The following is a 142,276-nucleotide window of genomic DNA, read 5'->3' as shown; positions in this document are numbered from 1 at the left end:
TTGACCTTCAGCGTCGGACACACGACCCGGGAGAATCTGCTTAGCTCCTGTTCGAGTGATCGCCCTGGTGCGGTTCGCGCGGCGTGCCAGCCAATTTGACCTATTGATTGGCAAGGAAGGAAACGTGTCAAATTCTAGGGGTTCCGATCGGCTAAGGATCCGATCTCGAAAAGCGTATCAGCGAATCGGCCGATTTGCTATGTAAAGATAATCGACTATAATACAGCCGATAATCACGTAGCGATTGTAAAGAAGACTACTTAGAGTAAACTAGACAAAGCTATGAAAACAACACTTGAGATATATCTAATTGGCTATATGGTAATGATGAATGAAAATAACAATAACAAAGCCGACAGTTCAAATCTCAAGCTAAATAACTGGTGATAAAACTAGAACAATAGATAAAACCTATAATTCTAGTAAATATCGATAACTGGTGAATAAATCTAAATGAAATGACAGCGATGTGCCCGAAGTTAAAGCTTAGATATTACTCGATAAGTGGAACTTACAGAATCGGCCGGAGATCGTGTTGATGCAGCCCTGCCAACCCGTACGAACTCGTGAAAGAAGAAAAGTATCGGCGAAGTCGCCGACTTGAAAGTAAAGTGCGATGAAAAGTAGATTTGTTTGTATTGATTGATGTGTTCTTTACAAATCTCTAAAGGCGGCTATTTATAGCCTGTTACAACCAATTTCCTAACCGACTAGGATCTATCTCTAATTTTAAACGAAAACGAATATTTACAAACACAACTCGTATCGGAGTTGGTTATTATACTCCCGCGGGCCAATCTTTCTCTATCTTCTTTCCCTGATCCATTTTAAGCCCATATTGGCCCAATCGCTCTAGCCTTCTAGTTAGCCGATCTCCACCAACTCCTTCCGCCAAAATACTGTAGCGCCAATCGGCCAATCCCCAACTGTAGCACCAATCGGCCGATTCCCAATCGTGACCTTTTAACCTGCCGCATCGACCAACCCTCTCCTTCCTTGATGCCGATTCCATACGTGTTATTTTTCGTAGTGTATCATGTTGTTTGGGTCTGAAATTTAAATTTGTATATTTCTATCTAAACTTTCAGCAACATTTGAGTTTGTCATAGTGTATCATGTTGTTTGGGTCTGAAATTTAAATTTGTGTATTTCTACCTAAACTTTAATCAACATTTGAGTTTAATGGTATTTGTATCATGTTTGCAATGTTTCATATATAATTCTATGAATGATCATAATATCTTTGGTTCGGTAATACTTTGTAGATCGATTGGCAATGGATGTACATTGTGGACAAACGCTCCATGGAGTACATTAATGACTTGCATGGTTTTCTCGATCTGGCAGAGTCCAACAAGTAGCCATCTGGTTTCATTTGTTGTCCATGCCTAATTTGCAAAAATGAGAAGGATTATTCATCCAGAAAGACTATTCACGCCAACATATACAGTTCGTGATTTATGCCTAACTATTTTATAATGGTAAACATGTATTTTCTATGATAAAGGATGTGAGGGTAATTTTTGGCAAGGGCTCTAGTAGCCAACCTATTTCGAACGATGAGGACGGACATGCACTCATGTGGAAGAAGAAATCTATATTTTGGGAGCTACCTTGTTGGGAAGTACTTGAGGTCCGTAATGCAATCGATGTGATGCACCTGACGAAAAATCTTTGTGTGAACGTTGTTGGCTTCCTGGGTACATATGGAAAGGCAAAGGATACAATTGAAACACGTCGGGACCTGAAACATATGAAACAACAAGATGGTCTACATCCGGAAAAGAGAGATGATGGACATTACTTGCATCCTGCTAGTTACACTCTCAGCAAGGAAGAGAAAAATAAGTATGTTTTGAGTGCTTGAATAGTATCAAGGTCCCATAGGGCTACTCCTCGAAGATACAGGGAATAATAAATATTAAAGAGAAGAAATTAATAAATCTAAAGGTCCATGACTGCCATGTCCTGATGACACAGTCGATGCCTATTGCATAGAGGGATATTCTACCAGAGAATGTGAGAATGGAAATCGTGAAGCTATGTGCATTCCTCAATATGATTTCTCAGAAGGCAATCCATCCAAACAATCTACTAAAGCTGCAGAATGATGTGGTGCAATGCCTTGTTACCTTTGAGATGATCTTTCCACCTTTCTTCTTTAATATCATGACCCATCTCTAGTCCATCTTGTTAAAGAGATTTTTGTTCTTGGTCCTACATTTCTATGCAATATGTTTCCTTTCGAGAGGTTTATGTCAGTTTTGAAGAAGTATGTTCATAATCGTGCCCGTCCAGAAGAAAGCATCACAAAAGGATATGGAATAGAGGAGGTCATTGAGATTTGTGTTGACTTTATTGATGACCTGAGTTCGATTGGAGTCCCTGTATCACGTCATGAGGGGAGACTCAAGGGAAAGGGCACACTAGGGAGGAAAGATCGGATGGCATCGATGAGAATACATTTTGTAAAGCACACTTCACGGTCCTACAACAATCATCCCGGTGGCTCCTCAAACCAGGGGAAGACTGAGGCTTGGATTACATGTCATCACATTGACACTTTCACCTATTGGTTGCGGCGACGATTGATGGGTGATGACACGATTGAAGAGCAACTAGCTTGGTTGGATAGGAGTCCATCTATCTCAGTATCGACATTCCATGGGTGCTAATAAGTCAAATGACCAACAAAAGCGCTACATAGTTCTTCCAAGCAAAACAAAAATTGTTGGAGTTGAGGACAAAACTAACATTTCAGAAGATTATGATCAATTTGATGATCTTCCTCTATTTTCAGTCGGGATTGACCCAAGCATCCTGTTAGTCAAAGAGGACACTCCATACTTACTCCGTGATCAAAACCAATGGACGTTCGTCAAAAGGAAGGTTATTAACGTTCCATTAGATGATGTTGTGTAATGTATTAGAATCATTATGCTATGTTTTGTGGTCAAGTGACAAATTAATGTAATAACGCATTGTAATGATATGTAATGTATTGTGGTTAAGTGACAAAGTTTTATGGTCAAGTGACAAAGTAATGTAATAACATTCTATGGAGTTATTAAACAAGAACTAATTTTCGCATGGTTAAAATAATAATAATTTTGATTTTTTAGCACCATTAAATATTAAATAATAAATTTAAATACAATTAAACAAGTACATGACTAAGTCATGGTAAACATGTTAATAATATAACTATTTTTCTGGATTTTTGTATGATCAAAATATTATTTTCTAATTTTTATGTTAACATAAGTATTATGATAATTTATAACCTATTACTAACTTAATACTGCTAATTTTACTACGTTTGATATTTAACTACATCTAATATTTTTATTGTGCAGATCTAATCAACGTCAAGGTAACAAACTTCTTTTTGCAATTTTATGAATGTTATTTGATTTACGACGCAATGAATAAATATAATAACAAGTTTAAAAGAAAGGAAATAAAACATTTATCTTAGCGGGAACTGAATTAGTGGGCTGCAACCCCTTTAGTACCGGGTTGTAGCTACACCCGGTACTAAAGGGGTGCGTTTTCGTTTCGCGCGCGACGCACCCCCTTAGTACGGTGTAGCTACCACTCAGTACTAAAGGGTTCACCTTTAGTACCAGTGGTAACCACCACCCGGTACTAAAGGGCATTAGTACCGGGTGGGGGTGAGGCCCGGTACGGGGGGGAGGGGGGCGAGAATGATAAAAACCACATCCCCTTCCTCCCCAACACTTACCCGCGATCGTCGTCCCCTTCTTCACTGGATCCTCCGCCGCCGCCCCTCCTCCACACCGCGTGTCGCGCCCCCAACGCCTTCTCCGACGCCGCACGCCCCCCATCACCCTTGTTGCCACCGTCGCCCCCTTCGCGCGCGCCTCCGTCACCCCCCGTCGTCGGCGCCCAACCTCCACGTCGGCGTCGTCCATCCTCCACGCTAGCACCGCCCCTCCTCCACCGCCACCGCACCACCTCCTCCACCGTACCGGCGCCGCCTCCACTACACCACCGCCGGCCTCCCGCCCGACACCGGCGCCACCCCCGACCCGGCTGCCGACGCCTCCCCCACTCCGCCACCCCTCCTCCACCGTACCATAGCCGCCTTCTCCACTCCACGCTAACCTCCTCCCCGTCGACGCGCTGCCGGCTAGCCTCCGCGACACCGGCGCCGCCCCCGACCCGGTCGCTAGCGCCTTCTCGGCGCCGCCCCCGACCCGTCCTCCACAAAGCGCAACCGGCTGGCCGCGGGCTCCATCTTCTCCGCTGACGTAAGCCCGCGGCCACCTGACGTCATTTTTTTTCTTTTTTTTCTTTTTTATTTCTAGAAATGTTGAATTAGCTAGAAAATATAGAAAAATTCTTGAATGAGCTAGATATCCTATTAATTGTAAATTGTACAATATGCCATGTTAGAAAATCGTGTTAATTGTTAGAAATGTCTAGAAATACTAGAAAATTATTTTGATACTTTTAGAAATTACCAAATTATTTTAGAAATCATGTTAACTTTTGTAGTCAATTATTGTTACAAATGTATAAATATTAGTCATGCATTATGTGGTCAATTATTGTAACAAAATGTATAAATTTTATTTAGTCATTCTTTTTTTGTCATTTACTAGCAATTCACAGTAAACAATGTATAAGTGTTTAACTCTTTTCTTATTGTCATTTACAAGCAATTCACAGTAGATATCGTTGTAGTCATTTATGGTAACAAATTGCATAAGTGTTTAATTCTTTTTTGTGGTCATTTCCTAGCAATTCACAGTAAATATTGTTGTAGTCACTTATTGTTTGAAAATTTGTATAAGTTATAGTCATTCTTAGAATAATTCTTTTTATATTATTTTAGTTACAATGGCACGATCAGAGGATGAGCAGGTCTGATTGGACAAGGAATACCTAATGGACTTGATTGCTCAAGGTTGCACGAACAATCCGCCAAATGAAGAGGGCGATTACAGCCAGACCGACATCTACCTCAACATGTTTGGTGATGGCAACGAGGAGCAACCAATTGCCAAGGGAGGCAATGATGGGCAACAAGGTGAGGTATAGCAATCATTATACGTAAATATGATTTGAATTCTCTACTTATCAAGATTATTGGGAATTAATAGTTTTTTTATTTTTCAGCCATCTAGATCGATCAGGTCTAAACGGAAACGAGGACCAAAGAAGAAGTTAGAGGGCCGTATCGTCATCATGGAACTTAATGAAGAGGGTGAACCAACTGCTCCAGACAATGCTAAGACCAAATTGGTGAATCAAATTAGGTTTCTTGTTAGGGTTAACATCCCAATAAGCTTTCAGAACTGGAAAAGCTCTAAAATCAATGAGAGGGCGGTCCCCACAAGCACGATCCCCATAAGCACGGTCCCTGAGCGAGAGAATGAAATGATATGGGAGCAGATAAAAGAAAACTTCATGTTCAAAGGTGTAGATGAAGAAAAAATGAAAGATTGGGGCTTTCGGAAGGGTGCAATTGCTTTTAAGATGTACAAGAAGAACCTGAACAAAGACCACATAAAGAAGGGCCTACACCAGATTTCACGAAACATCCAAAGTTAAGAGATCAATGGGATTCATTTGTGTAGTTCAAGCAGTCACAAAAGAGCGCTAAGGAAATGAAAACCAACACTGACAATGCTCGTCAGAAGAAATACTTTCATCATCTTGGGCTAGGAGGTTACAAGAAGGGGATCATCAAATGGCGGAGGATGGAAGATGACATAATTGCTAAGGGAATAGTACCGGCGACTCTCAAATGGCCAGAGCGAGCAAAGCATTGGTATTATGCTCAGGGCGACATGCTCAATCCCGAAGATGATCATTTGTGTTCGGCCAAGAATTAAGAGAAGCGGCTACAAGGCTTGGTGAGTTAATAAAGGCTACGTCCGAAGGATGTTTCATGCCTAATCAAGAGGATGAGCTAACTATGGCACTAGGTAATCCAGAACACCCTGGACGTTGCCGAGGCAAAGGAGTAATTACATGGAAGTTTGCCTTTCATGAGCACATTGATTCCTACAGAAGTCACCAAAGAAGTAAGGCCGAACATGCATGACAGCTGCGAGATTTGCAACAACACATAGCTTTGACAGAGGCAAGAATGGAGGAAGGAATCGATCGGCGTGTGGCTCTAGCTCTTAGTAAACAAGCCAGTGAACAAGCAACTGCATCACCAGGGGCTAGTGTCAACGTAAGCCCCTCCCAGCGTCAAAGTAGCATCGCTTCCTCAGAAGCCCCAGCTGGAGGATCTTCTGACATGGTTGAGGACAACCAACGTCACCCCATGGATGACATCACTGGGAGGGCCCCTTGTGAGCTTGTTACTCTCGTGAAAAACAAGCTCATCGTGGTGGATTATGGTGTGGCTAAACAACCGACACAAGGCCAAACAATTCATGGTGTGGAGATTCCAGCTCGCGGTTACGCCAAAGTTGGGGTGGACCAAGTGGTCGATGGTTGCGACGACCTCAAACTGTAGATACTTGGAGGTGACGGGGAAAAGAATTTAGGAGAAACCATCCATGGTTGGATTCTATGGCCCAAGCACTACATAAAAATTCTGCAACCGAGTCCCCCGACCTTGGGATCATCTACTCAGGGCTCAAGGGCAAGATCACCTACGCCATCTGCCAGGGCACCCTCTCCACTACCTGACAGGGATCCTAGCACGAGTCCACTAGCTGACATGGATCCTAGCATGAGTCTATGCTCTCCACCAGCTGACAGGGATCCTAGCATGAGTCCACATCCCCCTGATATGAGCCAGGCTACACGGCGAAAGACGCCTTCAGTTCTGCCTACTGTGTTGGAGGTATGCCCTAGAGGCAATCATAGAGATGATGATATTCCATTGTATCCATGATTTATATTGTGTTCATTGAATACCCATTAAAGGCTACTTGAATTAATCTACAATTATGTGAATTGTATATGGAACTCTTTACTTGTATGGTTATTCTAAAGTTGTCCATAGTCGGAGTTCATGTGAGGACACACATGAATTTTAGACTAGTACATGTGTTAGTTGATGACTATGTTTCGCAAGTCATGAACATGGAGATGTCAAACTAATAATGTAGGCACATGTGGAGACATGTGCTAGGACTGACCCAACACGAGAAGTGGTTCTCTCTTTACACAACATGTACGCTTTGTCCTTAGACCTGAGTCTGTCGCATGTACTCAAGATGTGGATCGACTTACTTAGAGGCTATCAAATGCTACACTGTAACTGGGTAGTCATAAAGGTAGTTTTCGGGTTTATCAAGAAGCATGCTATGAGGCATGGTCAGTCAAGATGGAATTTGCCCCTCTCTGATTGAGAGAGATATCTCTGGGCCCCTCGAGTGATCGGATCCAGAAATGCGTGGCCATGCTACATAAGGTTAAGAGTTAACCTACAAAGGGATTCTGAATCACAGGACCGAGAAAGAGCGGTCGGCTTGGAGCTAGACCAAATATCGTGAGGCAAAGGGAATAGCATGTACGTGATGTTGTGACGGTTCGTCTGATATGATTTTCGTGTGTGTATAGGAGTTGGCACATCTTGCTAGAGGCCGCTACCGACTATTGGGCTGAGTAGGAGTACTCGGGCCATGTCTATACGTATCCGAACCTATAGGGTCACACACTTAAGGAGTTGGAAGCCCCATTCGGATGTGATCCGAATTGGATCAGGTTTAGGAATACTAATGGGCCTCGGACCCAGAGGCCTGTCAGGAACCTCTATAAATAGAGGGGTGGGGGCGCCCTAGGGGTGGACACCTTTTGGCTGAAGCATAGCCGCTGCTCCTCCCACGCCCTTGCCCTGTTGCAACTCGCGGACCTAGTAGTCCGGCTTGCGATGCTTCCTCCCTGCACGTGTGGATACCTTGCAGGTGTTGCACCTGCACCACTTGGACGAGGCACCGACGAGCCGCGGCATGAGGAGGACCTCGTTGTACGTGGACGAGCTGCTGAGGAGCTACTTGACGTCTACGTGATCGACTACGTGTTCGACTACACTGATCGACTTCGCTGCCCCGACGTGATTCTACAACTTTCGCACCTATGCATCGAGTGGTAATCCCGTGATCCATATACGACAGTTTTCCTTGTTTATGCGGTAGAAAAATTTTGTTTTGCGCTAGCGCAGCCTACGTCGTATCCCTACATACTGCGCCTACAAAGAAGAAACAGAAGAAGCTGAAGGAGAAGCAACCAGAGCCCAAGAAACCTTATGATATGACTGATGCGGAACTCGACGCAGTAGTGGACGCTCAGGTTAAAGCTCACTTCGCTTCCTTGATAAGGTTAAATTTTGGCCTTTCATTAAAGGCATGGAATTGGAGAAACAGAAAAAAGTCAGAGAAACCACCACTATTTGACTACGACCGCACAATAATAAAGGCTTTTTAGAAGAAGAAGAAAAGTGGGTCAAGTATTCCACAACTCGGAACCCAATCCAACCAATCGATTGCCCCACTCCAGGTGCTTTCGGAGTTTGTTAAGAACCTGCTTCTATTCGCCAAAGATACAAATCTCACCGGAGCTCAACTTCGAGGGGGGATCACATCCCAAAGCACCATGGGGCTGGTAAATGGAAATTTGAGTTAGGGAAAGAGCTTGTTTGGTCACAGTTGGTGGATCTTCTTCCAACGAAGATGTACAAATTGCACCAATGGTACATGGAGGCTTCAGTCACCGGTTTACTCATGCTAGAAGTTTGGATTGGAAATCAGTATTATTTCTATGGTGATGCCATTATAAATGTATCGCTCGAGGAACTTTATTTCCCTTACAATCAAGATGCAGTTGACAAATTACTCATCAGTTCCTGGATTCTGTAAGTGTTTAATTTGCTCTAACATCAAAATCCCTGCTCTAGTTACTATGCGATGTCTTATCTTCTATTCTATTTTGTATCATGCAGGATGGAGTTTCAAGCTTGCCGGAGGATAGGATTGTATGACGTTGGCTTCATGGACCCGAATGTTATAAACGAGGCAAATGTAAGAGATAAACCAAATCAGACCTTGAAGAATATATATAATTTCTTGTACAAGCAACATTACAAGAAGTACATACTTCTGGCGTACAACTTCAAGTGAGTGTGTTTCCCATCTCTTTTATTTTTTGAACTAGAGTTAAAAATAAGACTAAATAGCTTTTCACTATGCATACATGTACAGCTTCCACTGGATACTCCTTGTTATCGTGGTTTATCGAAGCATGGTCTATATCCTGAACTCTCTGAGAAGACCAAGAAATCAATACACCGACCTCATAGACATGCTTAACAGAGTATGGGCTCACTTCCGTCAGCATCACTCAGGTGATTTCAAGGAGCAACTTCATATCCACTCTGAATTCCCGATATGTATTGAATTTGCACATCTCGTGTCACTTCCTCGAACACAACAAATATTTCATAACTTCTTTTGCCATATATAAAGTATTTGAGACAAAATCCGGGGAATAATTTATGTGGATACTTTGTATGTGAGTTCATCCATGGCTTTGTATGTCCCAAGCGTATAACTGATCATGAATTCAGAGTACGTATACAAATTTCTTAACAATAAATTAATTTTAATTGTGCAGATCCATTGATCTAATATAATAACTTTTGCTAATGACATTGATTATGCACATGAAGGAAGAACTCCTCAAGACGGAAAAAATCAGGGCAATTCAAGAACAACTCAGTGGATTTCTTCTAGACGAGGTAGTAAATCCAACGGGAGAGTTCCATAATAATGGATCAAATCTGCATTACCGTCAGGACTCGGATTTCGGAATAGTTGATCCAAAATGTTGAACTTGGAGAGTTGATGCAATGTAATATTATTCATATATGTGTATGCACAATATGTCTATGCATAATATTATCTCAAATGTAATATTATAGATCAAATACAACTTTATATATATTATGTATTAGAACTAGTATATGTAAAGGAAACAAATACAAAATAGTAATATTGAATAAAGAAACAGAAAAGGAAATGATAAAAGAAACAGAAAAGAAAAAAGAATTTAATACCTGTTGGGGAGACCAGTACTTAAATTAGCCTCGTCCATGCGCGACGTGGCAGCCAATTTAGTACCCGTTGGTCTCCCTAACTAGCATTAAAGGACCCGTTTAATACCAACTTAGCAATACCGGTTGCACAATGGATACTAAAGGGAGATTTGGATGTTTCCCCAGCAGTGAAACGGGGCCAATGTTATCTGCTCAGAACTGGTACTAAAATAGCCTTTTTCTGGGAGCTCAGTAGGCCAACCAGATAACTTAAGAAAAATGTCAATAGATTTGTCCTCGGGTAATAAACACGAAGGCGGCATTTGGCGGCATGCACCTTTACCTTTGCTACTTCCGGAACCTTAATATTTATCGTCATGGGAAGCATGCTGGTCCAACTTTTCAAAATTTGATTACATTCGTAGAAAATATTAACAACATTTATATTTTTAAATAAATTTATTATAAAAATAGATTCAACGATCTATCTAATGATACTATGTATCATAAATATCAATATTTTTTAATATATATTTGATCAAAGTTGATTACGTTTAAATTCCTGGGAAGTGAAAACGACAGATAAAAAGGGACAGAGTGAGTACACGGTAATCATGGTGAAAACAAAGAGCTGGAGATTTGTATGGTATTTTTGAGCTGACAGTGACTTCTCAGCCAAAAATCATTTCCTACTTTTACAAAGGGAAAAATACACTTAATTGAATATTTGGACCAGAAAGCGATCGTAACAAAATAAAAATCAGGAGTGTATCACGACAGAGTGACGCGTAATTATCCTCACCCACGACGCTATAAAAGGATGGAGGATGCACACATGTAGAGAGAAAGCTGCTTACCAACCTCCAGATCATCGTGACATTATTTTGCTGATACAGTTGGATAGAGGATCCCTCACAAGATTCTTGCATATCCTGATCTTTACCGTATTTTATAATGGTCTGGCCTGGCCTCTGGGTTCATATCAATCAGCTGTGTCGCACTGGGCTGTATCGACAGATTTTCTTTTTCTTTTTTTGTGCGGGTCTCCAGGTCAAGTCAAAGCAGACCGACACCGAGAATTGGGAGGTGCCAAATTACTATTACAGCACTGTAGCACACTGTAGCGTTTCGTTTGTATTTGTGAATTATTATCCAAATATTGACTAATTAGGCTCAAAAGATTCGTCTCGCAAAGTACAACAAAACTGTGCAATTAGTTTTTAATTTCGTCTACATTTAGTACTCCATGCATGTACCGCAAGTTTGATGTGATGGGAAATCTTCTTTTTACATAGTGTTAAAGTTGGAAGTTGGGGGTGAAGTAAACAAGGGGTTATTGCACACCGAGAAGTTCCCTCTCTCCTTCTAAACTACCTCAGCCTGAAAATGTTTCAAAATTCAAAAGAGCATGATTACGTTACGTACTACCTCCAGATTCAAACATCTTCATCATGTCATTCATGTTACCCAAAGGTATCACAGAACAGCACTTTTTTCTTATACCAGTTGCCTAGAAACACAAGCTCCTGATGTTGACGGGCCAAAACCAAAACTGTTAACGAAATGAAATGTAGCTGCAGTTCATACTTGACAGTACAGGAGTGGCGAGCCATCTATCCAAATTCCAAGGCTGGCCACCGCGGCAGCATTCCACACACGCCTGCAAGTAAGGATGCAATCAGGTGGGTACCAAAAGTATATATTTTCTGGGGCTCAATAATTTCGATGGCATGCCATCCTAATTCATATCTCCTCCCAAATTATTTACATAGAATGCCATCCTAATTCATTTTGTAAACTTTTTGGGTCGACCTAAGCTATACTATAAAGAGCGAGAGAATTGAGGTCAATTCTCACCCAGACTTATACCCACATACCCCTCACGGAGGGCCTACTGTCCAGGTGTTCCCATACAGAAGATTACGATGAGGGGGGAGATTCATTTCATCGTAATCCGCCGTTCTAAATCCCACCCGCGCCCATTTTGTTGACACTGCACCTTTTTTTTGGTTTTTCTACCCGCTAGCAGCCGCGTGGTGGTGTTGTAAGGAAATTAATAATTACCCGCAAGCAACCGCGTGGTTTTTCAATCGATTGTTTCCTTCTAGATCCCCTCAATCACGCATTTTTCAATTTCCCGTTTCCTTTTTGGCGCGATCAACACGCATTTCCTTTTTTATCATCGTTGTAGCTATATAAATCTATACTGATATGGTCAACGTATTGTTTTGGCTCCACGGCTTCTTGGCAGCACACCAGGTCATAGGTCTACATTATCAGATGAGATGCAGGTGAGTATATGAAAGATGGTCTGTCTAACCCGCACATGCTTCACATGGTTTCTCTAACCCGCGTCATCATCGAGATTTATTACAATGAGCAAATGAATGCCGTTCCAGGACGTTAGGAACACGTTACGAACACCACATCTCATCGTGCACCTCGCAGCAGTAAAAGGCGATTTGACGATTCCAACAATAATGGTATTAAGATGGAGCTTGTTTTATGTTTCTCTTTATGTTTCTATGGTTGAGCTTGTTTGTTTCGTTTAAGATGCAGGCACTGATGCTATATCTGAGTGATGCTATATCTGAGACGGAACTTAAACAGCAAAAACAACGGGAGAGCTATGCAAACTTGCCATCTGAGGTGATAGCTGAGATGAATGCAAAGCGGAGGCAAGATTATGCACGTAAAAAGGCTGAGAAACTGGCAGCAGTTGTAAATGCTCATGGAGATGTTCCACATCAGAGTTCTCATCAAGGCAATCTGCAGCAATCTGGAATGATTACACCAGAAGCCGGTTTGACAAAATGAACATAGAATTCAGGTGTAACATGCAGTGATTAAATTTATTAATCACGTATAATCTTGAGACAAACTTCCTTAAATCTTGGAATTTCATAATTGTAGGTAGTCCTGTTGTTTCCAGATTGGCAAACCCAACTCCTTCCAGAGCCGCGCAATTGTTGATCAATCAATCAATTATTTCCATCCAGAGCCCCTCAATCACTATTGTTTCCAGAGTGGCAAACCCAACTCCCGATCCAAGTTGTGTGCCAACTCCTGATCTAGGTTCTGTATTTTCAAGACTTTTATGTATTATTTTTTATATTAATTCCATTCTTCTTTGTAAATTGTTTGTCTATATGTAGTCGGAATGTCTATTGGAACACCATTCTTAGGGTTTTTTTTCCGATGTCTTTTTTTGTGCAAACACCTGGGTGCACAAAGCAAATAGAATGTTGTATCCTCCTTGGATAACGTGTCGGATCCGGCTTAAATCACGCACTTGAAATAGGGATTTTAATTGTTTGTACGTAATGTCTATCTTACACTTTGTTTTGTCAGGTATTTTGGTTGAAGGTAACGATGGTGATGAGGACAATCAAGAAAAGTGGCTCCATCGGAATGATACATATGCATACAAGAGAAGTGCAACCGTAGATTGTGGGTGTGATGAATTCACTTTTTTGGAAATATCATTGTTAGGAACAGGTAAACACGACAGTCATTATTGGTGTCTTGGTTTGTAGTGGATTATACTGTATTTATGAAATATTTCATGTTTATTATCAGGCACTTCAGGCATAATGTCGCATGAGGATCGTTAGAAGGAGAAGGATAGGCTAAAAAAGAAGAGGAAATATGGATGGTTATCACCTGACAAAAGAAATTTAATATGGACAAATCCAAGGGAAAACCGTCACCTTAAGATCGATTGGCATGCCAACATTGTCTTTCATACTCCTAGTACATCTGTGTGCAAATATTGTGGTCAAGTTGTTGTAGTGTCGCATGTTCGTTATTCCTCGTACAGCTGCATGCATGAAACAAATAGGGAGCAAAGCATCGACCTTGATCCCCAGCTCATGTCTTAGTTCTTTGACTGGTATGTTGCTTTCACGAGTGGTAGGGTCCTAATGCATGCATGTTGTGCTCTCCTCACATTATCTCCAGATATTGTATCATTTATATTGTTGTGTTTTAATTGCAGGTGATAACGTCCGGTCAATGCCTATAGCGACTGTGCACCCTTTTTTCAATGATCCTGATAATATGCCTACAAAAGGTCATGAACCAGATCCATATGGGATATAGGAACCAGATCCATATGGGATATGGGAACCAGATGATCCCTTGCATGGTGTAGAAGGTACATTTTAAGCCTCTGTACGACATCCATTCTCTACATCTATATAATTATTGCCTGGCCAGAATTAATTAACTGTAATTTCTTGTCCATTGTCCCAAAAAATGATTTAGATTAGATGGATCCTGGACTAGGTGATGAGATGTTAGAAGATGATGGAGCTAGAGTATTTTACCAGTAAGGTATGTGTTATATAAGTACTGATATATTTTTCTGAATGTTTCTGTTACCCGATCATAAGAAATTTAATTTACATTATTTATCATCCTTTTCAGATATCCATTACCAGTATTATAAAGATCCAGAAATGGCTTCCAACCTCGCTGACCCATTCGATGGAGTGTACAAGGAGCTTCCTAAAAAGCATCATGCTTTGAGGAAGGTAAAAAAATTGTGAGTTTTGCAATGCGAAAAAATTCCCCGGTGAAGATCCTGCTTTCTATTGCAAGAAAGGGAAGGTCCACATATATATCCTAGAAGTGTCGCACGAGCTGCACCGGTTGTTTGCCAGTCAAACCGATAGGGATGAAAAATATTTCAGGAAACACATACGGTACTTCAACTCACATTTCTCTTTCACTAGCTTTGGGGTTTCCATTTATCAGCGTTTAGCAAATGCAAAGGGTTCTGGTGTGTATTGTTTTAAGGTGCATGGGCAGCTTTACCATAAACTTGATCCACTCACACTAAGTGGTAAAGGGCCACGACATATGTAGCTCTACTTTACGACACGGATGATAGTATTGCTCACCGTGTAAAGAGGTCACCTAATCTTGATGAGAATTTAATTCGCTTGGTAAGAGGAGTTCTTCTTCGGCTTAATCCATACGTGCACTTGTTCACAAGTCTAGGTATTGTTAAAAATATTCAGGAGTACACTATTGAACTGAACACCAACATTGGTGTTGATCAGAGGAGGTATAATGCACCTGTGATGGACCAGGTTGCAGCTATCTGGTTAGATGGAATGACCCACAACAAAGGTTTGATTGTTGTATTGTTATATATGGGAAGTCAAATAACGCACACTATATTAGGGCATACCATGATTGCTATGATCCATTAGCATATCCGTTATCTTTTCCTGGTGGTGAGACCGGTTGGGAGGATAAGCTGATACAGTACAGAGTTCCTCCACCCTCAAAACCGAAGCAGAAATATGTAAAGTGCAAGAGAAAAGGTTTGGCTATTTAACCTTTGTTGAACTTTTTTGAACTTCTTATATCATGTAGTTCTTTGTTTCTACCATATGGAAATTGACAGTTATGCTCGCGATATAGATGGATCTGATGGTGAAGATGGTGAACCTACAAACGATGATCACATTGATGTGGGTGGATGTAAGAAGCGGACGAATCGTGGTATTACTAATTATAATTCCATTCCTTTCATATGACAACTTATCACTGCCTTTGTTTTATTTATATTTATAAATTTATAGATTATAATATTATAAATTCCAACTTTTTAGACCCTCATGTTGCCGAAGAATAAGATGATGCATGTGGAATTTTGAGAACAAATGAAGGTACAATAAATTAGTGCTACTCTTCTGCTAACCTCATTCTAATCTTTTAACGTTTAGATTCCACTTTGTAGACCCTCATGTTGCTCGCTATTTTAATATTTATTTAATGAGTGTACAAGATTTTGTAGGTTCGGATCATGAAAGTGATTCAGATGAAAATATGTATGGCGACGTGGAAGTGCTAGGTAACATTTTTTACATTTTAGATTAGATATGTTTATTGGAACCACGAAATATCTGTTTATATATCGTGGTGTTCTATTATATTAATCTTAGAAACTAGAGGTTCACGCCGATGGGTCAGCGCAAGAGAATACAAGTGTTACAAGCTTCAGATACGGGAAGACCAGTTCAACGTGTTCTTTCATGCTAGACGTCTATTCCAACAATTATTAGTTGATTGGTATGTTAAAGTCAAGTCAATGCGCTTAGATCGGTACTCGAAGCCGGCACACCAGGCCCTGATTCGTGCAGATCTCTACTAGATCTAAATTAATTACTTGCCTTCATTTGTGCTGCTATTCAAATATCTAAAAGACTTTTGGATAATATGTTTTGAACAAGGAGTTCTTGACACTCTCGCCGCTGGGGAGGCTGATGCTTCCAAGGCAGGGCTTAGGATTGTCCTCAGTAAACAGTTTCTAGGGAGTGATCGTGATGTTCAGTCCCGGTTCATGGATGCTATGACTTTGGTGACACGCTATGGCAAGCCTGATTATTTTGTGCCTATGACATGCAATCCATATTGGGATGAAATTGTGGGAGAGTTGTTGCCTGGACAGACGCCACAGGACCATCCTGATGTTGTTGCGCGGGTTTACCATGCTAAGCTCCTGGATCTCCATGATTTCTTGATAAAAAAGGGCCATATTGGTACTATTGCTGCATGGGCACATGTGACAGAGTTCCAAAAGAGGGGTCTTCCACACGAGCACTTTCTTTTGGTTATGGAGTCTGGAAGCAAGTTAGAGAGCCCTGATGATTATGATAAGTATATATCAGCTGAGATTCCTGATCCGAACAAATACCTGCGGTTTCATGAGCTTGTTGTTAAGCACATGATGCATGGTCCTTGTGGTACCCTCAAGAAAGATTGCCCTTGCATGGTTGACGGTTAGTGTCGTTTTTGCTATCCTCGGCAGTTTAGTGAAACGACCAATCAAGGCAAGGACATGTACCCAATATATAGAAGAAGGGAAGATGGGCAGAAAGTCAAGGTTAGAGGAGAGGAATTGGATAACAGGTGGGTGGTACCTTATAATCCAGTGCTTCTTATGAGGTATAACTGCCATATCAATGTTGAGATTTGTAGTAGCATCAAGTCAGTTAAATATCTTTACAAATACACATATAAAGGCCATGATCGAACTTCATTCTTTGTTGATGCAAAAGGAAATGAGCACAGGGTAATAAATGAGATCAAGTAGTACCGTGATGTAAGAATGATTACAGCTATAGAATCGGTTTACAAGTTGTTTGGTTTTAAGTTGTATTCAATGTGGCCGCCTGTCCTGCAAATGCAGGTGCACCTTCCCGGTTTGCTCATGGTCGCCTACAAGGCAACAAATAATCTTCAAGATGTTGTGGACGATGCTAAGTCCTAAAGGTCAATGCTAACTGAGTACTTCAAGATGAACCAATGAAATGCTAAGGCCCGCAGATACCTATACAAAGAGTTTCCAGAGTACTTCACATGGAACAAGTCTGGGAAATACTAGAAACCAAGAGTTGCAAAAAAAAAAGGCTACAGATTGGTAGATTGGTGTATGTAAATCCCAATGAAGGTGATAGATACTACCTTTGGGTTCTGTTGAACCATGTTAGGGGTGCAACTTCATATGATAGCTTGAAAACATGGCGTGGTATTATATATGACACTTTTAGGGCAGCCGCAGAAGCGATGGGGTTTGTAGACACTGATAAGTCATTAGATGACTGTCTGGCTGAATGTGCCATGGTCAAGTTTTCTTCTTCTCTCCACAGGATTTTTGCCACTATTATGGTTTTTTGCGAGTGCGCAAACATACGCCATCTTTGGGACAAGCATTATGAATCATTGGCTGAGGATTTTTGTCGTACTAATGAAAACAACACTATCGTAGAGCAATTAGAACTACGTGATACATCATTTCATCTAAAATCCATGGGAAAAGATATCAGACACTATGGTCTTCTAGAGCTGCATGAGTCAGGTTAGACTGTTATAATTTCACGCAAGTCACTGAGGAAAACTCACTGAGGAGCAGATGGTTATAATTTCATATAACATTCCATATTTTCCTTATGTGCAGATGACCTACGTACTAGAGACCACTACAGAGAACTCACTGAGGAGCAGAATCTCGGTTACAAAGAGGAACACCTAGCGATCATGGATACACTAAATGCAGAGCAGAGTGCAGGTTTCAAGGAGATATTTGACCATGTTATGAAGGGCAAGGGTCAGTTTTTTTTTTGTGGATGGTCCTGGCGGCACCGGTAAGACATATCTATATAAAGCATTGCTTGCAAAGGTCCGCTCTATGGACCTTATCGCTGTTGCTACGGCAATGACTGGTATAGTAGCATCCATCATGCCTGGTGGATGCACTGCCCACTCTAGGTTCAGGATTCCAATCAAGTTGGACGATAGCACTACGTGCAGTTTTACAAAGCAGAGTGGTACACCCGAATCACTTAGGAGAGAATCTCTCATTATTTGGGATGAGGTAGCGATGACCAAGAGATAGTATGTTGAGGTGCTAGATAGGTCATTGCAAGATATAATGGACTGCACGCAACCATTTGGTGGTAAGGTCATGTTATTTGGAGGTGATTTCAGATAGGTTCTTCCTGTCCTGGCCCGTGGTACAAGAGCACAGATAACTAATGCTACTTTGCTCAAGTCATACATATGGGAAAGTGTTCGTCACATCTAGCTGACCCAAAACATGAGAGCACAGTCCGACACGTGGTTTGCAAATTATCTATTGAGGATCAGTAACGGCACTGAGGAAACATTTGACGATAAGCATGTGCCGTTGCCTGATGACATTTTTATTGATAGCCCTACAGAAGATATTTGTATAGATACACTCATTGACCGTGTATTCTCGGACTTGCCCAATAATTGTAGATCAACATCCTACATGCGCGAGCGTGCTATCCATTCAACTAGGAATGAGCATGTTGATGCAGTCAATGCACTCATGTTTGATAGGTTTCTAGGTACTAAGCAGGTGTATTACAGCTTTGATTCAGTAGAGGATGACACGCGGAATAATTATCCCCTTGATTTTCTGAATTCAATAACACCAAACGGGTTACCTCCACATGAGCTGGCGATAAAGAAGAATTATCCTGTTATCCTACTACGTAATCTAGATCCTCACAATGGCCTCTGTAATGGCACCCGACTGATCGTTAGAGGATTCCAGAAAAGTTCTATTGATGCTGAGATTGTCAATGGATAGCATGCAGGAAAGAGGGTATTCATACCAAGGATACCAATGTCACCTTCAGAAGATCTATCTCTTCCCTGCAAGTTCAAGCGCAAGCAGTTTCCCATCTGCTTGAGCTTTGCCATGACCATTAACAAACCGCAGGGCCAGACAATACCCAATGTTGGTATCTACCTCCCCGAGCGTGTCTTTGCACATGGACAGCTGTAGTTGCACTATCTAGAGGTGTTTCTCATGAGACGACGTGGGTTCTTGCTAGAAAGAACAAGGATATGGACCCCACTGGTAAAGGCACAAAGAACATTGTCTATAGAGATGTCTTGGAGACTTAAGGTGTGTTATTTTTAAAAATTAAGAATTATTTATGTTCCAATTCCAATGTGCATTGTTGTAACTATAGGTATTGTTCATGCAGGTTTGCATGCTTCCGTCTATGTGATGATCAGCTTATTATGGTACAGGCGGTGTCTCTGTCAATGCAGGAAACGACTATTGTGTGTCTTTGTGATCTGTTAAGCTTTGCCTTATATATGATTGATTATTTTTGGTTTCAGAGTACGAGCTATGTATACAACAATTTTTTTCTTCATGCTTATATCGATTCAGTTGTTTACAATTGTTGTGAAATATTTAGTTAACTAGCAAAGTCAATTTTCTCAACGACATAGTAAGAACTACCTCCGGGTCCCCTTCTATACTGGGGTAGAAGATTGTTGAACAATCTAGAACATATAACGGGCCAGGCCATCGACATGGGCCGTAATAATATTTTACCTTTCAAGTTTGTAATGGTTATAAAGGGCTATCATTTATGTGTTTAAGTCCGTCGGTTAAACGTTGGCCGATGGTTCATCAAAAAAAACGCTAGCCCAGGACGTGATGTAAAGGACTTGTCACAACTGCCCAAGGTTTGGGTTCACCTGCATGGGCCATCACCTTGCTACCAGCAGTTGTGTATATGATGGAAAGAATTATGATCAAAGGAAGAGTATCGCAAAGACAATAAGACAGCCAAAACTTTTGGAAATATTTTTATGTGAAATTTAAATGTTTGTCAAGATAACACGAGAAATTCTGTGTTGCCAAAACTTTTGCATCTACCAAACTTCAACCCCATCGTTATTCGATTTTGTATTTGTTTCCTTTCCGTGATACTCCCTACAAATATTACTTTGTTATATCTATTTTAATTACTATTGTGTGCCAGGTCATATTTTTGGTTTCAGGGTCCCGGTTGTGTATAATGCCGCTCCCTTCCCTTTGTCCCTGCAAGGATCCAAACAGGGCCTAATTCATAGCAGTTCAAGATATATAGCACATCCCAATTCATAGGATCCAAACAAGGCCCAAAGTGATTCCGTGTGTGTGTATATATACACACACACACATACACACACACACACACACACACACACACACACACACACACACACACACACACACACACACACACACACACACATATATATATATATATATATATATATATATATATATATATATATACACTGGTTGACACACTCCATTTCTTCTTCTTAACGACAGCCAACTCAGTCTTCATCCACAGAGCTGTAGTCACCCTTCTTCAGCTTCCGCTTGATAGCAACGCGAAGTTCCTCCGTCTTTCCTCGAATCTAAAATTTTACAAGGGGGTCGGTTAGCATGCGGATAAGATAACATGCATTCATGCCAATTGCAGTACAAAAAGGTGCTGGTAACCAGGAAGTTATTATCAGTTGGTACATTTATCTTTGCAAATTCAAAACTGAATTTTCAGGAATTTCCCACATGACACAACGTACAAGTACATTTACTGCCTAGATCAACCAAAAATAGCTCACAACATGGATCCAACCTACACATTTAGTGCTCCATATAACTAAAAGGGAAGGAACATAGCGATGATTACAGTAAGGGTAGGAACATCACCTAACTAGAAGACATAACCGGTCCATCAGTTTCATCATCGCTCTCTTCATTGAGTATCATCGTACATATCATCTTTGCGAATGCGATATCATACTTTATTCCTTCACCCTTTATTACAAGCAAAACAGGGTCACAATACATAGAACATCATGATCAATGATTTACCATTCCACATTATGCTCTACAATCAGGTAAACATCTGCCTAGCTTACTCCATTTCAACTAAACATTATGAATCTAAAATTTTAATGAATGGAAGTTAAATCATTGGGACAGCTGTTTAGTTTATGAACTGGTTGTCGTGGTAGTTTGGAGTAACAATAGGATGAACTTAAAAGGAATCATACTGGTCTATTTTCACAGATATGTGGTGTGCACTAAAGGTAAAGCAATGGTTCATGAGAGCAAACAAGTTTATATTCATGATAAAAACATAAGGTTCCCATAGACTAGAGAAAACAGAAGTGCATTCTTTATGTGTTATTATAACTGTTAGGCAAAATTTTAGGACAACAAAGAACTATGATATATTGATATGCAATTCCTAATTTATAGATAAATGTAAATAAAAATGCAACAAAACCAAAATGCCAGATTGGTTAAGGTGAATATGACACAAGAGTCCTTGAAAAAGCAAATTGGCAACAAATAAAGCAAGCTACTTCCCAAGAAAGTTCCAAGATACATCACATACTTGTTTTGCAGCTTCAAGATTGACTAAAACTGGAAACATACACTATCTTGTGCACATAACATCATCATTACTTATCTCACATTGTGAACCTCGCACCAAAAAACCCCAATTTTGTGTAGCAGAGTGAGGCACTCACCACATTGACGACCACATCTGGGGGTGCTGCTCCCTTCCCTTTGTCCCTGCAAGGGCCGACAACTCCTTCAAAGCCCGGTGGCACATCGGGAATGATGGGCTTCACGTCCTCATTGAAGTCCATGGCGGGCGGCGTGTCATCGGTGTAGATGTGGCGGCTCGGGCCCGTAGCGGCTATCATGTGGTGGGTTGATGACGGGCCCAATGTGGATGAGGGGTGGCAAGTTGATGATGGGCCCGGAGTGGACGAAGGGCGACGGGTGGGTGAAGGCGTCGAGGTGGATGAGGGACGCCGGGTGGACGACGGCCCCGTTGTCGCCGGAGTCAGCGAGAAGTGCCGAAACTCGTTGCGCGCCTGCCTCCTGAAGTTGTGGACGTGGCGCTTGCGCCCAGCCATCGTTGCTCCTAGATCCAACGAGTTGTGCGACGGGAGAGGAAGTTGGAGGAGAAGGCGTGCGGTTTTGGGGGCCGATGGGATGTGCGAGAGATGAACAGGCGCTCGTGCGTGCAAACTGGGAAGTTAGAAAGGCGGAGGCCGCGAGGGGGGCGCTAGGATTCTTTATATGAGGTAGGACCCGTATGTCAACCGCATAGTCGAAAGCGCAAATGAAGAATCCACCTCCTCGGTTCCTGTTCCCGCGCACGCTCACCGACGGTTGCCATCCCCGAGCTATGGCGCCGCCTTAACTTCCTAGTGGTCAACGGCAGTTTCAAGAGCGGTTTTAAGAACTCCTCCTTGTCCTCATCGCCAGTTCCCACGCCAGCCGTAGAGAGAATTTCAAGAACTCCTTCTCTCATCAGCCCCCTCCACCGCCCCCTCTTCGCCATTTCCCAAAAGAGGGGTTTTCAAGAACTACTACTGTAGCACCCGCTCGGCCCCCTCCGCTGCCCCCTCTTCGATTACCGTACATCGCACCGCTCCACCTCTCCAGCGCTCTAGCTCGCCACCGTCCATGCGCCACAACTCCATCCATGCCACCGCGCGAACCCTCATCGCACTCCGCGTCGCACAACGTCGACATCGGCAATCATGGCAGCGAGGCGGCACCCCCCGTTGCTGGCAGTGCTCCCTACTGAGGTGGCCATTGAGATTGCCGGCCACCTTGCTGTGACCTCGGAGTGGCCCATGGACGACCTCCACAGCATACGGGTGACCTAATCGTTCATGTGCCGCGTGTGCGGCGACCGTGCTATCGGCCGACGCGTGGCACTAGCCCAGTTCAAAAGCGAGATGTCGTGGAACAAGCCCACCAGGTACACTACCCTCCTTACTCTTCGGACACAAATCGGCAACCCAGATGCCTATTTCCTCACCGGGATACGAGACATCTTCGGATCATCCACCGCCCCCAGCCATACCGCAACAATCTCATTTGCGCTGCCATGGGCGGGCACAATGTGGCGGCCTATTTGGTCACCCTCTTCCTCTACAGGAACAATGGCAGTGCCGACAACGACGACACTATGAGGCGGTACGTGAGACGGGTTGAGGGCGAGGAAGAATCGGCAGCGAGTGCCGATGGTGGACCAACACAGATGAGGATGCTGAGCAACAAGGGATGTCGGCTGTGCCACAAGTAGGCCATGAAGGTGATTGGCCAAACAAAATGGTGCAAGGCAGGCGAACCACTGCCGCCAGCATCGGTGCGCGGCGACCTTCCGTGTGCTAGCGGCGGCTACAGCGTTACTTTTGGATGGCCACAAAGGACTCTATTTTGCAGCGAGGACTGTAGGATTCGTCGAGAAATCGTTCTGTTCAAAAGGGCACTTGGAATATATAACTAATTCACTCTTCACAGGCAACTGTGAATTAGTGTAGCTTTTGCTTTTCTACTGCTTTTGCTTGATGAGGTCCAGGACTGGTTGGCTGACCTTGTAGTCAATACTGCCAATGTAAATATATAAGTAATTAATGAAGATCGATCTCCTATAGAAAGGGTAGCAATGCAAACTCCTATAGATCTGTGGTAGATTTTCGAAGACATTTTCAGAGAACGTCATGAACGGCACTGCATCTGGAAAAAATAGAGAAATTGGGAAAAAAATCAAAAAATCACGAACGGCATTGCATCATATTGTAGTTGAAGGAGATATATCGATTCAATTGTTTGCAATCGTTGTGAAATATTTAGTTAACTAGTAAAGTCAATTTTCTCAACGACATAATAAGAACTGACAATCACGTAATTTGTCACACATACAAACATTCCCAAATTGAACTACACTATGCAGACATTGACAAGTTAACATGACATAGTCTTTCACTCCATCACATTACATAACTTTAGTTTCTAAACACGGGTTCAGTGCGACCAAAATAGACTAGCAGAATGCACTCCCATGAGCAGTACGAGTAGATTATGGGCTTAAGAAGCCTATGGAGCTATATCAGCTTCAAAATGCTAATCTGTAAGGATGTACTGCCCGAGCGCCTGATGCTTGCCACGGACTTTATAACAATGGCTTCCTGGAATGCCAAAAGCTTGTGCGTGCCCAAGGAGAGTCTTGATAGTCCACCCATTAGCCTTATGTGCTGGGCAATAAGAGAATGCAAAGTGCTTTAGGTCAGAGGTCTTGCGCAGCGAATGCATTTCATTCAGCAGCTTCATCAGTTCCTTCTCCTTTTTTTCTTCAATCAGTCCATCGTCCATGAGAGCCACACCTACTCGTACCTTAGATGCCTCAAGTGCTACTGCCTCATAGGGATCAAGATCATGGATAATGGATGAAATCACGAATTGCCATTCAATGAACTACATAATACAAGCTGAAAAGGGTATTACCTCCTTTAGAGTGGACCATCTCCTAATGAGCATGGGGTGATGAACCACCATCTACATCTTGACAACAAACCATTATCAAAGATAATGGATGATATCACGAATTGCCATACAATAAACTGCATAATACAAGCTAAAAAGGGTATTACCTCCTTTAGAGTGGACCATCTCCTAATCAGCATGGGGTGATGAACCACCATCTACAAGAGATGCACGATAAATCCTGCGATAATGCCAGGATGACCAATTAGCATCAGTCGTGCCACAAGCCATAGAGAGTGCAAACCATGATCGGATGTAACCTGTAGCCCATGGAGACTTATTCAATTCTCAGTGGTTTCCTACATGCCAGTGATTCACTTGCTTATTATGGAATGAGGAAATATGCAAGTTATATACCCAAAATATATGGTGTAATACTAATTTATGCTACTTAGATAATGAATTTAAGTGAGTAGATACAAGTACAACACCACATCGAAATAGCAGTATATATACTAATACAAACCGTTACCAGTTCTACTTACGAATCCAAAAGGCCACGAATCTAATATAAGACTGTAAAAAAATATCGATCGGATCAAATATTTCCATTCAATGATCTGCATAACGCAATTGGAAAAGGGCATTCTATACTGGGGTAGAAGATTGTTGAACATTCTAGGACATATAACAGGTCAGGCCATCAACATGGGCTGTAATAATATTTTACCTATCGAGTTTGTAATGGTTATAATGGGCTGTCGTTTATGTGTCTAAGTCCGTCGATTAAATGTTGGTCCATGGTTTATCAAAAAAAAATGTTGGCCCAGGACCTGTCATCCCGTGCGATGTGGGCACACCAATCACGGTGTTGGCATCTATTAGCTGTACTGGTTGCACAAGATTTTCTGCGCCCAACACTGTCCTTTCCATATGAGTGTACTAACTATTTAGGTATGATTATAGTATGTAATTGTATATCGATATATTGATTGTTGATTATTTATGAAAGGTATTATACAGCTGGTCATTCAGTATTCTTTGTCAGACCCTCTGATTCTGGCTTCCCTATTTCAATATTAATCCCCAAATATTGGATCCATTAACTTTTGGAAACAAATTGGCCAGCCAATCACCTTTCAATATGAGGTACTTGGAGGTAAGCAGTGTCAGGTATATATACACCGAATTGCTACTGCATGACGCGTGACACCGAATTTGTCTCCATCTCCACGCGTAGTAGTACACACTAACAGTTGAGATGGAGACAAATTTTGTGAAGAACATGATGGTTTCATGCACCAGTTTCTTCACTATGCAGGAAGCCCTTGCAATGAAGCATGGATCCCAGGTAAGTTTGTTTGCGGTAGTTGCTTCTGTTGGCCCGGTGACACCAAGTTGCTCCTTTGAACCATACTGCACAATGGAGATTTGCTTGAAAGATATGAGGTTTGTTTATTCCAATGCGCTTAATTAAAAGTTAAATTATGCATTTCCCTATCATTTCAAACCCTTGTGTGTGTTGCAGTCACATTGGTTTTCTACATATCATATCTGACTACGATCAGATGGCCTGTAGAAAACTCATTGGTGCCGAACTAAGCAATAATTTTTTGGTTGCAACAAGAGTTCGTGTAAACCGAGATAGTGGTGCGTATGCAAATACATGAACTCCTCAAGAGTTCATGTAAATTTTAGGAGCTCACATGTAGATCTGTGATCCATTTTCAAATATGAGATTTTGCAGCTTGCCTCGAAGAATGCCAGAACACATCAATTACCCTGATTGATAATGGCGCATACCCATGCATTCCCAGCCTGGAAGGTGCTGCACAATTGTTATTTATTTATAGTATGTATGTATGTATATATATATAGATATATAGATATATTTGGGCGTTGTAGGTTTGCTAATCTTGCAACTTCTTGTACAGATGTTAGAGCTGGACTGCGTACGGACGTCATGGCTCACGATGGCATCAAAATTGTTGTTGCCGTACGCGCTGTCGAGATCAGGGCACTAGATGTAGGCTTAGGGAGAGTGTGCATTTCACGTTCCATAGCTGATGTGTATGAGTACATGCTAAATGGCAATCGTATGGAACATGTCATTGACGAGTATGAAAATGTCTGCAATTGTGGAGTAGACCTTGATTAGGTCTGTAGTGTTAAGTTGACGAGTATGAACTAAGGAAATTTTTAATTTTTTTGAGGGCTGCTTTGCATACTTTTTTAACGATTTATATCCCCACATTAAATAATCATAGAAGCACACCAAGATAATTTACATATGGTGAGTTCATCAATTCTGATAATTTGCATAGATTAATTGCATGATATAATAATTTACATACGCCAAGGAAAATATGGATATAGTATCTAATAACATTGCATGTAAGGAATTGAAAAAGACATGGCATGCACACTATGCGTCTTATTTTTCATCATCAGATTCATCGAGGTTGATTGGAGACTCAGCAGTGTCTCCAGGCTTGTTGCGCGGTTCCTTTCTTGCACGCTCGCATCTGGACAAGCCAGGAGGAGTGTCGGGGACGCTGTCATTGTTGGTTGATAGGCCGGCGGTGTCCCAAGCAGATGGAGTCAAGCAAGTCTTGATTCTTTTGCGTGGTCGGTGCTCGTAGTCCTTGATGTCAGCTTCATATCCCTCGCCTTCCCCTTCATCTGTATCCGTCTACCCTTCTTCATCTAGTGTGCTAGAGGGGTCCATCTCCATCAGGGTATCAGCTGCACTGAGGTCACTATCGGTCTCCGATGGGGGCTTCTCCTCCCATTCATCATCCGTCCATAGAGGTGACGATGGTGGAGTAAAGTCGCTTGGGTCCTCATTGGTGCTGACCTGTTCGTCGGGAAGCAAATGTTCTTCCTCCTCAGAAGATGGTTCCGATGGCCAGCAGAAGTTGTTCGGCATGGCGGCTGTGGTGTTGTGTGTCGATTATGTGGACAAACAAAGGTTGAAAGATTCGGATCCTAGCTAATGAAGAGCACAGAAAGGGATGAAGTGCATTGTGAAGTTGCTAAGTTACCTCGATCGAAGGCATCCTTACCGGATAGCGCTGCTTGTGCGTATCCTCGGTAGATCCGCAAGAATGCTACAATGTGGAAAGGGGAATCGACGACGGCTTCTAGAAGGTGAACGGTCAGTCCGCTTCTATACTAGGGTAGAAGATTGTTGAACAATTTAGGACAAATAATGGGCTAGGCCATCGACATGGGCTATAATAATATTTTACCTTTTGAGTTTGTAATGGTTATAATGGGCTGTCGTTTTTGTGTCTAAGTCCGTGGGTTAAACGTTGGCCCATGGTTCATTGTAAGATAGTTATTATATACATGGAATGGATCGTCGTGCGTGTGGTGAAATGAATCAACATCGATTCATCTTCTTGTATGGCACCCCAGCTGATTGTGTTCACACCTTCCTTTTATCTTTCATAATATCCTTAGTTTCGTATTTACAATGCAATATCCCGATCACATGGATAATCAGCCTAATTCGTGGAGATGCATTTGTAAACATACAATAAATATAGTAGGGAGGGTAAAAGGTTGATTGATTGTTTAGATAAGATCACATAGCCAGCATTATTAAGATCTAATTGATTATGGATGTAAATTGTGTTTTAAATTAATGTGTAGACCGGTATTATATATATAGCGATGAATCAATCATTCAAAATCACTTGTGAACTTAAATTATCTTTTAAATCAATCATCAAGTATTACAATGGAGTGAAGAACAAGCAAAGTAACAAGAAAATCTATACTATAAATATAAACTAATTGTTTCCTTTCGCATGAGCAGTAGGACGGAACCACATTGGGGTGCAAATGGTCCATCCTTTGAGCAAATGTGCCTTCTCATCAAATGGAAAATCTTGATTAGTAATGGAGACTTGCCCTTCTTTACCCAAGCTGCATATGCCAACATCATAGTTCCCCACATCGGCCACATAGACACTATTACCCTTCAAGTCAGTTGAAGTGACAAAAAGGGGTAGTTTAGCCCAAGGAATAATGACGGGTCCTTCCCAATGGATGAAATCCTTCTCCATGTCACATTTGCATCATCAAATTCAAACATGGAAATGCTCTCCAGTTGCTCAAACCTGTCATGTTCATTCCACACCATTCTGCTCCTATTGCTATTGTGTCCAAAACCATGACCATACAGGCATGCCAGGATTAGTTGATCAGAAGGGGAGATGGCAAGGTAGAACACATGTTCAACTCCTCCTCACTTGGAGTAGTTTTCGACGTTGGCACCTGCACTGGTGTCAAGTCCGAACCACTCATGTCCTATGCAAATATGTCACCATCCTCTTCACAAGCAATCACCCATCCATGGTAAACTATGACATCCAAGAAAACCTCTGGATAATAATTGTAGGCGTTGTCATCATGGTCAATTGGATTCTTCAACAATCTCCAAATATTTTCACCTCGTGCTGTGTATGTCAATAATCCATCAGAGAAAAGTGCGATGGCCTCATTGCCATCCGCGTGGGATGGCGTCCGGGAAAGGACGACGCGCCGAACATCACATGCAAATGGAGGAAATATTACACTAAGTTCCCTGTATGATGGCAGTTCTATACCAGACAGATTATTACCAAAGGATGGTAGTGGAACCTTAGTTCTGGTTATTGGGTTTAGGAGCTCCATGTAGAGGCTTGTATTTGTAGTAACTAGCCAATCACCCTTGCCACCTAACCAGATCCTACGTTGCAACCCCTCATTCAGACAACAAAAGGACAATGCATTGGAGATATCGTGTAAACCAAACTTGCATATTTTTAGATCATCCTCAACCCCCTAGTATTGCACTCCCTGACTTCAAAACGGTAGCTCCGAGGGTCTTGCAAACTGACTCTAGTGACTTGCAGGTCGAAGAGAAGCTCATGACGTCCAACACGTCAATGCAGCTGATGATCTCGCCCCATATCTCGATAGGCAGGTGTTGGCGCTAGAAATCGGCCAACCGAATCCCCAGCGTCTGACACACGACCCGGGAGAATCTGCTTAACTCCTGTTCGGGTGCTTGCCCTGGTACGGTTCGCGCGGCGTGCCAGCCAATCTGACCTGTTGATTGGCAAGGAAGAATACGTGTTAGATCCAAAAGTCACGATCAGCTAAATTTCCGATCTCGAGGGAGCTTATCAGCGAATCGGCCGATTTGCCGTAATAAAGAAATCGGCTATGAAGCAACCGATTACTGTAGCAGCGTAGAAGGAAACTACTGGAGTAATCAGTACAATGCTACAATAACAGCACTAGGAACAGATCTAATCGGCTATATGTAAAATAAGTGAATTAAATAGTAGAATATAAGGAAAGCCGAAACTGCCGATTCCTAGCTGGATAACTGGTGATAAAACTAGAAAAACAGGTAAAACCTATGATTCTAGTAAATATCGATAACTAGTGAATAAATCTAAACGAAACGACAGCGATGCGCCCAAAGTTAAAGCTTAGAATTTACTCGGTAAATGGAACTTACAAGATCGGCCGGAGGTCAAGTTGATGCAGCCCCGCCAACCCGTACGAACTCATGAAAAAGAAGAAAGTATTTGGCGAAGTCGCCTGCTTGAAAGTAAGTACGAGGAAATAGTAACTTGTTGTATTGAGTTGTTGATGATTACAGATCTACAAAGGTAGCTATTTATAGCCCTGTACAGGCGACTCCTTATCTGACTAGAACTCTATCCCTAATTCAAATAGAAAACGAATATTCACAAGTACGATTCGTACTAGGTTGGTTATTATACGCTTCACGGGCTGATCTCCCCTTCATCCTTCTATTCCTTTCCAAGCCCATACCGGCCCAATTATTCCAACCTCCTAATCGGCCGATTCCTCATCGGCAAAGGGTAACCGATCAGAAACCTGGCGTGTCCGATCCGAACCCCAAGGGTTAAGCGAGGCAGAAGTCACCGGTCGATCCCGTACTGTAGCATCGGCCGATCTTGGACTGTAGCGCCATTCGGCCGATTTCCAACTGTACTTTCCCATTTCCTCTTCTCCTGGCACCGATTTCACTTGTGATGAAATCTGGCGTCAACACATGCCCCCCAGTTTTGGAGTAAAACATAGTCTTTTACTTTGAAATTCTTTTCAACTTCCCCTCCGAAACAGCCGCAATGAAAATATCCTTCCGTTTCGCGGTCTTCCAGCTGATGATTGCAATCTTTTCGAAAGGGCGCCCACGACAACCACTACTCCCAAAAAACTCGAAACGCCGGCGCGGTAAAAATTCCATTTTTACCCCTCATCAGGCACCCTTTAAATAGCAGTTCACCCCGCACCTCCTTTTCGAGCTCACGTCCTTCTTCCTCAGCGCGCGCGCCTTCTTCTTCCCCCAGCACTTTCCCTTAGCTCCGAAGCTTCCTAGCACCATCCTCCTGTTGCTTTGCTCCTTCCCTCCAATGGCGACACCTTCAGGCAACTCTCCCGCGCGAAATGCTCCGGAAATGGTGCCTCCGGTGGAAGTGGCGACAGTGGTGGCTCCGTCGTCAGAAGAAGGAGCTTCATCGGAGATCCCAACGGCGATCCCCATAGCGGCCTCATCCTCCGCAGCTGCACCGGCGGTCACGCCGACCACAAGGAACTTCATCCCAGAGGTTATTACCGAATCCTTCCTCTATCGGCAATGCATTTACCTTAGATCTATTTCTTACTTTTGCACCCCCCTTTCTTTTTTAGGCGGTTAGACATCGCATCACCATCCATCTTACGGGAAATCCCGGCCTTATCTGTCTCGGACCCATGGGGAACCCAGATCCAATCGAGCTCATCAATTTAGAAACCCACAGAATCCCCTTCAAACAATCCACCATGGACCTGGATCACTGGTTGGGCACCTTTAGGTCTTGGCCGAATGAAACCCCTGGTTGGAGGGAGTGGTACCAACGGATAGCCGAACCGAAGAGGGTCCAATGGGACGAGCTCAAAATCGGCCAATGCATCAACCTGTCTTTGTCCCAGATGGAGCGAAATGAACCATTGGTGATAGCAGCCTCTTACTTTTGGTCTGATGCCCTCAATGCATTCTTGTTTGGGCATGGACCTATGACCCCCACATTGACCGATGTGGTTCTGCTGACCGGCCTTGACATCTCCTCCCCGGACACACCTTTCCGCCTCTTAGCCGCAACGTCGCATCGGCTGGACACGAGAGGAATCGGCGGGTGGAAAGGATTTATCAGATGCAACAAAAGGGCCGGGTCTGTTGAGAACAGGGAGCACACGGCCTTCTTAATGATGTGGTTGGAAAAACATTTCTTTTGCGGAAGAGCAGCCGGCCCATCAACCAACACCCAGGCTTTAGCCGAAGCACTATCGGTAGGAACCCCTGTTCCTCTTGGAAAACACCTGCTAGGGGCGGCCTACCACATGCTCCACCAAATCGGCACCAAACTTTCCAAGGGGGAGCCGATTGGAAATCCAGGTGGACCCTGGTGGTTCATCAATTTGTGGCTGAACCTGTATATGAGCAAGATCTCTCAGCAGAGGGTGGAACAGATGACGTTCCCCAACGTTGAATCGGCAGAAGATCCCACTGCTCGACGCCGATGCACATCCTTCGGTGAAGCGGCATCAGCCTTCCCCGGTTGCCTGTACTCTGCTACGAAAGTGGCTGAGTACTTCCGATGCTTTTACAACAGTTTCAATGAAGATGCAACCGTCTGGTTTCCTTATCGGCGAGATGACCCAATCTTCGAGCTCCCAACTTGCTTCGATTCGACTACCGGCCGATTCGACGAGGAGCTCACCGATGAGTTAATCAAACCGGGAATCCTGCCAGCCAACTTCTTCTCAGGGAAAGACGCTCCTACATATGAGTTCTACAATCCTTCTGCTGCAGCACGTCAACTCGGCATGGGTCAGCTGCCGATTCAAGTGTACTTTGCTGGCCGAGCCAAGTTCAGAGATGGGCTTACAACAGGTCTGGACTACAATCGGCTGCGAGACCGGATCCCAGACTCCACCACCATTGACTTGACCAACTGGATAGTAGCTCCCTTCGCTGTCCAGCCTTTCAAGCTTTGGTGGGCCGAATGGAAACAATTCCTTTTCTGCAACTCCGCATCGGCATACTGCAATCTCCTGGACCCAACCAACATCGACCCGAATGCCGAGGTATTTTTCCTTAGCTGATTTTTATTATTTTATCAATGCAGCCGAACACTAACGTTTCGCTATTGCTTCAGTCCGAGAACCGTGTCCCCCCAACACACAGCCGGAGTGGTCGGCTAATAGAAGATCATCCATACACCACCTACCCTCTCATCGGCTATGATGCTCCGTCCGTGGACGTAATTGCTGGCCGATCGAAGCAAGCACAGAAGAAGATCACCAAGAAGACCAGTCGCCGAGTCCGGGCCCGTATAGAATCGGCAGATCCTCCCACGCTCGCATCGGCAGAAACTTCGGCCGTACCACCTCCTCCAGTTGCCAGAGACATTGACACTCAAGTTGTCGCGCAAGCTGGGGCAGCCGCTGCGTCACTACTGTTAGAGGCCGTGCAGGTAAACTTATGTCCTAACCCTTCCGATTGTTGTTTCGATACTAATCCCTCTTTTCTTAGACTGCACAGATCACCCCTATGGACACACAACAATCGGCAGCAACCCAATCGGCCATCGACGCGCCCCCGCTTCCATCCGTTGAGGTATAACACAATTTCACCGATTCCCCTAGTAATTGAATAATATGCTTACTCAACCTACTGACACAGGTCATCGGCACGCCAAGCGCTCCTCAACCACTGGTCCCCTCTCGGGAAGCTGGTCCAAGCACAGCGCCAATCATCGTGGAGTCTTCCTCTTCTGATGAACCCATGGCACCAGCCCCTGAGCCGAGGATGACGGCTTCCCAAATGCAGCTTGAGGAGATCCGATTCAAAGAGGTAAGAAACCTTTCAACTTTATTTAGCCGATTTTGCTATCACCATCAGCCAATTTATCTTTCTTCTTTAACATTTCCAGGAACAGGATACCCCTGACAACAGCCTCTTCTCTTTTGCGGTCGCCCTCTCTGACGACGAAGAAGTCGCCTCCCGCCAGGTCACCCTGAGCTCCATCCCCGACGACGTCCGAGCCAAGCTTACCAGCATCCGATCCCTTCTTCAAGGAGACATCGGCCGATTGGTAGAAGATGCCTCGCCGATTCGGCAACTCTTTGGTGACGTCAGCGGACGAGTGCCAGAAGAAGCGGAGGAAGCCTTGGCGCCGGCCGCATACATTGAGTCGATGAGGATCCCGGTCTTCAGAGCCCTTCGTCACATGGCCGATCGCGCCAAGTTGGCCAAGACTCGTGAAGAAGAGGATGCGTACAAACGTCAGGCTCAAGAGGTGCATCAACGTATTCATTTTCTGGAGGACTCCCGCCCGGGGATCGTCGGCGAGATAGACCGCCTCAAACGCCGAAGGGCAGAGCTCGCCAAGGAGATGGAGCAGGTGACCAAGGCAATCAGTGCCGAAGAGAAAAGGCTCCAAGAACTCCCTTCCGTCATTGCCGATTTAAAATAGGAGAGGCAGCATTTGGCCCATGAAGCCCTAAAACTCCACCGCAGTGCATCAGAAGTCCCCGGATCGGCGGATGATGACCAACGGATTTTGGACTCTGCCGATCAGATCCGTCGTCGGGCGATTGCGGCTATCGATGCCCTTCTGGGTAATCTGTAAAAGCACTGACTATTTTGTACGAACCTTTAATAACTGCTTTGACCGTCCTTCGCGACGCCTCTTTTATTCATTGCCCTTCTTACTTCCGACGGGACGCACCTTTACCAAATATCCACGCCTCTTTCTCTTATAAATGCTGGCCTAGACCCCCCTTCCGAGAGTACCAGTTTGGCTTCGGCTTTATTTTCTCAAGCCGTTCTCGTCGGCGCGACCTTCTGTCATGTCTTCATCGTCTTCCTCTTCCTTTGTTAACCAGGTGAAACTCTGGCCTTGATCCTCCTTCTCTTTTTAACTCTTTTGAAGGGAATCACCTTTTTAATCATTCTTTCCTCAGCCTCGATGCCTTAGCCCCGAACTTGAACGCGCCATCGAGCTCATGCACTCTGATGAACCGTTGTCGTCAGAGGACAAGGACTTAATCAGGGCCCATCGTGATGAACTTCAAGAACATGTCCCTGCCGACATCCGCTGGATCTGGGACTCTCTGGACGGCAACGCCCGTTGGCGACCTCAAGCCGACAGAAGTCATCCGCTTCCTCCACGGGTTGCCCTTGAAGATGCGGCAACAGGGACATCGCGCCCGGCCATGGACCGGAGCCACCCTCTCCCCCGTCAAGTCGAAGCAGAGGCTTCGATGAAAGAGATAGAAGAAGAGTACCTTCGTCTTATGATAGAATTAGGTCGGGCTGAGAGAGAGCGTAAGAAAAAGAACGGTGAAGCTTCGATGATAGACGAAGAGTACATCCGTCTTATGATAGAATTAGGTCGGGCTGAGAGAGAGCGTAAGAAAAAGAATGGTTAATTAGTTTTTGTTCTAAGGGCGACTTGTACCTTGTCGGCCGTGTAACTCATCGTCCGTACCGAATGAATACATCAGCCGATTTGGACGATTATATGTTTTCTCTGGATGAACCTTTTTGTATCGGATGTGTGCCATTTTATTGCGGTTGATCCTTTATGCTCCGACCCATATACTAGGGTAGTATCTTTTCAAGTACCTTCCGTTCAGAGCCCTAGTAAACTCTTCTCCCTCGATTGTCTCCAAAATATAAGCATTTCCTGGAGCACATCTGCCGATTTTATACGGCCCTTCCCATGTAGGGGACCACTTTCCGAATTTAGGATCTTTCGACCCAATCGGCAATACTAACTTCCAAACCAGGTCCCCTGGGGAGAATTGTTTGACTTTGACCTTCTTATCGTACCACCTGGCCACTTTCTTCTTGTTTTCCTCAATGCTTATCAAAGCTCTCTCAATCGCTGGCCAGCCACGTCATCAAGTTCCCTTTTCATGAGTGATAAGTAGTCGTCGGCCGTTAACTGGTCCTGGAGCGAAATGCGCCTCGATCCCGCCCTTGATTCCCACGGTAGTACTGCATCATGACCGTACACCAACTGATAAGGGGATAACTTGGTGGCCCCATGGCAAGCCATCCTATATGCCCACAGGGCTTCAGTCAGACATATATGCCATTTTTTCGGCTGCTGCTCTATCTTCCTTTTGATTAACTTAATTATTCCTTTGTTGGAGGATTCGGCCTGGCCGTTAGCTTGGGCGTAATATGGAGAGGAGTTTAGCAATTTGATTCCCATATCGGCTGTGAATTCCTCGAATTCCCCTGATGTGAACATTGTTCCCTGATCGGTTGTAATAGTCTGGGAATGCCGAATTGGTAGACGATATGGTCCCTTACGAAGTCGGCCATGGTAGCCGATGTTACGGCTCTTAACGGAATTGCTTCCACCCATTTGGTAAAGTAATCGGTAGCCACCAGAATAAATTTGTGCCCTTTGCTTGATGAAGGGTAAATTTGGCCGATAAGGTCTATTCCCCATCCTCTGAACGGCCATGGCTTGATAATGGGATTCATGGCCGATGCGGGCGCACGCTGGACATTCCCGAATTTCTGACAATCCTGGCATCCCTTATAATATTTGAAGCAATCTTCGAGGATCGTTGGCCAATAATACCCATTATTCCTGATCATCCATTTCATCTTATGGGCCGATTGATGGGCTCCACACACCCCTTCATGGATTTCTCCCATCAGAGTCTTAGCCTCCTCTGTTCCCAAACATTTGAGCAGGACGCCGTCAATCGTTCGGTAGAATAAGTCATCTTCAAGCAGTACATATTTGGTAGCATGGAAACGCACCCGTCGATCCACTTTCTTAGACGGATCTTTCAAGTAGTCGGCAATTTCTTTTCGCCAGTCATCAGCCGCGAGTTCCAGAGCCATAGCGCCTAGAATTGGCCGATATCCAAATGCGTGCTGGGCGAGTTTGTTGGCATCCTCGTTGTGATCCCTTGGGATGTGCTCGATTACTGCCGATTTAAATTCTTTTAAGAGTTGCAGGCAATCTTCATAATAAATTCTCAGTACGTCGTCCTTGCATTCGTACCTCCCCGTCAATTGATCCACAATAAGCATGGAATCTCCGAAGATTTCAACAGAATCGACCTTGACTTCCCTTAGTAGTTGTAAACCCTTCAATACAGCCCGGTACTCTGCTTGATTGTTAGTGGCGGTGGCTTCTATCGGCAGAGAAAAATCATAACTTGCCCCCCGAGGCGATATGAGGACAATGCCGATTCCTGATCCGACCCCACATGACGATCCATCAAAGTACAAAGTCCAAGGCACCAGTTCTACGAAGGTAGTCTCTGGTCCGCAGTGTTGGGCGACGAAATCGGCCATGACCTGACGCTTGACGGCTTTTGCCGATTCACACCGAAGGTCAAACTCTGACAAAGCTAAGATCCATTTGCCGATTCGTCCTTTCAAGATCGGCAGTGACAGCATGTATTTTACTACGTCATCTTTGCATGCAACCACACATTCCGCCGACAGCAAATAGTGCCTGAGTTTGGTACATGAGAAGTAAAGGCACAGGCACAACCGCTCCACTGGAGGATATCTTGTTTCGGCGTCCAGAAGTCTTCTACTGATATAATAAATTACTCGTTCCTTTCCTTCGAATTCCTGGACTAGAGCCGACCCAATAGCCTTTTCATCGGCTGATAAGTATAGTTTAAAAGGCTTACCAGTTTGAGGAGGGACCAATACCGGTGGTGAGACCAAGTACTGCTTGATATCTTCCAGTGCCTTGCGTTGCTCCTCCCCCCATATGAACTCCTGGTCGGGTTTCAACTTTAATAGTGGTGTGAAAGCCTGGATTCACCCAGATAGATTAGATATAAATCTTCTGATGAAATTCACCTTGCCGATTAAAGACTGCAATTCAGTTTTATTCTGCGGGGCCACGACTTTGTTGATAGCCGCTATGGTTTTCCGATTGATTTCTATTCCCCGCTCGTGCACCATGAATCCTAACAAATGTCCAGCGGACACGCCGAAGGCACATTTATTCGGGTTCATCTCCAGCCCATGTTTCTTAGTGCATTCCAGCACTTTTCGCAAATCGGCCAGATGCTCTTCGTGTCCTTTGGACTTGACTACGACGTCGTCGATGTAGATTTCTACCAGTATGCCGATGAGTTTGTGAAATATGTAGTTCATGGCTCTCTGATACGTGGCGCCGGCGTTTTTCAAGCCAAAAGTCATCACCACCCACTCGAATAAGCCAAGGTGGCCCGGGCATCTGAAGGCCGTTTTGGGTATGTCCTCTTCGGCCATAAGTATTTGATTGTACCCAGCGTTTCCGTCCATGAAGCTAATAATCTTGTGTCCCGCGGCAGCGTCTATCAGCACATCGGCCGTTGGCATGGGGTATCCGTCCATCGGTGTAGCCTGATTAAGGTTCCTGAAATCGACGCACACGCGCAGCTTTCCGTTCTTCTTGTATACTGGTACAATGTTGGAGATCCACTCGGCATAACGGCATTGCCGAATAAATTTTGCTTCGATTAGCCGAGTTATCTCGGCCTTTATGTCTGGTAGAATTTTAGGATTGCACCGCCGTGCAGGCTGTTGATACGGCCAATATCCTGGTTTTATGGGTAGCCAATGTTCAACAATAGATCGATCTAATCCGGGCATATCATGATATTCCCAAGCAAAACAATCCTTAAATTCTCTTAACAAATTTATCAGTTTACATTTGTATTCTGGGTCTAAATTTGCACTAATATAAGTCGGCCTTGATTTGGTGCCATCGCCTAAGTCTATCATCTCTAATGAATCGGCCGACGTGAACCCGTGCCCTAGCTTCCCATCTTCTCGGGCGAACTGATCCATTTAATCTGAGTCTTCGGAGCCGACTGCTCGGATCGGCTGTAGGCCAAAATCGGAGACCTTTAAGAAGTCGGTATCCCATACTCTACCGGATATGCACTTGACGGTTTCGCAGCTCCACTGCTGCGTGTCGGCTCCTGCGATGCTGTATGCGGAGTCGGCGTTGACCACCTCGATGTTGTCGCCGACCCACTGTACGAGACATTGGTGCATCGTCGATGGGATGCAGCAATTTGCATGTATCCAGTCTCGGCCGAGTAGCATGTTGTAGGATCCCTTGCCATTAATAATAAAGAAAGTGGTGGGAAGGGTCTTACTGCCATTGGTGAGGTCGACGCAGAGGGCGCCGCGAGCGGGGGACACGTTGCCTTCGAAGTCTTTGAGCATCATGTCTGTCTTGGTCAAGTCATCATCGCTTTTCCCAAGCTTCCGAAGCACGGCATATGGCATGATGTTGACCGCGGCTCCTCCGTCTACCATCAACTTGGTGAGGGGGCGACCGTTGACATGCCCCTTGAGGAACAACGCTTTCAAGTGTTGCCGTTTGTCATCTTCGGGCTTCTCGAACGTGGCTATCATTGGCTCCAAATCCAATTGTGCCATCTGTTCTTCTATCGCTGTCATATCCTGTCGGTCGGCAGGAGTCATAAATTCCATCGGCAGTATGAAAACCATACCAATGTCAGCTGCCGATTCGTCGCCTGCCGATTCGTCGCCTCCTCTGTCGTTTCTTTTGGGGCGCCACACCTGAGACCTGCCTTCCCTCTTGTCCAACGTGCACTGTTGTTCTTCCTCCTGCTGTTCCCACTGGCGGAGACGTTGGATCCTTCATTTTTGAGATTTGGTCAATCCATCGGGACACCACCTGGGGTTTACTGGTTTGGTCCTTGGCCTGGCGCGTTCCCATTCCGGCTCACGTCCTAAAGGGTTTTCGTCTGTCACCCGAGCATCGGCCATCTCTTCAAGCCGACTGTGAACGTTGGCCCTGTTTTCTGACCGGTCATGTCGATCAGACCTGCCCCCCGGCCTGTCATGGCGTCTATCTTCCGACCGGTCATATCGGTCACTTCTGCCCCCCAGCCGATCACGCACGGGAGGGCGCCGGTCGTCTTGGTCGTGCTAGTTCCTGCTGATCGGTTCTGGTCTTCCGTCTCTGGAGCGAGACCTGTTGAACGGCCGATTGTTACGGTACGGGCCGTTGCATTCCGGGCAATTATCGGCCGAAGGTAGCCTGAGGTTGCTTTCCCAACAGTGGATGAAGAACGGGCACCTCCAGTGATCTTCGTGAAGCCGCATCGCTTCTTCCCGGGATCTTGAGCGTTCATATTGACACTGATATTTTTGGAGCAGGAATTGGGAAGTAATGCATGGCTCACCCGATTCGCCGTCGTCATCCTCGATCCGTCGCTTCCCCTTGACATCTTCAGGTGTAGCTTGATTTCTGGGGTCTACGGCACCACTCTTTTTAGCGGATTCGGACGTCAGCACCTTCGTTTGGAGCGAATTCTTCCCTGTGTCAACCATGTTGGTGGGGAAGGGGTGCTGGTCGATCTTCATCGGCTTGGCCGATTTTGCTGGTACTTCAAACTTAAGTCTGCCCTGCTCAATGGCCGACTGTATCTGCTGCCGGAAGATTTTGCACTCATTAGTGTCATGGGATGTAGCGTTGTGCCACTTGCAATATTTCATCTTCTTCAGTTGTTCGGCAGAAGGTATTGTATGATATGGCGAGAGCTTGATCTGTCCTTCCTGAAGGAGAAGGTCGAAGATTTTGTCGGCCTTCGTCGTGTCAAAGCCGAATGTTTCTGGCTCTTTCTTGCCGAACGGGCACGATATTGGCTTCTTTCCCTTGACCCATTCCGCAAGACCGATCTCAGCATCTTCTTCGGCTTCAACCTCTTCCAGGAACGTAACCTTCTTCTGGAAGTTCCTCCGTGGATCGAAAGAACGTACCTCCTGTCCAGACAACCGGTGGACGATCTGGCTTAAGCTCTCAAACTCCTGAGAGGCGTACTTCTCTTTGATGTGGGGCAGGAGACCTTGAAAGGCTATATCAGCCAGCTGTGCGTCGTTTAAAGCCAAAGAGTAGCATTTGTTCCTAATTTCCCGAAACCTCTGTACATATGAGGATATCGGCTCGTCGCTTCTCTGGTTGAGGCTGGTCAAATCGGACAGCTTCATCTCGTGCACTCCGGCGTAGAAGTATTTATGAAACTGTCTTTCCAAATCGGCCCATGTAATAATCGAGTTCGGCGGTAATGTCGTGAACCACTGGAAGGCCGATCCGGACAAGGATGATGAGAATAGCCGCACCCGTAGAGCATCTTGCGCAGCTGCCTCTCCGCATTGGATGATAAATCTATTCACGTGCTCCACGGTTGAAGTGTCATCCATCCCCGAGAACTTGGTGAAGTCAGGAACTTTATACCGATGGGAAAACGGCAATAGGTCGTATGTAGACGGGTACGGTGTCCTGTAAGTGTAAGTCTGTACCTTCGGCTTCAAGCCGAATTGTTCCTGAATCACTTCTGCTATACGTGCCGACCAGTTCGGCTGTTGCTGGTAAACTGTTGGCTGAGGGACTGGCACGTGCTGGTATATCGGAGGTGGAATAGCCTGATGCTGAGTGAAAGTAGGTGGCATTTGAGTGAAAGCCGGCTGTGCATTCAGGGTCGGCTGTTTAAATGAGCCACTCGCTTCATCGTATAGTACGAGCTCTGCTGCTTTACTCATCTCTGGTGCGACAGGCTGGTACGGCGGCATGGTTGGTCGAGTGGCTGCTTGGAAAGATGCCTGGAATTGGGGACTTCCCTGACCGGCCGATTGATCCTGAACGGCCGTAGCTGATGGTGCCCCCCAAGGCGCTGGGCTGACTGGAGGGAACGGCGCTGAGGACAGTTGGCCAGAGTGTGGCTGAAGGTGTTGTGTACCATTATACCCCATAGGATTTTAATAATGAGGAAGCGCCTGAACCCCCGACGGGAAATTGAATCGGCTGAGAAGCCGAAAAACCCTTGTTTGGTGGAATCGGCTGAGTATATGCCGGTCCCTTGTATCCTTGAGGTACTCCGCTAGCGAAGGAGCTGATGACGGCATTGTACACCGTATTTGCAAGCACCGGGGATTGATCAATGAAGGCGTGATAAACGGACTGTTGGACCATCTCGGCCATCTTGTCCGAGTCCTCGGTGATTGTGATCTGGCGGGGATTTGGAAACGGAGACTTTTTGATAGTCTCCCCGCTTCTGGAGCGACTGAAAGATTGCAGGCAAGCCTTCCGGAACTGTGCCGTATGCTTCTCCAGTTCTTCCTTCTGGTCGTCCTTGAGATCTGCTTCTGTCACTTCGATGATGTTATCTACGGAGACTTCAGCAGCTTTCGACATGGTGGCGGTTGTATCGGTCCCACTGGGCGTGCCAAAAGTGTGTTGGCGCTAGAAATCGGTCAACCGAATCCCCAGCGTCTGACACATGACCCGGGAGAATCTGCTTAACTCCTGTTCGGGTGCTTGCCCTGGTGCGGTTCGCGCGGCGTGCCAGCCAATCTGACCTGTTGATTGGCAAGGAAGAATACGTGTCAGATCCCAAAGTCACGATCGGCTAAATTTCCGATCTCGAGGGAGCTTATCAGCGAATCGGCCGATTTGCCGTAATAAAGAAATCGGCTATGAAGCAACCGATTACTGTAGCAGCGTAGAAGGAAACTACTGGAGTAATCAGTACAATGCTACAATAACAGCACTAGGAACAGATCTAATCGGCTATATGTAAAATAAGTGAATTAAATAGCAGAATATAAGGAAAGCCGAAACTGCCGATTCCTAGCTGGATAACTGGTGATAAAACTAGAAAAATAGGTAAAACCTATGATTCTAGTAAATATCGATAACTAGTGAATAAATCTAAACGAAACGACAGCGATGCGCCCGAAGTTAAAGCTTAGAATTTACTCGGTAAACGGAACTTACAAGATCGGCCGGAGGTCAAGTTGATGCAGCCCCGCCAACCCGTACGAACTCGTGAAAAAGAAGAAAGTATTTGGCGAAGTCACCTGCTTGAAAGTAAGTACGAGGAAATAGTAACTTGTTGTATTGAGTTGTTGATGATTACAGATCTACAAAGGTAGCTATTTATAGCCCCGTACAGGCGACTCCTTATCTGACTAGAACTCTATCCCTAATTCAAATATAAAACGAATATTTACAAGTACGATTCGTACTAGGTTGGTTATTATACGCTTCACGGCTGATCTCCCCTTCATCCTTCTATTCCTTTCCAAGCCCATACCGGCCCAATTATTCCAACCTCCTAATCGGCCGATTCCTCATCGGCAAAGGGTAACCGATCGGAAACCTGGCGTGTCCGATCCGAACCCCAAGGGTTAAGCGAGGCAGAAGTCACCGGCCGATCCCGTACTGTAGCATCGGCCGATCTTGGACTGTAGCGCCATTCGGCCGATTTCCAACTGTACTTTCCCATTTCCTCTTCTCCTGGCACCGATTTCACTTGTGAAGAAATCTGGCGTCAACACATGCCCCCCAGTTTCGGAGTAAAACATAGTCTTTTACTTCGAAATTCTTTTCAACTTCCCCTCCGAAACAGCCACAATGGAAATATCCTTCCGTTTTGCGGTCTTCCAGCTGATGATTGCAATCTTTTCGAAAGGGCGCCCACGACAACCACTACTCCCAAAAAACTCGAAATGCCGGCGCGGTAAAAATTCCATTTTTACCCCTCATCAGGCACCCTTTAAATAGCAGTTCACCCCGCACCTCCTTTTCGAGCTCACGTCCTTCTTCCTCAGCACGCGCGCCTTCTTCTTCCCCCAGCACTTTCCCTTAGCTCTGAAGCTTCCTAGCGCCATCCTCCTGTTGCTTTGCTCCTTCCCTCCAATGGCGACACCTTCAGGCAACTCTCCCGCGCGAAATGCTCCGGAAATGGTGCCTCCGGCGGAAGTGGCGACAGTGGTGGCTCCGTCGTCAGAAGAAGGAGCTTCATCGGAGATCCCAACGGCGATCCCCATAGCGGCCTCATCCTCCGCAGCTGCACCGGCGGTCACGCCGACCACAAGGAACTTCATCCCAGAGGTTATTACCGAATCCTTCCTCTATCAGCAATGCATTTACCTTAGATCTATTTCTTACTTTTGCACCCCCCCTTTCCTTTTTAGGCGGTTAGACATTGCATCACCATCCATCTTACGGGAAATCCCGGCCTTATCTGTCTCGGACCCATGGGGAAACCAGATCCAATCGAGCTCATCAATTTAGAAACCCACAGAATCCCCTTCAAACAATCCACCATGGACCTGGATCACTGGTTGGGCACCTTTAGGTCTTGGCCGAATGAAACCCCTGGTTGGAGGGAGTGGTACCAACGGATAGCCGAACCGAAGAGGGTCCAATGGGACGAGCTCAAAATCGGCCAATGCATCAACCTGTCTTTGTCCCAGATGGAGCGAAATGAACCATTGGTGATAGCAGCCTCTTACTTTTGGTCTGATGCCCTCAATGCATTCTTGTTTGGGCATGGACCTATGACCCCCACATTGGCCGATGTGGTTCTGCTGACCGGCCTTGACATCTCCTCCCCGGACACACCTTTCCGCCTCTTAGCCGCAACGTCGCATCGGCTGGACACACCTTTACGCTTCACGGGCTGATCTCCCCTTCATCCTTCTATTCCTTTCCAAGCCCATACCGGCCCAATTATTCCAACCTCCTAATCGATCGATTCCTCATCGGCAAAGGGTAACCGATCGAGAACCTGGCGTGTCCGATCCGAACCCCAAGGGTTAAGCGAGGCAGAAGTCACCGGCCGATCCCGTACTGTAGCATCGGACGATCTTGGACTGTAGCGCCATTCGGCCGATTTCCAACTGTACTTTCCCATTTCCTCTTCTCCTGGCACCGATTTCACTTGTGACGAAATCTGGCGTCAACAGCAGGTTGCACCAATGGACAGTTGGCATTGCAAGCACAATGGAGGATGGCATGATAGAGTTCTCGAAGGTGCTACCAAGGTAGAGATGGTGGAGAAGCTTTTGTGTTGGTTTCTTTGGGCTAGGAGAACTAGGACAATACACAAGCAGATAGCGCTGACAAGTACTCAAATAAATGTGTGTACGCACCTTGAAAAACAAGGAAACATGAGGCTAATTTGTCAGGTGGGAGATTCAATCATGCTTTCCTAATTCGAGGTGCGTGTCCTTGATATATGGCAAAGAATGTGACGGCCAGTCTTGATATATGGCAAAGTTTCAGTAATAGGTATTGGCGATTATTCTCTTCTACCCCCATGATTTTTCCCCCTAATTATGATTATCAATTTTCTATACTTCACATTTCCTTGTATAGTCTTTAATTTGTGCATGGTAATTTATCTCTATTAATCACTCCACCTGACCTCCGGTATATCTAATTTTGTTTTTCCTTTCCTTCTATAAAGCAGACACGACTTGCCTACATATTCCCTCCATGTACCACTTCGCAGTCGTTCTCTCTTTTTTCTCACGCAGGCCACCAGACGTGTACCTGCAGTTTGTTGTTTGACGTCTCCTATTAGCGCATCTCACAAATGGAGGTTCATGTTCCTTTACTCTCCAAATGCCACACAATTGTATCACTTTAAGTTGATGATGAAAATTCTTGTGCTTGTGATTCTCTTTATGTTATAGGATTTCCTTATTTTCGCTAATATAATATAATGCAGGGATACGTTGCGACATCAGATGATATTGATGTTCCTTCCGAGCAGGACACGGGGTTAGGTGAAGAAGGGCTTGCCAATGGGGATCCAGAAGAAACCACCATCGACGTGTTCAAGTCACATAGGTCTACTATCACCTAATGCCTGGTACATATATATTTCATCTATATCTATACTTATATGCTGTTGTGATTACTCGGTAGGTTTTATACGTATTTCATCTTGATTTCTACTCCCATGGATGCAGGTAGAGACGGTGACATCACATGCTAACACTGTTTCTTGCCTGCAGGGCAGTGACTCAAGTGTTGGTATTGTTCCCAATGAAGAAAAGCAAGAAAACACTCTTGACCTTGTCGCACCAGATGGTAATTACATTGTTGCCGATGAAGAAAAACATGAAACTATACTCGACGTGGTCCCATCAGATAGATCCACTGTCATCCAAAGCTAGGTACAATGCCATTTCAGTTTTAGTCTTTACTGTGATTGTTATCTTTATGATGGATATGATTTTGTTTGCCACGTTGCAAGGAGAGATTGAGACATTAGATGATGATGTGGTGCCCTGCGGAGACAACACGATTGATACGAAGGACATTGTTACCCATGAAAATCTAGAGACCACCATATGCGTGGATGCATCAGATAACATCGCTACCAACCAAGAGATCAAAGCTGAAGATGACATGCTGAAGTCCAAAGATGGTAATAACCTTATGGACCTCATTAATAGCATTGATGCGTTGCGTTGGAGAATGTTGTTGACCTGGAATTGGAAGATCCCAAAGTATCCCCTCATAACAAACCAAAGGTCCATGTGAGGAAAGTGCAACCCAAAGGTACTTGTTAAGTGCCTATTTTAAATAAAAATTTCTTTTGTATTTCACCTCCGTTGTCACTGTTGCGTGTTTCCTTTTCCAACTAATACAGATTATTCATGTGATGAGGAAGATGAATCCATTATTAAATCAATTGGTGGCTGCCGAGAAGAGCATGTTGTAGTGAGGGTGGATGACATTTTTGTTAATTACAAAACCTTCAAATGCCTTCTAAGACGTAATGCTTATGTGAATGGAGACATGAATACTTTATACATGTATAATTTCTTTGATGCACACTTTTATCTACTATATAATATATAGTACTTATAAACAATAGATGTATTTATATTGCGGGTTATAAACGCATACATAAACCTAATCAGGGCTGAAAAATATCTGTTGTGTAGGGCAGAATCAACGATTTACCTAGAGAATACTTTGATTGTTGGCCTTCTCCAACGTGATGGTAAGAACAAGGAAAAAAATTAAACCAAATATTAAAAAGGACTCCATCGTTGAAAGGGTGATGAAATACATGGCACATGACTTGGTAATTTTTTTGCTATAAATTTTTTCGAAGGTGCATTTGGTACTTGTATACTTTTTACATGTGACATGTCATGCGAGCTATTTGATTGCACCAGGTGTTTCTTCTAATTAATATCGAAGAAATGCATTGGCACCTTGCCGTGGTTAACCGCAAAAGATGTGAAATACAAGTCCTCGACTCATTATTGGGACCAATGAGCCGTGATGACCTAGGTCATGTTGTAAGTATTAAATTGTACTGGCACTTTAATAAAGTGCATTTATAAGATACCAGATCGTTTGTTTGAAATCACAATTGGACGGCCTGAGGTTACAAATTGATGCAGTGTTAGGAGTTAGGGATATTACAGATCACAAGTGACCTGACCTGCAAGTTTCTTCATGGCCTATTGTTGAGCAATTCTATCAGAGGATGCAGACTAATGGGTACGTTATTATAGTTTTTGAAAAATTAAAAATAAAATTAAAAATGTGCATCATTTCAATTTTTTTATCTATACTTGGGTACTCTATTTTTGCATGTAGGGTGTCATGTGGTTTGTTTCTATTAAACTTTATGGAATATTGGACAGGTAAGAAGCTATCTGACACTTTTATGCAAGTAAATATTATGAAAAATTTTGTTATATATATACTAGCTATAATTTATACTATGGTAAAAGTAAATTACAAGATATATACAACTGCGCAGAGCGACATGACAAACTTCAGATTGAAGCTCGCTGCCATTCTCTGTGATTCAACACTTAACACTGCTAAGGAATTACCGGATGGCGGCATCACAGATGACTATACATTTGACACCACTGAATTTGTCATTGAAAATCAAACACAGCTGTCCCAGCTGACGTGCATTAGGTACAAACATATAGCTGTAGCAGTTTGCGACTATGTCCTGTCCATCAAAGATGCAGATGCTTTAGTGTAAGTCACACGTATATAAATGACTTCGTCACTAATTTGTACAAGTGTGAATTAATTATATCTATATCTACAATATCTATATCCATAATAGATCTATGTCTTGTCATGCAAACATTGTCTTTTAACAGGAAAGAATGGGTTCGGAGTTCAGATCCTTATCCTATAAGCTTAAGTTTGAAAAACCTCCAAGACATACTTGATGTCAATAGATCTATGGACATTGATGTGTTCAACCTAGCAGTGCGCATGCTTGCATGTGATATGGCTACGGTGCTGAGGGAACCAAAGAGTCACTTTATGGACTTGATGTTTTCCGTAAGTTATCTTCTAATAATAATATTGATTTGCATGCTCATACTATTTGTTTGATATTGTTTTGTTCTATAATTCTGCCTCTCTGCAGTACATTTGTGGTTACAGACGCCATCCTCATAATCGTGTCAAGCATGATCCTAAGTCGCTTTCAAAGTTCTTTGATGATTGGCCTCGTAGTAGAGTTTCATTTTTTGAATGTCGACTGGTAAGTTGAACTCAACCTTTATATCAGCTAACGTTGAATGGAACACATTTTATGTTAACATCTACCAATGTAGGTTGTGGTGCCTTACTATGCATGCGGAAGTTTTGGCATGTTTGCATTCGACAAACATGCTAGAATGATAGCTATAATTGACCCTTCTCCAGTTCATCACAATCCTGCATATAATCATCTCTCCTACTACTATCTTCCTAGAATATAGAAGATTACTAGAACGTATGATCGTGCCATGGATGAAATAGATCCCTCTTGGAATGACAACATTTACGATTGGAACCATATATATCCGTGCCTTCTTCCCAAGACATTTGATAGGTAACAATACAAATTTACCTCATAAGATGAATAAATCATATTTTAGAGAAGTTCAAATTTAAATGTTTCTCTTAACTTGCCCAGGTGCCTGACTGGGTTTTTAGTAATTGAGCTCATGAACATGTGGGATGGTGAACGGATTCATGGTTTGCTCAATGTGGTTAGTATTGACATTTCCTTGTCATCTCCATCTCTACTTAATTTCCTGAGTGCTGATAGCTAATTTTGTTTTTTTTTCCTCATTGAAAGGATTCAAGACTCCTCAGGAAGTGGCTTCTTATTGAAGTCCCGAAGCAACTTTAATGAGAGCGCAGATAACATACCAGAAGATGTAAGAGTCGTTGTTTGCTCCATAAGGAACACCTATGTCAAGAAATACATCTAGATGTAATATTATTTGTTTCTACTACCTGGAAGGGTAGCCATGCACAGCTGTAGCTGTTTATTTTCCCAGCATGGCCAACTACTCCTAGATGAACATCAGTTGATGAACTTGGATATTTGTTGATCCATCTATCTATCAATAATACAATTATTTTTCTCGCTCGGAATTGAGCCTTTGTACTGCCTCATTGACAAAACATATTGGAATAATTGTTGATTCATCTATGAATAACTGGACATGGTATCGCATGTGTAACTCTAACACATGCATAATGCCTCCCTGATCCTGCATGCTAGGAAACTTCGCTAATTAAGAAGGATCTCATGTAGTTGATCAATAATCATGGCAGCAATCAGTTTATACCTCTTAAATCGCTGCATACAATTTTAAGTACTACTTAAACGGAACTTTACGCTCAGAGATTATATAATTTTATTCACACAAGTCTGTGCTAGTCAAGTAATAAACAAGTAAAAGTAAACCACCAATTATATGTTGTATGGAAACCAATATTCAGCATATTACTTCATTAATTGGAAGTAAATCACCAATTCATTGATTAGTTTCCTAACCAATCAATCAAATGTATGGTAGGAAACTAATCAAACAATCATATTACAACGCAAAAGGAAATTAATCAATCAATTTTGATAGTCAGCTAAAAATGGTTATGGGGAAAACTATATTTAAGATTTGTATACATCCTAATCACGGCCAGTTTATTTTTCCCACCAGACACAAACTTACAATGGAGTCGGCTGACAAACTGCCTTCTCTCCCTAAGAGGAGCATCGAAGAGCTGCTTGAGTCTCACACGGACGGCAGCAACGTGCCGACTGATGTAGAGTATCATGAAGAAGAAAGCACCAAGGCAGAGCCAACAGATGAAGTAGAGTATGGTGAATGGGTTCCAAAAGAGGATGAAGAAGAGGACATTGATTCTGAACTAGAGGAGTGCGGAGAAGAAGAGGATCACACGACCGCACTAGAAAAGAAGTAGGAGGATGAGGACGATGATGAATGGGACAATGATGAGGCAGAAGAGGATGAGGACTACCAAGCAGAAGAGGAGGAGGATGATGGGTAGGATGATGAATGGGACAATGATGAGGCTGAAGAAGATAAGGACTATCAAGCAGAAGATGAGGCCGAAGAGGATGAGGACGACTACGACAAAGAAGATGATGAAGAAGAAGACGATGACAAGCCATGTAAAAAAAGAAGATGTCTAGATCAAGATGGTGTTCAAGAGATGGCTGGAGCAATGCATGAGCAGCCTCGCAGCGAGAACCAATGTTCCAATAGCAAGGACAACGTGGACAAACCAGGTAGCTCCGATGAAGAGAGCCATGTGAAGAGCAGCGACACTGAAAGCACGGAAGATATAGTTGCTTAGGGATTGTTGGATAATATATTAATTCTTGAATTTCCATTAGTTTGGCTATACTCTGCGCATTTTGTTGAATTTTGTTTTTAACTATTTCATCGATTTTGGCTAATTGTGTGTGCCGTGTCATGATTTGGATAATTGGAATGGACAATTTGCTTTATTTTGCCCCTAAAATGATGTTTCCTTTTTGAGATTAATAGCCATATATAAGTTAGTATTATATCCAAGATTTGATGCCTTTTTAGCAGCTGTGGTGTTCAGAAAGAACCGTATTGTGCAGTTGCTAGAAGTCACGAAAGGACCACTGAGTATTGGTGAATCGTTGGAATGAAACGACGCAACTTCTCTAGATCGGTCCTGCCGTTTCATGATTAATAAATATGCCATCGCACTACTGCGCTGATGCATAGCCATGACATTTCCTCCTCGATAGTTTCATTCCTGAACTGCACCGTTCTTTGCAGTGTAGGAGGTTTAGAGCCTTACACGTACGACAACAATGTCAACCCCACCAGATTCCCTGATTGAGCCTTCAGGACTGTGACCTCCCAAGCTTCCGTAGGTTGTCTCAGATGATGAGAAGGAGAAGGACTCTGTAGCAGTGTCATCTGATGGTGAGAGTGGATCCTCAGCCGACAAATTCTACGGTGTCAAAAGTGACAAAGACATCAGCGAAGGTGTCGACAACGACGACGGCAACGACGACAGCGACAACGGCAAAGACGATGACAGCAATGACGGCGAAGATGATGATAGTGACAACCGCGAACCACCTAGCAAATGCCATCATGTGGACGGCTCGAGTGATAATGGTGGAGGTCTCGACTACGACGACGCCGCGTAATCTACTGGGCGACCTTCCAAAGGTTGTGATATATTCTATTAATTCCAATCTTCTTTGTAAATAGGTTGTCTATCTGTAGTCGGAATGTCTATGGACGTCAAGCAGAATTACTTACATGTATTAACCATTGTTTATGGAACATGTAATCATGAATGGCTATACTCTACGCGTTTTGTTGAATTTCATTTTTAACTACTATTACGTCGATTTTGGCTAATTTTGTGTGTTGTGTCATGATTTGGGTAATTGGAATGGACAGTTTGCTTTATTTTACCCCTAAAAATAAAAAATGAGGTTTCCTTTTTGAGATTAATAACCATATATAAGTCAGTATTATATCCAAGATCTGATGCCTTTTTAGCAGCCGCACGTGTTAAGAAGGAAAGCATGCACGAGGCACATCAAGTAAATCAAGTAAATAAAGGAAATTAACTAACATGTTGCGGGAAACACAAAATCATACGCAGCAATTAGAGATGGATCCGCATGCATGCAAAGAAGGAAAGAATATAACATTTTGCAACAATTAGGCGTGAGTAATATGGCGTGCTAGCAAACTTGGCAAGTTCAAACGTGGAAAAGAAAGAAGACATGCGGGTTTAGGCAGCAATGGATAATTATTTTATTACTAATTATAAACCTTATACCTGATTATGTATATGCATGTCCTATGCTACTGAGGCACTTGCTAGCCCACTCATACCTGTCCAATTTTTTGAGTGCCGAAGCACTGAAAGTTGTGCCGCCCATTTATTGCTGCTCTCGCGCGAGAATCCAGGATGGTGAGAAGTGCTTCGTGCACCAATTTCAGTTTAGTTTTTATATGTTTATATATATATATATATATATATATATATATATATATATATACTCGTAGACATAGATTATAGAGGTAGAAGCCATTTTAAGGACCTGTTATTTTCAGATTAGTTTAACATGTTGTTTCAGTTGTGTTGTTTTCCCGGTGCTGTGGATGCCTTATCTTCCCATAGAATTTTCTTATTAGCTTCTAAATCATGGTAGTGCATGAACACTCATGTTCTATTTCATCTAATGTTTAATTGATATTTCTTCTTTGACTATTATAAACGTGATTACTCACGCACGTGCACATCCACTACATTACCATCTGTTATATATTTATTCAGAACAATTCTAGTGATTTCATGAATCTGACGACTACGATGGCTCTACCTCATGGGACTGAGGTGAATGTAGTAGCGGTGGTAGCATTTGTTGGTCCAATGGACTACAAATTACTTCATCCATATGGAGCAAGGGAGATCTGTTTGGCGAACACAAAGTTAGTTTTATTTAGTTACATATTTATTTAAATAAGAGCATATCTTATTCTATAATTTTGTATAACCCATCTACATTATAAACCATCTCTGTTAAAGTACACTAGCATCCCTCCATTTGGTGGTCCATCAAAATGATGTCGACGGGCATAAACAATTTCTCGCAGCAGATGTCCACAACCACATTGCAATGGTTGCAAAGATTGCTGTAGATCAGAATATGCGTAAGTACCAATGTTCCATCTATTTTGTTGTGGATTATGTTTATTTTGACTTGTAATGCATTTTGATATTATCATGATCTCAAACTGCAGCGCACCTATGGATGACATTAAACTATTATCATTATTTTGATATAATTCCATGAAAGTATTGCTTGTGAAAAAAATGACGTTATTTTTTTCCGATATTAGAAATTATTTACGAATGGACTTCGAGATTCATATGAATGCGTTAAAGAGGCAGTGGCCGCTCGATCTGACTATATTTGTACATACTTTAATACACTACCCTTGAGACTGATATAAAATACGTCCGACCTTTGAAGTATCTTTATGACTATATGTTTAGGTAGAAGACAACAAATGCACCCACGTTCTGTAGCTCGATCTGGCAATTGTCCAAATATTTCATTTTTCAAAGTTTCAATTTTCTATATTTAAACTTCTTGTGAAACAGTGGATAACAAACTACACGCCCAACTCCTCGTACATGCGGGAGTGTCGATTGATGATTGTAGTTTATTTATTTTTAATAAATATTTAAATTTAAATTGTTAGTTATATGTATAGTAACTATTTATTATTACATTATGCATGTTCTCGTACACTATCCTTTTATATCACATCCAACCAAAATAGATATAACTTGCATCCCTACCTGTCATCCATCGAACGAGGACCTCGCGGGGAATCTCGACGGAGAAAGCGGAGCAGGATCCCAACCTCCGGGAAGATATGCGCGACCTGGATCGAGGCTGGCCGGAGCATGCGACGTCGTCCGTCACGGGGAGGTGCGGTCTGGACTCCCGCCGGCCATCTCTGACGACCGGCGCCACCGCTCTGCCGGCGTGCATCCAATCTCTTTCTAGGCTGGGCTTGTGGGTGTGCTACTGGGCCAAAACAAACTACATGGGACGGAGCCCACTAAAAATCAGCGTCCAACGCAGTTGGTCTAGGCCCATATAGGCAGTGCGACGGACCCACTGCCTCGTGCTTTTTCTTTCCCCTCCCACACGGACGGGGGTTTTGGTTGATTCCGCTTCTAGAGTTCCGCCTCCTGCTGCTCCTGCTTGGTGGCGGTGGCGGTGGCGAGGCGGCGAGCGGCGGCTCGATTCGGGATAAGCCACGCCATCTCCGTCGCGGGAGTTTGAGACGACAGCGGAGAAGGTAGGGTTTGTGTCCCCGATCGAATCCCCCATTCCGATTTTGGTTTTCCACTTTCCCCCAAGTAGAGGTAGTGGATGAAACGCGAATGCGTGCGAGTGTTGAGCCCGCCTCCGTTTTGATCCCCGTTCATCTGCGAGACTTGCTAACTTGCTGTGTGCGCGCGCGAGCAGCGCGTGGGTGGTTGCGCTTGTTCGTGTGCGTGCGGCTGCGCGCTCGTTGTTATGCGTCCGTGCGTGTACTTGAGCTTGTCCGCGGGCGTGTGCTTCTGCACCCGTGTGCCTGGGTTGTCTCATTTCCTGCTGCCTCCGGATGTGATGTTCTCAGGGTTCGCCATCCGATTTGGCTGCGATGATTTTTTTTTTCTACATTGCAGATAGACGTGGTATCCCATGGTGTTAGCGGCATCTTCCCTTGCAGTTTCTGAACAATAGTTTACAGCAATTTCTTACTTATTATGTTTCATTTTATATCACAGCAAGTGGGTCATACAATTTCTGGACTCAGGGTCCTGTTGTTTAGGTTGTTGATCATGCAGTGTTCCTCGCTGTAGGGCTCTTGTACAAGGAATACAGGTAGCCATGGCCACCCAAGAAGAAGCTGAGGTCACTGAATCATCGCCATCTAGTGATCCACCTATCACTATTGGGTTGGCCGTGAGTAGCTCCAAGTCCAGCAAGTATGCAGTGAAATGGGCTCTGAAAAACTTTGGTGCCAGAGAGAGGACAAGGTTCATGCTCATTCATGTCCGGCAAATGGTCACACTTGTCCCAACCCGGTGTAAGTAAACATTCTTCAATTCCCATATGCACATTCACTTGCAGTTGCAAATCTTATTGGTACTATAATTTTGCTTGGTATTTTGTAGTGGGCAACTATGTTCCAGTTGATCAAGTGAGGGATGACATTGCCAGTGCATACGAAAAGGAAGTTGAATGTGAGGCCCAAAATATGCTCCTTATGTACAAGAACATGTGCAATGGAAAGGTCTGAGGCTGCTACTCAAGACAGCATTTCTTGTTCTTTATGAAATTTTATATTCTCAAGTGCACACTCAAACTGAATAAAAAGAATGAGATAAATAAAATAACTCAAATGGGTAAGAATAATTAGGCGCACCATTTGAATTAATTAATCGTGTTCAGTATGGTTTTTTCAAGCATTTCGGATAAATTTATCGAAACAGGAAAGAGCTTCAGCCAGCAATAATACTTCGAATTTTTGAACAACCTGCTTTACATATGTGATACCTTGGTATTCAGGTTGAAGCAGAAGTATTGGTTGTCAAGGGTGATGATGTGGCGGAAACTATTTCTGGTGTTGTCTCAGCATGCCAAATCCACAAGCTTGTTGTTGGTGTCTCTTCTCAGGGGAACTTTATGAGGTACTCAAAACTGCTCCGTAATAACTGATTATGAACTATACATGAAAAAGGTGCTAATTCGATGAAAATGGCTTAGGAAATCCAAGGGCACTAGGACATCCTCTCGAATATGCAAGAGTGTTCCAAGCTTTTGTATGGTGTATTCTGTTTCAAAAGGTGGCTTGTCCACGGTTTATTCTCCTGGATCAGAAGGTGACAACAGTTCTGAGATATTCCAGGTCAATGAGAGTTCTAACAGCGAGCTTTATTCAGATGATAAGTCATCAGTATCAGGTAAAGTCTCTGGAAATTTCCATTGTGTTGCCAGGATAGCATGATAAAGGACTCCAACTTGATTTATTTGCTCTATTTTACCGACCAGAGTAGTTGTGCGGACTTTCCTTGTACTCGTGAAGCTGATATAGAAAGCATGTTTGCTACATTTGTACTCGTGAAGTTTGGAGCACCTAATTTCCTTTTTGTGATCTAAATGGTGTACTGTTGGCCCTTTGGATATCAATGAGAAAGGAATGGAGATCATTTGGTTCAGCACAAACCGGTCCAAGAAATTTATCCTTTTCATCCCATGCAGATATTACACCTTCCAGAATTTCCCGACCCAACTTGCCTGGGGGAAATCTGGACAATTCCTCCTCTGCAGATCATAATCGGCCACGCTCTTTACAAGAATATCTCACTGGAAGCGCTTTGACATCTATTGTTGAAAAAGATCAAAGTGGCAGTCCTTGTGGTACTGATCAGATCACTGAATCTAGTAACTTGCCGATCTCAGACAAAAGTCCAACTGTGAGCAGAGCACTACAGGAATTGATGCGCTCAGAGGACAAGGTTAGTCATGCAGTTTTCTTCAAATTTCTCATCTTACTGCATTATGAGGTTGAATTATCGTTCATGAGAATCCATGTCAGACCTCTGTATCTCCTCCAATTAGTTGTCTGTACTAAAGCAGATCCGCAATCACATATTGCAACATGTGCTCTACTTACCCTTTCTTCTTGCTTCCTAAATTGACCTCTGTAATTTCCTGTAATTTGAAAAATATAGCACTTCTGTTGCATCACTTATCTGATATTCTGATCTCTTAATACTTAACTAGGCAAGCACTCCTTGTGCTGGTCATATTTCTGCACCTACTAATTTGCCTGTCTTGGACAAAGATCCAAGCGTAAAGAGTGCACTGCAGGAGTTGATGCTTTCGGAGGACAAGGTTAGTCGCACAATCATCTTCACACTGCACCTTTTAGTGATCTACTTATATATGAGGCTGAATGTACATGAGAATCGGTTTGAGATATCTATGTTGTCTGTACTAAAGCTGCTGTGCAATCACATTTTGCCAACATTTGTACAGTATTTACCTTATTTCTACAAGCTTTTTGTCTTCTCAAATGTTTGCAATTTCCTTTAATTCATCAGATTTAACACTTGAATGACTTCATGTATCTAATCTATTCAAATTTCTTAACTAGGCAAACACTCCTTGTGCTACCAATAAAATATCTGGATCTAGTAACTTGCCCACCACTGACAAAGCTACAACCGTAAGCAATGCTCTGCAGGAATTGATGCTTTCAGAGGACAAGGTTGGTCATGCAATATTCTTCAGAATCCTTTATATTTTTGGTCTCGAAAATTGACTTGTAGTTTCTTGTGGTTCGATAAAAAATTGCACTTGGTTTAATCATTTATCTGATCTATTTAAACTTCTTTACTAGGCAAGTTAGGTCAGGTTTTGCTAATATATTTCTGAGCTTCCATATTTCATTTTTCCCAACACAGGATAATGCCAATTTTGAGCGTGAAAAGCTCAGGATTAAACTAGGACATATGCAAGGAGTGTGCAAACTCGTTCATGATGAGTCTACCAGCGCTTCTCAGCAAGTAGGTTTAGAGGCAGTGTTCTTCAATAGCAGCTATTACTTTCCAAATTCACATCATCTTACATGTCTTCAACTTATGTTAGATGATTGACTTAATTCAAAAACGTGCTCAAGAGGAAGCTCGGCTGGTGGAGGTCCACTCCAGGATCAACACTGCCATTGAGGCAGCACGTAAAGAGAGGGAGCAGCGGTACGCTGTAGAGGCGCAAGCCAGGCATGTGAAGGAACTTGCAAAGGAAGAGGCATTGAAAAAACAGTATTTTCAGCTTAGGGCGTCAAGGGAGGCTGATAATATACAAAAGCTGGAGAAACTTCTTGAATTTGGAGGCAAGTCACACATAATTTTTACATGGGAAGAGATGGAGTCTGCTACATCATCATTTTCAGAGGCACTTGGATCAGGAGCTAACGGCACAGTGTACAAGGGCAAAATCCACCAAACAACCGTGGCCATAAAAGTACTCAAATCTGATGACAGCCGCATTACCAAACATTTCGAACGGGAGGTATTTCCTGCATCATTACGATGTTTAAGTGCCAATATCATAATGGTATCAGCAACTAAATGTCTGTACTAACGTTAAAAATTAAAGATAAGGTCTGCAGATATACTCCTATGCTAGAACCCAACATGCTACTATGCTAGGTCATTGTGCTGTATTGAAATTACAATCAAGTCCATGAATATGCAAACCAGATGCCTTGTTCTTATCTCATGTTGGTTCATGTTATCTCTATGAAATTCTTATAGGATGCACTCTCTTGTGCAGATTGAGGTTTTGGGTAAGACCCGTCATCGCCATTTGTTGCTACTGCTAGGTGCCTGTCTGGATAGAGCCTGCTTGGTGTATGAGTACATGGAGAATGGCAGCCTTGAGGATCGGTTACAGTGCAAAGGAGGCACATCCCCACTCCCATGGTACCACCGTTTTCGTATTGCTTGGGAAATAGCATTGGCACTTATCTACCTACACAGCTCGAAACCAAAGCCAATTATCCACCGTGACCTCAAGCCTGCAAATATACTCCTTGACAGCAATTTCACTAGCAAAATTGGCGATGCAGGCATTGCAACTTTGCTTCCTTTAAGGGATGCCTCATCAACACACACAATTCGCAAGGACACAGATCTAGTTGGTACACTGTTTTACATGGACCCAGAGTATCAAAGGTCAGGTCAAGTTTCAGCAAAATCTGATGTATACGCCTTGGGCATGGTGTTCTTGCAGCTGCTGACTGCAAAATCACCAATGGGGCTAGCAGACACTGTTGAGAGAGCAGTGGCACAGCGTCGCCTTGTTGACATCCTGGACCAGCGTGCAGGAAAATGGCCTGTAAAAGCAGCATATGAACTAGCTCAGCTTGGGCTAAGTTGTTTGGAAATGCGAAGCAAGGATCGACCTGACCTGAAGTCTAATGTTCTTGTAGTTTTAGAGCGGCTGAACAATATTGCCACAACTGCATGTGACTCAGTGCAGCAAGTCCCAACTGCACCACCAAGCCATTTTGTCTGCCCTATACTCAAGGTATTTGTTGCATTGCATCATTTCTATCATACCTAATTGCATCAAGGACATGTTTAGACATCTAGTTTGTTATGTTCATGAAAGGCCGCTGAACCATTTTAAATTTTGAAGAATATTATAGTGTTTCTGATTGAAAATTGAAACTAAGTTGATGTATTCTAGAATTTGAAGAATGTTATGGTGTACCTGATGCAAAGTTAAACTATAATGAGACTTACAGCCAGTCCGATATTAACTTACTAGTTTGCTGACTCCATTTTACTTGAATGATGTGACGTGAAACTTTGTATGTTTTTTGCTCTGCAGAGGGTAATGCAGGATCCATGCATTGCATCTGATGGGTACTCATATGAGCGGGTTGCGATTGAGATGTGGCTACATGAGAATGATGTGTCTCCGTTGACAAAGACACGGCTTCCTGACAAGAACTTGGTGCCCAATCATGCTCTGCTATGCGCGATTAATAGTTGGAAGGGAGAAGCAGGAGCTGGTGGGCTCACTGACTGAACTTAACTACCCATGGATACTGCACTAGAAGGCTAGAAGCTAATGCTGTACAGGTTTGTCTTGGTAACCTCCATATACTGTAGATACCGTGGCGGCGTGGGCTCTCTGTAAGTAGCAGTTTTGCAGCATCTCCTCGATGATACCTAGGATAAATTTTGAAGGTTACCTCTTCTTCAGACCAAATTATAGTTCTTAATCTGCCGAGTATCACATGGATCTTTACCGGATTTTGTTAGGGGGAATTCTAGTAACGCTATATTCCAATTTCTCCAGGGTTGGTTCATATACCTCTGAAAAGTAGTGAAAATTCCCCACGATACTGTCTCTTGTATTACTTTTGCAATGGCTGAGATTAGATATTCCAGCTTGTCTGGCTCTGCGTCTGCTGTCTGGTACCAGTAAGATGCACACAGTTTTGTTCTGGATTAGTGCTGCAATTTTTTCCCGAAATTACGGTAATTGTGGTTCTTAATGCTGAGATTATTATTGAGCAGATAGTTCAGAAATGACAAAGTAACATGCATGTGTGATCCGTGAAGGGCGCGTTTAGGGGTCATTTGTTTGACTGATGGATCCTGATCGAGTTTGTCTTTGTGGTGGTCATCTCACCGGAGGAATGTAGGTGCAGACGTGCAGTTTTCTTCTTGGGCCTGTTGATGCCATTCTGTATAGCCCAATAAATGCAGTAGCTTAGACATCACCTGACCCACATTGCAGTTGTGTTGTTTTTGGGCCGGCAGCGTGTTTCCGGTGGCTGGTGCTACCATACAATAAATGCAGTAGCAAGAGATCATCAAATCCCAGAATCCTAAATTAACGTACTGACATACACTATGGGAGTTACTCGCAGCTAAAGTTTAGCAATTTTTAGCAACAAATTTGCCAAGCATCCTTGCTAAACTTTGCTAAACTATGGTTACTAAACTCTAGTCCTTCAGCAACTTTTTGGTTGCTAAATCTTGCTAAACTTGGAGTTGGACACCCTTTGCCCCTCATTATTGCTTGTCTGGTGCGCACCATCCCCCCATCGCACCCTCCCGTCGCACCCATTACCATCGCCGCCGCCACCGTCGCACCCACCCATCCACACGTCCTCCGCACCAGGTGCTGTTGGCCGCTCCCCTTCCTCCGCGCCGATCGCCGGCGGCGCCGAGCGCCGGTGGCCTGCGCTACCGGCTGATGTCCTATGCTGTCGCTAAGCAGGCCTCCTCGCTCGCGTGGCCTCTCGACGCCGGCACCATCTCCGCTGCCGGCTAACTATGTGCACCGGATCTGGCCGTCGGCAACGCTTGCGGCGGCGGCGACCTGATTCACTCTGTGGCCGGCGATTTGGAATGGAGGATGGCGGAGCAACATAGCGGCTGCGATTTGGACAGAGGCCGGTGGAGGAGCAACGGCCGATGTTGATCGGGCTGGAGGAGAGCAGGGAAGCAGCGGCACTGCTGCCGCGAGAGGAGAGGAGCGGTGCAGGGTAAGGTGAAGAGGTAAGGGGGTGGAGAAGAGGGAGGGGTAGCAATGATTAGGGGCAAACAGGTCATTGTTCAACATAATAAATGATGTTTAGCTCATAGAACCAAACTAAAGTTTAGCAACTTTTAGCCCCTAAAGTTAAAGTTTAAGCCAAGTATCCAAACAGCACAGAGCTAGATTCGTAATCATATCTATAAATAAAAAATGATTGCGCACGGTCAGCGCGCGGTTGCCACGTGCACGTGCGTGCTGCGTGCGAGGTTGGACTTGGACCTAAGGGCTGTCGCCGTGCCCCCTATCCTCGCCGGGGCGACGTAACGGGGCGTCCACGTCGCCCCAGCCTAGCTGACCAGTCGAGCCTAACTGATTGGATTCGTCCGTCCGTCAGATCTATCATTACTCGATCATATTCACGCATGGAATGCGCGCGATCGAATAATAATGCGCGCGCGTACGTGGCGGCGCGGGGCGCTGCATGCAGAGCAGCGGCGCGCGACGTCCGCGCGAGACGTGGCCCCTGCCGGCGGCGTAGTCGCTCGAGCGAGAAGCTGGTAACACACACATGCAGCGTATCTAGATTCTGGAACGCGTTGATGTGATCCACATCTCGGCTTCTTTATTCCGCTCGCGAGATGATCTGTGGCGACGGACGGGTCTACACTACGCGTGTACACCTGTGTGCTGCCGACTGCCGTGGATGGTACGTATGTACTGTACTGCAGGTCCTAATCTAGCAGAATTATGCGTGAAGGTGGATCCTCCAAGTCGTAGCGCGTGTGGGCGGCAAGTGGTAGCTAGCTAGGGTGGTGGTTGTTGCGCCGATCCTGATCAGACCAACACGTAGCCGCATGCACGCATGGCATCTGAACCCTGGAGGCGGCATGGATGGATGGATGATCCGATTCCGATCCACCAAACCACATTATTGGGACGTACAGGGTGCATGCACGAATCAGTTCATCACTTTCCGGCACAAAAACAGATAATGATTTCAAAAAAAATTCCTTAGATGACAAAGGACTTTTCATTTGAACACGTATATCTGGATATACTATATCTTTGTTGGACCGTACCTAAGGGCAGACAGCGACAAAGCGGAGCATAATCCGGGGGGGCACACATGAGCGTATCCCTGCGACTAAACCCTCGCGGCCGGACGCACGGTGCACGTGTCGTTTTGCGCGATTCGTCGCTTCGCTCGCCCAATTGCCGGTGGCCGCGCTCGGGGGCATGGTGATCATCAATTCATCACCAGGCGGGAGCCAATAATTGGCGCGAGGGATACACGGGTCACACACATGCAGCGTCGTCCTTGATGCGTGGTGATGTGTGTGCTGGACTCACTACAGTGGCAATGGCAGCGCAACCACTCTGATGCCTGCGATGCATGTGAGCACGGCCTACTGAATGAGGCCGTTGTGATCTCGTGTTCCCCAACGATTCTAGTAAGGTTCCACTCCACAACTTCAATAAAAATTCCAGCAAAACACCCCAACTCCAAAACTTCATGGAGCTGCTGACTCTATGGAGCTAAAGTTCAAATGAGGGTGGAGTTTTGAAGCATATCTTTTGCAACTCCAAAACCACCCTTTTTGAACCTTCTTGTGGAGTTGGTGGGTAATTACCAACCAATGCCACTGGTTCAAAAAACAATTCGTTCTTTTCCTCCTGAGACTCCCTCCGCGCCCCATCTCTCCTCCCGCACCTGTTTCCTCACGCGTGCAACTCCTCTGCGCCGGAGCGCCGGCGGTGCTCGGTTTCCTCGCCGCCACCCACACCGGCGCCCGCTATCGAGCCTGGCCGCCGGAGCCCCTCCCAGCCACCTAACCCCACCGACCGCCTAGCCCCTCCCGGCCACCTAGCCCCGCCGACCGCCGCCGGCCGCCCGAGCCCCGCCGACCGCCTGAGCCCCACCACTATCAACAGCGCCCCGCCCCCGTAAACAACCGCCTGGCCGCCGTCAACAGTGCCCCACCACCGTCAACAGGTTATTTTTTTTCCAGTTTTCCGCCCAACCCCCGTGGTACGCGTCGCACCGCGCCTTGCCCCGGAGCGAGTCCGCCAGCAACACCAGGCGGTAGTAGGTGTCGTCGTCGGTCTTGCCCAGGCGGCACGGTGGAGAAGTAGGCGCGCGTACGAGCGGCGCGCGGTGCTGCGTCTGGCCAACACCCTCCAGTCGCATCCCGTCCGGGCGGTGGTGGACGTGCGCTTCGTCCTCTACGCCATCGACAAGGAGGAGGATCGCATTCTGGTGTCCCTAGAGATCATCGCGCCGTCGACAAGGAGGATTCCAGAACTGAGGAAGAAGAAGATGGGGATAGAGAGGATGACAAGTGGGGCCTGAATTGGGGGGTGATAATGGCAATCCACACTGAAATCGGTCTTTTTTTGAGTTGAGAGCACTCTTTTGGCCAAACACCCCATCTAGACCGCTCCAACTCCACCTGGAGCTAGCTCTACCTAAAGTTATGAGTGGAGCAGTTCCACCCAGAGTTGAAGCCATGCCAAACAGGACTTAAAAAAGACTACAAAATTAACGAGGCCGTTATGATCTTGTTTCACAACGATTCTAAGGACTTCAAAATTTACGCAGCCTGAAATTATTTAAACGTGATTAGATTTATGTCACTTATGTACCCTTGACATATTTTTTTAACTTTTGCTTTTTGGATAAACGCGTACGTGAGAAAAAAAAATTACGGTTCAGGATATTTCGGCTGGTAGGATTCAGATCAGATTATATTCCAAAACGACGTGATCATTAATTTATCTTATATTATATTATTTATGATTATAAATTTATAATTATTGAAGCAATTCAAGTTTACAACATAAAAATAAATATTTATTGGTTAAAGATAGCAAAGTTTGAATCTTTATGTGCACTGGGATAAACCGAGGGAGTATCTTGAAGGGAAAAAAGAAAACATAGTAAAGCGGAGGAGAGAAAACCTAAAAGCCGCTGATCCCATCATCATCATCTGCGAGTTGAGTTGGATGAGGCGAGGAATGTCAATGATTGGGGATGGTGGGCGCTGTCGGGGTCGCGCGGGGCAGGCAGGCGCGCGTGGGGGCCGAGGGGCTCTCCCTCTCGGTGCGCTCCGACGTGGCGCGCGGCGGGGCCGGCGAGGCGGGCGCGTCCACGTGACCCCGGCCCCGGTCTCCCTCCCTCTTTCCCGCCCCGCTCCACGTGATGCTGTCTGCCTCGGTGGCTCTCGGCCTATCCACCTAGGAGTAGTAGTCTACTAGACGTAGCACCAGCTCTGGCTCGTAGAATCTGGTTGCGTGCGGCTCGAGCTCATCCGGCGCTCGACTAGTCGGCTCATGCATCATGCTCTCTCGGCTCGGCTTTGCCCGTCGGAGAACCTTGGAGTGGAATGATCAAGCCTGCACGCATGGCCGCTTGCTCCTTTTTTTATCTTGACCCCTTTCTGTTCGTGAAAGAAAGGGGGAATACTCCTACCAGCGAGGGAAGGCCAGCAATCATCAAGCGTGGGCCGTGCGGACTGCGGAGGGAGACCCAATCATGAACTCATTCCGGTTCATGATTGAGGCGATGATGATGATGATGATAGGGGGCTAGGGGGAAGGCAACAGGCCCCGTCTACGGTCAGCACAGTAAAAAAGGTGAAAAGAAAAGGCACATCCGCAACAGGCGATCACAGGCCCTGCTGTGCTGGTGCCGCGCCGCTGCCGGGATAAACTGGCCGCGGGGTCCCGCGCCTTCCCCGGCCAGGCATCCCATCACACTGCTGCACATCGGCACCGGCCATCCGGCCATGGGGGCGTTGAAAGGAAGCAGCAGCAGCAGCGTGGCGTGGGTGGGGGCAGCTAGGGCGGGGCGGGGCAGACATCGGGGGAGGGGGGTGCGCTGGTGCCGGTTGGGCGGCAGGGGACAGCGTGATGGCCGACGAGGCCGCGCGGCGTCGGCATGCGTCCGGGGCTCCGGACACGGGCGTCCACCGGGGCACACCTAATAATTGCCCCACGACTCGCGGCCCAATCACGTCCATGCCGTGTCCGTGCGTGCGTGCGTCTCCTGCCCTCCCCAATTCCATCGCATTCATGTCACCGCGCCCGCCGCGACATCAACCCCCCCTCCCGTGACAGCGCGACTCACTTCACGGCGACACTGCGGCACAAAATTCATTCACCTCTTTCTTTTCTTTGGATGGAGAAGGGCAAATACGAGTTGCTCTTTCGCTGCAGCCTCCAAGTGAGCAATGAAAAAAAAAACATGGGAACTTTTGTGGAAAGAAAAGAGGAGAGCGTGCGACGCACCGAGGTCGAAAGAATTCCAGATGGCAGCAGCGCCGGGATCCTGGCGGCACCGGTGACCCGGTCGCACGCGATGCCCGGGCCCGTACGGTTGCGGAGCTCCCCCCGCCCCGCGTGCAGGACTCGGCCGCGCCGAACGCCATCGCGGCGGCATCCGTGGTGATACCCTGAACCGGGGACAAGTCAAAAGAGGCGCCACCGCGCGCGGCGTGCCTCTGGACCCCCACAGCCACGGCCACGGCCAGGCTCTCAGCTGATGATTGGGCTGCGCCGGCGAGGGTGACGCGCCTGCCAACACCTCATCATCACAGCAATATACGAGCACTTCACCTCGTCTTCGTTTTCTTTTCCCTTCCCTCACTCCGACTATTATGATATTTTGACCTTTACTCCACCCCACAAAAATATCACTTTTGATTTACGGCATCATCACTCCACTAATGATCTCTCTCATTCTCTCTCCTGTGCTCTTTAAAAGCAACGCCCTCTCTACCCCCCCTCCCTCCTCATTGCCACACACCACACCGACGGCGATTGATCCATCCACCGTCTCTCTCTCTGCAAAGACTGCAAGCACCACCCGGTTTCCCGGGGAAGGGAACCCAAGTTCCGAGTAGACATCGATGGAGATGGCGGTTAATGCGAGGGATCGGGAGCAGCACGGCCACGGCGGTCTCGGGCTCGGGCTCAGCCTCAGCCTGAGCATCGCCACCGCGGCACCGCCGCCGCAGCAGCAGCGAGCCATCAGCGTCGCGCCCATCTCCTCCCACCCCGCGCCGCCGGTGCCGCCGCAGCCGCAGTGGTGGAACGGCGGCGCCGGTCTCTTCTTCTCTCCCTCCTCCGGTGAGCACCGCACTGCTATTTTTGGAGCAGATAACAACACATGCATGCGTCGTGTCTCCGATCCAGCGACACCGGTTGAGTGGCGTTTATGGTTCTGATCGAGTTTTTGACTGAGATCGGGCGTGCATGCATGCAGGGATGGTGGATCGATCTATGGAGAGGAAGCTGCAGCAGCAGCCGGCAGTGGCGGCGGCGTGCCACGGCCACGAGATGCCGTTCCTGCGGGGGATCGACGTGAACCGGGCGCCGGCCGCCGGGGAGAGCCGGAGGGGCTGCTGCAGCGAGGACGAGGAGCCCGCCGCGTCGTCTCCCAACAGCACGCTGTCCAGCCTCAGCGGGAAGCGGCCCGCGGCGACGAGGAGCGGGGACCTAGAGGGCGACCACACCCCGAGGGCCGGCGGCGCCAGCGACGACGAGGACAGTGGCGCCGGCGGCGGGTCCCGCAAGAAGCTCCGCCTGTCCAAGGACCAGGCCGCCGTCCTCGAGGAGAGCTTCAAGGAGCACAACACCCTCAACCCCGTACGTACTCTCCCCGTAAGTGCAATTATAGGATAGATTAGCGGTGGCGTGCAATTATAGGATGGATTAGCGGTGGCCCGAAAAGATTCTGATATCTCCGTTCGATTGGTAACGTGCAGCAAATTTTGGCATGTAAATTAAATCTGATCATTTAATTTGGTAGGTAGTTGAATCTATTTTCTAGAATTGCACTCTTTTATGACACTCATGCAGTAAGTTTTAGCATACAAATCATTTAATTAGGTAGGTAGTTAGATCTATTTTTTAGGAATGCACGATGCAATTTTTTTTTTCAAAAGTTAGGATTGCATTTTTACGGGACGGAAGGAGTACCATGCAATCACTCTCGGCTCCTGATCATTTTCAGAATTCCAACACCGATTAATCTTCAACTCTCGAGACGTCGCGAAAATCTCAAAAAATCTAACGGACTTTTCTTGTATCGTCTCTTTCTCAGAAGCAGAAGGCGGCGCTGGCGAAGCAGCTGAACCTGAAGCCGCGCCAGGTCGAGGTCTGGTTCCAGAACCGCAGAGCCAGGTAAATAGCCCAATAGTTAAAGCCCCATAATTATTATTAACCTGATAATTCCATCTCTTTAACCATCCCATTCATTCATGGCTATTGGCTAACCAACCGATGATCAAATTGAGCAGGACGAAGCTGAAGCAGACGGAGGTGGACTGCGAGTTCCTGAAGCGCTGCTGCGAGACGCTGACGGAGGAGAACCGGCGGCTGCAGCGGGAGGTGGCGGAGCTGCGCGCGCTCAAGCTCGTCGCGCCGCACCAGTACGCGCGCATGCCGCCGCCCACCACACTCACCATGTGCCCCTCCTGCGAGCGCCTCGCCACCGCCGACGAGGCCGGCCGCGCGGCCCGTCCCGCCGCGCCCACGGGGCCCTGGGGCCCCGTCCCCGTGCGCCCCGTGTTCGTCGACGGCATGATCATCGACGCAGACGCGCGCCCCGAACACCCCAACAGCGGTGGACCGGTGGTTGTAGAAAAAAAAAGTTGGTAGTTTTGGTTAGTCATCACTACTAGTAATACTAATATGGCATGCGATGTGCTTGCTAATTACTATAGGGTTGGATTTGCCTTATACCCACAGTTTAGCTTTTAGTCCTATAATCTTTTTTTTTGGCACTGTTTTATTTGCTCAAAGTAGACAATGTTCTGTTTCTTGTACTCAAGTGATGCAAATGGTTTTAGTACTTTGCGGATGTACGTGCTCATGTGCTTTTGTTTAATCTCTGTGTCTACTTGGGTACCATACCATCCCTCTCGAGGCGAGTGAGACCTCTGCCTATGATGTCGGTTGTTGATGTGTTTTGCTTGTTCAAACTCGGAGCACATTGCTTAAAGATGGCTTTCCGGTTCCACAACATCTCAGAAATTCCAACCTCTACGCAATCATTGGATTAGAGCAATGATTATGTTCTAAAAAATCGTCAAGAGGGATTATCAGTCAGCTAGTATTTTTTTTCCCCATTGTGTTGCATTAAAGTCTGAAGTTTCTGATGTTGATGTTGGAGTCCGATGAGGAAATTTCCCTGCTTTTCCTCGCCGTGTTCTTATCGTTGAAGCATTCTTGACAAGTAGCCGCTCGCCCGCTCCAACCCAACAAGAACGGAGGTGAAAGCGTGAAAGGTTGGTGCCATCCACCAGACCACGAGATGCGAAGAAAAACAGCGCGAATTCCCCTGGTTGTCACCGCTCGCACGCACGCAGCGCGGCAGAATTCACGTGCCGCTGAATAACCAGGCAGGCAAGGAAAGCAGTCGGGTGGCGCCGTCTGAAATGGGCCGGCAGGATACGTTTTCAGCGACGAACTTCTTCCGGTCAGTTTCAGCGAGCCGAGTATATTCTCCAATAAGAATGCATTTAGTTCATGGATAAAATACCTCATACAATGTATTGTTTCGTCTTTGTTGTTTCTAGGGTTACATGCAAGATATAAGTATTTTGGAAACCGTGTAAGCATGCTTTCATCCCCATTACTCCCTCCGTATAGGAAAAGAAAGTCGTTTTGAACAAGGTTTAGGTCAAACATTGGGAATATAAATCATGAATAACTTTTAAGTTGTTGAGTTTGGAAATGTGAAAGCCATATAAATAAATTTGTCTTGAAAAATATTTTCATAAAAATATACATATATCATTTTTATAAAAACAAGGAGTCAAAGTAATGCTTTGGAGACCGTGTCGCTGTCCAAAACGACTTCCTTTTCCTATACGGAGGGAGTATATTAAACTAATTTCTTCTCTTACCTCATAAATAGAGTATCATATCATTATAATTACCTACATAGCATCTCATTTGCTATACTCGAAACTGTTATTGAGAATGGCCTAAACCCACCCCCTCCCCGTGCGCGGAGGCACTAAGACAAGGCGCCCCCCTGCACACGCGTATCCACCACTCATCCGCCCCCACCTTGTCCTGCTGCCCGCCGTGCCCTAATCATTTGCCATTTCCAGACAGAGATGCGTGTCAGTGATCATGCATTGTTTAAGATAATGGGATGAGGCCGTGACCGTGAGTGAGAGAGACGAAGACGATCGGTGTTGACCCGGGGAGCCCACGCGGACTGCCTCAGCTTAAACCCCGGGAGCCAGAGCTGCATCCAAGCCAAGCTGACGGTGGGGAGCTGGCGTCTGGGTTCTGATTAGAAAACGCTGGCCCCGGGACACCTTGCTCCCCTGCCTGCCTGCTTTTGCGGCCACTCCACTGAACCTTTTCCCGCGTTGAAGGTTTCTAAGCTGAATAGGTAGGTAATCATGGTAGTTTAGTGCTAGTTCAATTGTCCTGTGCAAGTCCTTTGTATGGTCATTGTGTTGCCTGCACAAAGCTCCTGGTTAGAAAGGCTGTGGAGTGGTGGTTACTGCTAAATGCCTAATCATTGTACTACTACTGCTACTGCGTTGGGGACCCGTCTGCGTTTTTTTTTTCATTTGCTCATTTCTCCCTTTTCCTTCTCAGACCTTTTCTGGAGCAGAGGAAAATGTGGACAGAGACAGACACAACAAAGATAGAGTGTTGCTGCAATTGTTCAGCATAATCCACATCATTGTTCAGTTTTGCAGTGGACCCGGCAGTGGCTGTGTGCTGTGGGCCTGTGGTTCTGATCCTGATCCTGTGCCGCAACTACTATTACAAGTCAAATCTGTTTGAAGATTCATTCTGTCTTGCATGTGGCCGGATTCGGTGCGATACTCACATCGATGGAAACTGAACACTTGTAGCAAACTGGAAAGCTTTCTTATTTGTAAATAGCTTGTCATGGTTCATTGGCCCCAGTTTCTCGTCAGGGATATTCGGTAGTTGGTTTCGACGCTTCGCCACCACACCTCCTTTTTGACTCCAGGAAATTCAGAGTGAACTCTTCTGCCCGGACTATATCCTGGTTCACTGATTCAGATTAAACTGAACGAACACGGTCCAAATTCTGGGCTGAAGTTGCTGTATCCAGGACAGTTTCTAGAGCTCTGAAGATGTGTTCGCACTTCGCAGCCCTGACTGAGAAGTTGAATTGCTGACATCTAAGAAGAACCGAGACCATCTGAATGCAGGGAAACAACAGTAAGGACTTTCATCATTAAAGTTTGGGTTAGCACATCGCCAGAGCGGGCTGGTCGGCCGTCGCATGTTCCGTGGGTATTGACCGGAGAGGCTTCATGGCCACAGAAGGCTAGGCCACATCATATTTCTCTTGGCCGTCGTCACCTCTTCGGCTCTTCCGCGTCTTCGTTGGCGGCGTCTGACTAGAAACAGCTACTGAATTCACGTTTTACAGTCATGAATTGTGTCATATGCACGTTTTACACTACTTACATATGATGTGGTTGCTGTAGCAATGAACTCTATCATAGTCCCATAAAAGATGTTAACAGTCAAAATTTAGCATTGGAGATCACACCAGATCAAACCACGCCTTTTTTTTTAAGTAGAGGGACTGATGGAGTATTACATACTGAGCCTAAACTTGCTCTTCTAATTTCTCCCGTCTCTCCCTTTTCTTCCACAGGCCTTTTCTGTGTAGGCAATACGCAATAGGCAGAAAGAGGCAAATAACAGAGGGTGACGGCACATTACAACTGCTGTAATTGTTCTGTTCACTTTATCTTAATTCATTGCTAATCTCTTTACCCGTCTGTGTCATGGCCAAATATGGTTGATTTTATTCATCTTATATCCTTCTTCCTCAATTGTTCAGTGAAAGTTCAGAGTCATTGTTGTTCGGCAAGGCATCAGGCCAGACCTGCACTCCGGTGTGGGAGGAGACAGGAGAGGAGCAGGGAACATGATCTTCTCAGAAATGAAAATGACTACTTGATCAGCTAAATCTACAGTTCAGGTTTCTTTCTGTAGCATAGTCGAGTTTGGAAATCCACGTGCATCTAGAAATAGAACAGGTCAATTTATTCCGAATTTTTACAACACATAAAGTAACCTGCATCTGCCTGAACCTTTAACCAGCTACCAACTGCATTTCACTAAGGAAGAACGCATGTTTGGCCATTTCAAGTTTCAACTACTGAGTTGCGAGTCATGACGCCCTTTTGGGGCCATCAACAGGAGAAGAAGGATCTGCAGTCTTAAGGACAGCACAGTCGCTCTCTGAGCTCGTCGGGGTACACAAATCAATGACAGGCGTCTTCTCCATCTCCTCCTTCACCTTGAAGGTTCTCCCATCATCACAAAGCCTCGGGCCAGAATTGCACGGTCTTCCTCCACCATGAAGCGGGCTGCTGGGGGTCTGAACTGCCATTTTCTCCACAGCAACACCACTTTTTTCACCGGTTTTCTGGCGTGCGCTCCTTGCTTCGGACGTACCCCCATCGACACAGGCCAACGTTCGCTTTTTAAGATTTGCGTGATCATCAGTGCGCCCATTCCCTGTCTCTTGATTGCCCTTTGGAGTGTCTGAATCACGTCCTGAACCTTCGCCTGTCCCTTTTTCAGATTTGGCCGCTCCATCTCCAGGCTCAGTTCTAACACGTTTCTGCTTGCTGCTATTGAGCTCGTCTTGTTCCCAGTCAGGATCATCCTCAGAGTCGTCGTCCCTGCTACTTCCATCCACGGAACTTTGATCCTCGTACTCGTCAGCCGATGTGTCTTCCGTATCCTCGGTTGGCAGCTCAGAACTATCTTCTGGGAGCACGTCTTCCTCATCTCGGCTAGCATTCTCCTCCACATTGTTAACATTGTTATTTTCTACAAGGGCAGGACTACGATCCCTGGTGACTTCTCCGCAGGTGACTTCGAGTGCAGAGACCTCATGCATGAACTTTGAGAGAGCATTTGTGATACTTGCACAAAGCTTGCCTACTGCATTGCTTAAAACCTCTTTCTTCTGCAGGCCAAAACATGTGCCAAAACACAAACTCAATACAGAGCTCCAAGAAAATGATGATGCGGTTACATGTAGCTACAAGAAGACACCTGTGCATTGTACCCAGCCGCGACATTTGCTGACACAAAATTTGCTATTTCTGGGACGCCTCCCAGGATGGCAGATGCGCCTGATGCACCCCTAGAGCTGATGCTATCAGGAGCTCTCTTCTTCAACTGCACGTAATGTTCGAAGCAAATGCAGAGTAGGATCATAACTTCATAACAGATAGAAATACACTGCCATTTCAGATGAAGACTGGTATAGAAAAACTTACAAGGCATTTTCCAAAGGAGCCATTGTCCTTCATGTCCATCTCAAGGACTTTGTTTACAAGCTTCTTGTTCCATGCAGAAATCCGCGGTGTTCCATGGGGAATTTGCATGTCACGGGTATCAAGTGAATCCAGATATAGAATCTACAGCAAAATTGGTAAAACTGTATCAGAGATGAGAAATGGATTTTTTTCCCAAGAACAATTGTTGCAAAGAATGCTCACCACAAGGTAGAAAAGGCAGCCTGGTACACTGTTCTTTCCCTTTCGGGCAAATGCACGGACAGACTTCCTGAGTTGCTCCACAACAAACTTGCACCAATTCAGCTCCCTGATCGACTTGATATCCACCAACGGCGGGAAGCACCGGGGGCTGATTCTTAGACTAGTAGTCGGGCAGAGGAAGCTTGAGATCACAAGCACCATGAACGTCCGGAGGAAATGCTCGTCTGCGGACTTCATCTGCTTGAGGGAATTTTCTATGCTACTGACGGTAGGCCAGTACTTTCCTGAAGCATCCAACTTGTCGGACATGAAGGCCATGGCATCCTCATCCAATCCATACTTGACATCGCCCCCGCCGTTCGGGATGCCCAGCACCCTATGCACGCTGTCGCTGGTGACCGGGATCCTTCCCCGGCCCTTGATCACTAGCTCGCAGTAGTCGGTGTCGAATCGCCGGAGGAGCCAACCGCAGAACCCCAAAGGGAATGTCGGGCAGCCGATCTTCAGGAGGCCTCCGAAGCCGGCATCCTCAATCATTTTGCGCTGATCCGGAGTGAGGTGAGGGTACAGCCTCACGATTCTGATGGGTGATGCACGGTTCCGTGGCTCCTGCATGCATGCCAATGTGTCACTGAATTCATATGTACTAACTGACAAGAAAGGATAAAATGCTGTGCAGGTGATTGGGAAAACACAGTTAAGGGTTTTCATCACCTTGTCGGCCTGTGCATTGCGGTTGCTTGACCTGCATTTCCTTTTGAAACCAGCCCTGCCCATCTCCGTCTCCCTCTTCAGAACTGTGATTGCAGCAACAAGTGACCTGAAATCTGCTTGTCACAACTTGTCCTGGACTCGAGATCTAGCCTAAACCAAAGAAATGAAACTCTTTAACTATTCCACCCACACAACGACCGATCAATGTAACGTGAAAAGAACATAAAGAGATTCAGTAACCTTAATGCTTTGATGGTGGGATATCAGGGCCTGATGCCTTCCGTTGCTTCTTCCTCATCAAAGCAAAATCTCCCTGAAGGCAAACACACAAACTGAGATACTCTATATGTGCAGTTCCTAATACATCAGTACCCCAACTTCCAACGAGAAATGGCTGTAAGCATTCACTTGTGAATGACTGAGGCCGGATTTTCCTTAATCTAAAACTTCCAATGAGAAAACCACCACGGAATGCGTTTCCGATCAAATCAGTAGGCAGGGAAAGCATACCGGAATCCTGCAGGGGAGTATTTGAGGAGAAAGGATACAGGGGAGGACGGCGCCGACGAAGATCGGACTCGGAGAGACTGGCAGAGGATCTCCAGGCGGCGATGGACTGAGTGAGTGAGGGGAAGGGATGACCACATTGCAGTCCACGGCGTGTACAGCAGCCTAGGTGTTCGCGCCATCGTGGCAGTTGATCAGTCCCGTGTCCCCTCGCACCTGGTGAGCCGGCACTACGTGCCAGGCACCAGTTGTCACTCATTTGGACGTTACTCTCGCGGCCCTCATCGCCGAAGAATCTTGCCTTAGCAGCTATTTGGTTCCACCAACTAAAATTTAGTCATTATCACATCGGATATTTAGATATTAGTAGTATTAAATATAGACTAATTACAAAATCAATTGCACAGACGGAGGCTAATTCGCGAGACGAATCTATTAAGCCTAATTAATTCATGATTACTTCAAATTATAGACTAATTAGACTTAATAGATTTATCTTGTGAATTAGCATCCATCTATGCAATTGGTTTTGTAATTAGCTCATATTTAGTCCTCCTAATTAGTATCTAAGCATTCGATGTGACACGGACTAAACTTTAGTTCGTGGAACCAAACACCTCCTGATTCCTGTTCGATACAGTGGTAATCCAGCTGATGCATAGCATAGCAGCATCGTTAGCCAAACGGAGAAACCAGCCAAGCTAATCATCCTCCTCCTTAACAAAGTTCTATACTCGTTGGGCGAGTGATCGCCGGTGACGGCGAGGCAGTAGTGAACCGGGCGATGGACATTACACGGGGAGGATCAGCCGCTCAGGTACCCGGCGAGCCTTTGTTTTATTTTTTTTTCGGTCAGCCCATAGGAGTTCCGGCCCAACCAGGCGTAAAGGCCACTCTGGGCCCAACCGAAGACAAATCAAATCGTGCAGTAACTTCAGGAATAAAATCCAAAGAAAATCACAAGTCTTTTGGTTTCCATTAGACGTACCTCGTAGTGGCAAACAGGAGGACATGACCTTCCGAAAATTAGAAGAAAAATCAGCGATGTGGAGAATAAGGTTGCGTCTGCATTGGCCTGCAGAAAGGCAATGGGTGGGTGGGTGGCTGGGTGAATCCGACTCGTCCCATCAGCTGCTGATGCAGTGGCGCCGACTGACTTTTCCGTTTTCTGCAACCTGTTAAATTATCCTACCATCAGATTGTTCGCGTTGATCGGACGCCATCTACTCCAGCAACCACACCGCCGTCCCGCCGCTAATGGCCCTGCGCGCGTAATCACTAGCAAACTGAACCTCTGCTGTGCTCTCTGCTCCCTCGGAATCACACTGCCTATTAGCCTATACACCATTTCCATTGAGCAAGAAGATCGCTACTCCACACTCGAACGTGTGTTGGTGACACGAACTGATTCTCAGCTTATGGGCATGCTTAGGTGATTAATCCCTCTGCTGTTTCTTTAAGCCGCTGGGATAAGCTTGTGTCGGCTCTAATCGCGCCCGCTTTGCTTTAGCTTTTGGTAGTTTATTAGTTAGCTGCATGCTTACGCTTTAGGTTCAGGATTCGCTGACCAGCGTCGGACGTGGCACACATCTGATTCCGATGCGATAAGGGACTCAAAAGTTGGCAGCCTTATTTTTTTTAAAAAAAAAACTAGGCAACTAGAAACTTTCAGCAGCAAGGTTTTGTTAAGTGATATCTGAATCTCAATGTGTTTTCAGAGTTCAGTAGTCGGTCGACACTCTGCTGACAAAATTGAATCCAGTTTACCAGATGGATAAAAAGGAGTCGCACTTGTTCAACGACCATTGGTTGCATGGATCAGTGCATGAAGTACAAGGTGAAGCAAGCACACTAGGATTTCGATTCTCTCTTGCAACACACCGTATTCAACAACGAAACGAACCTTCAGAGTCGGCGTGCGTGAGACTTGGGCAAACGGGCATAATTCCCATGTTCTTTTTCTGAACACAAGTAATTCTTAGGTTCAAACCATGGGAAAGGAGGAGCAGACCGGTGGCCCGACCAGGCAAAAGGAGGAAGCACGGCCGCATGGGCATCCCATTCCCGTGCTCAACTCGGCGAGATCAACGGGGCCAGCAAAAGTGCGCGCGTGGGGGCGAGGAGCGGGGGGTTTTCTGATCGGCGGCATCGATCGATCCATACATGCGATCCCACATGCATGGTGCGACATGAGCGGGGAAAGCTCTGTAGCTAGCGTACGCGACCCAAAAGCAGAGAGAGGGAGAGGGAGAGGGAGAGGGAGGGGGAGGGGGAATCCACATCACGTCGTATCGTGTATGTATGCGACCATTCTGATCTGGAGCCGCGTCCACCATATCCGCTGTTCCCGCCTCCCGGCCCGTGGCTCAGTTCTACTGATGTGATCACTACCAGCGCAGTGGCCAGCCACCAACACCAATGTGCTGGGCGTGCATGCTTTACGTATTGGCCTTCTCTTTTCTTTTTAAATAAAACATGCACGGTGACCTGTGGAGTAGAGATCTTATCCAATTAGAATGCTCACGCTCGCCATGGGCCTGGTACTCAAGCAAGAGCAGCTTCAGTGAAGAGACTGTGCCCTAATGGATGATAAGCACCATATATATCCCTTGAGCTAGACATCTTACTCTGACTATCTCGATCGATTAGCATCCCCAACTTGTTGTCACGGCCTATATGAACATGGGCCTTACTGTTACCAGCTGGTCCAAAACACCAGGCCCTTTCTAATTTCTGATTGGAATGAAAGAGAAATGGTTTTCAGTGAACTCTGCCACTTGGTCCCTCAGCCGTCGTAATCTACTTTTTCAGTTGTGCAAGCACGTCGCCAGGGATTCATCATCAGCGAGGTAACACATGGAGGTGGGTGGTACCACTTAACCACTGGATCATTTACCATCTACTACTCCAGCCACTTATTCGTTCGCGTAACATCCACGAACAATTTTGAATGGAAGCGCCGGTAGATAGATTATTCTCGTGTGGCATCAGAATTTCAGAAGACGACACCAGCAGCTTCACCATCACGCTTGACATCCACGCATATGCATGCAGGCATGCAGCTCCCTAGTCCAGTAGTAGTCCTACCTCGGAGTCTATATCTATCCCCCCTTTCTCCCCGCCTTCAAATTCCTCCCTTCCCCGCTAAGCAATTCTTCCATCTCCCCCCTTCTCAACAGAACAAGCAAAAAAGATACCACGACCACGCCCAGCCCGATCCATACACGGTGACAGCAGCATCAGTACGCAGCATCAGTGGGCGAAAAGCCAGCGAGCGAGCGAGAGAGGGAGGGAGGAATTGGATACATCGCTGATAAAAGCGGAGCTCAACTTTATTTGGCGCGAGGGAGCAGAGCATCGACCGCCGCACACGCCGGGCACCACCGCGACGAAGAGCCAGGGGGAGTAAAGCGAGGCGATCGCGCGGCGGCAAAGAGAAAAGCTTAAAAGAGCGCGTCGTCACGGCGTGCGCCTCTCTCTCCTTCCCCCTTTTTTTTTCTCTCTCCCTTGATCCAATCGATGGCAGCGCAGCAGCAGGCCGCCTCGGTGCTGCAGAGCTTCCCGTTCAGGGCGGCCGTGCTCGCGCTCTGCGTCGCGCTGCTGCCGCTCCTCCCGGCGGCGCCCGAGGCCGGGGCGGGGGGAGCCGGCCAGGCGTTCCTCGCGAAGGCCTGCGAGCTGCTGCACCTGCTGTTCGTCGGGATCGCCGTCTCGTACGGCCTATTCAGCCGCAAGAACAGCGCCGACGATGGGCGCGCGGGGTTCGCCGCCGCGGAGAAGGATGCTGCAGCGGGGCCGGAGGCGGCCAAGGCGGACGCGCGGTACGCGTGGCGGATGTTCAGGGACTCGATCGCGCCGTTCGACGACGACGATGAAGACGAGGAGCTGCCGGACAGTCCACCCGGCGGCGGTGGCGGCGGCGGCGGCAGAGAGAAGATGAGGTCTTGGAGCGCGCTGCACCGGCCCAAGGACCCCGTGGTCGTCGTGTCCAACGGCGGCGGCGGGCGGAGTGGGCACGCGCAGGCGCCGCTGTCGCTGCCCGTCCGGGCGCTGAAGCCGCAGCCGGCGCAGGACGCCAGCGCGGGCGGCGGTGGCGAGACGCCGCGCGCGCGTCCGCGCCGGGGCTCTCAGGACCCTGCGGCGAGCGGCGGAGAGACCGTGCTGCCTTCGCCGATCCCGTGGAGGTCGCGGTCCGGGAGGCTCGACGCGGGGCGGCCCGCGTCGCCGAGTCCCTCGCCGTCTCCCAGGAGGCTCTCCCCGGCGTCGTCCTTGGCTAGGGAAACGCTAGCCAAGGCCAGCGAGGAGGAATACTACGCCAAGCGGAGGAGCCCGTACAGGTCTTCTTCCTCCATCTCCTCGCCACCGCCGGCACCGCCTCCGCCTCCGCCGCCGTTCCTTGTCCATGGTTACCACCCGGCGGTAGAGCGCCGGACGGCGGTGGCGAAGAGCTTCAAGGAGGAGTTGCAGGACCACAGCATGAGAGGCCGAGGGGAAGACCACTACTCGCCCGACACGAGCATCTTCAGCAACTCTGCTTACAATAGCAACAACAACTCCTCGATGGCAAAGCCAAGAAACTCTTTCGACGGCGGCGGCGGCGGCTCCTCCTCCTCGGCTTCAGTTGGCAAGTCGGTGAGAACGATCAGGGCAAGGGAGCCCGCACCATTCCAAGGTCAAAGCCAAGAACTGCCTGACGACGCCGGCAATGACCGTGACGCGCTGGGCGTGCACGGATTAGAGGAGTCGTATGGTTACAGAGCCTACCAGTCCATTCCCAGGTTCCAGTACGAGAGATCAGTGAGCGATCCGATCTTGGGCGGGGTGGCAGTCTCCTCGGACGACACCGAGAGCAGCGACGACGACGACGACGTCGGCGGGTGCTCGACGAGGACCAACTCGCCGAGGGAGTCGACGCCGGAGGTAGACGAGAACGAGGTGGACAAGAAGGCGGAGGAATTCATCGCCAGGTTCAGGGAGCAGATCAGGCGGCAGAGAATCGAGTCCATAAAGAAGTCCGCGGGGCCGCGCGGCGTCAAGCGCCACGGCAAGTAGAGCTCGCTGGCTGATGATGGCCGTTTGTTTTCGTTTTAGTTATACGTAGCTGGATCGTCCAGATTTCATAGATAAAAGGATGCTAGCGGCATATGATAGTTGCCTGGAACCACTTGTAAACATTCACGTAGGGGATGAATGGGGGTGTTCATGCAAGTCATGATTGTATTTTCTGGCCAAGATATCGATCGACTTCGGCAACCAATTTCTTGGTGGCTGGCGGATCAGGCATTTGTTTTTGCCTCAAGCGACCCAAAACACTATTCCCTTCGTTCCAAATTATAGATTGTTTTGATCTTTTTAAATTTATACACTTTATTATGCACTTAGATATACTATATGTCTGGATGCATAATAATATCTATGAAGCTAAAACATCCTATAATTTGTTTCAAACAAAGAGAGTAACTTTTGCAATTGATCTGGTAGTAACAAGAGAATATACCATCTCAAATTAGCTGATGAACAAGTTGTCAACCGATGCGCTTTCACAGGCTAGTTTAGGATTAATACTCTTTGTCATTTCTAGTATTTCAACATCAAGATGTTGAGTTTATGTGTTGCTTTAACATTTTTTTTGGACAAAAAATGTTGATATCCAAATTACTGAAATATATGTTTGAAGAATTGTTGAATAAAGTATGTTACGTTATTGAGTACAATAAGGGAATGCAACCGCAAATATATATTAAAAAAGAAGCCAATAAAATCTGAAACAAAAATTATAGAAAAATAGAAAAAAAAAGGTAACTTGGGTCTTAATGTGGATTACTGGGCCGTATTGGGCCAGAAGCGTTGCTTCTGTCGGATTGTCTGAGGGGGCTAGTAATTTCAGATGGAAGATGGCAGAATAGAACAGTGGATGTTTCGGCTTTCAAAAAACTGATAGGGTGCAGTAGGTAATGCAATATGTTACCACTGCGTGTTATTCTCTTCGTTCTAAACTTCTAATGGGCTCTGCTGTCCATTTCTATCCCACTTCGTAGCCTTCACCAATGTGATCCATTATGCCTTTATCTGTTCTTTTTTTGTTGCCGATGGTTTTGCTGTTACGGGGCATCTCACATTTTGTTGATTGCACAAGGGAGTATAAGATGGTGATCAAAGCATGAAATCGAGTGCGGGGCATCTCACACACATTCCTTTTGTTGATTGCACAATGTTATTTCTAAAAGCAGAAAGAGAACTTGGTAGAAAGATCAAGCGAGTTTATTTAGAAACATGCGCTACTGTACTAGCGAACTCATCAGTGCCATATGTTCGTTTCAAGAAAAAGGATATAAAAAAACTCATCAGTGCCACGCAAATGTCTATCCTTTTCTGCGAAAAGCGCCTGGAAGAGAATAATTACAGGTAATGGAAGTTTTCAGTTATGCAACCTTTGCAAGTAACTTCAGTTCTGTGCACAGCTACTGAAAAGGCTAAGGCTAAATGTTATTCCCAACAGGCATGGCGTTTGGTACTCTACCCGACAGTCTACGTGCACAGACACTGAAAGCTAGGCGAATTGGTAGACACTATTTTCTCAAGCAAAAGTCTTACAAACATGGAAACTATTGTAGAATCTATCATCTGCTCAGGGCCCATAGCGTAGGACTGTAGGAGGAGTTCTATCATCTGCTTGACACCCAGGTTTTGTACGATTTGGACAGACACAAAGAGCCCCATCTGGCGTATAGTACAGGCAATACTACCCATCTGGAGAGACACAACCGACAAAATTCTCTGGAAATCACGAGCCGAAAATGAAGGTATGGTGGCGGTGCAGATGAGTTTTTCAACTGTCACATGCGGGTGGTCATTCATTGGATACCCGATACCAGCCTCCTCAAGTGTTCCAGGATCTTCAGTGAACGAAGTACCAGAGTGGTGCTCGTCTTGAGCATTAGTTCAGTGTAGACGGTGGCGGCCACCTCCTTAGGTTCTTGGGACCTAGGTTCTTTGCATGCCAAAGTCCTGAGGCGCATTTAGCTTAAAATGTTTGATCTTAAGTGCTGGCCATGAAATGTGAAGCCATGGTAATGGTACAGCCCTGATTGGCTGCAAAAGTGAACAAGATAGGGAAGGTGGTGAAAACCTGTCACACTGCTAATCCATTTCAAACCAGAAGGCGAAATTGGTCCCCAATCCTAATGCATAGTAAGTTGTCAGTTGAACCATCTGAATTTATTCATTGAGCGCCGGCCATATTGGGAACGATTGCCTTGCACTTGTAGGAGCTGATCCAAGTAAAGAGTGGCTTGTCCGTGCTTGCTTACCATTTTACAGATGAGTGCCTTGCTGTGTAAATTCAGGTCTTTGATCCCTAAGCCATCATGCGCTCTGGGAAATAGTGCATATTTCGATCATTCCATGCAATGAAACATTGCCCTCCCTACACAGCTGCACCTGCCTTTCCCCCTTCCGAAGAAATGCTCTGCAAAGCTTGTCAACTGCCTCCATTGATTTCTCAGGCCATCCTAATTCAGCTCCTGGAAAAGTAGGACCACAGAGAATTACTTCACTTGCCAGCCCATTCAATAGAATTTGTGCCCATCCAGATGTGAACAGTTTGTCTATCCGATTCCTCCAATTCACTGGGGATCCTCTGTGATCCATCCACAGATTAAGACTTCTACAATAAATTGTGTCGAAAGTTTTCTGAAAGTCTAGTGTAAGCACTCCATTAGCCATTTTCACTCCTTGGATGGCCAGCATAAATTTCCAAGTATAATCTTTGCAGCCCGATTGTGTGGAGTCAATGGATGCTTTTAATTCTGAGCTGCAATCGGCAATAATGATACAAGTCTGTAGTCTTTCGCTTTCAGCTCTTAGGACTCAAAGTGTGTATGATAAGTCCATTGTTACAGAATAGAATTTTTGAAAAATTTGGAGGAGATCCGACTTCATACCGCTGATGAAAGCTCTGTAGATTCGACCTCATATTCCGTTGCAAGATGCAGCTTTCATTTGAGTATCGGTGTACTCAATACCATTTGAAACGAGCATCTTAGTCTGCGTGTGGTTGCAGCTTGAAAGAAAGGACTATTTTCATCTCCTACTGACACCATGTTATTAAGCTCTTAGCTTCCACCTAAGCATTTGCTACCATGTTAGATCCTCAATCAACTTTTATAACGTGTTTCCGAAGAACAAATTCAACATTGTTACTAAATGTTGATGGAATTACTGCTTGCCTTGCTCCTCTGACCTTCTTGTTGGAGATTAGCTCTGGGGTCTGCAGCAGTACTTTCCAAAACGAATCGTAGCTCCTTGTAAATAGAACTGTGCATTTGCTCGCAAACTTGATTCAGAGTGGAATAAAGACAGATCAGTATTTCCATTGAGGCACTGACTCTACCGTGTGACGATTGCCTCGCTATCTTCCTTCCAAACATGTTCACTTCAGCATTCCGGGCGGGCAGCCTTGTTTTCGCAGAACAGCGTCCGTTGCAAGCGACCAATCATCTCAATCTGGCCATGGTAGACGAGTTCCTCCAACATGACGCCGGATTGGCTGGGAGCTGATAACCCCAGAACCAGCAGGATGCCTCGGGCCACCCCCCTTGGAGTAGGCGACCAGATCGGCATTGCTATCGTGGCCGCGGCCGCCACCGTCGCCGCCATCTTCATCGGGCAATGGATCTTCCGCGGCGTCGGTTCTCCCCCGGCAACGCGCCACCGCCTATGCGTCCTCTTCAGCAACTTGCACCACAGTCTCATTGCATCAGCTTCCTCTTCAGCAACAGCAACTTGTACTCCTGGCTCAGTTTCTGCCGTCTCCAACCACCACCTAACGTGCTGCCGACTGCCGTGGCTCCTGTAGCACACGGCGGCGCGGGTCGTCGGTGGGTGCGGTGGCGGGATCAAGCCATGGAGGACTCGCCCGCTTGGAAGCGGGGCGGGAGTCCGTGGCATCATGCTCCGGTGGAGGCGGAGGCGCCGCCGCGCTAAGCTCGGGCAGTCCGGCTCATGTGGGTTTGCTAAAGAAGAAAATTGGATTTCGGTGATCTTTAACGTGCAATTGTATTTTTACTCATTTTTCTAATTTTGTGGTTTTGCTCTTTACTATTTACAAGTTAACGTGATTTTGTTCCTAATCTTTACGTATTTGCTCCTATTTTGATCATTCACTAGGGCTAAAATTGCATTGAGTTGGGAATAGTCGAGAACAAAATTATAAAATTAAAAAAATAAAAGCAAAATTACCGATTACACTTCGTGCAATGAAATTTCGTCTGTTTTCCTTGGCCGTTCTCTTTCCTCTATTCTTCTCGTGTCGGTATGGCCCACAAATCAGTACTGGATGGACGAGGCACCAGATGGCCCATCTGTCAGTGGTCTGGTGGCACGTCGCCGAGTCATATGATGACGTGCGGGTTGCTGCTTGGCTCGGGCAGTTTCGACTTCTTCCGAGTTCGGAGAGGCGAGGTGGAGGGGTCGGGAGGGGAGGAGGCGTGAGCGCGAGGAAAGTGGAGATGGCGAGGCTTCCGATCTAGATTACCCCGGTTGCCGAGTCGAGAATCTAATTCGGTTACACCCAACGCCTCAGATCGGATTCCAACCCCCCAATTCGGTCCACTCGCTTTCCCCCAAATCGATCGTCTTTGGGGATTTTGTGTTTTTTTTGGGCCACCGATCGGATCGGGCTGAGTTGAGTTGATCGGGGAGCGATGCGAATCGAGGAGCTTCCGGGTGATTCCGGTGGAGGAGGTGGGGGAGAGGGTGGGGAGGAGCTTCCGCAGCTGCGTCGCGGGGATTGCGGCGCGGCGGCGGGGGAGGGTGGGGTGGTGATGCGGGTGGCCGTCGACGCGAAGCGCGCGGCAGTGGGCGTCGGCGCGCGGATGCTGTTCTACCCGACGCTTTGCTACAACGTCGTGAGGAATCGGCTCGAGTCGCACTTCCACTGGTGGGATCAGGTCGACGAGGTGGGGAATTTTTCTTCTCCTTTTTGATCGATGTTGTTGTGGGCTTTGTTCTGGAATGTGGTTTGCTTCTCCTGATGGTAAGGCATGGCAGTTTGCAGTCATGGTTTTGTTTTTCTGCTTCATGGCTCGGGGATCTTCTTCTGACTCAGGATTTCATTTTGTGTTTGCTGATAAGTTCTGAAAACACATGGTTATGAAAAAAAACTCTGCTGCCTTTTCATGCTTCAATTAGCTCAGGATTTCTGCAGGTTCTGCTCTAACCGCCTTCAATCTTTTTTGGTTGGATCAGCATGTTCTGCTAGGCGCTGTTCCATTCCCTAGCGATGTTCTCCGGCTAAAGGAGCTTGGAGTTTCTGGTGTGGTAACATTGAATGAATCATACGAGAGGCTTGTTCCTAGATCACTGTACGAGGTTAGTATATTACAACTGACAAATCGATTGCATCCAGTTATACTGTTCTGCAGCCATTTGTTTGTGATATATCGGTTGTTTGGTGGCTTGTGATCTGATGGTATGGTGTAGTTGTAAACCAAATATCTATGTAGGGAACATATATAAGCTAAATATTTTGTTGAGCTGGTCAGATTAAATAGGACATGCTTCTTAGTTCAACTTTTGATAACTTTTAATCTGATTTTCCTTGAACAATATTGTGGTGAATGCATCCAAACCATCAAGTTCAGCTTTGTTAGTCATGATATCACCCATTAGATCCTGCGTATGATCAATTCTTCAAGTGTTCATGAGTGATTCTTTTTTAGTCTGATTGAATGATGAGTTCGAGATTATTTGGCAGACTGGTCTTTAAAGTCTTCAACTATGCTGGTAACTGAAGTGGACTGTGGAGCTGGTATCGATAGCTGGGCATTAAAATTTGCCAACATAGTGCATTGGTTTTGACAACAATAGCACCAATGCAGCAACATTGTTGATTTTTTTTATTAATGAGCTGTTGTATTGTTCTCATTTTTATCATTTGCACTACTGTATTCCTTTACATGTTAACTGCTTTTGATGTGAATTTAGATGTTGTATAGGATGGTGATAATTCACCAAGTGCCATGATATGCTGATGTATCAGATCAATTCATGTTCCTATGTTAGTTATTTCTTATTTTTGTCTGTTGTGATCTCTTTTTCGGAAGCATAAGTAATTGGATAATGTCTGATTTTAGGCTCATGGAATCGAAAACCTGGTGCTACCAACGCGGGATTATCTTTATGCACCTTCTTTTGTTAACCTTTGTGAAGCCACTGATTTCATCCACAGTAAGAATCTTCTAAAAGTATATCTCCTGATGTTACATTATATGAAGGTCACAGTTTATTCATGGATTGTTGAACTGAGCTCAACACTTGTGATATGACAACTCAAACTCGGTTGTTAGTGCCCTCTTAAGAATAAAGTACTCCATTCTTTTATATGTGATGTTTTAGAGTTGGTTGCTCTTTCTTATTTGATATCATATGCCTTTGAGAAATGACATGGTTAAATCTTCCTGAATTTCCTTATTTAGTGTATACTACGATAGATGCACATGCTAATTAAAGATTTAGCTGACAAATGAATTTGATGAGGTAGTAACATGCATATTTAACATTAGCATAGCACACCTTCCAATTTTCTTATTTTCAAATAGAAAAGAACTGAGAATGTCTATGTTTTACGAACTACATTATGTTTCTATATCAATTTATGTCAGATGAAGCATATGCTACTAATGCATCTACGTGAAACATGGCCGCTGGCTGGATAATAAAATACATCACTTTGTTTATTATTTACCTGAATTCAGTTCCTTTCTGTGTGCTGCCCTCTCCTTTTCCTCCTGGAATTTGCCTCTTTGAGCATATAATGGGAAACCTATCTATGATTCTATCTAACCGGAAAAAGTCATAAAAGTTCATCACTTCGATATTAATTCTCTTTTCTTGTACCAAATTTTCTGATTTGGTTCATGGCTTTAATTGTTTTGTTTCAAATTTGTAATACTTGCAGGAAATGCTTTATCTGGGAAATTGACTTACGTCCACTGCAAAGCTGGTCGTGGACGTAGCACTACGGTTGTTATTTGCTACTTGGTATGTCAATTTGCTTTACTAAATAATGTCATTCACTTGTGATTCTGTAATATAAATAATGTTTTGACTAACTGATTATGCCCTCTAGGTGCAATATAAAAATATGACTCCTGCTGAAGCTTATGAACATGTCCGCTTGCGTCGGCCTAGGGTGTTATTAGCTTCTGCACAGTGGCAAGTAAGTTTCACAATTTTTTTCTCATGCTTGCATACACAATTTTGTCCATAGTATTTTTTTATGAATATTGTTAACATAGAAGAAAAGGCTGTTATTAATCCAAATTTGAAAAGGAGAACCTGTCAGGTATCTGTTGAACTCATTTTTAGTTATGACTTATCCCACTAAGACATATTGTATGCTAATTTAGGTAATCTTTTAGTTGTTTCTTGGAAATATAGTGGGCAAAAGGGCTTTGTATGTTTTGATGATCCATTTTTAATCAATAGTTTGGCCGGCTGCCACATTGTCAATGTTCCTTTAAGATGCTTGGTGATATTTTAGTAGATAGGAGGCCCTCAGTGTTTGGTGAATAAGTATTTGACATAATTATGTGTTCTTGGCAGTTTCCTGCTGTAACTACAAGATATCATCTCATGACTTGTTTGTTCAATATATGATCTTAAAGCTGTACCTGGATATTTTCAAAGGATTACAACATAAGTAGAAATATTAACTGACCCTGAACAAACATACTATCACTGAAACATAGTGGGTGGGGTTGATTAGGCATTTAGTTTGTGCTCTGCTAGTGATGTACCAGTGAATGCCACCACTAATTCTGTGTTGTTTCTTATCTAGGCCGTGCAAGAATTCTACCAACTTAGAGTGAAGAAAACTGGGAGGTCTACTTGCCTCGACAATCCTATCATCAAGCCACCCTTGTTCCTTGCAACTCGCAACCTTGTTGCCTTTGATGACAGCGCATTTGTGATGGTCTCAGAATCAGACCTAGAAGGGTATAATGCCGATGCGTTGGCACTTAACATGGGCAGTGGATTGTGGGAGATAAGCCTAATATACCGTGCGCAGTTTGCTAGCAAGGCAGCTTTTGCTGGTTTTTCGTACCTGTGGCTGCGATGTCGCGCCTGCAAGGAGGCTCTACCTGAGAATGTGGCGAGAGAGACCTGCTCTCTTGAGGCAGAGCAGATTGCAACTGGACATCCTTGTCTACTGCAAGGTGTCGTGGTTAATCCATGATTGTCCGAGTTCTCTTGTGTTTTTGCCTTTCGCCTGTACATATTATTAACGAGAAAGATATGCAATGTGGGTCCTTAACTCGTGTCTGCAGCAACCAAAGAGTGAAGTTGCTCGGGTTTGTATATATAATATCATGTAATAAGTTGACTGCTACGTGTATATTATGTTAAATGAAAGGCGTCTCAACTTGCTGACCAAATGCGTTGCTTCAACACACTGACCAAATCTGCCATGATCGGTAGTGCAATTTTTTTCTTCTTTTTATTATCAGAGAGCCTGGACATGCAAGGCTCGTGCGTGCAAGCATCTTGGTAATTGAATTGTGGGCTTACTTGGATTTGTTAAGTGAATAGAACTGCCATTAAGCCGTAGTTGCCTTGTTATCTAGTGTTTGGTGGCTATTTGAGGTTCTCATGAATTTATTTCTCCCTCGGTTTCAAATTATACTTCTTAACTTTGTTATAAATAAAGATTTCTTAGCTTTCTCCCTTGGTTCTAACTTTAATCAAATTTATAGAAAATATATTAACACTTACCAATTCAAAATTAATGCACCATCAAGATGTATTTCAAGGTGGATTCCGTGATTTCGAAGATAATGATTACCAATCTATCAGTTGCCATTGTGTCCGTTTTACACTCTCTTGAGGGTAGTGTTCCATCTTTTTGTTTTTTGAGAAAATCGCTGGCATACCGTTTTTGACCGTTTTCATAGTGACTCTTCAGCCGTACGTGACTACTTATCATCTAAACAAGTGCCAATCTAATTCACTAATAGTAATAAGTACAACAAAAAGAGAAATTCAGTAAGTACAGTACGTACGATGCTCATGTTCGACTGCCGGGTACACTTCTAGATCAGTGCATGCGATCTGTTATTGCTGTTGACTGGCATTCTCACGCCATGCTGATCTTCGGATGCATGCTTGAAGGAGATATGAGTAGCAAGACCTTTAAAGGCAAAAAAAAAACCATCCATGATGAACACCTTAACTTAAGCACAATACTTTATCTGTTCCAAATTATAGGTTGTTTTGATTTGTTTAGATTCATAAATTTTATTATGCACTTCGATATACCCTATATCTATGAATTTAGAAAACTCAAAACGACCTATAATTTGGGACGAAGGGAGTATATAGTTATTATTAATTGCTTTTTACATTTATTTTCACATGTACATGCCGGTTCAAAAATTTTCAATTTGTATTTTGATCATCCCGACGTCTACGCTCAAGTTGAAAACAGTGGGCACGTTTGCGCCAAATACTAGCTCGCGCTTTGTGGGCCTTTGTTTGGGATGGCTAAACATTTATCATGCCAACAATTTGGCAGGATAAGCATAGTCACAATCCGGACATGCTCAAGACCTTCCAAGTGTCAATTGCCTACGAAGTTCTTCCAACCCTAGGACTGTGGGACCAAGACCAACCTGCCAAGATGGACCCCACCGGCTGTCAACGGTCAACTCGGCTCATCCATGTTAGCACTAGGCACAGCATTGACGGTGCATTTCCATTTAACTCCTACATCTGTACCCCCACGAGAAATTCAAATCCCAAACACCAACCTTCCAAAAATCGAAACCCCACCTCGCCGGAGCACTAGGCCGCCCCGCCGCCCAGCCAGAGGACTCATCTCCGCTCCCCGTCACCTGGAGGGCTGCCTCGGGTGAGAGGGAGAAGGGAATGGAGTTCACGGAGCCGTACAAGCAGACGGGCCCATGCTGCTTCTCCCCCGACGCGCGCTTCCTCGCCGTCGCCGTAGACTACCGCCTCGTCGTCCGGGACGTTGTCTCCCTGAAGGTGCCCCCGCCGACTGTTCCCAATCTCCTTTCGCCCCGTCGATCTCATGGTTCGTGAGGGAATGCGGGTTTAGGGTTTGTGGTCCTGTAGTGATCGCTGAATCTGGAATTCTGGAATTGGGTAATGTGACATTGTGCTGCTCCGATTCGAGCTTGCTGATCCATAGAATGCGCCTCCTTCTGCCGATCTGAAGTCCTTGGGGTCAGGAGTAGGCTTTGCTTAGCGCAATTTCGTGGTACATTTTGGATCGAAGAATCTCTGTACCAAACGGTAAGGGAGGAGGGTCATCTTCGCCTCTGAATGGGTGTATCAGCTAGTATTTTGTACTATATTGTTTGTGAACTGTGTTTAGAATTCTGATTACCTGGATCCTGGAAGTCCATGACCTCTTAGTAATGTTTCATACAGATCTATGCAAAATTTCGTACAATTATGGTTTAAATTTTTAAAAACGGTCACATCATGTATATGTCTTGAAAGTTTCCTATATACAATGTAGAGGAACTCATGAGGTCGATTTTTACATGAACTCATATTGCTATAACAAATGCGCTCATGTCGAGACACTACATTAATGTATGCCTGAGCTTGTTTGTTTTTGTATGTTTGAATTCACTTGTGCAGGTGGTACAATTGTTTTCATGTGTGGACAAGATAAGCTCTCTGGAGTGGGCTTCGGATTCAGAATATATTCTATGTGGACTTTACAAGCGGCCCATGGTTCAGGCTTGGTCACTGAGCCAGCCTGACTGGACCTGCAAGATCGATGAAGGCCCTGCAGGGATTGCATATGCTCGCTGGAGCCCTGACAGTCGTCATATACTCACTACATCCGAGTTTCAGCTCCGTCTTACCGTGTGGTCTCTTGTAAATACAGCATGCGTGCATGTCCAGTGGCCAAAGCATGCTTCTAGAGGTGTTTCTTTTACCAAGGATGGGAAGTTTGCTGCAATCTCCACCAGGCGTGACTGCAAGGACTACATAAATTTGCTCTCATGTCATTCCTGGGAGATAATGAGTGTCTTTGCTGTTGATACAGTAGACTTAGCTGGTGTTGAGTGGTCACCAGATGATAGTGCTATCGTTGTCTGGGATTCACTTCTTGAATACAAGGTACGCGTGTTTATCTTCACAAATCCCTGTTATTTGACTTGTGACTGTCAATTGACTTGCATGTCTCTGAGGAGCAACTTAAGTCTTTAGTTATCCTCTTTCAGATGTATTCATGAAACCATCTTTATTTTAAGTATTGCGTCATGCTATATAGCATTTGGCTGTCTAATATTCGTTCTGCTATTCAACTTCAATAAATTTGAATGAAGTGTTCATTGCTTGTGAGTTACCTTGTTTGTCTTGTACCACAGAGGAAATGTATATTTTGCCTTTAGTTTACCTCCCTAGTGCCTCAGTTAGCTAGTTGACACCTGGCATTGTTGGATACGGTTGTAGTATGCACATGATTGCTTTTAGTCTTGATGATTGAACTTTTAGTTTAACCATTAATCTCTTGCTAACTATTAAGAGGTCATTTTAGTTACTTGTAAAATAGAACCAATATGTTCTTTCCTACTTTAAACTGAGCATAATATAGTTGTACTCTGATCATCTGAGGATAATGCCTATTACAGGTTTTGACTTCTTTTTTCATTTACAGGTTCTGATATATTCTCCGGATGGAAGGTGCCTGTTCAAGTATTTAGCTTATGAAAGTGGGTTAGGTGTGAAATCTGTTTCTTGGTCACCATGTGGACAGTTTTTAGCAGTGGGTAGCTATGATCAAGCAGTGCGTACTTTGAACCACCTGACATGGAAAACTTTTGCGGAGTTCACACATGCAGCCTCTATTCGAAGTCCCTGTAATGCAGCTATATTTAAGGTAATCCTATCATTTTCTTTCATTAACTGTCATATTAGTGTAGCTGCATGGTCCAGATTGTCTTCTCTAATTAATAATCTTATTATCCAATTTTAACTGCCAAATATTAACAGGAAGTGGATGATCCGTGGCAACTTGATATGTCAGAGTTATGTCTTAGTGATGGCTTCTCTCGTAACATGCAAGACAATGGTGCTGGTAAGCTTAGGAGTGATCATTCGTGCTACTCATGCTATTGCTTTTTTGTATTTTTGAGCATTGACCTTGGGGCCTTGTTTTTAAAACATTTATTCAGATGAATTTCCTTTTCATCCGAAATTGGCTGTAGCGGTTCGATATGAAAGTAAAAACAATCTTTAAGATGTATCCTATCTAACAACATTGAAACTAAAACGCTCCATGTCACATTCTCAGGCTATTTTGTGTTCCTGTAGTCTGTAGTAGACTTGACTCAGTGCTCCCACATGTTGTCGTCTGAGTTTGCTCCGCACTGCTGTACTTCTATAGATATGTTTCTTTTTGACAGAAGTGAAGATATTTATTATGAATCCTTTTATTTTCATCACATTGGTATCCTATTGTGGATTACAAAATGTTTTTTCATCATTGTTATGGTAACAAAATAATTGGATTATTGTTCTATATTATTTATGGAATGCTAGATAGAAAATCCGACTGTGATACCATAATTCTGTAGAAGTTATTGTAGCTTAAAAACCATGTTAGTGTTATTATCTGCAGTCTCCATGTTATTGTCTTCCTATCACACGATATGGATGGCCCCACTGTAAAATTGACATGTTGTGATGCCTTTAATTTATAAACTAGTTCTTACATACTTGTTTAAATGCTCTAATGAATGTTCCCTTGTTTTTGTTGTCAGAAAATGGCACTGAGGGAGGAGGTTCTAGAGTAAAATATGCTGTGATGGATGTTCCCATCACCTTACCTTCGACGAAACCAGCTACTGACAAGCCCAACCCCAAACAAGGAATTGGTGAGCTCCTCTTGTATTTTGCCACTTCAGCTGATGCTTGTTGTGAGGTCCTATTCATGCATATGGGTTATCCGTTGTTGCCTTACTTTATGACTAGTGCACATGTGTCTAGTATCATGAGGTTGTGATCTATTTTGTTTTGACACAACACTTGTCTTATTTCTTACTCTTAATAGCGATTGTACTTGTGCTCCGCTATTTATCTTGAATCCATTTGTGAATTCTTATATAGCTACACATTTGTCTAGGAGTAAAGACTACATGTCCAAAACATCATTGAGGCTATAAGTCTGGCGTATCATGGACAAAACCTGCAACCCTAAAATTGCATTCATCTAGGAAAAGTGGAAAAACACCTCTTTCTCACCTTACAACATATGTTGCAGGTATGCTATCATGGAGCAGCGACAGCCACTATTTCTTCACCCGGAATGACAACATGCCAACTGCTCTTTGGATATGGGATATCTGCCGCCTTGAGCTTGCTGCTGTGCTTGTGCAGAAAGACCCAATCCGTGCTGCCGCTTGGGACCCTACCTGCACACGCTTGGTTCTGTGCACGGAGAGCCCTCACCTGTACATGTGGACACCGTCCGGTGCCTGCTGCGTCAACATACCCTTGCCGAATTTCCGGATCGTCGACTTGAAGTGGAACTCAGATGGGAGCTGCCTCCTCCTGAAGGATCGCGACTCTTTCTGCTGTGCTGCAATCGTATCTGCCCTGCCTGAGGAAGGACCTGATCAATCTGATGAAAGTTCTGAAGATGAATGATCTCTGAATGAAACTGTGGCCAGCAATGGAGAGCGCTACGTTGTATAAGTATGATATACTAGCAGTAGATGAATTTGGGGCACCAGCTTACTGTAATTCGTGGAGGAGGAAAGATGAACGCTTCTTTCCTCTCCAAACTCCTATATATGGTGCTACCGTTCTAGATTCATTGTAACCTGTAGAAAGTATGAAGCGAATCTCAGATGTACCATCATGTTTTGTGCAAGTAAACTACAGCAGCGTTTCTATAATTTAGCTGGAAATCTACTTGCAGTTGGAGCACGTGCTCTCACTGCCGTTGCAACTGATCTCGCAGTAGTCTCATGTCGTGCTGCTAATTGTTAATCTTAGCCTCTTAACTCCCTTTGAATCAAGATGAACTCCTCTTGCACTCTTCCTGCAATTTATAATCATCCCATGAAATTGTATGGTAACGGCACGATTAAAAACTGCATTGCCCCTAGCCTTCTACGTAGTGGTGTGGTCTGAACTCTGAAGCTCTCACATCTCAGCTCTAGTGCTGCATCGGTCGGTCGACGTATTTGGATTGCAGCTCGGAGTACGCGTCCGCAGCTGCGTATGCACGGTCGTATCCGCATACGAAGTATATGACTTGCGTCCCCGCCTCCACCTCCGCCTGACCTCCTCTCCATCCCCTTCCAGCAGGAGGTGAGGAAAGGGGACGGAAGCACGCACACCCGGTCGGTGGCCCGGTCGGATCCACCCGCCCGTCGGAACGGATCGAAGCCACCGGCCTCACCTCCTCGCGTCGCTTCGCCGCGCCGAGCTCGAATCGGACACCGGGATCGGTGCGGGTTCCCCGCGCCCTTACCCGATAAGCGGCGGGAGGTGGTGGCCAGTCGATCTCGCCACGGCAGGTGCCTAACTACCTGCCGATTTGGGGATTTCGGGGTACGTGCTTGGGTTCGGTGTGGTGGCGGCTCGCCGGCGGCGAGTGGAGGGGCTAGGGTTTGGGTTTGGGTGGGCGCGATGACGCGCCGGGTGCGGCGGAGGACGTGCAGGGAGCGGGAGGGCAGGGTGCTGCGGGGCTCGTCGCGTGCGGGCTCGGCGGGGGTGGAGGATGTTGAGGAGGAAGCGCCCGCCGTGGAGCTGGACTGGAAGGCGCTGCCGGACGACACGATGCTGCAGCTGTTCGCGCGGCTGAACTACCGCGACCGCGCCAGCATGGCGGCGGCGTGCCGGGCGTGGCGGGCGCTGGGCTCGTCGCCCTGCCTGTGGAGCGAGCTCGACCTCCGCGCGCACCGCTGCGACCGGGAGATGGCGTCGTCGCTCGCGGAGCGGTGCGGGAGCCTGCGCAGGCTGCGCTTGCGCGGCCACGAGGCGGTCGAGGCCGTCCCTGGCCTCCGAGCGCGCGGGCTCCGCGAGGTGGTGGCCGATGGCTGCCGCGGCCTCACGGACGCCGCGCTCGCCGTCCTCGCCGCGCGGCACGAGGACCTCGAGCGCCTCCAGATCGGGCCCGACCCTCTCGAGCGCATCTCCTGCGACGCCCTCCGCCAGGTCGCGCTCTGTTGCTCCAAACTCCGCCGCCTGCGCCTCTCGGGGCTCCGTGAAGCCGACGCTGGTGCCGTCGGAGCACTCGCTCGCTACTGCCCCCTCCTCGAGGACGTGGCTTTCATTGACTGCGGCGCTGTCGATGAGGCTGCCCTCGCTGACATCCACTCTCTCCGGTTCCTCTCCGTCGCAGGATGCCGGAGCCTGAAATGGGCTACTGCATCCACCTCCTGGACCCAGCTCCCCTCCCTCATTGCAGTTGATGTCTCCCGCACTGATGTCCCAACAAATGCTATCTCACGCCTCATCTCCAACTCCAAAACCCTCAAGCTTATATGCACGCTCAACTGCATTTCTGTCGAGGAGGAACTGGTTCAAGATCCTTCTGTATTTAGCAACTCCAAGGGCAAGCTTGTACTAACAGTTAAAAGCCACATCTTTAAATCTATTGCCACCATATTTCCTGGTGTGGATGTGAAAGAGCATGAGGTGTTCAATCAGTGTAACTGGAGGTACAATGACAATATAGCTGGTGACACGATGACCTGGCTCGAGTGGATCCTGTCGCAGTCACTTCTGCGAATTGCAGAGACCAACCCGCAAGGCATGGATGAGTTCTGGCTGCTGCAGGGCACCGCACTGCTGCTTAGACTATTGAAGAGTTCCCAGGAGGATGTGCAGGAGCGTGCAGCTACTGCCCTTGCGACATTTGTTGTTACGGACGATGAGAGCGCGAATGTGGATCCTGCAAGGTCGGAGGCGGTGATGCAGAACGGGGGCATCCGAATGTTGCTGGACCTTGCGAGGTGCTCAAGGGAGAGCGCTCAGTCAGAAGCAGCAAAAGTAAAAATAGCTGCTCTGCACTATTTTTTAGTGTTCTGCATTTACCATTTTCTCACATTAGTTAATGCCACCATGCAGGCTATTGCCAACTTGTCAGTGAATACCAAGGTTGCCAAGGCAGTTGCAGATGAAGGCGGTATTACTATACTCACTAGTTTGGCTAAGTCGATGAATAGGCTTGTTGCTGAAGAGGCTGCTGGTGGCCTTTGGAATCTCTCTGTGGGCGAAGACCACAAGGTTGTTATTCTTCCCATGCTGATTCTTATTGCCTAACTTCTGATTGGGGTATTATCGGTAATAATTCATCAGTTGCTCTTCTTCAGGCGGCTATTGCTTTATCTGGTGGTATCAAGGCCCTGGTTGATCTAATATATCGTTGGTCTGCTGGAACAGATGGAGTTCTTGTATGAAGCCTTTAATTGTCAATTTCTTGAATTTCCAATTTCACTTCCTAGTAGCTAGAACATTTAGCCTATATATGTTGCTATTCCTTTTTTCTTTAGGAACGTGCTGCTGGTGCGCTTGCAAACCTGGCTGCTGATGACAAGTGTAGCTTGGAAGTTGCAAAGGCTGGTGGTGTCCATGCTTTGGTTACACTTGCTCGATCGTGTAAACACGATGGTGTCCTAGAACAGGTAAACAGCAGATCACACCTTCATGCTTCTTTTTTCTATACGAAATCAGTACATGTTAATTGTACTCCTGGTACTGCTTGTAAAATGAGTTCCATAAAACCAACATGATGTGGTAAGTTCAAAGCACGACCAGTAGCATGCAAGCTTTCATCTTTAATTCTACTTTCATAGCTACGTGCAGCTGGACATGTTACAAGTACCATCAGCATCCTATTGCATATGTATTGAACTTTTGCTGTGCCATATGAGAAATAAGCTGGCCATGGGATAGGTGTCTCGATAAAGACAACACTAACAAATGCATGCGGGTTATCATTTCCATGGTTTCATAACTGTACACCTGAACACTTGCCATCGGCCTATTGCTTGCCTGGTGAACTTTTGGTGCACCATAGAAGTCCCAAATTGGGTCATGCATGCTGCATTTATCAGGATTTGGTGAAGGTTTAGTGTAAATTTTACTTGAGATGCTAAGCTTGTTTGTTTTCCTTAATTGTACATTCCATAGATCATAACTTTTGTCCTTGTCAAGAGGGCGAAACTCCTCTAAATTCATCAAGAACACTAAGTTGAGTGGTTTGCTGACTAGTATATTGCTATGTAATTTGAAAACACAGTTTAGGGCCTGTTTGGCAACAAGGTGTTAAAGTTTAACACCCGTCACATCGGATGTTTGGATGCTAATTAGAAGTATTAAACATAGGCTAATTACAAAACTAATTGCACAGATGGAGTCTAATTCGCGAGACGAATCTATTAAGCCTAATTAGTCCATGATTTGACAATGTGGTGCTACAGTAACTATTTGCTAATGATGGATTAATTAGACTTAATAGATTCGTCTCGCAAATTAGCACAGGGTTCTGCAATTAGTTTTATAATTAGCTCATGTTTAGTCCTCCTAATTAGCATCCGAACATCTGATGTGACACTGTTAAAGTTTAACACCTCGTATCCAAACACCCCCTTAGTCTAATGTTTCAGGATTTAATGTTAGATGCTTCAAGCTTTAATGCCAGATTTGGACCCTTTTTTTAATTTTTGCTTATGAGCTACTCCAGTGACATTTTTGTGTTGAAGCTCCCAGCCTATTGCTTTGTAAATGCCCAACATCTCTATATGCTGTCTTCTTAGTTTCTAATGCTACTTTTCTTATATATGTAGGCTGCAAGAGCTTTAGCTAACTTAGCTGCACATGGAGACAACAACGACAACAATGCTGCTGTAGGTCAGGAAGCAGGTGCTCTGGAGGCGCTAGTGCAACTAACAGGTTCTGAAAATGAGGGTGTAAGGTATACTTCTCATTGGTTTGATATGCTCTGACTTGCATGGCCTTCAAGTTTTAATGTTTGCATCCTGCCTGAATTGTCCACAAGAATCTACATTAATATTGTGCAATTTTATGTATCAATTAGACAAGAAGCTGCTGGTGCTTTGTGGAACCTGTCATTTGATGACAGAAACCGTGAGGCCATTGCTGCAGTGGGTGGTGTTGAAGCTCTGGTAAGCCCTTTTCCTCCACATCCTCTGCTCATGCCGTTTGGTGACTATTAGCTGTTAAGTGATACATTTAAATAAAGGTACATCTGAAGAGGCTTTTAGACTAGTGAGTGATGCAGATGCTGCTGTCTTAATATATAACAATTATAGTAGGCTCGAATTATTTGGTTCAGTTTTTGTAGAAGAATTAGCTTGAATTTTATGGTTAAGTATGGTGGCAAAGACACTAAACCAATACAGATGAGAGAAATAATTGGTAAATACTCCTAGGGTACCAATTTCTAGGAATCCCATCCCTTGCATATTTTCAAATAATGACTTCTGTTTTTTAGGTTTCCCTAGTGCAACAGTGTTTGAATGGTTCAGAAGGCCTTCAGGAGAGAGCTGCTGGCGCATTATGGGGCTTATCTGTTTCAGAAGCTAACAGGTAATTTGAATGTTAACATGTTCTCACCAATTTAAGTCCTTTCAGTTGCGATTTATTATGGCCCTTTCTGCTCATATTATTGAGTTTACTTAACCTCAGAAGTTTGCTAAAAGGCATTTCCATTTTCTTGTAGTTGGTGTGTATATGCTAAATAAGAATGAATCTTACTTAGTTTTATCTCCTTCACTTTAAGCAAGGCCATATTGCTGATGAAGTACACTTGCACCTATTACTAAATTGTTGTTTCATGATATCCTTACAACAGCCTTTTTTTCCCGATAACATGTATTAGTGTAGTTATGGAAATTTCTAATTAGCCTATGTTGATGAAGAGGTGAAAGGCACCTTAGGCTCTATTAAGGAATGAAATCTACTAAAAAAATGACATGTATTGATCCATTTCAGTGACCCTTTGATTCTTTGACCTTCTTTGTGCCAATCTTTTAGCCATTATTCAATTCCCACATTATTTGTGATAACTTCAATTTTCTTTGCATTTGGTCAGTATTGCAATTGGACAGGGTGGTGGGGTTGCACCTTTGCTCACATTGGCACGCTCAGAGGTTGAAGTAAGTTCTGTTTGCAATTTATATTATCAACAAGTTCGACAAATTTCTGTTTATGTTTGTATGCATTCTATTACTGAAGAAATTTGAATTGTATATGAAAAAATGGCTTTCTGTTGCCACTAGATAATATTATCACGAGACTTCCCTGTATGCTTCATGCATTGGTCAGAATAATGTCAGATGTACAAAATCATTGCATATGTGGATGGAATAAGTTTGTGTCCACAATTCATTAATATGTTAGGTTCTAATCTCGTTTGCTTTGTAGCTTGTAGTTTTGTAACTTTGAAATGCTAGCTCTTGATTCATTTTTCTGGATATGAAGATTTGCAAAGACTTCGCTGTATTCAATAATGTCGTGTATTTTATTTCAAGTGACTTTACTGGCTTTAGAGGCCTGTTGTGACATAGTTTTATTTGTATGAACGCATCATTCCTTCCATTTCTTAAATGCTTGGAAAAATTGCCATGGTTGGCTTACAAAACATGTGCAGTTCATTTTTTTAGTTTAACTGTCTTTAAAAAAACTCGGGCAGTGGGGGAAAGACTGCCCCCACGGTATTTTACTAAGAAGAGCTCAACTGGAGCCTGGCCAAGAAAGGTCATGAAAGCTGGGCCCCCTCATACATGGGGATGCTGCCCCCTGTAGTTGGTGTCTTTACCCTTGCTTTGAGGCCCAGCCCACAACCAGCTCCTTGCACGAGGGCCAGCCCACCAGCGAGTGACCTTTTTTACCTAGCCTTGAAATTTGCCCCAATGGGGATTTGAACCCAGGACCTGGGGTGCTACTAAGGTCACTGCAACCACTATTTCAAGTAAACCAGACCACTTAATCAGTGCCCTTAGTTTCTTGTTAAGGTTTTCTCCTATTTTAGGGTGTTTAAGTGATTTTATAGTTCTCATACTTTGGCATTTCTGTCTTTGGAAATAAAAACAATAATTTTTTGTTCCACAGGATGTTCACGAAACAGCTGCAGGGGCACTGTGGAACCTTGCATTTTATTCTGGTAATGCTCTCCGCATAGTCGAAGAAGGTGGGGTACCTGTTCTTGTAAGCATTTGCTCGTCATCAGGGTCAAAAATGGCCCGCTTCATGTCTGCACTAGCCCTCGCCTATATGTTTGATGGAAGGTATGCTTGTTACTGATTTTTCTCAGTTGATTGCTTCACATGTTTGCCATTTGACATTAAAATCTGGTTTTTAGTTCGTTTGTACTTCTTAGTTGAGCAAGGACTACATAAAAGCCTGAAACTTTTTAGTTGTGCTAGAGTGCCAATTTAGGCTTCAAAATTCTGTATGTTTTATTGATTTATGATATACTACCTGTAGTATTATCATAAATTATTGTAACCCCTTCATGATTTATAGGCTTGAGATGATACATTGGCTTATGAAATAGTTGATTGACTTCAATTAGATTATGACTGTGCCTATTATTTATTTGTTGTCGTCATGTTTTATTTCATGATTAGAGGACTTGTGCTAGAAAGAACCATAATTTTCTGTTTCCTTTTTCTTTGATCATCTGTTGCTAGAGGTTCTATTTGTAAGTTAGCTTTTATATTTGTTTCTGCAATGCTGCTGATTATTGAATCTTTGATGCCCAATTTTATCAGATCTAAATGTTATTTGCAAGATTCATGTCCTGCAAAAGATTTGCATTCTTGTAGATGTAGGAACTAGGTTGTGTGGTGCGCTGAGGTTACCATGAATGGCAAGTCAAACTGCATACTTGGTATTAGCATACTGCAATTTTGGTGTGTCAGAATCAGTCTATAAACCACATGATAAGGAGTGTCACTACCTTCCCCATTGTCGCATTAAATTGTACAAGCCATATTATATGTTGTGACGCTGGCAAATTCTGTGTAGATGTGACTGGTGATATTTTGCATCAGAACTCAGAAGTAGTTTTATTCGTAATTGTATATTATTGTTTTTGTTAAATAGGTCCCCATTTCCTTTGTAATAACTTGAATAGTGGTTAACTATAGATGCTTGTACACATGCAATATTTTGCTTGCAGTAGGACCCATGTGGTACAGGTACCCTGTAAAATTGCATTGTAGGCTGTTTAGCAAGAATTTGGTACTGCTATCTCTGTACAAGATTATTTTAATATGTATATACATGATCAGATTGTCTAAGTTTGAACCTTTTGAACTGACAGAATGGATGAAGTTGCTTTGGTTGGGACATCCTCAGATAGCAGTTCCAAGAGTGTTAATGTTGAGGGAGCTAGAAGAATAGCATTTAAGCATATAGAAACCTTTGTGCTCACTTTCTCAGATCCACAAATGTTCTCTGTGGCTGCCACCTCCTCAGCCCCGGCAGCACTGTCTCAGGTTGCTGAACTAGTGTTTATACATGAAGCTGGACACCTGAGATGCAGGTTTGGCTCTACACTTAGTTTAAAGCCTTAATTTTGAACTTTTATGGAGTTTAGCTGGTTATTCTTACTCAGAGTGTATGAAGTTTTTCTTTAAAGTAGAATTCATCAGATGCATCTTATTTTGATCTTTCGTCATTTATGTAGTTAGAGAAACATAGTAGTACTAATGCAGTGCTTACTTTCTCCAGTGGTGCTGAGATTGGTAGATTTGTTGCCATGCTTCGGAATCCCTCACTAATTCTCCGTGCTTGTGCTGCCTTTGCCCTTCTTCAGGTTTGATTCTTTTATCCCTTCTCAACATCTAATGCTGTTTATCTTAAGCCTCTATATCTAGAGAATTGAGCTGTATTTGATTTGGGGTAGTAAGAAATTGCCGCAAAGATGTATTCAAACCCGTTTGATGCTTTGGGTTTGTGTGTTACCTTTATGTCCATTATAGAAGCAGTTCTGGCTGTTATGTTTACAGTACTATTGTTATTGCTATTTCTTTTATTTGTCAGCATCTCGTATGGTAATATAAAATGCACAGGTCTGTATAAGGTAGCATTGAATGCTATTGGGTAGCAGACCTAGAGCCCCATAATCACCCATTTTGAATCTGCAATTCGAAGTAGGTCCTATTTATGCATATGTTAAACACAGGCAAAAACTACCTTTTCTGCATTACCTCTATATGAGCACCCTGACTATAGTATTCTCAAAATGTGAATCATGATGACAATTCACAGCTTCTACAGCTTTTCCGCATCAAATAATGTTTTTTTCTTGCTTTCCATGATCCTAATTGTCATTTGTAAGTTCCAACTTCCAAGCTTGTGTATTTTTCCTTATGATTAATATTTTTTGTTTCATTTTGGTCAGCAACCCATGTCTATCCTTGGCATGAAAATAAAATGACATGAAAATAATGCTCTGGCAGTTTGAGAAATGACATGAAAATAATGTCATTTTGGTCAGCAACCCATGTCTATCCTTGGCTTGACAGTTTTTTTTCATGTCTATAACTTTGCTCTGATGAGAGGTACTCCCTGAAATAATGCAGTTCACAATCCCAGGAGGTCGGCATGCTGTGCACCATGCTGGTCTCTTACAGAAAGCAGGAGCAGGTCGAGTGTTGCGTGCAGCAGCGGCAGCAACATCAGCTTCTATTGAAGCTAAAATCTTTGCCAGGATTGTCCTCAGGAACTTGGAGCACCATCAGTCAGGGACGTCGACATGAATGCACAGGGGAGGCACATCCTCCAATGAAGGTGCCTTTGTTGATGGGCTGCATGTGGCCAGTGCAGAATCTCAACAGCTTGGCTTGTGCAGACAGTGACTAGAGGAACCTCAGCTATAGGGAGAGCCCCAAAGCCGTGAAGTGACCGAGTGAAAACCATCAGGCGGCGGTCCTTCCCTTGCTGATGTTTAAGGTTGAGTGCATTTTTCTCGTGATCATTTGGTGTGTACAAGTAACTTAAAAAAACTTTTAGGGTCGATGAGAATTATGAACCGGCATATAGATTAAGTTATGGATATTTATCATTTGTTGATTAGTGTTGAGGTGCGTGGCGACTTGGGCTATCCCTCCTGTTGCAACATGCATGTAACTTTGTAAATGTACTGATTGTTGTTATATTTTTTTTTGAGGTGTTATATATTTTCTTCATTATGATAGATGCTGTTATAGACGGTTATTTGTTCTGTTATATAATGCAATTAATACATTGAGAGCCCTAGGCCGTATAGACGAGAGGACCACCAGCGGAGTGCTGGACTGCCGAGCGTGCACTGAGAACATGTAGCATAGTTACTAGCACCAATATTTTTAGACACGTTTTCTCATTTCCTAACAACCATAAGAGCTTTCCTTTGTATTGATAAAAAATAAATCTAAACACATCTCCATAGATTCAAATAAGCTTTAAAACTCATTTAAATAACGAAAAGATTTTGCATTATTTGTAAAAACTTTATATACTAGAGGAAATTTCAATTAGGGATCTTTTAGCACAATTCCAAGAAACATTCAAACTTTGCACCTACTTTCCTACAGTTATAAATTTCCAATCTTTTTTTTCAAACTTTTTAATAAGGTTTCAGACAATATTGTCATAGAAACTTTTATAAAAAAAAATGGAAATTTCATTACAAAATTTTGAGATGTTTTTCAAACACATTTTGGGAAAAAATAAAAATACTTTTGGATAACATTTTTCAAGCAAATAAAAAATTCATTTAACAAAAGAACATAAAAATATAAAAACACAACAAAAGTAAAGGGAAAGGAAGTCGATGATATGGCTCTTTCTCCTATGGCTAAGCATGTGTTTGATTTAGGGACTAGGTGGGTTGGGTCGGCTCCATCCCACTTTTTTGGGTTGGTTGGACCAATCTCGTGTTTGGTAAGAGGGTTAGGTCCAAACCAATTTTTTGTTTGGTTAGATGGGTTGAGACATGTGAGATGGATGGCAATTTCACACCGTTAGCAACAGTTATTTGCGAACCTCACTAGTCAGCCTCTCTTTTTTTCCCTGCGCTTCTTATCTTCTTCATCCGGCTTGTGGCTTGCTCGTCCGTCTAAGCCTCCTCGCCACTACCGTCCGAGACCTTGCCGGCCAGGCTTCCCCGCGCGGCCGCCGCCCTTGCCTTGACACCGCACCGCCGCCTCTGCACCCACCCCTGCCACACCTCCGCCTAGCCTCATCCACCAGTTCATTGCTCGCCCACGGCTCGCTTCGCGGGAGCTTTCCCGCCGGCCGGCCTTGCGTGGCTCGACCCTAACCTCGCTGGCTTTGCGCGGCTCAACCTAGCTCCTCCTCATGCTTGCTCGCACCACTTGCCGGAGGTCAGCTCGCTTCCGCTCGCCTACAGGCTCGCACGTCGCACGTGCAAGACTGAGAAGCGACATCATCCATGTGGGTCGAGATGGCCCGCTCGCTTTGGAGGAATCATCTCGACCTGAATCTACATGGAATATTCCCTGTTGGAGCTACTCCAACCCACATGCACTCTCAACCAAACATGAGTCCAAAACCCACTTCAACCCTCTATCCAAACACATACTAACCTCCTCGGTGTAGCAGAAGTGGATGCATGACCACCTTGAAGGCAATAAAGGCTGCCATCCTCTCAAATTTTCCCGATGCTTGATCTGAAAGTGAAAGAGAGGGGAGCAAAAAAGAAAAGAGTAGAACGGGAAGGAGGAGGAAAGAGAAATCATGGATCTTTCTCCCATAGCTTATCTTTTTGGCGATGCAGAAGTGCAGGCACCATGACTCTACTAAAATAAATTGTAGAAGCCACCACCCCCTCAAAGTTTCCCCTCCGCCAGATCATGAAGAACAATATTGGAGAGGAGAAAAGGGAAGGGGAAATATGAGACAAAAATGATGACTCTTTCTCCCTTGATGTTAGTGGATATTGATGTACCATGATCACACATATGGCAATAGTGGAGGCCGCCACCCTCTCAAAGTTTCCCCTCCTCCAGATCTCAAAGTGATATAGGAGAGGAGAAAAAAAAGGAAAGAGGAGAAGGGGAAGAGGAGGGGGAGAGGCAACATGACTCCACTAATAATAATTGCAGAAATCATTACCCTCTCAAAATTTTCCATCTGCCAGATCTGAAAGCGAAATATAGAGGGGAGAAAAAGGAAAGAGAAGGCGATTGAAGGAAGGGCATGATGGTTCTTTCTCCAATGGTTCATCTCGTTGATGACAACAGAAGCAAAGGTGCCATTATTACTTTGACGCGACCGAAGAAGCCACCACCTTCTCAAAATTTCCCCTATGCTAGATCTAGAAGTGGAATATAGTGGAAACGAAGGGGAAGGAGAGATGATGATTACGACTCCTATTTCCCATGTCTTACCTCCTTAAAGGCAGTAGAAGCGGATGCATCATGAACACCTTGACAGCGATGGAATAGGCTGACACCCTCTCAAAGTTTCCCCTCTGCCAGATCTGAAAGCGAAAGGGGGGAGGGGGGGGGGACAAGGGGGAGGAGGAGAAAGCTGAGAAGGAGATGTAGGAGAGGGATATGATGGCTCTTTCTCTTAGGACTTACCTCCTTGATGGCATCGAAAGCAGATGCGTCATGACCATCCGGGACGACGATGTTGAAAGCTACCACCATCGCGAAGTTTTCCCTCTAGGCAAATCTGAGAGTATAGTGGGTGAGGAAGATGAGAGCGGCTGGCTGCTGGGGTGCCTTTAATAACCCAAAAGCTACAGATATTTTTTTTTGTGCGAGAGAAAGCGTGAGGGAAACTGATGGTTTTTTTTATGTGTGTGTGTGTGTGAGAGAGAGAGAGAGGGGATGCTGCGGGTCAGTAAATGAGAGAGGAAATGTTGTTGTGGGATCGCACACACGGAAATGGAGCATGTGAGTGGGAAATGTGGTGCACAAGCATAGTGACACATGCGTTCAAATCTGAAATTTGGATTCGTTCGGTGTAACATTTTGGTTTTGGTTTGTGAAGTTGAACACTCTCTAGTACTAGGCTTTGTTTGGCCATAGGGTTTCATAAAAAAATTGTGCTCCACTTGGTGGTGCGGTAATCTTAAATTGTGTTCGTTTTAATCATGGTGTGGTGTTGGTTCTATATACTATTTGTGATTTGCCTAGAATGTTGGTTCATAAGTTAAGATCGTTTAGTGTTGTGCTTGGGTGTAATGTGAGATGTGTTCTTTAGTTTACAAGAATATTATTGTGCATAAATAGAGCATATATAAACTGAGAAAATCGCTGCTCATAGTTGCTATCAAGATTCTCAAATGCTATTGAAGTATCTAGGCAGTTGAAAGTGTATCTTGGCACCTTAAGTGGGTTTTGGTGTTGATGACGTATGCAATTAAGGGACTAATGACTTTCATTGATAAATTGAAAGTCTTAAAGCAAAGAAAGTTCAAAGCTATGAAAGGTGACCCCCAAAATAATTGAAACACGGTGTTGGAGCAGCATGTTCTTTAAATCTCTAATTTTGAATTTGAGTATAGAAACACCGTACTACAAAGGGGGGCATGGTTAGTTGACTTGAAGATGTCAAAGTGTTTATTTGAGATGCTAACCATCTATGAGAGACACCAAAGATTTGCAAAAACACACAGTTTTTTCTCACAGTTTTTATGTCTGTTAGAAGTTCCAACAATCATCAGAATTGCCTGGGTTCTACCTACGAGGGGTGCTCAGCAGATTTATTTTATGTGTTGGAAGTTTAATGTCGAAAGTTCTGATTATCTTCAAAAGTTCTTGGAACTTGCCGACCCGGGGTGTTCAGCCTTTAGTTTTTATCTATTGTCGCTCAGTAACAACTAGTTTTTTTTTTTTTGGGGGGGGGGGGGGCAGGGATTTATACCCCCTCACCCCCTCTTCATTTGTTGTTGACGTAACCCAAGACAAACACACCCAACAACATTCAATACTCTCTCCCACTCCCTTCTAGAGCTAACCTTTGAGAGATTTGAGCAAGGTCTTGTGAGAGAGAATGATTTGGGGTGTGAGATTCAAGCTTTGAGTGTGAGAGCAACCCTGTTCATCTCAAGAGCACTTGAAGGATCCTTGGTCTTCTATTTGCATGTGTTACTCTTGAAGTTTTGCTCCTAGACGGTTAGGCATTGCTGTGGAGCTCCCAATTCGTGTGTTTTGAGCTCCGAACGTTTGTATTACCCATCCTTGAAGAGGACTTCATAATAAGTGACCTTAGCTCAATTTTTGTGAGTGTTAAGGAGAGGAAAGGGCTAGTGATGACCCGGCTCTTTGTGGGCACCTCAACGGAGATGTAGCTTCCTTTTGTGGGAGTGAACTTTGGTGAACAAATCCTTGTCCTTTGTGCTTATTGTGTTCTTCTTGTTCTTGTTGACTTTGAGCTAAATTTGTCCTGATCTATGTGCTTGTCAAGCTTCTCTTGTAGGGATCACGTGTAGAAGTCTCAATACATCATTCCTCAACTTTTGGTTGAAGTGGAATCGGTGCAAATATATTTCATTTGAATTTCATGTAATCTTTTTACCCCTGTCGGAAGTTCCGACCTAGTACCAGAACTTCCAATCCCATCGGAAATTTTGGCCCTGTGTCGGAAGTTCTGACATATCTAATACCGCCATGAAGATTTTTTCAGATATAGCCTAATCAACCCCCCCCCCCACACCCCCGGGCATCACGTGATCCTTTTAGCGGCACCTAGGCCCTTTTGCACCTTTGTTAAGGGTGTGTTTCGGTAATAAATGACAACCATGTACTTGTGACTAACTATTTTATTTTGAAGGAAATCTTATATTGGTTAAGTTGTCATAAGTTAAGTGGAATGGTACCCTCAATTTGAATTGAGCAGCAAGCAAAGGACGTATGCATGAAGGCTAAAGACCTTTGTAGAACTACGTGTCGCAAGAAGATTAAGGACACTTAGTGTAGTATAGTTTTTTCAAGTTTCTAGCTCTTTGATCGTACTATATATTAAGAGGGGTACTTGAGTTAGCAGCTTGACCATACGAGTCTAGTCATAAATTAGATGCACACTTGACATATCCTAGCACTTTGCAACTCAAACAAGTCATGATAACACTTGAGAAGCAAATAATTTGGCTAGAGACTCAAACAATTTTGCATTGGATGAGTCCAAAGTGATTTACTTGCACCGGATAATCCAACGCCATCAATTTTGCAAGCGTCAAAGCAACACTTTTGATGAAGGGCTGAAGACACAACTGCACCGAATAATCCAACCCCTTGGCAAATGAAGGATCGAAGCAATGAACAATAGGGTTAAGCAAACCCTAGGCACTGGAACATCCAATGCCTATATCTTTGAAGTGTCGAGTATTCAATGGATGTTTACTAAGAGCCGATGCCAAAAATTCAAGTCATAAATCCTTTAGCACAGGATGATTCGACACCCTAGTATAAGCAACCGTCAAAGTAAACACTAGTGATTCAGAAACATTTCAAGTGGTTAAGTAACAAACCCTTCAGCATCGGAACACCCGAACCCCGTTGGATAAATGTGTCAGATAAACTTTTAGAGAAAAAGAAACTATCATCTTCAACGAATAGTTTTTTGTCTCTTCTTGTGATCGGAATATTTGACACCTCTAAACATGTTACATCGGATCATCTGGTGTGAATGCTACTTTTCTGGGTTCTTTCCAACGGCTAGCTCTTGAGCTTTAGCCTATATACACCCATCCCCTTGGTCATTTGAGATGCTCTTGACATTCTAAAGACTTTACACCATGAGCTGTTGAGAGTGAGCAAGAGCCAAAGAAGTTATTAGTGTTTTGCAAATTTCAAGATTAAGGACATCATTAAGTGCTAGTGGGTGACAAGTGTGCATCTAGATTATGATTAGACTTAGTGTTGGTCAAGTGAGCGCTTGAGGCTTGTTACTCTTGGTATTTGACAACACCTAGATGGTCTTGGTGATTGGAGTATTTCTTGGTGAGCTCTTGGAGATCGTGGGAGCCCCAAAAAGGATTTCCTGTACACAGTGTGGAGTTCGCCATTATAGAGATTTGAGAAGGGGTTATCCTAGTGAAGCACTCGAGTCTTCGTGGATTGAGGGAGCCAAACCATTAGTGGTTGCTCTAACATGGACTCGGGAGCGTCAACTCCTTAATACCACAGGGAAAAAATCAAGTGTCTTCGTGTCCTCTCTCTTTACATTCCTGCATTTATTTTGTGTATTTACTTCATGCAATTCCTTATCTTGATTGCTCTTGCTTAGTTTTCTTTTTTGCTAGAGTGAATCTTGCCTAGGAGAATTTTGCTAATGTGCTTAGATAGTTTTGAACATTGTAGATTGGGTAATTCTAGAACTTTAGGCTAAGATTTGTTTTTGTTGCATTAGAAATTTGAAAAAAAAAATCCTAATTCAACCTCTTTTCTCGGACCATCGATTCTTTCAACTATATTTTGAGGTGAGCATTTCACATGGATTTGCTACTGTGTTTTTTTTCGTGATGCGTATACAACTGCTTGTTTATTAGTTTGTTTAATACGAGACATGTTGAATTTATGTCGTGCTTGGAGTCAACTTTTTTTTAGTTATATATCTATTCGTTTTTTGACTTTTCTAGATACTTAACTTTTACTACGTATCTAATATAGCATATATCTGTGCATAGCAAAAATTATAAATTTAGAAAAAATCAAAATGAATAGTAATTTAGGACGGAGTGGTAGTCATGTTACGCGCTTTATCTTCCAGCTAGTACGTATTCCCTCTTATTCTGAGTACATGGGACAGCGACACCAGGCCGAGGCCCAAGCTGAAGAACCGATCAAACATCACTAGGCTTTCATTTCTTCCCTTCGCGTTCCAGCGTATTTACAAGGCAATCGATACAGGGTCCAGATGATACAGACATTTCCCAAATACGCACGTCGTTCGCATGTAATAAAGCAGCCGCACGCCTTGTACACTATCAAACCGACAGTATCCGGCGTATGCTCTGCTTGGGTGACGCATCCGGCTTCAAGTAAGGCACGATGTACTTCTTCATGTCACTTCTGGAGATGCGCAGGTGACCACCTGGCACGGACACGAATTTGACACGCCCAGCCTCGTCCAGGGTCTTCAAGCCAATCCAATCTTCGGTATAGAGCTTTGTCTACATACATATATCTTGGTCACAAAATTTACACTAAAAGGTCACCATAAACATCGTAATGGAAAACAATGCTGCGATACAAGGAATGAGGGAAGAGTTACCTCTTGAGGGGGCAATACTGGGTTAAAGGCACCATCAGGGTAATAACCAAACCATGCTGTTTCCCGAGGTATTAAGACCGCATCGTCCTCAAACTGTAGCAGTACAAAATGTGATGATTTAGCGATCTTCAGTAGAATTTTCTGGAATATGGAATACAGAAGACAAGAAAAATCTGAGATAGAGCATACATTAGCTGTCTATTTTCTTTGATTATGCACCATGCTCTGTGGTTTGATGGTTATGTAAAAGCTAATATTTGATGATATGCAAACCGATGATATTAGAACCTTTGTATATACATGTAAAATAAGTATTTATGGGGCATGCATTTGCTCCCAGCCAATGCATAAGTTTTTTTTAGCCATAGTATGTCTTAAGTGCATCATTTTGTATGAGATAAGCATAAGCTTAAATGAACAAATCTCTATTATTTTTACTAACAACATGTTTTGAGCATATCTGCACATGTTAGTTTTCTTTATTTTTGTTTCGAGGCTAACAGGAACGCCTTCTTTTTCTATTCATTCCGTTAGTAATTTGGCCAATACTGTGCTATATACATACTAAGAAAGTGTGAAGAGCAGATTGCTACACTGGACGAGCTGAACATACCATGATCAATACCAAGTTTTCCAAGCTGCTGAATCTTTCTTTATATGTAGCATTTCTTTCACTTCGTATCTCATTGTTAAGCTTAGGAAGGAATCTGCAACCCTTCAAATAATCTTCCATATCCTGAAGAATAAAGGGAGCAGAGTTCAACAGACCACCATGCAAATAAAACATAACTACAATTTACTTGATGATAAAAACATTTAGTTTTGGATCTTAAGCTTTAAGATTCATGAGAGCTGAGGTAGAAAGGTAAAAGGAGGCTTTGCAAATGGTGAAATTTGTCAATTAGGAAACTTAAAATAAAGAAATGCATGACATTATAGTTATGCCTCCAGGCATATTTTAACTAGGAATAACTAGAAGAAAATTTAGCATGCTTAACAAATTTAGTTAACCATGTATGAAATGTTCAGTAACCAAGTGTGAAGTGATTATAAGATGTGCTGCTCTCAAATTTACTTCTCTATCCGATTACCACAAATGATTATTGCAGAAGCAGAAGTCTGCACTACCAAACAGCCAAATGCACAACCATGCAAGTAAATAAGTTAAATAGGTTGGACCCAAACCCTAGAGCACACTCCATACCATGTAAAGGCATGCATATCAGCAAGCATTATCAGCAGAATATCGGAACAAAAACAAAAATAGGAAAGAATTTTTAGAAGGAATGGAAGGGAAAAAAAAGGAAGAGTACTCACGGTGGGTATCTTCAGGTAACCACTAGGGGCAAGATGTGCCTGTAATTTCACAACCCTCAATTTTGTTACAGAACAGAAAAGGCTGTCTAATGCCTAGCAATAATAACTGCAGAATAAAAACTGTGACATTGCAGCACAAGTTATGCAAACCTGGACATAGTCTGAATATATCTCCAATTTAATCAGATTATCAATAAGAATACAAAGAAACCCAGACTGCAACGAAAGGAGAAAGTTTAGTAGCATAACAACAATGATAATACAAAAAGAATGTTCGTGTTCCAAATTCAGCTTAGTATAGTTCAATAGATGAGCTTACTAGAAGCTGCGAATTGGTTCATACTAGTGACAGACACATAAACCCTTTTTTTATAACGAGATACATACACTTTTGATAGGTTCACTTCAATACCACTCAGTTTATTATTCTTGTGATTGTACCAACTCAAAAACTCCCAGACTGCTTTAAATTGTTGGTGCATCATTGTCATGCCTTGACACAAAGGTCAAGCGGAGAAAAAACATAGCCACACATCACAGTGACTGAAAGGTAATCTTAGTGATGATCTCAATGGCAGCAATTGCTCCTAGCTATGAATGGGGTCTTAGTTTCAGATCGAGTCAAGGGTGAAGTTTTGATAGCACTAAGATGAGGGTTAAGGTGGTGATGCAGCAAACTGGGACCACATCAGTGATAGGAAAGCTCTAGCAGCAACCGCCCTGACAAAATTGCAGGCTGGTGGGTGGTGGCATAAGAGATATGGTAATCCAATTGCTAGCACCAATGATCGAGAATTTTAATTAACACTAATTTCATTGATATGAATACTCTGCTTCTTAGCATTTCTTCATTTTCTTTTCATCTGGCAAAGGTAGTAATTTGTATGTTTGCATGGATTGGATGTTGCATGAGGGAAGTAGGAACAGCTTGTGAACTCATCTGAATTCAGTTCTAGCTCCTCCCAGGACTGCATTTCTATTGTAGGATGAAGTGAAGAAACGTGAAAAGCAAGGCTGCACCGCTTCAGTGGTTAGGGACTATATTGTTATGCCTCTCTGCCACTGATATGAACTTGGATTGGTAGGTAGTTTAGCAAGAAGTGGAGCATGTCGCCCTCAAGGAGAGGCTCTAACAGCGTTTGTGATGGAACTATATTGATTTATTGCTTGAGTTTCCCAGATACAACTTGATTAGTTTATATAAAACTGATCCTGGTTACAGCTTATCTTCCAAGCAAACAATGAAAGAAACTGAATCCCTAGGAAAACAAATCCACCAACTAGTGTATATCTCTCAGCTAACCAAACGAATTAATCTCCAAAAACAATCTAAAAAAACTTAAACCGACGATGAAGCTGCCATCTTGCGGTTCTTGCGTCGCTGATATTTGCGGCCATAGAAATACCAAAGATGGTATGAACTTGGACTGGTAGGTAGTTTAGCAAGAAGTGGAGCATGTACCTTCAAGCAGAGGCTCTGACATTGTTTAGAGTGGAACTAGATTAATTTCTTTCTTGAGTTTCCCAGATACGACTTGATCGGTTTATATAACACTGATCCTGGTTACAGCTTATCTTCCAAGCAAACAACTAAACAAACTGAATCCCTAGTAAAAAAACAAACACCAACTAATTCCTATCTCTTAGCTAACCAACTGAGTTAATGTGCAGCAATCTAAACAAACTCAAACTGAAGACGAAGCTGCCGTCTTGTGGTTCTTGCGACGCTGATATTTGTGGCCATAGGAGTCCATAGCAGTCATGCTCAGAAAAGGCTATATTATTTTTGCTTTAGAAACATGCTTTTGGTTTAAACACTTGCCATTTTTATCATCTCAAGAACCTCTTTTCATGTAAAATGCCAATTGGTATAGTAAATTCACAGGTGTGCAGTTGCAGGATGTGAAGAACACTAATTTAAAAAGAAGAATAAATTGGGATGAAATGAGAAAGCTTACACCACAAAGGGGCACTGAAGCTGTACCAGCATGAGGACCCCCAATTGAGATGAAATTCTTGACCTATCCCAGAAAGGAGATTAAAACAAGTAGAATATACAGACCATGAAGGGCTTAATCATCATTCAGATGTAACAATAAGAACAGCACTACAAGTATTCTAGTGAAATACATTGACATTGGCAAGTAAACTCAGCGTTTGATAAATTAAAACGAAGCAAAGAATAAAAATCAACTCACCGGTGGTCCACAATCACAGTACTCAATTACAGCCCGGCCAATTAAGTTCCCCTACAAAAATGAATAGATGGGTAGGGTCAGAAATTCTTAAGTCCCAAATCCCAATCAGCACTATTAACCTCATAAACTAGTGAGAGTACTTAACAGCAATCAGTGGATTTTCCTGCTAAACAAACAAGCCAATTTCTCAGAGCACGCTCCAGACTCATGTGTACTAAAAGCAGTGCAACAGTAAAGTATGTCCATAGAGGTTTCCACAATAGTTACCAGAAACTCACAGGCAGCATTATCAGTTTATCACAAGTCAGATTGAGACATGTAACACCTTATTTCTAGATTTTTTTAGCAGCATGATGAAGAAGGTGAGACTTGCAACATCTAGTAATGCTTCTTATCTAATATATCCAAATTCCATAGCCTTGTGTTTACCAAGACAGCGAAGCAATTTGCATTTTCTGTAAACATAATTAAAATAATGACACAGGAGCAGAGGAAAAGTATTTCAATATAGATACAAAAATATTAAGTTATTGTCCTGAGTCACAAATAGCAAAGCAGCATGGACAAACCTGAGACAAGCCAACTATGTTGTAGCCTTCACTGAGCTCTTTCATTTTCTTGACCTGGAAAACAAATTCCAGCAATGGTACAGAACCTTGATGACTCAGGGTACAATTCAGAAAAGCAGAAGATGCTGCATCACCTTCTTACAAACTGTATTTGCCTGCGGATGAAAGTATGATATGAAAAACTTGTACAGGGAACTATCCAATTACATATTGAGAAAGAACCAAACCTGCTCTTGAAGTGGCATTAACCAAGAGTCCCATGCTCCTCTTCCAATTTCACTGAGGAAGACATAATCTCCATTAATAAAGTCAAGAATAAGCACAATATATGAGCTTTTTTTTCTAAAAAAAAAGATTGATTGAATGATAATTGCAAGTTTTTCCAGTAGAAATTATCTAAAGAAAGTTGGGGCATAGATATTGTAGTAAGGTCACTTGATATTAAATGGCAAAGAAAACTAAACAGCAACAGTAGATCAGACGTGAATATTGAGCTAAAACCTGAAAGTAGAGAAATAGGACTTTGAAATTATATTCTACAGATCAGCCATGAAGGCATGGCTTGTGACTAAAACTGTTTTCAACATAGCTGCCACAATCTGCCAAACTAGTTTAAAACAGCCTAAATATGTCATGAATAGGTTATGATAAATTTTGCAATACATTGAACAAAAAAATATCACCTAATAACTAATCATCAGCTTTGACAGAACACTGGAATATAATCCTAACGGGTTCGGCCCTCTCTAAAAGACAAAGTCAGGGGGACTGCCTTCTACAGTTCTACCCTTGGTCGACTTTTTAAAAAAAATTGTAATACAGATGTGATACTTTGTTGTGTGTTTAGACATGCTTTGGTGGTCAATGCTACAAATGAAGAATGCAGTAGAAATTAGAAGATGCTCAAACAGCAGTGCAGATGCATATCCCAAATGTGTCAGAGAACAGGTTATGATAGATTTTCCGATACATTGTACAACAGTTTCACCAAACAACTAAACATCAGCTTCCACAGAACACTGGAATATAATCCTAAAGAGGTTCTTTTTTTAGGAAAGAGAAAAGAGAATTCGAATTTATAGTTCTAGGAGCAAAGTTTAAAATACATGTTTAGTTAGAAATCCATGATGAAATCGCAGAGAAAAATAACAAACATAACCAGGCAACAGATCATCACATAAATTGTCTTCAGAGATGTACCCTGGCATGCATTTAGCAGTAGCATCAGAGTTTATTTATTGGGGTGACTAAAGTTGTAAAAGAAAAGTCAAGGAAACAAATGAATTTATATGGTACCATGGTGCTCGTGATAAAATAACAAGGAAAAGCAACAAATTATCACGTATGAAGAGTAATAAATAATCCACAAATGCACACTATCATATAACAGTCCACTCCTTTTTTTTACATATCCAAGGAAATCTAATTATACCTAATTTGGACCCTATGTCTATGGGCATTCACAAGTAATGAATTAAAACAAACAAATTATCAATATATATACCAGAAACCAGACAACACAGCAGATTTCACCTTGCATGCCCAGGTAATTCATACTAGAACAGGCAAACAAACCCGTTTACAGCAAAGCACAATATCAGCAACCAAATTTACGTTCCCTTCCACCATTTACTCTCTAGTCACAACACAGAAAAATCAACAAGCCCAACGCACAGGATCCTAAACCCCCAATATCCCCCTCATAAACCGTGTTCGCCTATACGGCCGTTTAGCCCGTTCACACGCCATTTACGTGCTACACAGTGCCTAACTGTGTCCGTTTAATCACCCGTTTAGCCCATTTAATGGCCATTTAACCTGTTTAATTGGTCGTTTAGTCTGAACAAAGAGCTAGACGGTAGGTGGTCGACTGTTTAGCGTTTAGGGGAACATTGCTCGTAAAACAACATAATTCATCAGAGAGAGAGAGAGAGAGAGAGAGAGAGAGAGAGAGAGAGAGAGAGAGGTACATGCAGTAGCCTTTGGAGCCGGACCACTCCCCAAGCATCTCAGTGAAGGACGCCAACCCATCGTTCCCGCACTCGTCGCCAATCCCTGCACGCACCCCCGAGGCCCGAGCACAGCCAACAAACCATAAACGGATAAGGAATTGAACTGGCACCAAAGTGAATCAGAATCGAACCGAGGCACGAGAACCCCAACCGTGCAGGACGATGAAGGGCACGGCAGAGGCCACCGGCGCGAGCACGGGGAAGAGTAAGAGGAGGAGCACGGCGACGTCGCGAGGCGCGAGGGCGGCCATCGGCGCCCACGGCGGGGAGGGGGACTAGGGTTGGGGTTCGCCTCCCGTGCCCGCCGCCTCTCCCCGAGTTAAGCGAAGCGTCGACAGGATTTGGGTCTCGCGAGCTCTGAATCGATGGAGAAGAGCGGAGCGGACGAAGCCAGAAAGGGGGTCAGACCATCAGAGTCAGACTGAGAGAGGCGGTTGGGTGCCGTTGTCTTGTGGGCCCACGCGTCAGACGTGCTAGGAGAGGGTTGGTGGGCTGGGCTCACTCCAGTAGTCCAGTTGTCTGGTAGTTGGCGTGTTTCGCATTGACGGCTGAGCGAGAGCAGGTTGCAATTGCAAACTGGCAAATGGCAATGGCTATGGCATCTAACAGACCCTAGCACGCGGGCCCCACGTGTATGGTCCACGTGTCGACGGCAACTTCACCAAGCAAAGCCGGGTCCCATGTTTGTAGAACCACATGTCAGTGAAGCTACTTCTGGGCGTGCCTTGTATTTCAGATCAACGCATCAAGCCATCACCCACATTGCTTACAAGAAATGGTATTGCTTTGTCTGTTCTCCAAGTTTGTGCTGGATTGAGTCATGCAAAATTGCTAAAAAAGAAAGATGTTGCCCACAAGCAATTCATTGGTAGGCTCCTCTACTGAATTTGAAGGGACCAGCTCGCACAGTTAGTCGTAGAATAAAAACCATTTCAGCAAGCAATACCTTAAATAAGAGTTTGCACAGTGTCAGTCACAACAGGCATTCTATAACTGATACTATCCAAATCATATGAACAATGACCAAAATACATGACGTTTGAACGAGGCACGGTGTTCAATAAGTACCTTTGACCACTATTCTCTAGTAAAATGTATTTTAAAATCAAATAATTTATGTGATTATGAAATCACTTTTCAAAACAATCCACAGGTATAATTCTCATGTTGCCAAACTAAATATTTTAAAACTCATAGTCGAATTTTCAAAAGTTTGACCAAATATTGTCCAAAATGTCAAGCATTTGTGACCGAACCAGAAGGATTACAGAGTAGTTTTGAGTACGTTAATTTTCTTTAGATGTATAAAGTATGCAACTTCTCAAAGTCATAGATTTACGTGTTTGCTATCCTTTGTAGTTCCTGCCTGGTACCTGCCTGCTCAATTGGTTTGGTCTGTGAACATGCCGTTTCATTTGACCAATTTTTCGGTGATTGCAAGGTCAAAGGATCAAAGACACTGCCTACCACTTCTCCCCTTCATTCCATTTGTATTCAAGTGCAAAGTGACTGAATGCTAAAACATATTAGAAAGTAGACTTGAAGAAAGAGAGCATAAGGGTCTGTTTGGTTGGACTGTGAGGTGTGGAAAAATTGTTGTGGGCTGTGAGCTGTGGAAAAAGCTATTGTGACCTATGAGCTGTGAAAAAGCTGAAAGCCGTTTGATTGGAACAGCTGTGAAACTGCAGGTTTGGTAAGAAATGTCTGTAATGTCCCTGAAGCGGTTGATATTCAAATTAATTGTAAAACATGTGTTGTTCACATATTCGCATGCAAATTACCTTCCCTGCTGCTCGTGCTCGCCGGCGGTGGCAGCTCATCTGTTGTCACGGCCTCGCGGGTGGGATGGGGGGTGGGAGGGGGAATGCGAAGGAAAAGAATGAACCGGTATCATAATGAATGGCAGGTGGGTAATTTTTGTGAAAATACCGATCTCACAACCGGCTACAGCACGTCCTCCACTGCTGTGAGAATTGAACTAGCTGAAAGCTTGCTTTTGGCTGTGGCTTTAGGTGGAAGCCAACCCCTTTGGTTGGCTTCTGACTTTTTGAGAAGCCACAGCAGGTTGAAAAGCCCAACCAAAAGGAGCCTAAGAAAGATGGATAGCAAAGAAATCTAGGTGTGTAGAATATTACCGTTGTTATATTGCCGATGTTCTCCTAATGCTTTCATGCAGTGGACAGCTCAAAAATAAACCTGTATTTTCAACAGGAAAAAAGGCAGCAATAGTTCATAAGCAACATTACCAACAACAAAAAGAGAATATGAGTACATTCTGTAAACTTCTAACCTGATCTAACAAAGTCGGTGTAACCATCCTGGAATATGCTTTTACATCAGATGCTTGCAATTATTAGATTACATGTCAAATAATATGTGGTGCCGTGGTAATGCCTTCAAGGTCCAGCATGTAACTGTCAGAATTCTAGAGGGTGGCATATCAGTCACACCTATTGGGGCATAGTTCCGGATGTCAGTTTCTTAGCTCTTACTGTGCTTTTCAAGCCAAAGTACAGGAATCCCCAACCCAAAGGAACAGCAGCATTTCCTCCAAAAATACTTCGTTCCAAACAAGGCCTTATATTCAGTGTGTGGTGCTGTAAATAGAGTGAATCGAATTCTAAAATAATTAGAAAGTGGATTGGAGAAACAATAGCAGAAGAAATCGATAGACTTACCAGAAATGTTAAGTTCTGTGGAGGACCACTGAAACTTCGATGTTTTTCAGGTAGAGAAAGTTGCAAAATAGACCTGCAATTTCGAACAGGACAAAAATATTCAGGAATCAGGACTACGGGTAACAAGAACGAACACAATTTGAGTACATCTGCAAGAATTCTAACTCAACAGGGAGGTGAGCTAACCCAATGTGGAGTCTTTCGCATCAGACACTTGCAAACATCAGCTGTGAAATGATAACAATGCTTCCCAATCAAATGATAGCACATGCAAAATCCTCCATGGAACTGCTTAATTCCAAGCGCGGCATATCAGCGGTAACTCTTGAGGGATAAATCTTCAGCTGATGTAGCCATAATTTGATATAATGATATGCCAATTCAGAAGGTCAGGCTATGCGTATGCTAAATATTCCACATTGCAAGCAAGAAGATTCGAAGGTCATGCTATTTCTATAAATATTGCACATTCAAATATGTGTTATTCAATGAGCTAGTGATCTTTTTCTCAGCAGATTATTGTCTGACGTCCTGGTCCAAACCTGTGGCAAACAGCCCAGACTAGTGACCATCAAACATAAATCCACCCAGTAAGGCTACAAAGAAGAATCTTTTGTAGCACTAGTATCTGATCAGTAGAATAAAAAAAAAGCAGGCTTCTGCTCTATCTCAATGATGCCATATCATTGTTCTAAAAAAAGATGATGTCATATCATTCTCATAGTGACTGGCTATAGAGAATTTAACCAATGCATGGCATGGAAGAAGCCGACCTGCAGATGTTTGCACGAAAAAAAATAAGGTTTAGTTTCTATGAAGCTGCAATTGTTTCACAAGAGTGACTAATCAAAATACAGAAAATAAAGCAGCATAAAAACTCAGAACAAAAGGATGCCAGGAAAGACAACATACCCAAAGCAGTGTCACCATTATATACTCCATTTGGAATTGCAATATGCTGCGTCTGCTACCATGGTTTCCAATAGACAGTCATAAATTTGAACCCCTAGGGAGACCATTTCATACAAATGCCTGGTCAGTCTCCTACTCTCCTCTCTTATGATGTCAGCGCAAAAATTTACTCAGAAAATAAGTCCGGTGAAATCAAATTCTTCCTCTGTGGGAACACCCATATGCAATCGAAGGCACCCAATAATGTCACATATGACCTCCCAGTCTTGATGAGCCTTGTCCCCAGAAACAAACTCTGAAACACTGGTACCAATCTCAACAAGACTGCATCCAGCCTCTTTTTTACCCCCAAGCTTATTTATCTCATCTTTCATATTCAACGCATCACGCCACATCTTCTTTGCAGCATATAGATTCCTCATGATAATATAATTCCCAATGTTCCTTGGCTCCACCTCAACCGCACTCTTCATAACACCCTCTGCCATATCTACAGCACCATGGCACGCACAAGCAAAGAGCAATGAGCTTAGCACTATGCCATTGGGTCCAGAGGGCATTTTTTCAATCAACTCCATGGCTTCACCCAAATACCCACAGCGTCCTAGAAGGTCCACCATGCATCCATAATGCTCTACCTTTTTGCTGATCCCTAGCACCTCCATTTCCTGAAACCACTGCCTACCTTCGTTCACAAGCCCCCCATGGTTGCAAGCTGACAGAACTCCAATCATGGTCACACTATTAGGGGAAATCCCATTTCTTCGCATTTCCTCAAACAAACCAAGAGCCTCCCTGGAATGGCCATTCACTGCAAGACCATTTATTATAGCATTCCAACATGTGGCATCCTTAGGATTCAATTGATTAAACACTCGCTTAGCTTCATCTGCATTTCCACATTTCAAATACATGTCGATTAGTGCTGTGGCAACATTAGCCCTCCGATCCAATCCCTTTCTCCTAGCAAACTCGTGTACCCACCGTCCAAGGTCCATAGCACCAGTATCAGTGATTGCAGGGATAACACTTACAAGTGTCACTTCATTTGGCTCAAATGGGCATGATTGGGACTGCAATTCCCTAAAAAGTTTCAGTGCCTTCCCAGACTCCCGGTTGCGGCAGTAGCCCCTGATCATCACATTCCAAGAGTGCAAATTCCTCCTTCGTGGCATCGCATCAAACAACAACCTAGCAGCCTCCGTATTCCCATCCATGCAATAACCGTGCATCAAGGAAGTCCGAGAAACCACGTTCCTCTCTGGCATTGCATCAAACACCTTCTGTGCCGAGGGAACATCACCGACCTTCACAAAACCATCAATCATGGCATTGTAAGCCGGAATATCCTTTTCCGGCATCAACGAGAAGACCTCTTCCGCGGACCTCATATCTCCACTCCTGGCGTACCCGACCATGATGGCCGTCCAGGAAGGCAGCGATCGGCGCGGCATTTCGTCGAACACTACGCGCGCGGAGGTCAGGTCGCCAGACTTGGAATAGAAATCCACGAGAGCGGTCGAGGCGTAGACGCAGGAGGAGAAACCGAACTTGATAACTCCGGCGTGGAGCTTCTGGCCCTCGATCGAGCTCCTGCGCCCCGAGGCCCCTGCGGCTTCGGCGGCGGCCTCCTTGAGGAGCAAAGGGAAGGTGTAATCGTCCGGTGCGAGTGGCGAGACCGCGCGGCGGTTCCGGCTGAAGGACGCGACGGAGAAGGTGCGGCGTCCGCGGCAGATTAGTGCGGTCAAGATGGAGCTGTGCTTTGAGGGAAGCATCATAAGCGGCGTCCTCGCTCTTGCGGCAGCGGCGCGCCGTGGGCGGAGAGGAGGAACGCCGAAAGATGTGAACCGGCGACGGTGACCGTTAGAACGAAAGGTTATGGGCCAGTTGTTGGGGTCCGTTGGACAGTTTCGGCCCAACTACTTCACTGCCACTGGGCCAGAAGAGGTCCATTATTCTACAGGGGAAAGCAAACATGAAAAATTGAGAAACGAACTAGAAAAAACTTTGTCTGATGCGATATCGTTTGTATTTCTATGGTCATGTTATTACAACAGTAAAATTAATTGTTTCTCCTGTGAATCATACAAACGCCAAAACAAATCTTGCGTACTGTGGGAATCCATTAGAAAATGATACTTACTAGCTTTGAAGAATTAAGCTTATCTAGAAACAAAGCATCTTATATCTGGTAATCATCAATTTATAATAAAATATATTAAAAAAAATTGGTAATGCCCTGAATCATCACGTGACTCGAGATGGGCGGTCCATCGTCACTCGTCAACAAACTGTCAACCAAACGTGATGTTCTCCGACAGTCACATACTCACACGTTCCATACTGGATTACTCATCAATTGCAACCAGCAAACCTGCTGACTATTTCCTCTCAACGACGATTCCTCCTCTTTTTTGACGAGATCCGTTAGCAACATCTATGGACGTCAAAACCACACGAGTGCTATAGGCACCAATACTGGAGCCGACCTATATATAGATCATGATGGAATTTTCTTTACCTTTGATCATCATGAACGAACGATCAAAGCAACCCTTGACGCCAGCTTTAACTAATCAATTCTTTTACTTAGGAGTAAACCCCCTGACTAGATTAATTCAATCTTCCAACATAAAGGGATAATATAACTCTAATTAATCATGCATAGCTAGTAGCTTAGTGGACACCGGAGCTGGTGCTCATGACCTGCCTCTTATTATTAGGTCGATCGACTTTAGTTCACACAATGCCTCAATGCAAAAATATTTATCCTATAATGCATAGCTGTTTTTGCATTGAGGCATTTTCTTGAGTATTTTGAAAGGCAGTTCACAGGAAAGAAGCTTTGACGCTATTTCTTGCTTACTGTTAGGATTGTGTGGACAAAGATTTTAAGCCACCAAAGTGAAGCCGGTGCACATTATTTATCTAAATACTAACATTATATCATACGAGCACTTGCGCAGTTCAGAAATTTGTTTTTTTGCCAATGTGCACATCAGCACATGGATGAACTTCATGTTTCAGAATCTGCTGTAGAAGTTCTCTGCTGTTTTATATCTACGTTATGTTCACTGCTGTTTCCATGAATTTCTTTGCCGTTTTATATCCACGTTATGTCCCTTTAGTAAAACATCAGTTGCTTCATTAAGAAAGAGAAATTTTAGCAATCACTACTAAAGCTGAATGTAAAAAGTAATTTGTGCCATGTCCTTGGGCCTTAAGGCAATTAGCCAAACCGATATCTAATGATTTCAGTGTGTATCGAGTATTGACATAAAGATGCAAGCATATAAGGTTAACTCATAGGATTAGCACTTGAAGCTCAACACCAATAAATGATTGGTTACCTAACCAAGAGATTCTCAATTGAAATGTAGAGTTAAGGATCTTGCAAGTAAATTTCATGAAAGAAGATTGTCACAGTATTAGCACTTAGTTCAAAATGCCAATCCCATCGGGTTCATAAAATTTGGCACATGAAAATAAGCTTGTGAACTTCAGAAAACAGTATCTACGCCTTAATTGACAAATGTTCAGTCAAGTGGAGTAAATTCTGTTCTTTTTACTGAATTCAAAGAAAACAGGAAAAATAGTGGGATCACCAAATTGTAAGAAAAGCTTGACCTGTTTGCTTGGCTTCTTTGGTGACAAAGCACTCATCGGCGATGTGCAGCATGAGCTAGCCCACAGGTGGAATCCCTCTCTGGAAGTCTTCTTGGCTTATCAGCCACCAAACAGTGTTTTCCTCTCATAACAAATTAGACGTTTCAGCTTTTCAGCCGGCTTATAAGCTGAAACGAACAGGCCAAACGGCAAAGAAATAACAGTGAACAGAGAAATGAAGTGCACGAAGCATAGCTGCACGCCTGCACATGTTTGTTTGCCGATCTGCAGAGCAAACTGGTCCTGGCATTTCACCGAGCAGGTGACTGACGACGGGTCTTAGCGACGTGTACAGGAGTTGACGGGAAGCCCCCCACAGTGGCTTGCCGCCAGCGCCGCTCTGACCACTGCCAGGCCCTGGGGACCTCTCAAATAGAGTCCCCCTGCTGCCCTGCCAGTCCTCGGCAGCTCCCTGTGACAGGTCCAATCACCGTGAGCCGCACCATGCGGTAGCCGCTGTGACCGGCAACAATGGAGCGGGAGACGACGCCACGATGGCACGGGACGGCGGGAGCGGCGGAGCCTGCAGTAGGGAGGGAGATACTGTGGGGAGGAGGAGCATGGAGGCGGTGGCAAATTGAGCAGCTGAGGGTGGATTAAGCGGCACAGAGGCCGGAAGCAGCGTCTTGCTCCGGAGTCGCATTTCCCTTTAGCCAACGCTGAACAACGAGGAGGCACAGAACTAATCGATCTGCTCGTGTCGCATCTCCAACTACATTGTTTCCATCGTCGGACCGGCGAGAAAGAAGGAGGCGACGTGGGCGGTGGTGGACGGACAGGAGGAAGAGCAACGGCTTGATGGATGACAGGCCGATGCGGCAAGAGAATTCGTGAGCTTTCGGGTCCTAGGCTATCCGCACTCATCCGTGTCTATTTTCATCTCTTAAAAGAAATATTCTATTTTTATCTCTTAAAAGAAATATTCTATCTTAGTCATCGAGATTCTCTACTCTATACCCATTTCTCCTACACTCAAGGTGTGTTTGGATACGAGGTGCTAAACTTTAGCAGGGTCACATCGGATGTTCGGATGCTAATCAGGAGGACTAAATATGAGCTAATTATAAAACTAGTTGCACAGATGGAGTCTAATTCGCGAGACGAATCTATTAAGGCTAATTAATCCATCATTAGCAAATGTTCACTGTAGCACCACATTGTCAAATCATGGACTAATTAGGCTTAATAGATTCGTCTCGCGAATTAGACTCCATCTTTGCAATTAGTTTTTTAATTAGACTATATTTAATACTCCTAATTAGTATCCAAACATTCGATGTGACATGTGCTTAAAGTTTAGAAGTAGGTATCCAAACACACCTTCATATTATCTCTATCACATACTCTATATCCACTATTCCATATTTTATTCCCCTCTCCCCCTTTCTCTCTCTCCCCAGGAATCTCGGGAGGCGCATAGCGGCCGGCAGGCGCATCCTCCACGAGTAGCGTCGTGTCCCGCATGCAGGTCCGCGCTGCGCGCGATCGAGGCCAGCGACGCCCATACCGGCCAGCGGTGCGGTCAGCCTTAAAGCGGATGGAAACCGAAACCAACCCGCATCTGACGGTCAATAGTGTGAGCATGGTAGATCGGGCGGCTAACCTTAACAGGTTGACGTGGATATCCTCTTAGATCCGGGAATACACCGGATCTAATATGAATAGATATGAGTTCATTTTGTGTCAGTACTCTGAATTTTTTTTCCCAGCCTAACTAGTGCTCCTCTCTGATAGTACATTTTGTGTGAATGATGTTGCTTTCTTTTGTGAAGACTGCTACGTACATGCTTGTTTCTTCACTCTTGAGTGAGAATGCTATGCTTTCAACGTGAATTTGAGTATAGACCGATCACAATACCATGTTATATAATTTATGTAGCACCTTTGATCATAAAATCATATCATGTTACAATTTAATACTTTACCTAACCTATAAAACAGTGCAATGAAATCTTGCATGTGGTCCTGTTTCATTTGTAATTTCAAAAGTCATTTGATGATATGTGATTCTTGGTAACCGTGTGTTGAAAATCTGGACTGAGAATAACCTGAGCACCGTCCCTGCACATCGTATCACGGTATCAGCCGCGGTCCTTGTCGGCCCGATCGTATAAAGTGAATGCGTGATCGTGTACTCGTCAAACGAAAAACCAGAAGTGCGAGCAAGGAGCTGATGGGATGGACCGAAAAGGGGCCGTTGCACGCACGTGAGCTTCACCGTATGTCGTATGTCATCGCTTTACAAATTACAACAGAGGACGTACGGGGTACGCGTATGTAGGCGAGAAGGTTCTTCGGTTCCTTTGTCTCTCTGTGTCGTCGTCGCTAGGCGCTAGCGTTTCTGAGTGGCTACTAGTTTCGCTTCGAAGCGAGCGCACGAGGCGGACCGCACGGCACGTACGCGTACGTGGACGCAACAACCACTTTTCACGTCCCGTCTCAATCAAACTGCTAGCGCGCGGGGCGGAAGCTTCAGCTCGGCGTCCTCCCTGTGATCCCCGCCGTTGACACGGACGAGGCCCAGCTCGCAATCATCGCATGCGGCCAAGCTAGAGAATGGAAGGAGATGGATGCCACGGTGGCGACATGACGTGCTGGCTTTTAGTAGCTACAGACCAGCTCGCAATCATCTCGTGCCTTGTCCTCCGTTCACCTTTCACACCTCCTGCCCTGCCCGGCCTTCCTAGCTACAGGGATGTTCGGAAGGAGGGGGCTAAATTTTAGCCCCTATCATATCGAATGTTTGGACACTAATTAGGAGTATTAAATCTAGACTAATTACAAAACTAATTACACAACCTCTAGGCTGAATCGCGAGACGAATCTATTAAACCTAGTTCATGATTTGACAATGTGGTGCTACAGTAACCATTCACTAATGATGGATTAATTATGCTTAATAGATTCGTCTCGCGATTTAGCCTAGGGGTTCTGCAATTAGTTTTGTAATTAACTTATATTTAATCTTCCTAATTAGTATCCGAACATCCAATTTGACAGGGTTAAAGTTTAGCCTCCTCCTCCCAAACACCCTAAAGAAGTTTTCAGTCAAATTAAACCTCATGAATATGGCCACGGCCGTCATCATTTGCTGCCGAGGGAGGTAACTGTCCTGCTCATATGCCTGCTTGAGTGAGATTTCGCTCCTCTCATCGAAGTTTTAATGTCGCTATAGTAATTAACCGGCAGGCCTGCAGCTCCTGCTCATGCCTGCTTGAGTGACATTGCTGTGTCTTTGCATATATATAACCAGGATATAGTGATATATACGATCCTCGAAGTTTATAAGAAGCACGGTGACAATCAATTCATAGAATAGATCGTCACGCATATGATTGGGTAAAATCCTCTCTATACACACGTCAACTGCTGCCAAAACCTATAACGCTGGTTAGCCAGAGGGCTCTCGGTAGGTTTGTGTATGGAGCCACCGGATAAGAGAGAAGATGTCGACATGCAAAACCTTCTGATGGATCCATTCCTTTTGGCTCAGCTCCGAAAGGTACCCATGAACTGATTTGAAATTTCACACGCACATAGATCCACATTTAGTTCATTTCATTTGCAGCTCAGCGAAGAACGTTTTACTTATCGTTTGGATTAAGATACCTGAATGAATAAATAACGAACGAAAGAATATTTGGTGGAGTCATACTCCTGGTAAAATATCAAAGAACTCTTTAAAGTAGTAGATTAACACTAATTCTTCAGCTTTTTTTTGAAGAAATCACTAATTCTTCAGTTAATTAGGAGACCGTGCACCCTTCACCATGCTTTAGGCACAGATGGACGCATGGACCAGCTGCGGGTACGGCGACAGCGGCGGCAGGCTGCAGATCGTCCCCTTCAGCAACTCCTCCTCCTCCCAGAAGAAGTCCGCCGCGCCTTCGCTCGCCGCCGCCGGCGCCATGACCACGGCGCCATCCCAACCACAGCTCGCGGCGGGCTCCTGAACCCGCTCTTTCTTCACCTCCCTGACCATGCACCCGGCGTCCTGTTCTCGCAGCGCTGGCTCCGGTGACCTCGCCCTCTTGTTACTACCGGCGGTGGCAGCGCTGGGACGGGGAGCGGCGGCAGGGGGTCCCCACCGGGCGGCGGTGCCGAAGGCGACCTCGTTGGGGAAGTTGAGGATGGCCTTCGAGCCGCGCAGAAGGAACGCGGCGCGGTCGTAGGCGCGCGCGGCCTCCACGGCGGTGTCGTAGGTGCCGAGCCACACGCGCGCGCCCTTCCGCGCCGGGTCCCGGATCTCCGCCGCGTACTTGCCCCACGGCCGCTGCCGCACGCCGCGGTACCGCCGGAAGTCGTCCTCCTCAGGTCCCGGGAAGCAGTGCTGCTCCTGCTGGTGGTGGTGAATAATCTGCGGCGGCGGCGGCGGCGCCCAAAGCTGCTGCTGCTGCAGGGCGACAGCCGCGGTCCTCGGGGGCAGCGCGACGGAGAGCGCCGGAAGCGGCCTCCGCCCGGCAGCCGGCGGCGAGGGCGGGGGCGAGGACGCTGAGTAGTCCTCGGAGCTGGCGGCGGCGGCGGCGTCGTGGGAGTCGTCGAGGAGGTGGGCGCGGATGATGTCGAGGTGCTCGTGCAACAAGGCCATGGCGCGCCGCAGAGTCGAGCTGGGAGACTAGCTTAAGAGGAGGCCGGAGAGGAAGACCTGCACGGCGAGCGCGCTGCCGCGACGTCGCTTGGCTGCGGTGCGTGCGTCTGCGTGTGGACGTGTGGTATGCGACCGTGGTGGTGCTCGGCTACACGCATGGTGTCCCATATATATCCAAGGGTGTCTGATGGGATAAGGTGACATCACGTTGGTTCGAGGATGCTTCCCGGCGCGCCGCACGAAGCAGGGGAGGACGGACTAGTGGTCGTGGCTTGTCGCTTACCGGTAGACCTGCAGGGAAGCGGTCGCGGTCCGACTTCCGAGGAAGATGGCGACCGCTCTAAATTGGATTGCTCCATCCTGATTTTGTCTTCTTTTCTTATAGAAAATAACTGGCTTTTAAATTTTCATCAACCCGCTCCCGCACGGGTCAATATTTCTATAAAAGATAGTGTATTTAAAATTATTTAAAAATTAATTCCTAACAAACAATCAAAATTTTGTACCTACTAATCTCTCATTTTTTTCAATAATTCAATATAATACTCATATAGATGTGTAGTTATTTTTGTTTAGAATGTGATTGACTTTTAATTAGTAATTACTCTACCCTTTTTCATCCACATTCACACATTTTTCATTTTGTATCGTACTTCCATACATTGTGTTTAGCATAAAAATTATTATTTTTCATCACTTCCTCACATACATGCATAAATAGTCTACATGGTGATACTCATCATGCCTATATATCTTAATTTACTATTTCTATATTAAAAGTGACGTAAATAGATAATTTAGAATCATATATCAGTTTACTTTTGGACATTTCTGTATGATGCACATGAAGATAATTAGATCAAAATTTAGGTATTTACTTTAAATTATTTTTAATAATGACATACGTGCGTTATGCCTTTTAATCATGCATCATATGCATGAGTAAATTCGATGAAGATTATGGGGTTACTTTAGATTATATTTTATAATGGCAGAGTTCAATAATTTAGATATAGGTTTAGGGTTTATTTTAGAATATTTTCATAATGATAGTGGCGAGTAACTTTTTAGAGAATATAATAGACAATGACTATAATTATTATAGTTTACATGATTAAATTTTGATGTTTCTAATTTTTGTGAGAATTTCTAGAATTTCTTTTTTTCCCCTAGTGTGTCTTGTGAGAAGAGAACTAATACAGAGTCTCCGATGGAAAAAATAAGGCCACATTACAACAAAACTATTACTTTCTCATTTGTTAAATATTCGAACACGATACTTATATAGATATATACTTACTATCTTCATCCGATTGCGATAGATTTAGTGACTAATTACTCTATAAAGTTTTGATCCACATTTATAATCTTTAACTTTTCACTTTGCAATGCAGATATGCGCTTGAATTTATTTAACGGACCCTAAGTTTGAGCTATACTTTTAACATAGAAATTTATATTCCCATCACTTCTTCTATATTTCTAAATGGTGACACCCATCATGCATATATATCTTAATTATTATATGATATACTAATAGTGTAAGAAATAGATGATTTAGAATCATATATTGGTGTATATTTTTAATTAAGGTGATTTGGATTGAAATGTAGGTTACCTCATGTTATTTTAAATAATAGCGTATATGGGTAATATAGATGTAATTTAAGGGTTACTTTAATTTATTTTTGCAGTATTAGTGGTGGGCAATTTAGTTGCAAATTTAGAGGGTTATTTTAAATATTATTTATAATGGCATAAGTAGGTAATTTTGATAAAGATTAGAGGTTAATTTAATTTATTGTTTAAATGGCAGAGGTGGGTAATTTAGATATAAAGTTAGGGGGATACTTTAGACTATTTTCATAATGGCATAGGTGGGTAATTTTTTAGAAAACATAATAAATCCAATGGTTATGATAATTTGAGTCTACCAATTAATGGTAAGATGTTTTGCTTTTTTTGAGAATTTATAGGATTTTTTTCTATAGTGTCCATCTATGATCCTAGGTATGATCCTAGGTGGCTTCACCTGGAGGCTTCAAAAGGAATCTCCAATTAGTAATAGTAAGATGCACATTTTGTCATGTTAACGATAACGCCTTTACTAATTAATAGCACAATTTTTTTAGATGTTTTTGTATTCTAATAGAAAATACTTATTTTGTAATTATAACATATAATGTATTCTTAGATACTTGACTAGACGATTAGTTCATTTGTGGTAGTAAATGGTCCTCATGAAAATGATAAGCTTTTATGATTTAAACAGATGAAATGTATTTCTAACTTTCTTTGAACAAAGCTAATCATCCTTTCAAACTTTGTTACTTTAGAGGTATATTTCTTTTTACCGCGGGATGTAATCAATCAACAGCCAACGACGTATTTGGGTTCATACAAAATCAGAAAATTAAGTAACAGCTCTCCAAGAAAAACGGATATGCTATTAAAAATAAGGGGTCATGTGCACGTGCATGAGTGACACGTAAAGCGACACGTCCGAGCCAATTTGCCTCGCTGCATGGAACAGATTCAGAGAAGGGGCCACCAACAGTCCAACACCCTTGGAGTGTTTTATGCAAATGGACGGGCTCCTATGCGTAATGAGCTGCAGCTTGGAGTCATTAAATTGGATCCGATCCCACATATCAGTAGCCTAACTGCACTCTGTGGTATTGGAGAGAAACTGCTTCCTGCAAATGGACGGGACTCCTCTGCAGTAATGAGTTGCAGCTTGGAGTCACTATCAGTGGACCCAATCCCACATATTAATAGTCTAACTGTACTCAGCGGTACCGCAGAAGAACTGCTTCCATGCAAATGGCCAACTTGGATGTCCCGCGAGGCCGCAACTTGCATTCGGCAGGGGACACCGGAGCGCACGCTGCGGCGCTGGCTGCTATCCTCGCCCGTTCGCACGAGTTGGTTACCTGTTACGAAGATCTATAAAATCGAGTAACGCACAGTGGTTGTGTACAATCGTGTGACAGTTCCTTTATGTAAATAGGAAACTTATATCTCCATTTAAGTTATATGAAAACACCGTGTCATGACATCCCTACTCAAACCAAACTCCGGACTACCATATTCCACTGAATAACTCCATGGTTCTACGATATGCTATTGATGTGAGCCTAACATATATGCCTAAGTCTCAATTTGTCACCCTCACACATAGTGGCATACTGGAGATGCAAGAGTTATTCAGTGGCATTTGATATCGTAGATTTATCTTATTATCAATTTTCTCTTAATAACAATGACTAGTCACGTTTCTTTCGTGTTCTCAAGAGGGTAAAGGGAAAAAAAAACAGTTCGCTAGCTAGAAACTTCCATGCATCTTCATACGCCGTACCACAGCGGGTGTTCTACCAACAGTAATCTGCACATGCTGCCGTTCAAAATCAGCTCCAGCTGCTGCCGACTCCTTTGATTTCTCCTTTTGATCTACACCCTATAAACCCTTCATGCCCTACCGGCCAACCAACGACATGATCGCGTCAACGTCAAACAGCATCGCCGGTCGTCGCGACTGTACCGAGTCCACGTTTCAACACCGTCTCTCCGACATGCCCGTGGTTCATGCAGGCAGGCAGGCACGTCCTCTTGCCGTCTACGGACAAGTCCACGGCGTCAAAGCGGCAGAAGTGGAGTGGCCGGAAGAGGAAATGCACGAGGCCGGCCGCGGCCAGGGCAAGCGACCCAGGTGAGTGGCGAGAGAGCGGTCAAAGTAAAAGTAAGAATAAGAAAGATCCGGTCCTTGTTTGACAATGAGGCTCAGGTTATAATTATTGATTGAATCTACCGTTGGCTTTATGCCTAATCACATCATTAGGGAGAAGAATATATTTTTTAACAGATGGTAGACTTGGATCTTTGAATAACTCTGATGTAGTCAGCCTGATCGACTACGACCAGTGGCACTTCTACTTAATTAACAGCAGCTAGAGGCTAATTTTGTGGCCATGGAATGAAGTTGGAATTCCACGGCCTAGCCTAGAGACAAGGTTTATGCTGTTGGACCGATTGCGCCCTGCCTAATCATGGAACAGACCTATCGTAACAGAAAGATTTCTTTCTACTCTAGGTTTTAGTTTTTTAAGTTCATAGATTTTGTTAGGCACCTAGATAGATATATGTTATGTCTAGATGTATAGCAAAATTTATGAATATAGAAAAGTTAAAATAACCTATAATTTAGGATTGAGGGAGTAGGGTATATTTTCGCTGGGCACAAAAGCTTAGAGTATGTATGTACATTTCTATGTCTTTTTATTCTAAAACGTCTGCGATGTTTACACGAATGACTCGGTGGTTATACTTAATTAAAACTCTCACTGATTTTGTAACTATAAACTATCAACACTAAGTAAAACTTTTTCTGTTAATCTATTCATTTGTGTTTGTGCATGGGTTATTAGTATTTTTTTAAAAAACACCAGTTTAAAAGATAATAAATATCATAAATTGTGGATAGATTTAGGGCCTAATACAGCTACTCAAAAGTCAAAACACTTGTCTTTGCTCTCTAACACAATGTTAATGTATATGTTCTGTAATCTTTATTTGGTTCTAATACACTTCGGTTACCAATTGATCCATATGCTTTTTCATTATTATATTGCTAAGCCCTTGTTCGGTTCCTTTAGTCCATGGACTAAACTTTAGTCCCTACCCTATTTGGATCCATGGACTAAAATCCATTAAAGTATATGAACAAAGATGATATTACCCTCCTCCTAGCCTCGGCCTCCTCCGCCTTCCGACGTCACCTTGTTCTCCCCATCCACCGCCACCGATGGAGCTTCCGCCAGTAGAGCCACAGGCGGCGACAGCCACCGCCCTCATGGAGGACATCCTCCGCACAATCCTCCGGCTCCTCTCCCCAGCCGACCTCCTCCGCGCCGCGCTAGCCTGCCACCGCTGGTGCCACGTCGCCTCCCTCGTTCGCCCCCGCGCGCCACCACTCCTCGGCTACTTCTTCCACCCCTGCATCACCCCTGGCCCGCCGCCCCTGCTGCCGATCGAGCCAGGCCCGTACCGTCCGGCCATCTTCCTACCCCTTAGCGACACCACTGCATCCGCCATGACGTGCCTCTCCATCGACGACGCTCGCGGCTTCGCCATCCAGGACGTCCACCTCGGCCTCCTCCTCCTCCTCCCAGACCCGATCCACAGGAAGATCCTCCCCCGCATCCACATCCTTGACCTGGCCTCCCGCCGCCCCCGCACGACACACTGCCTGGTGGTGACCGCTGGTGCCGCAGCAGGTACGGCGGCGGCGGGGGAGGAGGGCAGCGGGTGGGAGGGCGGCGGGAGGGAGGCCGGCGGCAGGGGCCGAGCAAGAGAGAGGTAATAAATGAGGGGTGTCTCCAATACCTTTTAGTCCACTTTAGTCCACCTCTCTTGGACTAGAGGACTAAACCCTTTAGTCCACCTGTTTGGCACTTTAAGGACTAAAAGTGACTAAAATAGGTGGACTAAACTTTGGTCCATGGTACCCAAACAGGCCCTAAGTCCTGGAAATTGATACGCCCATCACTCATTCAACATTATACATGCCTGCATGTTGTCGTGCTCGTGCATCATGCACATAACTTGAGTTCGTTATTTCATATATTTGATAATGGCATAAATTAGTAACTTAAAAGCATATGTAGAGAGTATTTTGATTTAAAGATCACTTCATATTATTTTTAGCAATAGCAAGTGTGGGTAATTTAAATACAAATTATGTGGTTACTTTAGATTATTTTTTAATATTAAAGGTGGGTAACTTCAGGTTATTTTTATAATATCAAAGGTGAGTAACTTATAAGCAACAAGTATCAGAGGTAACTTCATGCTAATTTTTTTCATAATAGCAAAAGTGGATAACTTTTTTTTAGAAAATGATAGATTCAATAACTATTATTGCTTGTTAGAGTTTACCACAATGATAGCGAGGTATTTTAAATTGTTATGAGAATTCGTTTAGACTTTTTTTTTCTGTAGCGCGTGTATAAGGAGAAATTAGTACTTGTAAGATAGCACGTGTTGTCAACTGTTGCTCGGCCGTGCTCCATCACCAGAACCAAGACTTCCCTTGGAGAACTACCCATGACGGGTTAGGCCAACAACTAGCTAGTCAACTAGGAGGATAAATATGTTTCATTCATCCCAATCTAACCGCTTAAATAATAACAAACAATTTGGGCAAAAGGCAAACTAGAAAATTGTTAACATCATATCATGATGCGTGCAGACACATCGGTGCTTCTCGGGAATTCTCGGCGACCTTTCGCAACCGTCTCGCGCAAGAAGATCACACTCGCTTTGTCTCATAGACACATACTCTTTTTGTCTTAAATTATTATCCGTTTTGCATATATATTATGTCTAAGTACGTAGTAAAAGTTATATATTTAAAAAAATTAAAATAAATAATAATTTAGGACGGAATGAGCGGTTTGTTTGATTGTTCTGTGTCTGTTTCACTCGGCAGCTTCTTCTGGGCTACAAATCGCGCGCGTGGAATAACCGTGGTGGTGCCGTGGTGGTTCTTTTACAGATGGTCTTCCTGTGACGTGCCACAACGGGGATCGTGTACAAGAAAAAACACCGCGTACAATGTCTCCATCAGCACGAAGCACGAAAACGTCGAGGTCGTTTAAAAGCTGCACACCTGAGCATAAATTGGATTTGGCGGCATTCTCTGAAACAAGTAAACAGATTTTGAGTCGTAAATCTCTCTCCAAAAGCGACGACGTGCTGTTCGTGGGCCATTTCTGGGAACGAATTGTGCTGTTTGCGTCTCGCGGCTTGGAATCCTTTACTGTAGAAAGGGCCAAGCCCACTGAAGCACCACAACAAATCCCACGAAATCTGGCCTAAAATTTTGTTTGTGTTTCCACCGAACTATGATGGGCGAAGAATATCTGCAAGCCCCGGCTCCACTTTCCGGTAGCAACAGGACAGCACCTACACTGAAACCACCTAGCCAAATCAATTGAGCAAAGGAACTTTATGTTTTGTCTTGACGAAAATGGTAAAACTTTATAATTTAAACAGAAACATATTTTTTGGAGGCAGCCAACGAAGTATTTATTTGGGTTCACCAAAATCAGAAAAGTAATTCATAGCTCTCCACGAAAATAGATATATTTAAAAAACGGGTGATGTGCACGTGCATGAGTCACACGTAAAGCCACACGTTCCGAGCCAAGATCAGAAAACAAGGTAATTCCAAATAGTATAGGTTTACATCATATCCAACAAAATCTACATTAACTTTATTAAAAAAAAAGTTACATTGAATTCTCATATTCTTGGTGGTTGTCAAGAGTATTCACAGCCTATCTACATCTCTCTAAGACTAACCATCCGTTCCAGAGGTTTAATGATCAGCTCATCTTCTTTCGAGTCCCCCCATCTGTTTCAGCATATTCTGCAGCCCATTCAGGCCACCCAGCTGATTCAGCATATTCGGAGGGATAACATTGACTAAATTCTTTATTGAGTCACGGTTGTTCGTATTTAGTCTCCTCTTATCGAGCGGCAATTTGCTCCACATTTTGGCCATTCGCTTGTGCTCCTCCAGCATGTCCACCACCTCCTTCGCGAGCCTGCCAGATCCACGAGCGATACGGGTGATCCGCGACTCGTTCATCAGCTTCGGGTTCGTGCTTTCAAGCTCCTTTTCAGTCATGGAGTCCATGGTCGTCATGTACCTCTTAATCTTCGCTTGGCCTTCCTTTTCCATCCCCTTTTCGATGAACTGGGCACTAAACCCAGGTATCATAGAAACGAGCTGCCCAAGAGGACCCATATTCTGGATACTCTGGAACAACTGGTACATAACTTTGAGAGTGAAGGGTCCTCCAATCAGGTCCGGCGTAATGTCATCAGCAGGCACAACATCCTGGATCTTGTCCATCAGGCCAGACAAGTCTCCCATGCCAAGCAGGCGATTAACAAACGGTCTCACATCGAAAGCCTCAAAGTCCTGAACATGCTCTCCGGTTCCGATGAATATGACCGGGCTTTTCGTAGCTGCAACCGCGCTGAGTGCGCCCCCGCCTCTCGCATGGCCATCCATCTTCGTAACAATCACAGCGCCAACTGAAGCACTCTGCTTGAACGCTTGCGCCTGATCAAACGCACCCTGACCAATGCTGCCATCCATCACGAATATCACCAGGTCCGGTTTCGTAGCTTCCAAAACCTGGCGCATCTCTTCAAAGAGAGCAGCTTCCTGCTTGTGGCGTCCGCTTGTATCAACGATAATGAGATCGCACTTTTCTTTTTTGAATCTGTCCACACCCTCGACGGCAATTTTCACAGGATCTGACTCGGTGTAGCTCCCGTAGAACGGGATCTTGGCCTTCGACGCGTTCTGTTTCAGCTGATCAAAAGCACCGGCTCGGAATGTATCGGCGCAGACAAGTGCAGGGCTGAACCCCTTGCGCCGGTAGTAATCCGCGTACTTGGTGCAGGTGGTGGTTTTTCCGGAACCCTGCAGGCCGACGAACATGACGACGCCGGGCTTCCCTTTGCTGGGGGTGAAGGACTGCTTCCCCGGATCCAGCATCCTGCAGAGCTCGCCCACGACGGCCTTCCGTATGACGCGGCGCCTGTCGGTGCCCGGGGCGAGCGCGGCGAGGTTGGCGGCGCTCTTAATGGCGGCCTTGACGTCGCGGACCGTCTCGAAGCGGACGTCGGCCTGCAGGAGCGCGCGGGAGACCTCGTTGAGGCAGTCCGCGAGCGCCTTGTCGTCCACGACGGTGGCCTGGCTCATCCGCGCCAGCGTGCTGGCGATGCTACCGCCCAGCTGCGCGAGCACCATCTCGGCAGGATTTGCGAGGAGCCGATCGAGGTTGACACGCAGAAGGTTTTGGATTTGTTCTACGGAGCGACGACGGCAACGACGGATTTGCGGTTGTGACTTGAATTGGGAGAAGGAGAGGTGCGCGCGGGTGTATATATCGGGAGGCGTGTTAGCGTGTAACCCACTAACCCCTGCGATGGCCCGGAAACGAGTCGGATTTTGCCGATCGAGTACGAGTAGTTCGGCTACCTCCAGTGCGCGTCTCGGCCGCCGAGTCCATGCTCCGCCTGGCCTGATGCGATTCGGACAGGGTCGTCTCTGTTTTTTTCGTACGACTTGCGCGGCGATCGCGCCGACGGAACGTGAAAAGCTAGGTGTATTCGGCTGGTTTGTATTATCGGTAATGACGTAGAACACACGTTCAAATCTTAAAAAAACCGGATGTCTCGACATATATTGCAATAGTTAAGCAGTGAAACGCAGTGTTCATGTAGCGACTGTAATTTTCTATCCTAAGTAGAACGATGTAATCATTTTTTCATATTATTTTTTCATATTGCAACTGTAACCGTTAATATTGCACTAGTTAATTTTTAATATTTCGTCGGAGCGTTTGATGGGAAATTTTCCATTGGATATATGAGCGCTAGCAGCGCCGTTGTATTATTTGGTTCTTGTATGGAATAGTTGGTTCTTTTCTTATTCAATACCATACATCCTATGGATTTGTCCTGTATTCTCCTTAGTCCTTAACATACCAATTTTCTTTTAGCAATGATCAGTCACACGTTTCTTTAGTGTTCTCGTGCAAGAAACCTGTTAATCTATGATGGGCAAATTTCATCACAGATCGTTAAAAAACCATCGTAAAATAGTATCTTTGACGATTTTTGATAACATCATGTATTAAGCGTCCTAAGAACTTCCGTGCATCTTATTACGCCATACCAAAGCGGGTGTTCTATCAACAAGGTGCCGTTCAAAATCAGCTCCAGCTACTGCCGACTCCTTTGATTTCTTTTCTTCTCTTTTCCTAGAACTGTTGCTGTTCTTTACAAGACACTGTTACTTCATGCCCACTTGGCGTCTCGGTACAGATCAAAACCAACGACATGATCGCGTCAAACAACACCGTGACTGTGCCGAGTCCACGTTTCAACACCGCGACGACAGCTCGAACAAAGCGCTCTTTTTCTTTAGTGGCGCGGTACGCTTCAGTTCCGGGGTCGCTCACCTTTGCTGTGAGCCAGACTAGTGGCGGACTAGCGGTAACAAATTACCGTTTTGACTTTTCTAAATATATAGAAGTTGATATGTACCAAAACGTATATTATATGTACAAAGAGGAGTGACAAGGTATGGTATATCACTTAGGTTAATTGATGCATAGAAAACTTAGTTCAGCCCAAACTCGAGTACGTGCTTCTGGCAAAATCCAAGGTACGGCGGCAGCCATACCTTGTCCTTCGGATGCTCCGTCACTGTCTATATACGTAGCAAACTCTATATATTTAGAAAAACTAAAACAACCAACAATTTGAAATGGAAGGAGTACCATATGGATTTATCCCGTATTCTCCTTATCATACCAATTTTCTCTTAGCAATGATTAGTCACGTTTCTTTGGTGTTCTCAGGAGGGTAAAACGATTTACTAGCTAGAAACTTCCCTGCATTTTCATACGCCGTACCACAGCGGGTGTTCTATCAACAGTAATCGGTGCAAGCTGCCGTTCAAAATCAGCTCCAGCTACTGCCGACTTCTTTGATTTCTTTTCTTCTCTTTTTCTAGGCACGAAATGGCTTGGCTCATTGATCCCACATGCACGCTGCAGAGTGCAGAGCCTTCTCCCAGAACAGGACGTCCTTCCACTTGGTTCATTTACTGGACTTGCAAGAATGGAACACACCGGCATGCCTTCCATGGAAACTGCGGCGCCCATATGGGCTATGGCCATATCCGATTCTTGGTGTTGATGCTCTACTGCAGTGCTACCTGTATAGTGTATATCATGCAACGCAGAAGCATCATCACATCAGTAGCGGAGCCAGGATTTAACGTTAGAGGGGCCAAGAAGAGTCATACGAATTGTACATAGTAAACCTCTATATAGAAAATCATTAACTCATATAATGTAAATCAATTCATTTAGCTAAAGTTCATCCATTTAATCTAAGCTAGTAATTTTTTTGCTATTATCTAATACTACTCCATAAGTTAATTGGAAAGTGCATAATTTAGTCAACAAATTATGCAAATCCCCTGCCAGCCTCCGTTGGCTCCGCCACTGCATCACATTAAACAGAGAGCATCACTTGATAAAGGAAAGGAAAATGCTTCGTTCCATGATTTTATTAGGTGAGTGCTGTCAGATGGATGGATGATGGTGCAGTGAAAAATTTCATACTTCCATGTGATCTTTCTAGTGGCTTCGTTTTGACAGAACAATTTCAGGAAGGAATAATTTTCTCTTAAAGCAAAGAACAACAACATATACATCCGGGTTCGAGTCCTAAACTCAGTAAAGGTAACTACAACTAGAGAGCGCCTCATCCGTGCAGGCTCAAATACCTCATTCGTCTTTGTTATAGAATCGGCACCGATCACCACGAAGCCGACGCAGATATATGACACATATTTGTGTTGGCAAGTCACAACTCATGCGTTTTTCACGCGAAATATATACGTATGCCGCCTTTGAAGATCTAGATGTCTTTTATCTCTCGGATATACTTGTAAGGGGGAGGGTGTTACGTGTATTTATAGAACAAGTATAGATTCGTATACGTGAGTGTTTGTTTGTGAGTGTCTACGTCTATGTAGTGTTTACCAAGTTTCGTACTCGAAGATCTGGTAGTTTAGATCTGCCCAGCTAGGTAGGCCCACCTATGAAGTTTGGATGAGCCAACTTTTAGATCTGGCCTAGCTAGGTCCATTAGACCTACGAAGTTTATATAACTCCGGTCTTATTAAAAAGGTAAGTGTGGCGGGACCACCTCGGATTAGCTTGATTAAGCACGGTTAGGTCGCCTGACATGCGACACTCCTGCTTAACTCGAGCTAACACGAAGCGCCGTCGGACTTCATCCGATTTAACCACTTGAACAGGATCGAGTTCAGCGAAACTCACACAAGGTGAGCGGTTACAGAGAATACAACAAGTCCACAGATTTAAACAAGTTTTACCCATTTTGGTTCCACCATAAAATCCAACATTAGGGTTTACAACAAAGATCAACAGAGAAAGCTAGCGGAAGACTTCGTCGGGGTCGGACGTCCGGGCGAGGCCAACCAGAACATCACTGAGTCCTCTCCTCGCCGTCCGAGGAGGGGTCCCACTCGACCGTCCAGCCTGGCGGGAGCTGGGGCGGCCAAGCGCCAACAAGGGAGGGGTCGGGAACTGCAACTTCACCTGAAAAACAGGAGCCACAACAAGGCTGAGCTACTAAGCTCAACAAGACTTAACCGGGGAGGAGCCAACTACTCTTCCAACTAGACATGCAAGGCTTCTTGGCTGAGGGGTTTGTTTTGCCAAAAGCACTAATTAACCTATTTTCAAGTTTTAGCTCCGGTTCTAGATTTACTTACCAGTCTAGGTTGTGCAACCTACTCTGAGCAAACATCGAGCAACTCAAGATGTGTAGATAAAAACAACAACATTGCCATTATCAGATTCCTCCTTTACTCAGGGTGACATAGCGATCAAGTAATCTCAAACTGTGAGAGGCAGACGAATCGATTCGAGTTCTTTAACCATGCATGGTGAACCTAGCCCCACGACATCCGCGCACCCGGAGGTCGCTTCCTGTGTCGGCCTTCCCCATCAATCCCCTAACCCGTGTCGGGCCCATTTCCTTTGGTGCAAGGTTCCACAGACCCGGTCTCTGCCGTTCTGTGACCACACTTTGCCACCACGTGCGACAACCAGCAGGGGAAACTCCGTTCCAAGAACAATGGGGCGACCGCTCACGTCTAGGTTCAATCAGGTACTAGGCTTCCTCATCCCATACTAAGTATGAGGCTAGTACTTTCAAACACTTGATCACGAACACCACCACTGTCGGGCCTTAGCAAGTTTTCATAGACAGACGGGGCGACCATCCGACCACCAAAGTGTTACCAAACCCTGCCTCGTCCACCGTCCTTATAGTTGTAGCAGAGAGTAAACATGCAACTCCTACAACTCGCGAGTGACAGGAGATCACTCGGCTTTTACCGTCTCCTATTTAAGCAATGCAGCTACTCGGTCCAACAGCTAGTGCTCATATCAAGGGTTACTAAGTCATGTATCTAGGGTTTCACGCAACTCCTAAACGTAAATGCACAAACATGCTATTCGGAAGGCATGTGCAAGTTTGGCAAAAACACGTAGGATTTTCATGCAACCGGGGCTTGCCTGCAAGCAAAGGAAAAGGAAGCTGCTCGACTTCTGGGGCGACTTCGGCTTCCGCGGGCAGGAACTCGGCTACCGCTTCTTCGTAGGGCGCCGGGTGCAACTCGTAGAAGCCGTCGGCGAGGTGCAGCTCTACACGAATGCAATGCAAGGGTTAGCTTAGACGGTTATTTCAACAGCAGCACTGGCTCTCCTGAGCCCAGAAACTTGCGACAAAGAGCAGGAGGTTGAGGTTGTTTGAGAGAGCTGATGATGATCAACAGGTAAGGGTAGGAAGGGAACTAGTGGTCTGATCCTTGAACTAGAGGAGGTGATAACTGGGATCCTCAGACGTAGGCGCTGAAGGGTTCCCACGTTTTACACATACACCCTCGAGTTGAAGAAAGATCACAGCCAAGCCCTCGGGCGAGGCGGACAAGGGTCGGCGAACAGACAGGGTCGGACGAGACGGAACCGGGGTCGGGCGGATAGGAGGGGTCGGGCGAGGCGGACTTAGGGTCGGCACTCACCTTCTTCCTGAAAGGAAAGCTTGGGGTCGGGAAGAGGCAGACTTGGGCGGGGAACTAAGGCTTCGAACAGGGACTAAGACCGGCGATGCTCCGGCGGCGGCGCTTCTTGCGGATCACAAGAGAGCTCTACGCAGCACAAAGGGAGCAAGCTGCGGGGTGACTTGGAGGAGCTGAGAAGGAACTGGGAGAAGAACTTTTCAAGAACTGGGTGGGTGGCGCTAGAAGCTTGAGCAGGGAGCTAGAGGAGGCTAAAGGCAACAAAGGCGGAGGGAAACTCTGGCGACGGGGGCATTCCTTTTATAGCTGCTGGAGCAGAGGAACGGAAACGTCGCGGAGAGAGAGAAGGGGAGCGGCGCGAAGGCCGGGGAGAAGCAATGGAGTGCTCTGCCGTGGCGGCGATTGAGCAAACCGGGCGGTGCTGCAGAACTCCGGGGGTGACGCCAGCGATCATTGCGCTACTCCGTCAGGGCGGCGTAGGCGCGGGTAGACCGGTGGTTGAGATTTGGCGGAGAGCGGGCGTCGTCGTGCGGGAGAGGTGATAGAAGCGACCGGTTAAACGGGGCTAGGATCGAGGGCGCACAGGTGGAAAGACAAGTGGACGCGGCGCGGGGGAGAGCGCGGAACAACAGATTGTCGGGCGGCTTCTGACAGAGCGGGGAAAAGGAACTGTCGCGGCCGCGGTCGGGGTTGGCGGTGGGGGAATCGTCGTGTAGCGACGACCGGGCGGCGCAACTGTTGTTGGAAGGGACGGAAAAGACGGGCGACATCGGTCTCCGGGGCCGGGATCTGGTATCACGATGATGGGCGCGGGAGACGAGGGTCTGCAGAAAGGGGTGCAGAGGGCTTCCGCTGCCATTGGGGAAAAGGGCGCGGGACCCAACTCTGTTCCTCGCCAGAGACAAAACTGGGCGATGGCGTCGGAGAAGACGAGCCACGCGGCAGGAAAACTCTGAGGCGGCCATGCAACTCGAGTGCGGCTGACGCGGGGGATCTGGAAAGGATCTCGCGGGTCCACCGGGGATAGATCGGACGGGTGAGGAAGATCAGCAGGATCCGACGGAGGGCTGAACTCGCCAGGGTCGGGAAAGGAACGAAGCGGTAGGGGTCGGATCTCAGGGGTCGGGACTGGCGGAAGACTGAGCACTTAGGTGCGGTCAACAGAGCAACTGACTGAGGTTAAGGGCTGAGATCAAACCCAACTGGGAAAGGTTAGGGGTCGGTCGTTACAACAAGCCTATTAGACCTATGAAATTTGGGCGAGCCCACACTAGGTTGGTCCATTCTGCCTACAAAGTTTGAATAATAACCATTCATGTCTGTTCAGGCACTAATATTATCCAAAAATATTGTAGTTGCAGCCATTTTTTTTTACCAGCAAAAGCTCAAAAATTAGCTGCAATTAGTGATTCGCACAAAATGGCGCCAAACGCACCACACAGCGTAAAAGTGCATGCGTGCATGCATATTTGGAGATGCCAGAGTTGCAGTTTGTAACACATTTTAAATAAAGTGCTATAGGCAATATAAAATTAATTACTTTTTATTTCTTTATGATATTACTGATTAGCATATCATATTCTAACCAATAGACGAATGGACTAAACCGAAAGCTTGCTATACTCTGGATAAGGCATAGAAGAAAAGCAGTATGCCGGTGACAAACTGCTTTAAATGTGGATGGTTTGATCTAGAAAAGGGTGTGAAATATGACAAAACATTACTGATTGAGATCAATCATAAATGAAGGCTAAGATATTTGACCAAGTGTTTTAGGCACCATATCCATCACCACCTCCTTAGCGACAAAATTGCTTGTTGGTTGCCTTCAAGACAAATCCTATATGTTCTTTGCTCATTCCAACTGTGCCAGATGAAGTCGATGGTTCGCCTCCTCCAGTTTTTTAATACTATCAAGAAGGAAAGCAACTTGGTGCATTCACTGCCGATATTGCTGATGATCTTGCTGAAATAAGCATACTTCATGAAGCATCTTGCTGAAACAAGTTGTTGGGATCGCTTAAAAACCGAACAACCTCGAGCGGCATAGGTTGTTCGGCATTTGTAGGCGGAAACTTACTAACCTCGCAAGATCAGAGCTAGCAGATAAAACTCAGTTAATCTCGTAG

At 44.8% G+C, this 142,276-nt stretch overlaps 10 protein-coding genes across 17 annotated transcripts; 6 read left to right on the top strand and 4 right to left on the bottom strand.

The window, feature by feature from the left end:
• Positions 1-53,616: 53,616 nt before the first annotated feature.
• Positions 53,617-59,338, top strand: LOC101772036 (U-box domain-containing protein 35). The gene is made up of 12 exons (XM_022822960.1): positions 53,617-53,730; positions 54,281-54,507; positions 54,596-54,714; positions 54,990-55,111; positions 55,188-55,384; positions 55,683-55,939; positions 56,208-56,318; positions 56,581-56,694; positions 56,891-56,992; positions 57,075-57,497; positions 57,762-58,517; positions 58,824-59,338. The coding sequence occupies exons 2-12, from the start codon at positions 54,309-54,311 to the stop codon at positions 59,022-59,024; spliced, it is 2,601 nt and encodes an 866-aa protein (XP_022678695.1). The 5' UTR covers positions 53,617-53,730; positions 54,281-54,308; the 3' UTR covers positions 59,025-59,338.
• A 5,786-nt stretch (positions 59,339-65,124) lies between these two features.
• Positions 65,125-67,377, top strand: LOC101777284 (homeobox-leucine zipper protein HOX1). Of its 2 annotated transcripts, none has more exons than XM_012842543.3 (4): positions 65,125-65,615; positions 65,752-66,149; positions 66,592-66,671; positions 66,788-67,377. In XM_012842543.3, exons 1-4 carry the CDS (start codon positions 65,396-65,398, stop codon positions 67,146-67,148), a joined length of 1,059 nt encoding a protein of 352 aa, XP_012697997.1. In that variant the 5' UTR covers positions 65,125-65,395; the 3' UTR covers positions 67,149-67,377. The 2 variants fall into 2 exon arrangements, with proteins under 2 accessions (XP_012697997.1, XP_004983649.1); XM_004983592.4 differs by having other exon boundaries at positions 65,128-65,615; positions 65,752-66,134.
• Positions 67,378-70,469: 3,092 nt separating this feature from the next.
• LOC101776344 lies at positions 70,470-73,443 on the bottom strand. Of its 3 annotated transcripts, none has more exons than XM_004983590.2 (7): positions 73,247-73,443; positions 72,977-73,049; positions 72,737-72,886; positions 72,023-72,631; positions 71,801-71,941; positions 71,574-71,699; positions 70,470-71,484 (listed from the first exon to the last, which is right to left on the bottom strand). In XM_004983590.2, the coding sequence occupies exons 3-7, from the start codon at positions 72,797-72,799 to the stop codon at positions 70,678-70,680; spliced, it is 1,746 nt and encodes a 581-aa protein (XP_004983647.1). In that variant the 5' UTR covers positions 72,800-72,886; positions 72,977-73,049; positions 73,247-73,443; the 3' UTR covers positions 70,470-70,677. The 3 variants fall into 3 exon arrangements, with proteins under 3 accessions (XP_004983647.1, XP_022678574.1, XP_004983648.1); XM_022822839.1 differs by having other exon boundaries at positions 72,737-72,881; XM_004983591.3 differs by having other exon boundaries at positions 72,737-72,842.
• Positions 73,444-76,332: 2,889 nt separating this feature from the next.
• On the top strand, positions 76,333-78,571 carry LOC101775937. The gene has a single exon (XM_004983588.2). It carries the CDS (start codon positions 76,763-76,765, stop codon positions 78,290-78,292), a length of 1,530 nt encoding a protein of 509 aa, XP_004983645.1. The 5' UTR covers positions 76,333-76,762; the 3' UTR covers positions 78,293-78,571.
• Positions 78,572-82,664: 4,093 nt separating this feature from the next.
• Positions 82,665-86,679, top strand: LOC101775525 (putative dual specificity protein phosphatase DSP8). The gene is made up of 6 exons (XM_004983587.2): positions 82,665-83,199; positions 83,489-83,611; positions 84,376-84,469; positions 85,200-85,282; positions 85,371-85,460; positions 86,082-86,679. Exons 1-6 carry the CDS (start codon positions 82,945-82,947, stop codon positions 86,478-86,480), a joined length of 1,044 nt encoding a protein of 347 aa, XP_004983644.1. The 5' UTR covers positions 82,665-82,944; the 3' UTR covers positions 86,481-86,679.
• A 1,326-nt stretch (positions 86,680-88,005) lies between these two features.
• On the top strand, positions 88,006-92,238 carry LOC101775122 (WD repeat-containing protein WRAP73). The gene is made up of 6 exons (XM_004983586.2): positions 88,006-88,285; positions 88,910-89,398; positions 89,940-90,161; positions 90,275-90,359; positions 91,045-91,158; positions 91,545-92,238. Exons 1-6 carry the CDS (start codon positions 88,169-88,171, stop codon positions 91,928-91,930), a joined length of 1,413 nt encoding a protein of 470 aa, XP_004983643.1. The 5' UTR covers positions 88,006-88,168; the 3' UTR covers positions 91,931-92,238.
• Positions 92,239-92,561: 323 nt separating this feature from the next.
• LOC101774719 (protein ARABIDILLO 1) lies at positions 92,562-101,465 on the top strand. The gene is made up of 12 exons (XM_004983585.3): positions 92,562-94,285; positions 94,364-94,522; positions 94,609-94,689; positions 94,789-94,920; positions 96,085-96,212; positions 96,336-96,423; positions 96,753-96,847; positions 97,353-97,416; positions 98,372-98,547; positions 99,588-99,809; positions 99,998-100,082; positions 100,852-101,465. Exons 1-12 carry the CDS (start codon positions 92,921-92,923, stop codon positions 101,026-101,028), a joined length of 2,772 nt encoding a protein of 923 aa, XP_004983642.1. The 5' UTR covers positions 92,562-92,920; the 3' UTR covers positions 101,029-101,465.
• Positions 101,466-107,964: 6,499 nt separating this feature from the next.
• On the bottom strand, positions 107,965-120,007 carry LOC101774051 (palmitoyl-protein thioesterase 1). 5 transcript variants are annotated; one of them, XM_022823139.1, is made up of 15 exons: positions 118,186-119,635; positions 117,460-118,046; positions 117,274-117,346; positions 116,886-117,192; positions 116,731-116,791; positions 112,811-112,862; positions 112,718-112,738; positions 112,584-112,637; positions 112,015-112,065; positions 111,775-111,837; positions 109,967-110,032; positions 109,817-109,855; positions 109,113-109,235; positions 108,500-108,640; positions 107,965-108,398 (listed from the first exon to the last, which is right to left on the bottom strand). In XM_022823139.1, the coding sequence occupies exons 6-15, from the start codon at positions 112,826-112,828 to the stop codon at positions 108,213-108,215; spliced, it is 762 nt and encodes a 253-aa protein (XP_022678874.1). In that variant the 5' UTR covers positions 112,829-112,862; positions 116,731-116,791; positions 116,886-117,192; positions 117,274-117,346; positions 117,460-118,046; positions 118,186-119,635; the 3' UTR covers positions 107,965-108,212. The 5 variants fall into 5 exon arrangements, 3 of the variants coding, with proteins under 3 accessions (XP_022678874.1, XP_004983640.1, XP_004983641.1); XM_004983583.4 differs by lacking the exons at positions 116,731-116,791; positions 116,886-117,192; positions 117,274-117,346; positions 117,460-118,046; positions 118,186-119,635 and adding exons at positions 114,554-114,638; positions 114,747-115,128; XM_004983584.4 differs by lacking the exons at positions 116,731-116,791; positions 116,886-117,192; positions 117,274-117,346; positions 117,460-118,046; positions 118,186-119,635 and adding exons at positions 114,554-114,638; positions 114,747-115,007 and having other exon boundaries at positions 108,500-108,592.
• A 5,400-nt stretch (positions 120,008-125,407) lies between these two features.
• On the bottom strand, positions 125,408-126,575 carry LOC101773645 (ethylene-responsive transcription factor ERF105). Its single transcript, XM_004983582.3, has one exon. It carries the CDS (start codon positions 126,437-126,439, stop codon positions 125,627-125,629), a length of 813 nt encoding a protein of 270 aa, XP_004983639.1. The 5' UTR covers positions 126,440-126,575; the 3' UTR covers positions 125,408-125,626.
• A 7,244-nt stretch (positions 126,576-133,819) lies between these two features.
• LOC101771233 (signal recognition particle 54 kDa protein 2) lies at positions 133,820-135,266 on the bottom strand. The gene has a single exon (XM_004986747.2). The coding sequence runs from the start codon at positions 135,264-135,266 to the stop codon at positions 133,830-133,832; it is 1,437 nt and encodes a 478-aa protein (XP_004986804.1). The 3' UTR covers positions 133,820-133,829.
• Positions 135,267-142,276: the final 7,010 nt, after the last annotated feature.

The sequence above is a fragment of the Setaria italica genome, chromosome IX (genome assembly GCF_000263155.2).
Source record: "Setaria italica strain Yugu1 chromosome IX, Setaria_italica_v2.0, whole genome shotgun sequence".
NCBI classification, from domain to species: Eukaryota; Viridiplantae; Streptophyta; class Magnoliopsida; order Poales; family Poaceae; genus Setaria; species Setaria italica.
Note: the sequence above shows the minus strand (reverse complement) of the source record. Positions and strands in the feature narration are given on the sequence as shown.

Bases quoted from the DNA above. Each gene is read 5' to 3' on its own strand.
- LOC101777284 (XM_012842543.3), top strand. From the start codon at position 65,396: ATGGAGATGGCGGTTAATGCGAGGGATCGGGAGCAGCACGGCCACGGC. The intron at 65,616-65,751 runs GTGAGCACCGCA...GCATGCATGCAG, and splicing joins CTTCTTCTCTCCCTCCTCCG to GGATGGTGGATCGATCTATG. The intron at 66,672-66,787 runs GTAAATAGCCCA...CAAATTGAGCAG, and splicing joins TTCCAGAACCGCAGAGCCAG to GACGAAGCTGAAGCAGACGG.
- LOC101771233 (XM_004986747.2), bottom strand. From the start codon at position 135,266: ATGGTGCTCGCGCAGCTGGGCGGTAGCATCGCCAGCACGCTGGCGCGG.
- LOC101774051 (XM_004983583.4), bottom strand. From the start codon at position 114,846: ATGGCCGCCCTCGCGCCTCGCGACGTCGCCGTGCTCCTCCTCTTACTC. The intron at 108,641-109,112 runs GTATGTTCAGCT...TCCATATTCCAG, and splicing joins AAAACTTGGTATTGATCATG to AAAATTCTACTGAAGATCGC. The intron at 108,399-108,499 runs GTAACTCTTCCC...ATATGTATGTAG, and splicing joins CAGTATTGCCCCCTCAAGAG to ACAAAGCTCTATACCGAAGA.
- LOC101775525 (XM_004983587.2), top strand. From the start codon at position 82,945: ATGCGAATCGAGGAGCTTCCGGGTGATTCCGGTGGAGGAGGTGGGGGA. The intron at 83,612-84,375 runs GTTAGTATATTA...GTCTGATTTTAG, and splicing joins TTCCTAGATCACTGTACGAG to GCTCATGGAATCGAAAACCT. The intron at 85,283-85,370 runs GTATGTCAATTT...TATGCCCTCTAG, and splicing joins CGGTTGTTATTTGCTACTTG to GTGCAATATAAAAATATGAC.
- LOC101775122 (XM_004983586.2), top strand. From the start codon at position 88,169: ATGGAGTTCACGGAGCCGTACAAGCAGACGGGCCCATGCTGCTTCTCC. The intron at 90,360-91,044 runs GTAAGCTTAGGA...TTTTGTTGTCAG, and splicing joins CATGCAAGACAATGGTGCTG to AAAATGGCACTGAGGGAGGA. The intron at 91,159-91,544 runs GTGAGCTCCTCT...CATATGTTGCAG, and splicing joins CAACCCCAAACAAGGAATTG to GTATGCTATCATGGAGCAGC.
- LOC101775937 (XM_004983588.2), top strand. From the start codon at position 76,763: ATGGCAGCGCAGCAGCAGGCCGCCTCGGTGCTGCAGAGCTTCCCGTTC.
- LOC101772036 (XM_022822960.1), top strand. From the start codon at position 54,309: ATGGCCACCCAAGAAGAAGCTGAGGTCACTGAATCATCGCCATCTAGT. The intron at 55,385-55,682 runs GTAAAGTCTCTG...CATCCCATGCAG, and splicing joins TGATAAGTCATCAGTATCAG to ATATTACACCTTCCAGAATT. The intron at 56,993-57,074 runs GTAGGTTTAGAG...AACTTATGTTAG, and splicing joins CTACCAGCGCTTCTCAGCAA to ATGATTGACTTAATTCAAAA.
- LOC101776344 (XM_004983590.2), bottom strand. From the start codon at position 72,799: ATGGGCAGGGCTGGTTTCAAAAGGAAATGCAGGTCAAGCAACCGCAAT. The intron at 71,700-71,800 runs GTAAGTTTTTCT...CATTACGTGCAG, and splicing joins GCTCCTTTGGAAAATGCCTT to TTGAAGAAGAGAGCTCCTGA. The intron at 71,485-71,573 runs GTGTCTTCTTGT...TTTGGCCTGCAG, and splicing joins CGGCTGGGTACAATGCACAG to AAGAAAGAGGTTTTAAGCAA.
- LOC101773645 (XM_004983582.3), bottom strand. From the start codon at position 126,439: ATGGCCTTGTTGCACGAGCACCTCGACATCATCCGCGCCCACCTCCTC.
- LOC101774719 (XM_004983585.3), top strand. From the start codon at position 92,921: ATGACGCGCCGGGTGCGGCGGAGGACGTGCAGGGAGCGGGAGGGCAGG. The intron at 96,848-97,352 runs GTAATTTGAATG...GCATTTGGTCAG, and splicing joins TCTGTTTCAGAAGCTAACAG to TATTGCAATTGGACAGGGTG. The intron at 97,417-98,371 runs GTAAGTTCTGTT...TTTGTTCCACAG, and splicing joins TGGCACGCTCAGAGGTTGAA to GATGTTCACGAAACAGCTGC.